Here is a 144,179-nt window from a genome sequence, read left to right on the forward strand (position 1 = left end):
CCAAAAAAAACAACACATCATGTGAATCATGGTGGTGAAGAAGGGTGACACGCACACATGAGGTGTGTGCAGTTGTGTGTTGTTTCTTTTGTATTGTTTGTGTGTGTGTGACTGTGTGACAGTGAGTGACGTAGTCGATCGTGTCATGTACTAGTATATTTTGTGATCCAACAAAGATTTACTCAAGGTTTTAAGCTTCATTTTTCAAAAAGCTAGAAGCTATAACATTAACAAATATAAAATAACTTAACAATACTGCACTGGGCAGTGGGGCACACAGCACTTTCTTCTGGATGTGCCAAAAAACATTAAATATTAATATAAACCGGAATCACTACTCAGAATATGGAATATGTAGGTTTTTCTGTAAGAACACTAGTTGATCCACATGCTCTGGTTTGAGGGTGCTTCTTTTTGCCCATACCGCATCTCCTGCAGTGGAAAAAACCCGCTCTGCAGACACGCTTGTACCTGGGATACACAAGTATCGCTTTGACAAATGAGAGAGGAGGGAAAATATGACCTCATGTACATGCCACCATTTCAAAGGGTCTTCAGTGAGAGGCAGAGATGGGGCTTTACAATATTTCTCTATTTCCTCTTCAGCCTTGGCATAGGGGGTCTTGGGTTCTATTGTACCTTCAGTGTCAGTGAAAGACTGTCCCAGCAAAGTCATGAGCAGCGATGTGGACTTTCTTTTGGGAGGAGAAGGGTTATCCTCCTCGATGGGTGATTCTTCTTCCAGAGTTTCTTTTCCCTCAGGCAGTGGCACTTCATCCACGTTTGTCCTCCTAGATGTAACTGTACTAGTACACTCAATCTGTGTTTGAACAAAAAAATAAATAAAGCATTCATTATTACCTCGAGCAGCCAGCCAGCTAATGCTATGTGTGTGCTCAGAGAGACAGTAATGCATAAATAAATGCATGCAACAGCTCACATCTAGGAGTGGATGGAGGAGGAGGAAAGTTGACTGACTGTGGCGTTTTCGACCTGTCTTATCTAACTAAACCTTGAACTCATTAAACTAGCTACTAAGCAAGCTACTGCTAGCTAAGCCTATTTTGTTATGGATGGTATGTTTTATGTTTGTTTTCAATTTATACATTTTTCAAGAAACATGATGCAATTAAAATTACCTCCAAGGATGCAGCCTCCTCAGTCACTCCTCTGTATATCTCCAATCTCTCCTCCTCTGTGAGAATAAAAGGCAGTCCCTTAAAACGAGGATCCAGGGCAGAGGCTGTATAAAGTATCTTCTTCTCTGCCTCACTGCTGTACCTCTTCAGGAGATCTGTTTTGATGGCATTCTTGATCTCATGGGTCATGGGTGTGTCTCCCATGGTGTCTGTCATGTTCTGGAGCAGTTGTGCATTTAGAGGGGCAATGAGAGAAACAGTTGGATTGCGCTCTTCTGACATCAGTGTGGTTGCATCTTTCATTGGCTTTAATGCACTCACAGCATCCTCTGCATTTGACACATCTGTTTCGTTGAGAGTGCAGAGATCTGACTCACTTTTTCTGACTTCTGGAGACAACAATGTGGCACAGATTGCAGGTTACTGTTCTAGGAACCTCTCGACCATGTCATATGAGCTGTTCCACCTTGTTGTCACATCAGTTATCAGCTTATGATTCTTCAGGCCAAGACATTTCTGTTTTTCTTTCAGACAATGGTTTGCTGTAGTGCTGCGGTGAAAAAATGTTGATATTCGTCGCACTCTGCCTAAAAGCCTGGAGAGCGTGGCCACTTTCAGCGCCCGCTGGGATGCGAGATTCAGTGTATGGGCGAAGCATTTTACATGAGGGAATTTTCCAACTTGAGCAGCAACAATCATGTTTGACGCATTGTCGGTCACAAGCACTACAGATTTATCGGACAGCTGCCATTCTTCCACGACACGAGACAGTAGCTCCGCCAGATGAGAACCCATGTGAGACTCATAAACTGCTCTCGTTTGCAGCACATGCGACAAGATCTGCCAGTCCTTGCTAACGTAATGTGCAGTTACTGTAACATAAGACTCCGTCGTGACTGAAGTCCATGAATCACACGTTATTGCGACTCGACTGGCTTGGCTCATTGATGCAATTTCCTGAGCTTTTGTTTCGTGGTAGAGTGCAGGTATAACGTTTTCTGTAAAGTGATTGCGTGACGGGATCTTCAACAGGTTGCGAAACCCAAGGTTTTCCACAACAGAGTAAGGCCGTAGGTCTTTCGCTATGAAACCTGCCACAGCTTTGGTTATTCTCTTCCCTTTTTCAGAGTTGGGCGGCAAAGTTGACAGCATTGCATCAATTCTTGGCTGATGAGCTTCAGCTAGTCTTGTTATTTCCTTGGCAGTGGCACTGGCGGCAGGTGTTAGCATCTCAGAGTGAAAACGGCTAACGTGATTTCTCAAGTTAGTAGTATTCCCTAGGTATTTAATTTTTGTGTGACAGGCTTTACAAACCGCGTGTGTCTTGTCCAATTCGTGCTTTCCAGTATGTTCATAAAATCCAAAATGTGCCCAGATGCTTGCTTTTAAAATGCTAGGTGCATTTTTTTATCTCTCTATCTTTTTTGTCTCCCTCTGTCATTTTAGCATGACATGTACATATGTGACGGATGATGTTGTTGTCAACGTCAAACTCTGTCAGTGTTAAAAAAAAAACAAAAAAAACACTAAGATCAAGTTGTCAAAATGTTAAGCCGCAAATGTAAAATCAACAAGTACTAGTAACTTCAACTACTTGCCATTTTGCCAACATAATTTTGAAAACAAATTGAATTGCAGGGGACATCACTCACTGACACTTACTGTAATATATTACACACTTAAAGGTGCAATGAAACCCAAACATTTACTTTCATGATTCAGATAGAAAATACAAATTTAAATAAACTACATAACTAACTTCTATTATTTAATTTGCTTCATACTTCTCAGATATCGTTTGTTGATGACATATTAGCAATGCATTGCACACACATTAGTGCACGACACAAGGAGGAGGCTATGCATTTCAACAAAGGATAAGCAAATTATATAATAGGGAAAGTTGTTTAAAATTGCATGCACTTTCTTGAATCACAAATTGGGTTTTATGGCCTTTAGTTTAGTATGTTTAAAAATGCAGTTTTTAGCCTTGTTAAGTTTTGTTAACTTATAAAACAGGGCTTGGGTTCTTCGGATTGGCATCTTTTAAGAGAGTACTCAGAGTCAGCACATGCATTTGCAATTGCATTGCATATTAAATTGCATATATAAAATTTATTATATTAAATAAATAAATACTATTATATATAATAAAAGTGTATATTATTTAAAATATTTGAACTTCAGACCAGGCATCCATGTGAAAAGCATGTAGATAGATACAGATTAGACTAATAGACAATAATAGTATACTATATTTTTATAATACATTTTATATATGCAATATTCAATAATGCAGCAATTATGCAGCAGCCTGAGCCTCAGTCAGCAGTAGTAGTAGTACATAGCGTTAAGTAAATAATTTAATTGTACCCCTTATTGTGTAATGTGTACCCCTTATTGAGTGTGCTCTTTCAGTAAGCTAATAATTATTACTAGGCTTAGGCTATATAGGCAAGTAGACATTAGTAGATAGCGTTAAGTAAATAATTTAATTGTTCCCCTTATTGTGTAATGTGTACCCCTTATTGATTGTGCTCTTTCAGTAAGCTAATAATTATTACTAGGCTATATAGGCAAGTATTTAATTGTACCCCTTATTGTGTAATAATGTGTACCCCTTATTGATTGTGCTCTTTCAGTAAGCTAATAATTAGTTTACTAGGCTATATATATATAGGCAAGTAGGCACTAGGCAATGGCAATTATGGCATGGCATTGGCAATGGCATTGGCAAAATGTACGACGTTTTGGTAACTAAGCAGTTATTAGTTTCTAATTCTCACCATAGGTCTCCTCCTCTGTCTCCCACAAAATAAAAATGAGCCCGCCGTGTAGCTGTATACCGCCGTGTATACTCGGAGTCGGAATCGTCATCACATTCACCATTATCAATCTCAGGCAACACAGTGAGTCCTGCTTTGCTCCTACTGCGTAACTTCGGCACTTCCAGAGACCGCCCATGGAGCGCCCATGTTGCTTTATTGGGTGACGTGACGTCAGTGACGTCAAAACGCTGTACCGCGCACTTTCGCACACTTTCTGTTACTTGTCCTGGAGGCTGGTCACGTGGGTAACGTTAATCGATTCTCGCGTCTCACCGCATCAATGCAGAATCGTTTCATGCCGCATTGCGATGCATCGTCAAAACGATTATTTTTGACAGGCCTAATATATATATATATATTTAGCTCTATAAAGTTATATATATATATATAAAGTTCTTGGTTGGTAGTTTCATCATGAGTATACAATCTACATGCATTGAAACTGCATAAACATTATGCATAATAGAATACAAAACATGTTTCTAATGTTGACATACATCGTTAAATGTTTGCAGATGTATCGAGGCCAAGGGACAGGATACCCAGATATGTAATGCCTGTCCAAATTGTGACACCACGGAGCAACCGCTCCTCCCCACCACTGCTTTTGAGTCTGCTACATATTCAGGGGGAGGAGGAGCCAGAGTTATCTTCTGATGTCCCCGATACAAAAGGTCATTTAACTTAACAACAACATGTTGTCATTATTTAGTTGAAAAAAGAGAGAGATATAAAAATGTTATTTCATGGTGCAGTTTAATCAGGGGGGTATTATGGCCTAGGCAAACAAGTTCGGTGCCTATGGCAGCAGATTTGGGATGGGCAGCACATCTGTCCTATCCTCTCTATAAATGCCAGCATACAGTACAGTGAGTGATAAAGTGCAGGCTTTTACAGAGAAGACAAGGCACGTGCGCTGATTAAGGTTGCTCTTTACAGGCAGCGCTCCTTTAAACCATTGCTTCATTTAGAGCCGCCGGCATTTTTGCAGTGGAAGCGTTCTTGGTGAGAAACTTGACCGGGGATATGCTTCCAAGGTGAGGCTGGAGGAGAAGACCTTGTGCCGATATGTTGCCTCCCCTTATCAGCTGTGGTGGGTCTGCAAGCTCAGTGCTTATTGCAGGTCTTAGCAGCTAACAGACTGGATGCGTCTGTGCACTGCTTAGATCAGCTTGTGATGTCTAATCATAAACTCTCAGTGCTAATGTATGTTAGATACTAATAGCTAGCATTCTCTGCATTCATGAACCCATGGAGTAAATATGAAAAAAAACACGTTTTTTAAAGTTTCATTAATTGAATAATGGTAATTAATGTATGTTGTTGCATGTAAAGGGCAGTGCTTGTTTCTAAGTGTATTCTTCTTTCCCTCCCTTCATTATCTCATCTCCCTCCCTTGCTCCCTTCTTTCACTCCTTTCTTTCCCCCACCACTTTTCTCTTCTCTCTCTCTCTCTCCCTCCCTTCCTGCTTTCCTTTCTCTCCCTTTTTTCCACTCCCCTTCTTTTCTGTCCCTTTTCTCAGGGAGAAAATTGTATGAGATGCATGCAATTCAACCCACCTGTATGCAAGTGTTTTGATAGCCAATTTTCTTTTTTAATTGTTAGTAAAAAAACAAACAATTTTTTTTTAACACAATGACGGAAAAAAGATTAATTTTGAAAAAAACACTAAAAACTTTGGGGTAAGGGGGTTGCTGCCGAATTTTGAGTGACTAGGGCAGAACAAAAAATAAATACGCCACTGAGTTTAATGTACCTGATTGTGTTTTTAAAATCACAAATTTGATTGTTATCATCCGGTTGTCATAACAGTATACAGCAATGATGAGCATAATCTAGGACTTGTCACATATTCATCATCCTAACAATGATTTGTGTTTGTGCTTCTTCTCTGACAGCTGAAACTGAGGAATCCTCAAGAGAGGAGGGTGCCCCAGCAGCCGGTACTCCGAAGAGTAGAGAGGGTGGCTATACATGAATGTAAGAATTTATCATATCATGTGTCGACACTTCTATATTGATTGTGAATTTGTAGACCATGATTTGTTTTTTGTTTTAAAACAATGTTGTGTATAATATAGGCCTTGACACATATTCCACTTCCATAACAATGTATTTTTTTGTGCTTCTTCTCTGACAGCTGAAGTGAGGATTCATCAGAGTAGGCGGCCACAGCGGCCATGTCGCTGGAGAGAGATGAAGAGGAGGTGGTGGCAACAGAAAGTAAGTATTTTATCATATGATGTTTTATAAATTCTATCTTGAAAGTGATTTGTTATAACATATTTTTATTTTAAATAATCTTTTATTGAGATTCTTGATACATAAACATCAGCAAAATAGCATAACAAGTACTATACATGAACAAGGAGGGTTGTCTCCATTCAATAGATGCATAATTGACCGTTAAATCTCATATATCAACAGGTGATAATTGTACAATACTTAGTTATCAATAACTTGATAATCTAATTTTATAACATATAGAATAGCATTTAACAGTGATTATTTTGATGGTTACTCATGAGCCAACTTATATAGGAAACAATAGTATTCTTGAAATGATAACCACAGAAATTATACATTTACAGTGAAATGTTTCAGGATGAAGCGAAAATGGTCATAGGGGATATGCAGCAGGTAAACACTGCAAGAAATATGGTGGGGGGTAGCAGAGGAGGGAATATTTAGAGCGAAAGGGAGCAAACAGAACAATTGTCGATCTTAAGGTGATAGTGTATCTCTCAAGCTGCAAACGTATAAAGGAAGAGAGGTGGGCTGAATATAGTAGCGTAACGTGCGTTACGTAAGTTACAAATTATAAGGGGGCAGTGATATCATTGTGCCAAGGCAATAGCAATGAGAAAAGCCTCATTACTCCAAATGCTCCAATGCTTAGACATAGTTGAGCACTGGTAATGAGTTTTTGTTATAGAAAACCTAACATTATTAACACTAGAACAAGTAGCCCACCAGTAATCCATAAGTATGAGTATATAAATTGGGGAGCTTAAATTATGATGTTTTAATGGCTACAAACCATATAGAACTTTGCTTGTGTATGTCTAAACCAGCAGGTTTCTAACAGATTCTACCACCAGTGTAATATAGCAGGTAAAGCTAGTACTGACCCCAAGGGGAAAGAGTTAAACAAGGCATGTATACAGCATAAATAAATCCATGTTGGCAGTATCCCAATACTCATCAAGCCCACATCCTTATAGAAAATAGGAGATAACATAGGCAGGTTAACTTGTAAACTAATCAAGGTGGGACTGTATATACATAACCTCAGTAATGTGGTAAAGTGATCTAAATTTAAGTCAATTATGGTAGGATGCTATAGCACTGATTGAGGGTTACAAACCTATTATTATGAGAATAGCAATCCAAACAGAGGGATTCCCCTGCCCCGGCCGCAGACAGGCAATCCCATATATGTTTATATAAACTAATCTATAATGCTTAACTCCCATCCTTTTATTATATACAACACCTATTCTAGCAGAATACAACATTACAGGAATCTTTACAGTATAAAAGATAATGACTGTTTATCGTTTAACATCTTCTTATGTGTACTATAAAGTATCTCAGACCCAAGTGTACTAGCTGGTAACTACGCTATAACAATTGTAAATAGTAACCTCAACATATATAACTGTTTTATACCATACTTGTGAGCTGTTATATAACCATCTGCAGAGCCTAGTCTAGTAAGTGGACATTCTCATCATTCGGGGATTTTTTGCCTTTTATTGTTTCAAAATATAATTCTGCAAAAATCTGGGACTATTAATTCACAGACTCTGATTACAGTTATTTGTGAAACATCCCATCTTTCTATTTATTGCTGGTTTGCTTGAATACTGTAACAGCTACTCAGTATTTTTGTTTTTGATACATAAGACCAGGATTTATAATAAGGTGATTTATATACGGGTACATCACTTAGATATTTCATTATTTTCATTATATTATATCCTGCATAGCGCTTTCCCTGAATCCCTTCCCTTTCTATATATATATACAGTATATATATATATATATATATATATATATATATATATATATATATATATATATATAGAGAGAGAGAGAGAGAGATAGAGAGAGAGAGAAAGAGAGTATAACATACAAACTTTAATTGCAAGGGTTTTCTAAATTTTCTGAAATGCAAATAGTGGAAGTTGTTACTTATTACTATGCACTTGTCCTTTAACCTCACAGACTTGTATTTAGCTCAAAGATATTGGGGCCCATTTATCAAGCTCCGGATGGAGCTTGAGGGCCCGTGTCTAAAGACCGCTGCTCTGAGCAGGCGGACAAACATTGCAGCAATTCAACCCGATCGAGTATGATCGGGTTGATTGACACCCCCTGCTGGCGGTCGATTGGCCGCGAACATGCAGGGGGTGGCGTTGCACCAGCAGCTCACAAGAGCTGCTGGTGCAATGCCGAATACGGAGAGCATATTGCTCTCCGCATTCAGCGAGGTCTGTCGGACCTGATCCGCACTGTCTGATCAGGTCCGACAGACCTTTGTTTAAATAGGCCCCATTGTGTGGGTTCTTCTATAACAAGAGATAAAACAAATTTCCACACATTTTATTGACAATTTCAAAATATATGTCAAACAAATAAGCAACTCTGAAACTTACTTTGGTTATAGCCTCATTTTCAATTTGCTGTAAAGAGTTTCCTTTTTAAATTTACTAAAAAAAAATTTTTTTTGACTGCTGCTCTTTTTGAGTTGTGAATATTGTGTCTATGTATATTGTAGTGCGCCCAGCAGCTGTGCAAAATGATGAAAGCACCACATATGATCTCTGTCATAATTACTCAACTCAACAGCAGCCTTAGACAATACATAAACAAATTAGAGTTGCTGTGTTCCAATAACATTTTATTTAAGGACACTGAAATCTGAATATCATATTTTAACATCGCACGAAATATACAAATGAGCAATCTCTGCTAGTGTGCACACTTAGTGCCTGTTATTCAAAACCTCGCCAGCATGGAGAGAAATCACACACAATCTTTAGGATTTTTTTTTAGACCTTGTATTGTAAAGTAGGAGTCTGTGTTTCACATAAAGAACACTACATAGCAACATAAACATTTATCAAGAAAACATTTGTGTTTCTAAAAAAGTTTAAGGGCCTCGCTGTACCGACAAGACTTCTTCAAATATCTCACTTGAGCAGCGCGGTTTTGAATATCAGGCCCTTAGAATTAACCTGGGTACAGACTCTAATGTGTGGTACATGTTCTTGTGATTAGATATACTGTATATGTCTATGGTGTTTTTTGAATCATTTTTATTTTCATGATAACATTTACTTAATAAAGTAATGCTTTTAAGTATAAAGCAGCAGTGATAACAATTATTTTTCTTTTTTTGGTTTTGAAAAATCCTTATGACAAAATAGAAAATATTGTTTAAATTGATTTGTGATTATTGATCAACGTGTGGTGCTCTTAGAATTGTAATTGATTGATAAAAAAAATAATCATATGTTAAGATAGCTATAGACAGGAATATGTTCATAAAAACAGTATTCATAATAGTTTATACAAATACAACATTCTAAAAATTTGAATCTATTATATTTATATTTATCTTGAATATAATTGAAACTATGGGGCCAAATTATCAATAACCTGTCCACCTGCTCCGAGGCGGCGGACAGAAATCAACAGAAATCAACCCGATCGAATACGATCGGGTTGATTGACACCCCCTGCTAGCAGCAGAACTGCTTGTGCAATGATAAATGCTAAGAGCATATGCTATCAGCATTTATCGATGTGCAGCGGACATGATCCACTATATCGAATCATGTCCGTTCACACCATAATAAATAGGCCCATATATTTTTATTGTACTGTACTTTCTTAAATTAGTTGCAATGTCAAATACTATCCATGGATATAATTTTAAAAGGCTGGCTCAACCACACACATATATATTTTTTTAATTTGCCTCATGCAGTAGCAGTCTTTAGTAACATTTCCTATAGCCTAATGACTTCCAAAGTGGCACTAGTCATCTTTTCTTTTGTGTCACCTGCATTTTGACTAATCATAGACACTAGCATTGACACAGTTGTGCTAGGATCAAACAGTTTAACAGGAGGTATGTTTATTTCTTTTTCTTGAAAGATACGATTCTGTATCGTCATGCTGAGCATGGAATCAATTCCTAATGATGTTAGCAAAGTATCCATTGTGATGTCATTCAAGCTGGCATTTGTGAGTTCACTTACTAATGAGATAATATAATCTTCTGGTTTAATGATAGGTCTCTCACTTTGTCTTACATCTGTTTCATTCAGGTTGCTAATTTCTTTAGTTACAATGTTGTAGAGACGCTTTTTCAATGTTAAAATCTTATTGTTAATGATTTTAAAATCAAACTTGGCAATTACTTGATGGGGTTTATTTATCATTAAGCTTTTTTCCAAATATTCATGCACCTCTTGTGTTTCCAATATGAGTATTCCTCTTGCTTGCAGCAACCCTTGAAGATCATGTCGATTGAGCAATATTCCTAAATTGAGAGCACCCCAACTGATAGACTGCCCTGAAAGCCCTAAGTTTCTTCTGTATTGGCAGAATATGTCCAGAAATGAGTTGGCAGCTGCATAATTTGCTTGCCCTGGGTTTCCCAAAAATGAGGAAATTGATGAGTAACATACAAAATAATCAAGGTCCATGTTGAGTGTAGCCTGGTGAAGATTGAATGTCCCCTCAACTTTTGGGCTAAGCACTTTCTCAAATAGCGACTGATTAAGCTGAGAAAGAAATCCATCATGGAAAACTGCAGCACTGTGGAAAACCCCTTTAACTGGAATCTTTGCAAATATATTTGCAATATAATTTATTATTTTCTTCACATCTGAATAGTCAGTTACATTGCACTGCAGCAAGATTATTTTTGTGTTCTTCTTTTCAGCTAAGATGATTTGTATTTGTTGTTCCATTTCAAGAGTTGGTTTTGTTCTGGACAGAGTGACAATGTTTACGCCACCATGTTGTGCAATAAACTTTACTGTTTCAAATCCTAGACCACTCAGACCACCTGTCACAATGTAAACAGCATCTTGCTTAAAAAGTGTGTGTTGAGTGATAGAGATTGGAATACTTGATACCTTAATTTTGTCCAGATCAATGAGGGGTAAGCATTTCTCTATGAAATAGCTCTTGTCTGTGGCTGGTATGGACTGAATCCTTTCTGTGAGCAGAGAGTTAGTAACACTTTGAAACAGCTCTGCATGCAATAATTTGATCAATTTATATATATGTTTTGCACACTTTTCAATGTATGATTTCTGGAAAATGGCATTGAGATTGAGAATATGAAAGTGAATATCCCCTTTGCAAATTTCTGTAAGATTCTGAAAACCATGCAGAATTTTTCTGTCACTTATTATTACCAAGTCTTTAAGCATGGGCAAATGAGACAAGTCTTCGTAAATGACATCTGATGGAGGGAGAATAATCATTGCACTGCACTTCTTGACATTTGTACAACTATCTACTGATTTTACTAACTCCCATCCTCTTTCCTTAGCAGCCTTGCTTATAACTTTGCATACAATTGAATTTGCTTCCGAAGTTACAATCACCAGTTCAGGTTTATTTTTTGCCTTTGGTAGTTGATTTAAAATTTCCCATGCTAAAATGAAATGGGATATACATGGCAGCTTCTTTAAGATTGGAATGTTCTTGATACGATGGCAGACACTATCAGGAAGAGCCACTCTGGATGATGCAACAATTGGATAACATGAAGCAATATGATCACCCACTTTAATTGTTCTGACTTTCTTACCAACTGTTGTTACAGTAGCAGTGAAGTTCAGAACTAGGAGCTTGTGTTTGTGATTAGTCAAAGTGTTCCAGTACAAGGTGCTTCCATATTGGTAACTGGAGAGACTAACAGGAAAGTAGTCTTCAGTGTGGATGGATATCTGATCAATTTCTACCTCAACATATTTGTTTGGGAGCTCCAGAATTTTGCAATCATTTAACTCTGCAGAAAGGTCTTCTAATTTGTATGGATCTTTACTATACAAAGTGAAAATGTCAGTATTTTTTAAAGACACTGCATATTTCCTGAATTCTTCAACATCATTTGTAGTGTATGCAATTTCACTTTCATAAATGTTGCCTTTATGTATCCTTATTTCTGGAAATTCACTTGGGTTATAATAGCGAATTACCTTTGCCAGGGATTCTACAGTATCAGGGTTTGAAGAGCTAATGTCAATCAGTTGGAATGACATATCTGTCATTTCAGTTACACAAGCTCTAGTCATGCCTACCAAAACAAATCCAGGGTTAATGTTGTCCACAGTGTTCTCAGTTGTTCGAAAGGTGACTGTTCTTATTGACGCTTTGGGATTTTTCTCTCTCACAGCTAGGATCACTTGCTGATAAACCTCACAACACTTTGCTAGATATTGTGTAAGGGTGAATGTAAATTCTTCCTGAACAGTTTGAACTCCCCACATGAACAACACATCACTATATTCACTAGTGAGCATATTCATTGTCCTCATTTTTGTATCAGCAGAATCCCAGTTGTTATGAAAAATAAAATTCAAACCACTAATGTGTTTTTGTAATTGTTGTCCTATACCAGATAGATCAGCAATAACTAGGATTTTAGGCTCCGGATTTGGTTTATTCATGCTGGCTGGTCCTAAAACCCTTTTCCAGCTGTTTTCAAAAAACACATTTGTTGTTTTGTGAGATAGTTCCCTTACAAATGTCAGCCTTGCATTTTTTACTTCTGCTAACATGAAACCGTTTTCATCTGTAAAACAACCACAGAGTTCTAAATAATTCTCAGTCTTCTTTACTTCTTTTGCATAAATAAACATTTTTTCTTGAAGTGGTCTGATTATTGTTAGACTGCCAATGGCAGAAGGAAAGATAACTGAAGATCCTTTACTTTCTTTAACAAGGGAAGCAATCATCTGAAGAAAGCAGTCTAAAACAACAGGATGTATGGAGTATTCATGCATTTCTTCCCTAATCTCTTCACTCAGTTTCATTTCAGTAATTCCTTCCTTTAAATCTACCCCGTAATAAATATCAGACAGCTGTTTGTAAACACTCCCATATTGAAATCCAAATCTTGACAATGCATCATAAATTTCATCTCTTGTGTAAACCAACTTACATCTTTTGAAGATGTGCTCAAGAGATATCTTTTTTAATTCATTTAACCTTTCATTCTTTTTTTTTACCTGACCTGTAGCAAAAACATGTGAGGCCAAGATTTCAAAATTAGTAACATAATTTTTTTTCTCTAGCTTGATTTTCAGATCAATTGATTTTTGATTAACAACACATGGACTGGAAAATTCAATGCTGATTTCAAGGGAATTTAAAGGCACTTTTGGTTTCATGTTGATTATTGTAGCTGCTAAACCAAGCTCTACATAAAAAGTACCTGGAACTATTACAGATCCATTATTTTTGTGATCATATATGTAGGGAGTTGTTGCTTTTGAAATACAACATGTGAATTCAGTCATATTTTCATTTAAACCTTGGAGCAGTGAGTGCGCTGTGATTGTTACACTTTGGTTTCCTTGCCGAACTTTCTCATAGTTGATCTCTTGCTTTTTGTGGTCAAACTGATATTGGGGAATATCAGCTGGAACAGATTTGTAGGCTTCATAGATATTATTCCAGTCAGGATTGTATCCTTCTGTGAAAAGAGTTCTAAGGAGGCTAAATATTGTCTCATATTCTGCACTTGGATGTATAACAGGTAAGACTACATTATGCTGTCCTAAAACATCTATAATGTATCTCTGTAATGCTCTCCTGGGTCCTATTTCAATAAAAAGGGCCCGTTCATTAGATTTTTCTGAAGTTTTTAAAGCTTGTTCAAAAGCAACAGGTTCACGGATATTTCTGGCCCAATATTCACCAGTTGTAAAATCCCCTTGAGAAGCTTTTTTTCCAGTTACTGTTGAAAGGAGATCTGCTTCAATCTTTTGTACGGCTAAATTTTGTAAGTAGATTTTTGTGTCCTTTAATATTTGATCCATCAGGTGGCTGTGATATGCAGCAGGGACATCTAGCATATGCAGTAATAAATTCCCATTGCTATTTGTTTTGGTCATTTGATTATATATTTGTTCAATTGATTTTGCATCACCAGAAAGTGTGCATGACATAGGACTGTTGTAAGCAGCAATGCAGATTTTTCCAGAATAAGGCTGAATAACTCTTGCTATATCAGTCACGGGTATATTGCTAACTACAAGCATTTTTCCTCCAGTAACTTTGGCTTGCAGCATGCTTCTGTAATAAATGACCTTAGCAGCATCCTGGAGTGAAAGCAGTCCTGCACAGTGTGCTGCAGCAACCTCCCCAACTGAATGTCCTATGATAGTGTCTGGCTTCACTCCCCAGTGCCTCAGCAGAGCCACTAATGAGACCTGAATGGTAAAGAGCATTGGCTGTGCAATCTCTGGTCTTGAGAAATCATCATATTCACTCTCTAGTAAATCTAAAATGGAAAGAGGTGTATAAACCTGTAGAATTTCATCTATCTCAATACATTTATTTCTAAAAACTGGTTCATATCTCAGTAACATCTTGCACATCCCCTTGTAATTAACACCATTGCCACAAAACACAAAGATTATCGGAGGTCTTTCTTTAGTTGGTGCTGTATCAGTGTTGGCTGATTCGAGTTGTTGCTGTAAATGTGTAAGCGAAGTGGCTAAAAATGCTTTTCTGTATTTATAGTTATTATGACTTCTTCTGCAAGCAGATGTGTACACCAGATTTTGAAGTGATAGAGATATCATTTTGTTTAATTTCTGTTTTGTGTCCTCAATCAGTAGTTTAAGTGACTCACAGGAAAAGGCAGATAGGATAAATAAATCAACCTGTCGTTTTGAAACACATTGAGAATAATTGTTTTTGTGCTGCTTAATGACAAGATGAGCATTTGTTCCACCAAAACCAAAGCTATTTAATCCTGCCATCCTGCCATATTTTCCTGAGTCCTCCCATTTTTCAGGGTTTACAGGAATTAATAGATTGTACTCATCGAATTTCCTGATGCATGATTCAGTTGTGCAATGCAAGGATGGAGGAATAACTTCATGGTGCATCATAAGAAGAACTTTGATTAAACCAGCAATTCCAGCTGCTGATTCTGTGTGTCCGATATTCCCCTTAACTGATCCAATCTTTAGAGGCATTAATTCACTAGAGCGTTTTTTTCCAACCATGTTTCCAATGCTGGCAGCTTCAACTGGATCTCCTACTGTTGTTCCAGTACCATGTGCTTCTACATACTGCACAGCAGATGGATCTATGGTCCTATAGATGCTCTGCAGTAGGACTTCCTGTTGGTTTTGTGAAGGTTTAGTGATAGGAGTAACTGATCTTCCATCCTGATTTACAGCACTGGCACATATAACTCCCCACACTTTACACAAATCTTCTTTTGCCTGTTAGAGAAAACAAAAAGAAAAAGATAAATAGGCATTCCCATTTCCTCACCAACAGACTATAATGTCCTCACCCAGTATGAATTTAACATTTGCCTGTGGCTGTCAGATGACTATTGTAGATATGAATTATTATTTGAAACATAGGGGTTGATTCTTTAAAGTTTGCAGGCATGGAGTGATATCATCTGCCTCTTAAAGAAAATAAGGCCCCCTCTGGAATGCAGAATCCCACAGGGGAGAATAAATGTAACAGCACTCAGCACAGATGAAAAAAAAATGAGGTAAATAGAAAATGCAATAAGGCCTGTATAAGAGCTTCACGCACACCCAAGGAATGCTTCTGTTAAGCCCATTCACCAAGGCTGCAAGACTCATTTATAACTGAAAAATATAGTACACTTTGAATTTTGATCCAATTTTAAAATGATATTAGGAAATTGCATTCTAGATTAAATAAGTTTAGCTTACTCTGTATATTAAATATGATTTTTTTCTTGCATAACTTTTTGCTAATCCATTCATTCCATCGATACAGCATTAAAGTATTGTCTTAAATTGTGACAAGTTGGAGAAGCAGCACATATGGGAGGGGAGTACCCAGGCATCATAGGTGCAGCATAATATAATGGTTGGTGACTGTCAACAATAACAACACATGGGTACTTCAAGGACCAGTACTGTATGATGACTACACTTGAAATGTTTAATGGGTAATATGAAAGTCTCATGTTGCAATATCTAGATGCAGTCTAAAAACACACGTCGCTTTCAAAGCTCTTCCCATTGTCTAAGAGAATAGCCACCCCAGTAAAAAAACAGAGTGTTACCTCAAATTTCCACTAATTGTAGCAGATAGCAGATAGAATTGCTGATCTGAATGCTGTTGCATGATGCAATTGGATGCAAATTGTTACTTCATCCAATAAGAAGGCAGGAGGGAGTTCAATGAGGTTGTGATATCTTTCAGCTCATCGATTACTATAATTAATTCAACTCATACTGTTGGCTAGGCAGGTGTCTAATTGTCTAATGGCTAGGGGTGTTTCCTTCCTACCTCACCACTCAACACATGTTATTCCTGAAGACCTGTGCTCAGTCTAAGAGGATGGCCATCCCTGATACAGAATCTGAGTGTTTTCTCAAAATTGTAGCAGCAGCAGCATAAATGTGAAGGTGGGTACCCAGGGCAATGGAGGAGCATGTTATGGGTGTTATGTTTAGCTTATATGCAACTCTATGATTTATTTCTATTGCACTTGTTTCCTGTTTGGCATTTTCTGTTCCTGTTAGTTCTCTGCTAAGATCATGACTTCTGTACACTAATGCCTTGTACTGTCATTATTTACACCACATGAAACATGGTGTCAGAAGTATCTGAATCTGCACTGTTTCTATACATCTGATGCTAAGAACTTGCCAGCCTTGCAGTGAGAGACTTTAGAGCTGATTGTGCCTTCTGTAGCAACAGTCCTGTGCTGAAAGCTGAGCACTGGAAGCAAGAAAACCAGCACCATGGCAGCTGCTAACAGCATTCCACTGCCTGAGGCAATGAGGGTTAGTGGGGATTGCAGCAGTAACTTGGACAACTTCAGAGCTGAGTTTGAGGATTACTCCCTAGCCACAGGGTTAAATGAGAAACCTGCAGCAGTGCAAGCAGCTACACTGAGGAGGGTGATGGGCAGTGAATGCCACCATGTTTATAAGCATAATTTAAACCTCACAGAGGAGCAGAAGAGTGACACTAAAGCCATCCTAGATGAATTAGAAGTTTTTTTCAGACCTTCTAAAAATGTCATATATGAAAGATATATATTTGGCAGCTGCAAGCAAGAAGAAGGTGAAGCAATAGACAACTTTGTCACATGGCTTAGAGAAAAATCTGCAAGCTGTGAGTATGGCTCTCTGAGAGATGAACTTATTCGTGACAAAATAGTTCTAGGCTTTAATAGTGAAAGCACACGCCGCCGCCTATTGAGGGAACATGATTTAAACCTACAAGCAACAATTGAGATATGTCGCACTGCAGAACTTACTGACAAACATATGAGAGCTATGGAGCAGGATAACAAATCTCTGAAACATATAAGCGCAAACAGACTCAAGTGTAGGTAGGTACAACAAACACACCACACTTTCTGAATTGTACTTACAAGATTGTAATTTATTCAGGCGGTTTGTTAACACAATATGTGATGTCCAAGAAAAATCGTTCATACAAGGTAGTTTAAAACATAAGTCTCTGCAAGTGAGAATACCGGAACCAAAGTGTCCGTCTTTAACAAGTGTCCGTAATAGTGACTCAGATAGAAGAACGCTGTGTTTGGAAGCGTCAATGTAAAAGCCGGTATCGTCACTGGAGCAAAGTACGGATCCTCAAACAGTCCAAAAAGCCTCAACGCGTTTCAACGCCAACGTGCGGTCTTTCTCACCTCTTGAGAAAGACCGCACGTTGGCGGTTGAAACGCGTTGAGGCTTTTTGGACTGTTTTAGGATCCGTACTTTGCTCCAGTGACGATACCGGCTTTTACATTGACGCTTCCAAACACAGCGTTCTTCTATCTGAGTCACTATTACGGACACTTGTTAAAGACGGACACTTTGGTTCCGGTATTCTCACTTGCAGAGACTTATGTTTTAAACTACCTTGTATGAACGATTTTTCTTGGACATCACATATTGTGTTAACAAACCGCCTGAATAAATTACAATCTTGTAAGTACAATTCAGAAAGTGTGGTGTGTTCGTTGTACCTACCTACACTTGAGTCTGTTTGCGCTTATATGTTTCAGAGATTTGGGATTCTACTTTACTCCGGGAGGCACGCAGGACACCTTCGGTCATTTTGCAGCAGCAGGTCTCGTATAAACATTATTATATAGTTGCATTTGTTTGCACTTTTTGTGTCTTTTGTCTTTTGTTTTCTCTTTAGGATATTTGTTTGTTTTCAGGAGTTTATGTGTTTTTTATTACTTTTATCCTTTTGTATTTGAATTTTCTTTTGTTAGCCTATTTGGTCTATTTTTATATGTGCTGTATGTATATGCTCATATATGCTTGTTAAGAAAGACAAGTAGACATTCATTATAAGTGGCTCTCAAATAATATACGCAAATCCACTTTATTTATTTATTATTTTTTATTAATTTTTATTATTATTATCTACTTCACTGAATTTGTGTTTATTGCTTTACATCATAGAAATTTTTAATCATCCCTGGCAGCTAGCGCTGTTTAATCAGTGTGTTTTGGAGCAGGATAACAGACTAACAGTATCAATGAAGCCTCCAAGCAACAGCTAAGCTTGAAGAACCACCAGCAGAAGTTTCAGCACAAAAATCACCTACGCAACTCACCTATGAGCAAGCCTGCATCCTGCAAGTACTGTGGCAGTGTGCATGTACGAGAGAAAGAACAGTGCCCTGCTTATGGGAAAATCTGTAGAGCATGTGGTAGACTAAATCATTTTGCTGGAGTATGTCTGTCAAGTAGAATGGAAGCAAGAAAGATGCACACAATTGAGAAAACGTCAGATTCTGAGGATGCACATTTACATAGCACTGAGGTGGTTTACTCAAAAAAATGCATTGGTGCTGTAAAATCTAAGGGCCAAAAATGGTTTGTAAATCTCAGACTAAATAATATATGCCAACCCTGCCAGCTGGACTCAGGTGCAACATGTGATGTCATGAGTTTAAAAGACAAGATGAAACTGGCACCTAGGGTACCTCTTCAGCCAAGTAGCACTAAATTGAAGTTATATTCAGGGGAACTAATGGATTCATTGGGACTTTTCCAAACAGAATGCAGCATACGTGAACGTATTCACAAACTTGAGTTTGAGATTGTTGAGGCCAATCAGAAACCGCTATTGTCTGGTTCAACATGTGAGCGCCTGGGTCTGATGCAGTTCACCATTCCTGCTGAACTACACAATGTTGATAATCAGCCTGCAAAATCCCTGACTAGGCCACTGACAAAACAGCAAATCCTAAGTGTCTATAATGATGTGTTTGATGGCCCAGTAGTATCTGTTACAGGAGAGGTACATTTTGAACTTGGTCCTAGCATTCCACCAGTACAATGTGCCCCACGCAATGTGCCAGTAGCCATTAAGCCGCAGGTCAAAGCACAACTGGATAAGTATGAAGCTGAAGGACATCTTACTTCAGTATCAGAGCCTACGGATTGGATAAGCAACATGGTAGTTATTAGGAAGCCTGAGAAGATCAGAATTTGCATTGATCCCAAGTTTCTGTACATGGCCCTGAAACGGTCACACTACTTAATGCCAACACTTGACGACGTTTTGCACAAACTACCCAAAGCACGGGTTTTTACACTTGTTGATGCAAGAGATGCCTTTTTACAGTGCAAACTGGATGAAAAGAGTAGCTACATGACCACCTTCTGGACTCCTTGGGGCAGAAAGAGATGGCTGAAACTGCCATTTGGAGTATCTGTAGCACCGGAGGTGTATCAGCGAAAGCAGCATGAACTATTATGTGGGCTCCACGGAATTGAGCCAATAGCCGATGACATTCTTATAGTTGGCTGCGGTAATACAGATGAAGAAGCTGAGCATGACCATGATGAGAATCTAAAAGCGCTACTGGATCGTTGCAGGCAGGTGATGCTGAGACTCAGCGTAAAGAAATTGCAGTTCAAGGTGCAAGAAGTTAATTTCCATGGACATATCCTGTCCTCACAAGGCTTAAAAGCTGACCCAGATAAGATTAGAGCCATTGTAGACATGCCACACCCTGGTGACGCCAAAGCGGTACAGCGTTTTATTGGCTTTGTCACATACCTAGCAAAATTCATGCCGCACTTGTCTGAGGTGTGTCAGCCATTGAGAAGACTTCTGGACAAAGATGCAGTTTGGCACTGGCTTCCCAAGCATGACCAGGCAGTGGAGGAGATAAAACGCTGCCCCAGCGTTGAAATATTATGATGTCACAAAACCTGTCGCAATACAAAGTGACTCAAGCAAAAATGGCCTAGGATGTTGTCTATTGCAAGAAGGTCAGCCAGTTGCATATGCGTCCAGAGCTCTTTTGTCAGCCGAGCAGAATTATGCTCAAATTGAAAAGGAATGTTTAAGCATTGTGTTTGCTTGCCAGCGTTTTCATCATTATCTTTATGGCCCGGGATACAATCAGAGCTGAAACTGATCACAAACCGCTAATAGCCATATTCAAAAAGCCCCTTTTATGTGCTCCCAAGCGTTTGCAGAGCATGATGCTTACATTGCAGCATTACAACCTCAATGTTGTCTACAAGCCAAGATATGAAATGTATATCAGTGATACCCTGAGCAGAGCTACAAAGGATCATGTGGCACCCGGAGGTGAGCATGAGCATCATACAGTTTGTTTGCTGCAACAGGAACAAACTTTCTTTGCTGAAGTCAATCAAGCGGACTATTTAAATGTCACAGATCAGCGGCTACATCAGCTCATACAGCACACAGACAGAGATGCAACTTTACAAGCACTGAAGTCTATTGTTCTGATTGGGTGGCCAGATGAAAAGGATGCAGCATCTGCAATTGTGAAAGAATATTGGTCCTTCAGAGATGAGATCAGCGTACAAAATGGTATCTTATACAAAGGTCCAAGAGTCATAATACCAAAGTCACTTAGAGCAGAGATGTTATTACGCATACACTCAAGTCACATTGCGGGTGAGGCATGCTACAGACAAGCTTGTGATACTCTTTACTGGCCCAACATGCAAGGTGAAATCAAAGACTTTGTCAGCAATTGTCCCACTTGCAATGAATATGCACATTTGCAACAAAAAGAAACCATGATGTCACATGAGATACCTACACGTTCTTGGCAGATCGTCAGTATAGACTTATTCAACTACGCAGGAAAAGAATATCTGATATTAGTTGATCATTACTCAGACTTCTGGGAAATTGAACTTCTTCCTGACTTATCCACTGAAACTACAGTTAAGAGGTGCAAGGCTCAGTTTGCACGTCATGGACAACCAGATAAAGTGATCTCTGATAACGGCCCTCAGTTTTCAAGCTTATAATTCAGGAAATTTGCCACTGAATGGGAGTTTGAGCATGTGACTTCTTCACCACGTCATCCACAGGCTAACGGCAAAGCTGAATCTGCTGTGAAGATTGTAAAAAATGTATGCAAGAAAGCACAAAGTGATGGTAAAGACCCGTGGAAGGCCATCTTACATTGGAGAAACACTCCAACCGAGGGCATGGATAGTAGTCCGGCACAGAGACTGATGTCAAGGAGATTAAAGACCTCCTTACCAGTTGCCAACAAGCTACTTGAACCCTCTGTGATACATGGTATACCAGAAAAGTTGCGACTTAAGAGGCAAGTGTTCAAGGCACAATATGACACATCTGCCAGAGATTTGCCTGAATTGAATATTGGGGAACGAATCCGTATGAAACCCCTGCCTGGAGATCGAACAAGTCGTTGGAGAATGGGTACCTGTCTGCAAAAAGTTGCACCACGCTCCTATCTTGTGGACATTGAAGGAACCCTCTATCGCCGCAATCGTGTGGATCTGCGAGTGGCTGAGCAGCCTGATTCTCAATATCCAGTTGACAGACCAGACTCATCTGATATTATAAGGGCACACTCACCCATTGGCAGTAAGGAATGTACAGAGGTGATGCCACAGACTAATATTAATGACAGTCCTGAGCAATCAGGTATACCTCATGGCAGTCAAGCACAGAGCATGCCAGCAAGTATTGAGAAGAGCCCGTTAACCTCAGAGAGGGCTAAGAAACTCTTTGTACAAGGAGGGCCAGTCTTCACCCGTAGTGGCAGACATTCACAACCGCCCAAGAGACTTAACCTGTAGAATGTGTTATTACAAGGACTCATCCAAATTTCACAATGTTGATTTATTAACACTAAAAGAGGGAGATGTTATGGGTGTTATGTTAGCTTATATGCAACTCTATTTCCTGTTTGGCATTTCCTGTTCCTGTTAGTTCTCTGCTAAGATCATGGCTTCTGTACACTAATGCCTTGTACTGTCATTATTGACACCACATGAAACAAAGCAGTGGGATACAGTACTCAAAGTTAAAAATATAGGAGTGTGTCAAGGCCCTGTACCCGGATGATGCTCTTTGCTTCCCTTGACATGATACTCCAGGTTCATGCTTTGACCCACATCTAAACTTAATTTTAAGGCAACACCACCTTCATTCTTCTTTGCCTGTTGCAATCTACTAGGACACCCAGTCAGATAGGTCAGTCAGGCCCAGAGGGAGCGTAATGAATACTTTAAATTAAAGTAGTATAAGAAATATATTACGGCTACAATAGAGATTAGCAAGTTGGCAGGTACAATAGGTTTTGCTGTGATATTGCTGTCTGCAGTGTTGGTACTTGGACTGTAGACAGCCACAAGGATATAGGTAAGTCACCCACAGTTAGTCTGTTTATAAAGTATAAAACACAATATTAAAGCTACACGTAGAAACCAAAAAAAGCAGCTTGCCACAAAAGGACCTGCTGTGCTATTGTGGTGATGACTACATTATGGGCAGAGCACTTGGATAGTGGACACTGGACACACTACTAGGACACAGATAGGTTAGTCAGCGTCACACACAGCCAGCTGTGTAAACTTATTTAAAGTAAAGGAAACAATAGCCTGCAGGATTTTTTTTTAAATCAAAATCAAATTATCACTCTTTCTTCTTCCTGGTCCCCTCTATTTTCACTTCGGCTTTCTTTATCTTTTATATCTTACTAGTACTAAAGCCCGTGTACACGGGCCATTTTTTGCAGTACAGCGGTCCCACCCCTTGCTCTCTCCCCCCTCTCTTTTGCTCTCTCTTCCCCCCTCTCTTTTGCTTTCTCTCTCCCCTCTTTTCCTCTCTCTCTCCCCTCTTTTGCTCTCTCTCTTCCCTCTTTGGCTCTCTCCCTCCTTTCTTTTGCTCTCTCTCCCCCCTCTTTGGCTCTCTCCCCCCCCTCTTTGGCTCTCTCCCCCCCTCTTTGGCTCTCTCCCCCCACCTCTTTGGCTCTCTCTCCCCCCTCTTTGGCTCTCTCTCCCCCCTCTTTGGCTCTCTCCCCTCTTTTGCTCTCTCTCCTCTTTGGCTCTCTCTCTCCCCCCTCTTTGGCTCCACCCCCTTTGGCTCTCTCCCCCCTTTGGCTCCTTCCCCCCTTTGGCTCTCCCCCCCCCTCTTTGGCTCTCTCCCCCCCTCTTTGGCTCTCTCCCCTCTTTGGCTTTCTCCTCTCTTTTGTTCTCTCCCCCCTCTTTGGCTCTCTCCCCCCTCTTTGGCTCTCCCCCCCCTCTTTGGCTCTCCCCCCTCTTTGGCTTTCTCCTCTCTTTTGCTCTCTCTCCTCTTTGGCTCTCTCTCCTCTTTGGCTCTCTTTCCTCTTTGGCTCTCTTTCTCCACCCTCTTTGGCTCTCTCTCCCCCCCTTTGGCTCTCTCCCCCCTCTTTGGCCCTTCTCCCCCCCCCTCTTTGGCCCTTCTCACCCCCTCTCCTGCTCCCTCTCTGGCTCTGTCTTCATTGAAAGCCTTTGCCTCTCTGGCCACGCCCCTATCGCGGCACCCCGTCCGACCATGCCCCATCATTTTTAAAGTAAAGGAAACAACAGCCTGCAGGATTTTTTTTTAAATCAAAATCAAATTATCACTCTTTCTTCTTCCTGGTCCTCTCTATTTTCACTTCGGCTTTCTTTATCTTTTATATCTTACTAGTACTAAAGCCCGTGTACACGGGCCATGTTTTGCAGTACAGCGGTCCCACCCCTTGCTCTCTCCCCCCTCTCTTTTGCTCTCTCTTCCCCCCTCTCTTTTGCTTTCTCTCCCCCTCTGTTTTGCTTTCTCTCCCCCCTCTCCTTTGCTCTCTCTCTCCCCTCTTTTGCTCTCTCTCTCCCCTCTTTTGCTCTCTCTCTCTCCCCTCTTTGGCTCTCTCCCTCCTTTCTTTTGCTCTCTCTCCCCCCTCTTTGGCTCTCTCCCCCCTCTTTGGCTCTCTCCCCCCCTCTTTGGCTCTCCCCCCCCCCTCTTTGGCTCTCTCCCCCCACCTCTTTGTCTCTCTCTCCCCCCTCTTTGGCTCTCTCTCCCCCCTCTTTGGCTCTCTCCCCTCTTTTGCTCTCTCTCCTCTTTGGCTTTCTATCTCCCCCCTCATTGGCTCTCCCCCCCCCCCTTTGTCTCTCCCCCCTTTGGCTCCTCCCCCCCTTTGGCTCTCTCCCCCCCCCTCTTTGGCTCTCTCCCCCCCCTCTTTGACTCTCCCCCCCCCCCTCTTTGGCTCTCTCTCCCCCTCTTTGGCTCTCTCTCCCCCCCTCTTTGGCTCTCTCTCCCCCCTCTTTGGCTCTCTCTCCCCCCTCTTTGGCTCTCTCTCCTCTTTGGCTCTCTTTCCTCTTTGGCTCTCTCTCTCCCCCTCTTTGGCTCTCCCCCTTCTTTGGCTCTCCCCCCTTTGGCTCTCCCCCCCCTCTTTGGCTCTCTCTCTCCCCTCTTTGGCTCTCTCCCCCCTCTTTTGTTCTCTCCCCCCTCTTTGGCTCTCTCCCCCCCTCTTTGGCTCTCTCCCCCCCCATCTTTGGCTCTCTCCCCCCCCATCTTTGGCTCTCTCTCCCCCCCTTTGGCTCTCTCCCCTCTTTTGCTCTCTCTCCTCTTTGGCTTTCTCTCCTCTTTGGCTCTCTTTCCTCTTTGGCTCTCTCTCTCCCCCCTCTTTGGCTCTCTCCCCCCCTTTGGCTCTCCCCCCTTTTGGCTCTCTCCCCCCCCCTTTGGCTCTCTCCCCCCCTCTTTGGCTGTCTCTCCCCCCCCTCTTTGGCTCTCTCTCCCCCCCTCTTTGGCTCTCTCTCCCACCTCTTTGGCTCTCTCTCCCCCCTCTTTGGCTCTCTCCCCTCTTTGGCTCTCTCTCCTCTTTGGCTCTCCCCCCTCTTTTGTTCTCTCCCCCCTCTTTGGCTCTCTCCCCCCCTCTTTGGCTCTCCCCCCCCCCCTCTTTGGCTCTCCCCCCTCTTTTGCTCTCTCTCCTCTTTGGCTCTCTTTCCTCTTTGGCTCTCTCTCCTCTTTGGCTCTCTTTCCTCTTTGGCTCTCTTTCTCCACCCTCTTTGGCTCTCTCCCCCCCCTTTGGCTCTCTCCCCCCTCTTTGGCCCTTCTCCCCCCCTCTTTGGCCCTTCTCACCCCCTCTCCTGCTCCCTCTCTGGCTCTGTCTTCATTGAAAGCCTTTGCCTCTCTGGCCACGCCCCCATCACGGCACCCCGCCCAACCAAGCCCCATCGTGGCGACACCCGTCCAACCACGCCCCTCGCCGTGCCCAGCCACGCCCCCTGTGACGCCCGGCCATGCCCCTCGCGACGTCCGGCCATGCCTCCATCGCAACGCTCCCGTCGGCCACGCTCCCTGACACTCCGCTTCAGCCTTGCTCTGTGCTGAGTGTCAGGATCCAAACGGTCAGATATGTTTGTCACGTGTAGTCTCTACTGCGCATGACTGCATCTGACAAACATACTTGGCCATTTATTATATAGGATTTTCTCCCTTTCTCTTTCACCCTTTCTGTCTACCCCCAAGTGTTAAAGGGATACTGAATCCAAATTTTCTCTTTTATGGTTCAGATAGAGCATGCAATTTTAAGCAACTTTCTAATTTACTCCTATTATCAATTTTTCTTCATTCTCTTGCTATCTTTATTTGAAAAAGAAGGCATCTAAGCTAAGGAGCCAGCACATTTTTGGTTCAGGACCATGGACAGCGCTTGTTTATTGATGCTGTCCAATCAGCAAGGACAACCCAGGTTGTTCACCAAAAATGGGCCGGCATCTAAACTTACATTCTTGCTTTTCAAATAAACATACCAAGAGAATGAAGAAAATTTGATAATAGGAGTAAATTAGAAAGTTGCTTAAAATTGCATGCTCTATCTGAATCACAAAAGAAAAAAATTGGGTTCAGTGTCCCTTTAAGTGAAAAAAAGTGACAGGCATTGACTGTTTCATGTTTTGGCTGGCCAAGAACAAAAGTGAAGCTTTATGATGGTTACATAAATATTCAATAGGAAATGGTGATTCTTTACTGATTCCGAGTCTGTCACTCATCCTATATTATAAAAGGCCAGATATGTTTGTCCGATGCAGTCATGCGCAGTAGAGACTGCAGGGCAAGACAAACATACCTTGCCATAAGGAAGGATCAGTCAGTGAGGATCAGACAGCAGAGAGAGGGCTGCCCCCGTGATCGGGGTGGCTGGAGCGGGTGGGACAGCTGCACTACAGAATAAAAAAAGTTGAGAGCGGCAGGGAAGGGGAAGGAGGGAGGGAGTGGGATCCAAGTGTATGGGGATTTTGACCCGTGTACATGGGCTTTAGGACTAGTTACTCATATTTGTGGTAAATGAAGGGAAAGACTTTGGTGTGTTTTTTTTTTGCTCTCTTCCTATTCATCCTCTTAGTGTCCTTGAACCTCAAGGGCCCGACTCTCTGGGCTGTTGAGATAAGAATGCTCGCCAGTTCGAACATTTCCCTGGTGGAATTATATAAAGCTATTGCGGGAAGCAGGCTTACATGTATGAACCTGCCCCACAAGGGCTCTGAAGGCAGCTTACACTGCTTAAATATAAATATAAATGCCGTACTTATACGGCATATATGAAATTGTCTCTTAAATCCCAGCATAATTCTGTAAACATTTCCACCCTACAGATCTCACTGTTTTTTCTCGTAACGTCAAAGGTGAAGAGCTTTTATCAAAATACTCAAAAACAAATTACTCTGAAAGGAAAACCTATGCATATAAAAATAACCACAAATCTAATGTACAGTGCACTGAAAGCAGCGTAATTTGATTTGTATTAGGCGTAATATTAAAGTTTAAACATACACCGGAGTCTTCCTCTGTATTTCATTTTGCAAACTTTTACCAAACAGTTAGCTCTCATTATTTCTGTGGGACACCCCTGCGAGTGGTGGTGTGGAAACCATGTCCAGACTTGCAAAGTTTATAGAAATCATTCTCCTGAACTAATGGTATGATTTTCTTTCTTGAAATATTTTATAAATTTTAAATGTTTTTCACGTTAAGCCAAACCACTGGCTGAGATCTAATTTTTTTTCTGTTCTCCAGTAAGTGTAGCTGCCCCTGCATCAATCTGCCTTTCTGCTGCATTAAGCAAAAAACCTTGACAAGAGTTATGGGCCTGGGCATTCTGAAAGCAGAAAGAAATGACCACACACACACAAGATTTCAAAGTTCTGTAATCTGCAGTGCCTGTTCTCACATCTACAATTTATTTAGAATAGAGGTTCTCGGGAAGACAGTGGTGAAAATGTTTGTCAACAAGGGTAAGAGCTGAGATCTCCACTTTTACAAGTCACAGTGATTTATGCTTTGGAAGGCTTGGGATAAATTGGAAGCATGTTTTATTGAGAGAGGCTCTATTTATCCAGATAATTATTTAACTGGAGACCTAAAAAAATCTTGATTTAATATTAATGTTGATTAATTGCTTTAAATATATTCTCAAGAAATTAGATGAGGAAGGTAAAATGATCCTATTTGTATCTAGTCTGTCAGGAAGCTATAATTCTTTAGCTTATAATATGTCAAATCATGTAAAATATGTCACATCATGTCGAAAAGGAAGGGTTGTAAGAATGAAAATGTAACACCAAGTGAAACAGAGTAACTCTCTATGCAAAACTCTGTTCTTCATAACTTAGGGAACAAATATACCTATCATTAAAGTAAACTGAGAACAATGAGAAGGCACTATCAAAAAGAGCAAGTTAATATTAGTATTATATATTGTTTGTTTGTTTTTATTTCAAAGTTACCTGTAAATTGTCCAACATGCACTTTATATTATCTTATGTCTTGCTGTTCCCCACCCCCTCACCCCCTCACTAGTCAATTTTTTCCCCCATAGGTAACCAATCAAAAACTTTGCCATGCGGCTCACTATGTTCAGTGCGGCTTGTCCATCATTTACAAACTCTCCTCCCACAAATCTTTTTTTATTTTCTATTCAGTGACATGTAGAGCAGTCCCACCTGCTATACACAGCACAGAAATGAAGACAGGAAAATCGAAGAGGGGGGAGATTTTCTGCTATTTTACCTGTGTATGGCCAGGAAGCAGGAAAAATGAAGCAGATAATAGCATTTCATTATTGGTTAGATAAGTGGTGCAGGTAATGAGGATTTGGTTTTATTGGCCATTATAGCTCTGTTTGGCAAGATACTAGGTTATTTAAGAGAGATGGCTTGCATTTGGATGTTAAAGGAACAGAGTATCTGGGAGAGGAGTTCAAATGCTTTATTATAAATCATTTAAACTAGTAAAGGGGGGTAGCATTAATATTTCCACCTGTCCCCCACAGCATGCCCAAAATGTTAGTCAAAGCTACAGTTCCAGAAATTCTAGAAGATAAAGTTCTTCATGCCATGAGCACAAATGCTTGCAGCTTAGGAAATAAATTACCTGAACTCACTTCAATAATGACTAGGGACAACTTAGATTTATTAGCTATAACAGATTCATTGTACAATGATTCTCATGACTGGAACATAGTCATATCTGGATACAAAAAAAGACTAAGCAGTTAATTAGGAAGGTTAAAGCTTGTGTGGAAGAGAAGATAGCACAGTCAGTAAAACATGGGGACAAAACATTCTTTAGATATATCAGTTAAAGAAGAAAAAAATAAGGCTAGAATAGTGAAACTGAAAACAGTTGATGGTAGAATAATAGGAGATAAGCAAATTGAAGACTATCTCAATGATTACTTCTGTTCTGTTTTTACAAAAGATTGTGAAGATAGAATGTCTACATTAAGGGATGCTACACAAAATGGAAATGAGCTTAACACTAATCTTTCTACAGAGGATGAGGTTTTATTAGCATTATCAAAAATAAATGTAAAAAAGTCAGTGGGTCCTGATAATATTCATCCAAGGGTTTTAAAAGAACTTTGATCAGTGCTATCTGCCCCATTAACAGGAGCTGTTCTAGATGATTGGAGAATAGCAAATGTAGTACCTCTTCATAAAAAGGGCAGTAGAGAAGAATCTGGTAACTACAGGCCAGTTAGTTTAACTTCAGTAGTAGGGAAATTAATGGAAAGTCTCTTAAAAGAAATATTTATGATTTACATAAAGACAAACAATTTAGAGGACCAAAATTAACATGGTTTTACTTCAGAGAGATCATGTCATACTAATCTAATTGACTTCTTTAATTATTTAACAAAAGTATTAGACCAGGGTAGACCAGGAATGCAGCGAGTAATGCCAGCAGAATGCTTGGATGTATTGGTAGAGGTATTTGGAGCAGAAATAGTAAGGTTCTTATGCCACTTTACAGATCATTAGTTAGGCCTCATCTTGAGTATTGTGTGCAGTTCTGGAGGCCATATATTCAGAAGGATATAAACAGACTTGAATCTGTGCAAAGGAGGGCTACCAAAATAGTACATGGTCTAAAAAATAAAATGTATCGGGAGAGGCTCAATGACCTAAATATGTATAGTTTAGAGGAGAGAAGGGAAAGAGGTGATATGATAGTAAACTTTCAAGTATATTAAAGGGTTTAGTTAAACTGAGCCAGTGGGTATTTTACAAATAAAAAGAAAATTCAAGAACAAGGGGACATGATCTCAAGCTGTAGGGTAGTATATTCAGGAGTGATTTATGGAAAGGTTGATTGATTCATGGAGAAAACTTTCACAAGAGGTTGTAATGACAAACACTGTTGGGGACTTTAAGAATGCCTGGGACATGCATAAGGCTATCCTACAAACTAGATAAGTTTATACTTTTAGGAAATATCAGGCAAACTTGCTGGGCCTATGGCTCTTATCTGCCGTCAATATCTAGGTTTCTAAGATATGCTAAAGCACACAAAGATTGGAATGAAGATCAGTGGAAAAGAGTATTATGGAGTGAAGAATCCAAGTTTTAAATTTTTGGGTCCAATTATCAACAATATGTGAGAAGAAGAGTTGGAGAGAGATGGAAGAATGAGTGCTTGTGGCCTTCAGTGAAACATGGTGGAGGGTCTTTCCTGGTTTGGGGCTGCATTTCTGCCAGTGGTGTTGGCGATATTGTCCAAATTGATAGGATCATGAATGCTGAAAAGTACAGACAGGTTTTAATTCATCATGCCATTCCTTCTAGAAGGCACCTGCTTGGGAATGGTTTTATTTTTCAGCATGATAATGATCCCAAGCACACTGCTAATACAAATAAAATCAATCATGTCATCAGTACAGAATGTACAATAGAAAGTAACAAGCAAAGCATATGATTAACAAAATCTGGACATCAAGGTAAGACCGTGCCAAGTTAGACCTATATGACTCAAACCTCTATTTTACATATTTTATGTTATCTTATGACAAAAACCTACAATTACAAATACATATAGGGCCACTCTTGGACCCGTAAGTTTATGAAGTAACAATAATAAGAAGGTAAAAGGGTATAGATTGATTATATCTATATGAATATATCAGTTTAAATCAGATAGTCCAAAGCCAAATAATAAAGCTTGCAAGCTTGTGAATGTTGTTAGAATTACTGAGATAGAGATAAATGGTTAAGGAGACATATATGTCAGAGATATCAAAGGTAAAAGAAGAAAATAGGAGGAAGAAAAGGGATTATTTTATTTTTATCTTTTATCTTCTCTACTCTTAATCCACTTCAACTCTCTCCAGACAGACTAACAGCTGTAATGATAATTACCTTCAATAAGGATCAATCTGGAAATAAATCAGTCCACACTTCAAAGTAAAACTCTAATTTATTTAAAACCTTAAAAGGAAGTTGCTCCATGACTTTCATGTACCCCATAATGTTTCTAACATGGAGAAAGGTAGGAGGATTAATCTGTTTCCACTCTCTAGCCATAGCTATTTTAGTGACCATTAAAAGATATATCAGGAAATATTTGAAGAAGAAAAAGTATGATAAACCAATCCAAAATTTTGTATTTCTGTTCTTTGCTGGGTTTTGAGATTACCTCTGTTGTTAGGATGTGAGTGCAGGTTTTGTATCACTTTCGGTTGCAGGGAAATGTGCTGTTTTTTGTGGGTGTGATAGCTGTCTTTTGATTAACATTTTTTGTAAGGTTTGGGGGTTGTCTGTATTAGAGAAGTGGTGGGTAATATTTCTTTTAATTGTCTGTCCTTAATATTTGGATGTAAGTCTGGCAATTTTTCTTAAAAGATCTAATTGTGGGTTATAGAGTAACAAAAAGATGTACCCTGTTATTCTCCAGTGTTGTCTTGTATTGCAAGAGTTTGTCCCTGGGTATTTTAGTGGCTCTTCGAACTTGTATTTCTATTATCCTTGGGTGGTAGCCTTAGTTCCCGAATACATTATTAAGTGATTTTAGATGTGAATCCCTGTCAGATATGTTTGAGTAGATACTGGTTTATCTTTTGACTTGGCTGTAAATAATGGAGCATTTGGTGTGTTTTGGATGGAAGCATTCATATTTTAGATATTAGGGACAGTTTGAGGGCTTGTGATAGATGTAAATATGTATAGTATTGTTTTAAATGTAAATAGTGGTGCATAGTAAATTGATGTGTGGGTGGAGTGATTTAGGGAGATTTTGTTAACAGGATGGAATTCATTAAATCTTTTGTGGAAGTGAATTAATTGTTGCTCTCCTGCTGTCCATATTAATAGAATGTCATCAATGTAGCGGAAGTATGGGTCTGTACAACACATGTTCATGCCTTACATATGTCATTTTTAAATGCATATTCTTTACCCTTTATACTGTATATAAATATGACTGAGCTTCATTTGTACGTCAGAATGCCTGACGAAGGGACCTCAGTGTCCTAAAAGCTTGCAATTTTATACACTATTAGTTAGCTATTAAAGATATCGGGTTTCCGGCGAGCCTGAATTTGCATTTCTTATAACGTTTGTAATTTTCTAATTATTTGCATGGTTAGACAATTTGTGTATACTTTGTACATTTAGATATATTGGAGCATATTTATCAAGCTCTGTATGGAGCTCGATGCCCTGTGTTTCTGGTGAGCCTTCAGGCTCGCCGGAAACACAAGTTATGAAGCAGCAGTCTAAAGATCGCTGCTCCATAACCTGTCCACCTGCTTTGAGGCCGTGGACAGAAATCAACCCAATATAATATGATCGGGTGGATTGACATCCCCTGCTAGTGGCTGATTGGCCAAGAATCTGCAGGGCACGGTGGCATTGCACCAGCAGTTCACCAGAACTGCTGGTGCAATGATAAATGCAGAGAGCGTATGCTGTCGGCATTTATCGATGTGCAGTGGACATGATCCGCAATATCAGATCATGTCCACTCGCACATTAATAAATAGGCCCCATCAACTTTACATCACTTTTTTTACAAAAGGATTTTTACTTTCTTTGAATACACTGGCTAACACAATACTGCCCTTTTTGTATACTGGCGTTCAAAAGTTTGTGGTCACTTAGGTAATTACTTATTTTCCATAAAAATATACATGAAATGAGTTTGAATAGGAAATATAGTCATTGACAAGGTTAGAAATAATGAATTTTAAGCAAAATAATAATTTAATCCTTCAAACTTTGATTTTATCATAGAATCCTGCAGTAATTACAGCCTTGCAGACCTTTGGCATTCTAGTTGTCATTTTGTTGAAATAATCTGAAGAGATTTCATCCCATGCTTCCTGTAGCAACCCCACAAGTTGGATTGGCTTGATGGGTACTTCTTACGTACCATACGGGCAAGCTGTTCCCACAACAGCTCAATAGGATTAAGATTTTATGGCTGTGCTGGCCGCTCCATTAAATTTATTCCTTATATAGTTCTTGCATAGTTTGGAGCTGTGCTTTGGGTTATTGTCCTGTTTTAGGAAGAAATTGGCTCCAATCAAGCGCCGTCCACATGGTATGGTATGATGTTGAAAAATAAAGTGATAGCCTTCCTTCTTCAAGGTCCCTTTTACCCTGTATAAATCTCCGTTGCCACCATCAAAGCACCCCCAGACCATCATACTCCACCATGCTTGACAGAGGGTCATCAAGTACTTCTCCAGCATATTTTCATTTGGTCTGTGCTTCACGAATGTTCTTTGTGATCTGAACAACTCAAACTTAGATTTGTCTATCCATAACAATTTTTTTCCAATCTTCCTTTGTCCAGTGTCTAGGTTCTTTTGCCCATCTTAATCTTCTCTTTTTATTGTCCTGTCTGAGATATGGATATTTCTTTGCAACTCTGCCTAGAAGGCCAGCATCCCTCTTCAGTGTTGATGTTGAGACTGGTGTTTTACGTGTACTATTTAATGAAGATGCCAGTTGAGGACCTGTGAGGCGTCTGTTCTCAAACTAGACACTCAAATGTATTTGTCCTCTTGTGCACTATGGCCTCCTACTCCTCTTTCTATTCTGGTTAGAGCCAGTTTTTTCTGTTCTTTGAAGCCAGGGAGTAGTGCACAGCATTGTACAAGATCTTCAGTTTCTTGGCAATTTCTCGCATTGAAAAGCCTTTATTTCTCAGAACAAGAATAGACTGATGAGTTTCCTGCAGAAATTTCTTTGTTTCTAGAGATTTTGAGAATTTAATTGACTCTACAATTGCTGATGCTCCAGATACTCCACTAGTCTAACGAAGGACAGTTTTATTGCTTCTTTAATCAGCACAACAGTTTTCAGCTGTGCTAACATAATTGCAAAAAGGGTTTTCTAATGATCAGTTAGCCTTTTTAAATGATAAACTTGGATTAGAAAACACATTGGAACACAGGGCAGATGGTTGCTGATAATGGGCCTCTGTACAACTATGTCTACACTTTATTTCTGATCAATATAATGTTATTTTAATGGACAAAAAATTGCTGTTCTTTTGAAAACAAGTGGAAAACTAGTACATAAAGGAATATTTTTAGAGGATAATTGCCAATTCGGACACACGCTCTCAAAAAAGTTACGTACTGAACTATTGTTTTTGTATGCAGTGGGCTTATCTAGTTGTAATAAAGACTCAGTGGCACATGCCTCCACATGTGCAGATTACTTCTCCATAGCAGAAGCATGCAAGGCTGCACAATTTCTCAGTCATCTCCTGGATGATTTAGCAATGCCAGAGCCAAAGACCACATGGAGAAATTTAATGCACACACCAAACATGTTGACTTCAAATATCACACAGACAGAAATACAGTTCTGCCCAACAATGGAAATGAAAGCTGACTTTCTTGCTTAGAGACATTTTAGGAAATGTCACTTGTAGATGAACTTAGTCAAATAAGTTAGATAAACACTAGTGCTTAATCTGTATGTATGAAGGAAGAAGTAGTTAACTTGGTTAATGCATAACTCTGGAATTACTATTACCACTTACTTGGATCTGTCCCCCCTATTAAAGTCAAACTGTCAGTTTCATACTGCACACTCTCTCCAGATAAAGATAAACCTAAGGATTCCATATTACTCCTCACCTCAATCTCTCCCCAATGCAAAAACCTGATTGTCGACTTTTCATGACACACACCCCTGTTCAAATAAGGAAACTTATTTAGTCCGGGATATCTGGAGGTATCTCACTTTAAAATTGAAATATGAACTTTTTTTATCCATGAACAGTAAAACAAAAACAGTAATCATTTTGCCATTGATTTGCCAGCTAGTTGTGGTGATTAATATTTCAAAAAAAGCAAACAAACCTTTTTAAGAGGCATTATTAAAACAACACCACATCCTTCTCCTCTTCCATAGCCATCTGCATTGTTGGAAAATGGTTTGCTTATTCCTCCAGGAGAAATCATTTTAGCCTTGCTGAGAGCAACAAAGACACGGGGCTCTATTATACAGCTCACTCCACCACATACAGCCATCTCACAGTCTCCTGTGTAAATAAAATATTTTCATATTAGTAAAATGAAATACACCCTGTCATTGAATATAGCAATCTTTTTATCTCTGATTCTTTAAAAAAAAAAAAAAAAATAATCTGCGTCAAGGGTATAATCAATCTATTGTTTTCCTGCACAATTAAATGTATCTTATGATCCTATTTTAATTTTGAATTAAAATAAAACCATTAACTCTCTTAATTCCATTAAAATCTTGTATTTTCAAATTTCAATTCCATGCATCTTCACTTAATTACATTATGAAGAAACTTTCTACAACACAGTACCTCAAAAAGCTTTTGGATAAAATGTAACATTGGTTTTACTTATGAGCAAATACATTTTAGGATTGTGATCACTGGAAATACACACTGGCAATACCAACTGACATCAAGAAAACATCATCTACTGAAAATAAAACTGTCTCTAATTATAACTGTAACCAATAAAAACAATTATATTTTAAGGTGATTTCCCTATAAAGTATACACATTACAGACTTGGCACATATGTAACATGGTAATATGGTGCTTCAATGTGATTTCATATATTTTCCTCAACGAAAAATACAAATAAAATATAAAAAAGTACATTTTATGTGACAAACTAACAGATGGTTTCTAGACATATTTGTACTTATTCTACAGAGCTAAAGAGGCCTATTTAACAAAGGTCTGTCGGACTTGATCCGACAGTGCGGATCAGGTCCGAAAGACCTTGCTGAATGCGGAGAGCAATACGCTCTCCGTATTCAGCATTGCACCAGCAGCTCTTGTGAGTTGCTGGTGCAACGTCGCCCCCTGCAGATTTGCGGAGGTGTCAATCAACCCGATCGTACTCTATCCGGTTGAATTGGGGTGATCTCTGTCTGCCTCCTCAGAGCAGGCGGACATGTTTTGGAGCAGCAGTCTTTAGACCGCTGCTCCATAACTTGTGTTTCTGGTGAGTCTGAAGGCTCGCCAGAAACACAGGGCATCAAGTTCCATACGGAGCTTGATAGATATGCCCCTCAGTCTCTTTGTCTGCAGTGTTACATGTCTGTAAATATTTTATAATGGTTAATTAAAATCTTTCGTATTCACTTGTATGTTATTGGAAAAAAAAGATTGTATATTTTTTCTTTTAATTCAAAATTATTTCAATCTTAGAAAGTCAAACACAACCGAGCATAACTGCCACTAGATTTGATTTCAATTTCCTCTAAACAGCAGCATTAATTTATGTAGATCAACCAACACCAGACACTTTTGCAATCCAAATCATTTATGAGAAACAATCTGAATGCAATTTGTATTTATGTGTAATGGGTAAACTGGGCAAGTTTGCCCAACAATTATGGGCCAATTTTAATCCTTTAAAAAAACTGATCAATTTACTGATTACTCTACAAAAATCCCCATAGACTTTAATGGTAATTTTTTTTTTAGAACATTATTATATACTTGTTTTTTCTAAAGGATCCACCTCTATATTTTTTAACTTTTTATATTTTATGGGATATTTTTAATACTTTTTATTGAAAGTGGAAATCAGATAGTACAAAATCAGTTCCAAAGTATAACATATAAATAAATCTTGAGTATATCGGGTAAGTGTCCATTACCTCTGGTCCAAAATTAGCAGTGTTACACAAAACACTGTATATACATTAAGGCAAAATGAAATCAGATAGCATGAGAATCACTTCAAAAGTATGTACATATATCTTAAGTCCATCAAGTGAAGGTCCATCATCTTTAGTCTAATATTAGCAGTGTTACACAAATATCCTGTTGAACATTAAAAATATTCTGGTAGAATATAAGTATTTTTTAAAAAAAAAAAATTGTTTATAGCCAACAAAAGGATTCAAATATACAAAGAAGATTACTATAATAAGGATATAGTACACCTTTACAAAAAATTGAAGTGCACTAGTATCCATATGGAAATTGAGACTTTAAGATACATCCAATGGATTAACCCTGTAACGGTTGTCTTTTAATGGCGCTATAGCAGGGGTCCTGCAGGAGGGATGGAGGTTATAACAGCACTGTCTTGCCACCAGTGGCGAGACCCGTGCTATTACAGCAAAAAATCCTTGAGGACCAGCAACGTACAGGGTACATTGTGGTCATGAAGGGGTTACATTTATCAAATATAAATGATGCATCCTCATTGTTGTGATTTTATTGTTCTAACTAACCATACTTTTCATCAGGACAAATACTGCAATACGTGATGTGTTTATAGATATACCCCTTTAAAATGGAAGAATTAGAGAATTAGAGATGACTTTCTTAAATATACTTATAATTCTTTAAACTGAATAGGGTCTGATTAAACACAAACAAACCTGGCTCTAATAATGCAAATATTTACAACTGGCTTTATATTACTATGACTCATGGTGAAGGCAACATCTATAAGAACTGTAAAGGTCACAACATAATATAAAACAGGTAAAAAAAAAAAAGATTGATAATGGCAATGCCAGTACCCACAGAGAAAGTACATGCACACACCAAACATTTTGACTTCAAATGTCACACATATCATCCAAAGCATGATATGTGTGACCTCCATATAGGTCCTAGATAAATGTGAATAACTCAGCACGGGTTCTGCATGAAAATGTTGTCCCAAAGCTGAAGAGAAAAGGGCATATTGAAAGCTTGACACTCTATCCTACAAAACTGATGTTCCTCCTCACTGTACCTATATCTACAGCTTGACAATGCATATTACTGCAACTGAACATTGGTCTCATAACACAGAGACTGAAACAAATTAAACTAAACTATTTTTTAACAGATTTATCTTCCTAAATTGCTTCCTGTAGAAAGAACAATTATAAAACTGTAGTATTATAGGATATAGTAAACTAAAAAATGTGGCTGAAACATATGTATATAGCCTCTAGCAAACCACTTATTTTAAGTATTTAAAAACACTCTAGTTGCCTAGTAATAAAGCAAAATATTACAAAATAATTATAAAATGACTTAAGGCAAGAATAATAGTAGAATCAAAAGCTTGTAGCGAGAATGCATGAACTGTCCTTCAGCTGAGACCTGTAGCCAGCCGGGTGCTTGAGGGCAGCGCAAAACACTATCATGAGTCTCACCTGCAACCAGTGTTTAAAGTGAGGCCGCAATGGAGCCAACTCACCCTAAATATATAAACTTTGAAGTTCACTGTATGTGAACTTTGAAAATTCCCATACAGACTGTGCTTATAAAACCACCCACTGTCCGATGAAATGTGCAAAGTACCCAATGCCACACTGCCAACAAAGTGTCAGGGTTTTTTCCCTGTTGTGTTTGCCATGTGCTGCTGGCAGCCATTTTACTCACCTCTGTTCCTGACTATGGTGCATTGTGGGGGATGCTGCTCAATTCCTGCACTTCCTTTTATGGCCAGACTCGTGTGCATCATCCATGTGAGACAGGATGCAGTCTCAGAATTGTGATGTCATCACTTATTATTTAAAGGGCCTCTGTTCAGTATGCTTTGCCTTTGCGTTGTCTCAGACCTGTTTGTGAGAGTTCCTGTGTATTACTTGGCTGCCTGACGTCCTTCCTGGTTCCTGATCCCTGGCTTGTTCCTGACTCTGCTGTTTTCCTTGTTCCTGATTCTGGCTCGTCTGACTATTCACTTTGGCTCCTGACTCGGCTCGTCTGACTACCAGCTCTGTTTTTGATTCCTGGCTTGTTATTTGACTTGTGGACTTTTTATTATTTTTTGCTATTCATAAAGGTGTGATTATTTTTGCTTCTCGTCTCAGTCTGATTCCTGGCACCCTGACACAAAGTTGGATAAGGGTAAGTAAGGAGGGCTATACCTTCCACTGTAGCTAGTGTCATCTCCACTGGAACTGTACTAGCAGAAATTCAAGAAGAGTCAGATATCAACAAAGAAAACGTATCGACAAATGATAGTGTCAACGTTAAGTAGAAATGTTCATCTGAAGGATCATTCATTTCAGGGCAGCAAGATTTCCCCGGAAGCTGCATTACCTCACATAATTTTGTACAGCTAGATAGGAGCCGATACACTAGAAAGGAGAATCACAACAATTTCCAATGCCACATTAGCTTCAATAGACATCATATTCATATGATGCAATATACACAAATAAAATATTGTAAAGAGCTGCCAGTGCTCAAATTGTTTGAAAAGAAAAATACTTTTCCTGATTTGGTGAGTTGTTCATGTAAATAAATAAATAAATACATTTCTCATAGAAGAACTTGGCTACAACTATTCTTATATATTTTTTTTTTTTAATTCTTTTTTATTAAAGAAGCACAGGTACAAACAATAATATAGAAGCATGTTGAGGTAACAAATACAAAGGTATTACATTTCACAAACTGGAAAATAAAAACGTCTGTTCTTCACAAATTTTAACAGTGCAGTGTTAATACTGCTACTAAATGTAAACCAAGATGCTATTTAATGTGGAAAAAGTATTCTGACAGTAATACAGAAAGGTGGATTCAAACATTACAAAGAATGTGAACATTAGATGCTTCTAAATGTATAGAGGTTTCTTACATTTTAGTATATGATTATGGAAAACAAAACAAAGACTTGCATTAATGTTCCACAATATTCTCCTAACACTTTTAGATACCTCTTTTCTTTCATGTAATTGGCAAGAGTCCATGAGCTAGTGACGTATGGGATATACAATCCTACCAAACTTTGCCTCCTATGGAGGTGGTGAAGTAAGTTTGTGCTAAGATTTCTACGTTGACATGCGCTTCTCAGCATTTTGAAGCCCGATTCCTCTCAGAGTACAGCAAATGTCAGAGGGACGTGGAGACTATTACCTATTGAATGCAGTGATTTCCCTAACGGGGGGGTCTATTTCATAGGTTCTCTGTTATCGGTCGTAGAGATTCATCTCCTACCTCCCTTTTCAGATCGACGATATACTCTCATATACCATTACCTCTACTGATAACTGTTTCAGTACTGGTTTGGCTATCTGCTATATGTGGATGGGTGTCTTTAGTAAGTATGTTTTTATTTCTTAAGACACCTCAGCTATGGCTTGGCACTTTATGCATTTATATAAAGTGCTAAATATAAGTATTGTACTTATATTTGCCATGAGTCAGGTTCATGTATTTCCTTTTGCAGATTTTCAGTTTCATATTTGGGAAGTTAATATTGAGAAATATTTTTCTTACCTGGGGTTTAGTCTTTTTTCAATTGACTACTTGTTTTAATTTGCGGGCTGTCTTAGGCTTGCGGGTGCGCTAAATGCTACACTTTATTGCATCATTCTTGGCGCGAGAATTTTTTGGCGCGAAAAAGCACGTCCGTTGACACAAGTTTGTCATTTCCGGCGTCGTAGTTGACTGTTATGTTCCTGTACCTTTAACAAATAGCTGAACTGTTCTGACATCCCTATTTAAAGCCCCTCCTTCTCTCTACCTGTGCTTGGTAATTTGTGCTAATTAGTTAACCTAAACTATAGCGAAGACACTTCGCCCTTATCCCTGTCTGTGGATTTCAACATATAAAGTTTGACCTACGTTCTTACATTAGTTGCCTCATTAGGGTTACTAATCCTATTTGTGAAGATTTACAGGATTATTTATTTTTACGTGCAGCCCTGCACAAGGAACACCAGTTCATCCAGCTGCATGAGTTGTATCTGTGAGGGGCGTCTGACGTCACTCCCTCGCTGCAGTACCGCCGTTGCTCCAGGACACGGACGTGTTAACAGAGCTCTTTCAAAAGTATCTTATCCTCTTACCATCTGAGCGGTAACGTATATCACTGCCATTCTGTTTGTTCAATACAATCCTGATATTTCTTGGAAGCTTGGTGTTGTGGAATTAAACTCAACTTTCTGTAAAGCTTCTTGTTATCCTAAACATTCCGTATGTAGTATCACTGAACATGTTTTACCTCATTTTTACCAAGAATACTCTGATGTCTTTGATAAGATAGAGGCTCAAAATTTACCCCCACATAGGACTTACGATTGTCCAACAGATCTAATACCGGGCAGTTCATCCCTTTTGGTCATATATATCCTATGTCACAGCCTGAACTTGAACACCTGAAGCTATATCTAGAGGAGAACCTTAAGAAAGGTTTTATTAGGCCCTCTACTTCATCAGCTGGGGCTGCTAGGTTTTTTGTAACTAACAAGGATGGAACCCTCCATCCTATCATAGACTACAGACAGCTTAATAAATGTACTTTGAAAAATAGATACCCCCTCCCGCTCATACCTGAGCTTATTGAACGTTTGCAGGGAGCTAGCATATACACCAAATTAGACCTCAGGAGTGCGTATAATTTAATAAGAATGAGAAAAGGGGATGAATGGTTGACAGCCTTCCGCACACGGTACGGCTTGTATGAATACACTGTGATGCCTTTTGGGTTATGCAATGCCCCTGCAACGTTCCAGTGTTTCATTAATGATGTATTCCATGATTTACTTGACGTCTGTATTGTCATCTATTTAGATGACATTTTGATTTATTCTGACACTTTAGATAACCATTACAATCATGTTAAGCTAGTTTTGGCTCGTTTAAGGAAACATCATCTCTAGGCTAAATTAGAGAAGTAGTATTTTACTACTACTATTTCCTTTCTGGGATACCATATATCACCTTCTGATATTTCAATGGAAGTAAATAAAGTAGAGGCGGTTACAAGTTGGCCAATACTAAAAAACAAAAAGGAGGTTCAGAGATTCCTTGGATTCGCGAACTTCTATAGAAAGTTCATCAAGGGATTTTCTGAGATTGCTAGACCTTTGACTAAACTCACTCAAAAGACTCCTGTCTTTTCTTGGAATCAACAAGCTAATGATTCTTTCCTATCGGGGGAGGTGTATATGGCATGGATTTTAGGAACCTGGAGATGGAAAAAGATGCTTTGTCGGTCCTCCTACTTCAAATTTGGGGCACTGCGCATGCAATCGTGGCCGGACTTTTAGCCGATGGACATTTGTCCGACGGACATTTGGCCAAAACACAAGTGGCTGTCACAAAACAGTCCGGCCACGAGATAGATTTGATAGATAGATACAAAGATTACATAGATCAATAGATGCAATATACATCTGATAGATACGATAGATAGTTAGATTTGATAGATAAATAGATAGATTTGATAGATATATAATTTCCTATCGGGGGAGCTGTATATGGCATGGATTTTAGGAACCGGGAGATGGAAAAAGATGCTTGGTCGGTCCTCCTACTTCAAATTTGGCCGAAACACAAGTGGCTGTCACAAAACAGTCCGGCCATGAGATAGATGGATTTGATAGATAGATACATAGATTACATAGATCAATAGATGCAATATACATTTGATAGATAAATAGATAGATTTGATAGATATATAATTTCCCAGACAGAGAATTACAAGACGTGTGGTCTGTGACCCATGGTAAGGTTCCCAGAGGCAGTTGCGGCGCCAGGGGAGGTGTATATGGCATGGATTTTAGGAACCGGGAGATGGAAAAAGATGCTTGGTCGGTCCTCCTACTTCAAATTTGGGGCACTGCGCGTGCAATCATGGCCGGACTTTTAGCCGACGGCCATTTGGCCGATGGACATTTGTCTGACGGACATTTGGCCAAAACACAAGTGGCTGTCACAAAACAGTCCGGCGACGAGATAGATAGATTTGATAGATAGATAAATAGATTACATAGATCAATAGATGCAATATACATTTGATAGATACGATTGATAGTTAGATAGATTTGATAGATAAATAGATAGATTTGATAGATATCTAATTTCCCAGACAGAGAATTACAAGACGTGCGGTCTGTGACCCATGGTAAGGTTCCCAGAGGCAGTTGCGGTGCCAGGGGACGTGTATATGGCATGGATTTTAGGAACCGGGAGATTGAAAAAGATGCTTGGTCGGTCCTCCTACTTCAAATTTGGGGCACTGCGCGTGCAATCTACTGTGGCACCAGATATGAGTGGTGTGTTAAGTAGTACTATTCTGATCAGTGTAATACCTGTTACTCCCCCTATCAAGGGAGGTGTATATGGCATGGATTTTAGGAACCGGGAGATAGAAAAAGATGCTTGGTCGGTCCTCCTACTTCAAATTTGGGGCACTGCACGTGCAATCATGGCCGGACTTTTAGCCGACGGCCATTTGTCCGATGGACATTTGGCCGAAACACAAGTGGCTGTCACAAAACAGTCCGGCCATGAGATAGATTTGATAGATAGATACATAGATTACATAGATCAATAGATGCAATATACATTTGATAGATACGATTGATAGTTAGATAGATTTGATAGATAAATAGATAGATTTGATAGATATATAATTTCCCAGACAGAGAATTACAAGACGTGCGGTCTGGGACCCATGGTAAGGTTCCCAGAGGCAGTTGCGGCACCAGGGGAGGTTTATATGGCATGGATTTTAGGAACCAGGAGATGGAAAAAGATGCTTGGTCGGTCCTCCTACTTCAAATTTGGGGCACTGCGCGTGCAATCGTGGCTGGACTTTTAGCAGACAGCCATTTGGCCGACAGACATTTATCCGATGGACATTTGGCCGAAACACAAGTGGCTGTCACAAAACAGTCCGGCCACAAGATAGATTTGATAGATAGATACATAGATTACATAGATCAATAGATGCAATATACATTTGATAGATACGATTGATAGTTAGATAGATTTGATAGATAAATAGATAGATTTGATAGATATATAATTTCCCAGACAGAGAATTACAAGATGTGCGGTCTGGGACCCATGGTAAGGTTCCCAGAGGCAGTTGTGGTGCCAGGGGACGTGTATATGGCACGGATTTTAGGAACCGGGAGATGGAAAAAGATGCTTGGTCGGTCCACCTACTTCAAATTTGGGGCACTGCGCGTGCAATCGTGGCCGGACTTTTGGCCGACGGACATTTGACCGAAACACAAGTGGCTGTCACAAAACCGTCCGGCCACGAGATAGATAGATTTGATATATAGATACATAGATAAAATAGATCAATAGATGCAATATACATTTGATAGATACGATAGATAGTTAGATAGATTTAATAGATAAATAGATAGATTTGATAGATATATAATTTCCCAGACAGAGAATTACAAGACGTGCGGTCTGGGACCCATGGTAAGGTTACTTCCTTTTGCACAATGGAGTACAGGTTGGGGATTGCCTTTTGTGCAAAGACCTTCCACTGCGGTGTCCCCTATCAGAGGATGTGTATATGGCATGGATTTTAGGAACCAGGAGATGGAAAAAGATGCTTGGTCGGTCCTCCTACTTCAAATTTGGGGCACTGCGCGTGCAATCTAATGTGCCACCAGATAGGAGTGGTGTGTTAAGTAGTACTATTCCTATCTGTTTAATCCTGTTAAGTGTCTTTTTTTTGGTTTTGTTTTTGAAGCCACAGTGCAGCACCAGAGGCCAGAAAAATTTGGCATGTACACATGCCTGAAAAATTAGGTATTGTTGCAGCCGCTGCTGTAGCAGCGGCCAGAAAAATTGATGTTTGTTTCCCAGGCAGAAAGTGCCCTAAAATATTGCGGCTTGAACCCTAGTTGGTGGCGGATAAGTCACGCAAGTCATCCGGCATTTGAAGATAAAATACAGCAGCGTGTGGACCATTTTTAGCCCAAGGCAGCTCATGTCATCAGGCCTTTTTTACTCGAATTTATCGCCCAATGTCAGTCCCTTCGGGATCCATCCCTCATTCATCTTAGTAAAGGTGAGGTAATCTAGACTTTTTTGACCTAGGCGACTTCTCTTCTCAGTGACAATACCTCCTGCTGCACTGAAGGTCCTTTCTGACAGGACACTTGAAGCGGGGCAGGCCAGAAGTTCTATTGCAAATTGGGATAGCTCAGGCCACAGGTCAAGCCTGCACACCCAGTAGTCAAGGGGTTCATCGCTCCTCAGAGTGTCGAGATCTGCAGTTAAGGCGAGGTAGTCTGCTACCTGTCGGTCGAGTCGTTCTCTGAGGGTGGACCCCGAAGTGCTGTGGCGATGGATAGGAGTTAAAAAGCTCTGTATGTCCTCCATCAACAACACGTCTGTAAAGCATCCTGTCCTTGCCGGCGTGGTCGTGGGAGTCGGAGGATTACTTTCACCTCTTCCACTGTTAGATTCCCGTTGTGCTTTGACATCACCCTTATACACTGTGTAAAGCATACTTTTTAATTTATTTTGGAAATGCTGCATCCTTTCCAACTTGTTGTAATTCGGTAACATTTCTGGCACTTTATGCTTATACCGGGGTTCTAGTAGTGTGGACACCCAGTACAGGTCGTTCTCCTTCAGCTTTTTTATACGAGGGTCCCTCAACAGGCACGACAGCATGAAAGACCCCATTTGCACAAGGTTGGATGCCGATCTAGTCATGTCCCGTTCCTCGTCCTCAGTGATGTCACTGAAGGTATCTTCTTCCCCCCAGCCACGTACAACACCACGGGTACCAGATAGGTGACAACGAGCACCCTGGGATGCCTGTTGTGGTTGGTCTGCCTCCTCCTCCTCAAAGCCACATTTCTCCTCTGACTCCTCTTCCTCACAATCCTCTTCCAGCATTGCCGCAGGTCCAGCAAGCGATGTTGATAAGGCTGTTTCTGGTGGTGATGGTGACCACAACTCTTCCTCTTCCTCTTCACGCTCATCTACGGCCTGATCCAGCACTCTTCGCAGGGCACGCTCCAGGAAGAAAACAAATGGTATGATGTCGCTGATGGTGCCTTTGGTGCGACTGACTAGGTTTGTCACCTCCTCAAAAGGACGCATGAGCCTACAGGCATTGCGCATGAGCGCCCAGTAACGTGGTAAAAAAATTCCCAGCTCCGCAGAGGCTGTCCTAGCACCCCGGTCATACAAATACTCATTAACGGCTTTTTCTTGTTGGAGCAGGCGGTCGAACATTAGGAGTGTTGAATTCCAACGTGTCAGGCTGTCGCAAATCAAGCGCCACACTGGCATGTTGTTTCGCCGCTGGATATCGGAAAAGTGCGCCATGGCCGTGTAGGAACGCCTCAAATGGCCACACACCTTCCTGGCCTGCTTCAGGACGTCCTGTAAGCCTGGGTACTTATGCACAAAGCGTTGTACGATCAGATTACACACATGTGCCATGCACGGCACATGTGTCAACTTGCCCAATTTCAATGCCGCCACCAAATTACTTCCGTTGTCAGAAACCACTTTGCTAATCTCCAGTTGGTGCAGAGTCAGCCACTGAACCACCTGTGCGTTCAGGGCGGACAGGAGTGCTGGTCCGGTGTGACTCTCTGCTTTCAGGCAAGTCAACCCCAAGACGGCGTGACACTGCCGTATCCGGGATGTGGAATAGTACCTGTGGAGCTGGGGGGGTGCCGTTGATGTGGAGCAAGACGCAGCAGCAGAAGAGGACTCAGCCGAGGAGGTTATGGAAGAGGATGGAGTAGGAGGAGTAGAGGAGGTGGCAGCAGGCCTGCCCTCAAGTCGTGGCGGTGTCACCAACTCCTCCTCTGCAGAGCCACGCATTCCATGCTTGGCAGCCGTCAGCAGGTTTACCCAATGCGCAGTGTAGGTGATATACCTGCCCTGACCATGCTTTGCAGACCAGCTATCAGTGGTCATATGGACCCTTGCCCCAACACTGTGTGCCAGACATTCCATTACTTCCTTTCGCACAATCGAGTACAGGTTGGGGATTGCCTTTTGTGAAAAGAAATTTCGGCCGAGTACCTTCCACTGCGGTGTCCCAATAGCTATAAATTTTTTGAATGCCTCAGACTCCATCAGCTTGTATGGTAAAAGCTGGCGGGCTAAGAGTTCAGACAAGCCAGCTGTCAGACGCTGGGCAAGGGGGTGACTTTGTGACATTGGCTTCTTACGCTCAAACATGTCCTTGACAGACACCTGACTGTGGGCAAATGAGTAGGAACTGCTCCGGAAGAGAGATGGAGTGGCGGATGGTTGAGAGGGGGCAAGGAGGACAGCAGTGGTTGACGTGGCTGAAGATGCTGGACCAGGAGGAGGATGGCGGCTTTGAGTTTGTGTGCTGCTTCTACTCATGTGTTGATCCCATAGGCGTTTGTGATGTGCGATCATGTGCCTTCACAAAGCAGTTGTACCTAGGTGGGTGTTGCACTTCTTTTGGCACAGGTTGCAAATGGCATCGCTGTTGTCAGAGGCAGACACACAAAAAAAATGCCACACAGCTGAGCTCTGCGATGGCGGCATTCTGGTGGTGGCAACAGCATGTGTTGATTGGAGTCCTGTCTGGCTGACCCCGGGTACCGATGCATGCTGTCTGACTGTGCCACTAGCTCCTTGCGACGACCTCCCCTTGCTTCCAACTCGTCTCCTCCTCGTCCTCTCTGTCTCCCCATCTGAACTTTCCCCCTGTTCCCCCTGTTCCACGGACGCATCGTCATCATCAACCGCTTCACTTGTATCTGACAAATCAACAAAGGAAGCAGCAGCGGGTACAACATCATCATCACACCGTACGTCCATGTCTGTAATGCTGCCTGACTGAGACATATCACTGTTATCTACATCCTCTGTCAATGATGGTTGTGCATCACTCATTTCTTCCAACTGATGTGTAAAAAACTCCTCTGACACATCAAGTGAAGCGGCTGTGGTGCTAGTGTTGGTGGTGGCGGCAGGCGGGCGAGTGGTGGTAACTTGAGAGGTGCCCGAAGATAAGCTGGAGGAGGATGGTGCGTCAAGGTTCGGAGCGGAAGCTATAGAAGATTGGGTGTCCTGTGTTAAAAAGTCAACTATGTCCTCCTCAGAACTTTTCGAGTTCATGGGACATGGCCTCTGAACACTGGGCATTATTCTACGGCCAAAGGGAATCACAGCACCACAACCACGACGGCACCTGTGGGGTGGCCTGCCTCTGCCGTTCATTTTTTTTTAAATGTACACTTACACTACTATTAAACAAGATATGAGTGGTGGCACTGGGCAAGTGGGCACAGTATACGCTGTGAGCCTGACACAAACAAGCAGACTGATGTTTCACAGTCCAAAAAGTTTTTATTTTTTTAAATGTACACTTACACTACTATTAAACAAGATATGAGTGGTGCCACTGGGCAAGTGGGCACAGTATACTCTGTGAGCCTGGCACACACGCTGGCAGGCAGGCAACTGCAATTAGATTACACTAGCAGACTGATGTTTCACAGTCAAAAAAGTTTTTTTTTTTAATTATTTACACTACTGTTACACCAGATATAAGTGGGGGCACTGGGCAAGTGGGCCTGGCACACACGCTAGCAGGCAGGCAACTGCAATTAGATTACACTAGCAGACTGATGTTTCACAGTCAAAAAAGTTTTTTTTTTTAAATTTACACTACTGTTACAACAGATATGAGTGGTGGCACTAGTTGGCAAGTGAGCCTGGCACACACGCTGGCAGGCAGGCAACTAGAATTAGATTACCCTAGCAGACTGATGTTTCACAGTCAAAAGAGTTATTTTTTTTAAATTTACACTACTGTTACAACAGATATGAGTGGTGGCACTAGTTGGCAAATGGGCCTGGCACACACGCTGGCAGGCAGGCAACTGCTATTAGATTACACTAGCAGACTGATGTTTCACAGTCAAAAAATTTTTTTTTTTTTAATTTACACTACTGTTACAACAGATATGAGTGGTGGCACTAGTTGGCAAGTGGGTCAGGCACACACGCTGGCAGGCAGCCAACTGCAATTAGATTACACTAGCAGACTGATGTTTCACAGTCAAAAAAGTTTTTTTAAAAAAATTTACACTACTGTTACAACAGATATGAGTGGTGGCACTAGTTGGCAAGTGGGACTGGCACACACGCTGGCAGGCAGGCAACTGCAATTAGATTACACTAGCAGACTGATGTTTCACAGTCAAAAAAGTTTAAAAAAAAAAAAAATTACACTACTGTTACAACAGATATGAGTGGTGGCACTAGTTGGCAAGTGGGCCTGGCACAAACGCTGGCAGGCAGGCAACTGCTATTAGATTACACTAGCAGACTGATGTTTCACAGTCAAAAAAGTATTTTTTTTTAAAATTTACAATACTGTTACAACAGATATGAGTGGTGGCACTTAGCAAGTGGGCCTGGCACACACGCTGGCAGGCAGGCAACTGCAATTAGATTACTCTAGCAGACTGATGTTTCACAGTCAAAAAAGTATTTTTTTTTAAAATTTACACTACTGTTACAACAGATATGAGTGGTGGCACTAGTTGGCAAGTGGGTCTGGCACACACGCTGGCAGGCAGGCAACTGCAATTAGATTACACTAGCAGACTGATGTTTCACAGTCAAAAAAGTTTTTTTTTTTTAAAAAAAATTACACTACTGTTACAACAGATATGAGTGGTGGCACTAGTTGGCAAGTGGGCCTGGCACACACACTGGCAGGCAGGCAACTGCTATTAGATTACACTAGCAGACTGATGTTTCCCAGTCAAAAAAGTTCTTTTTTTAAAAATGTACAATACTGTTACAACAGATATGAGTGGTGGCACTTAGCAAGTGGGCCTGGCACACACGCTGGCAGGCAGGCAACTGCAATTAGATTACTCTAGCAGACTGATGTTTCACAGTCAAAAAAGTTTTTTTTTTAAAAATGTACACTACTGTTACAACAGATATGAGTGGTGGCACTAGTTGGCAAGTGCGTCTGACACACACGCTGGTAGGCAGGCAACTGCAATTAGATTACACTAGCAGACTGATGTTTCACAGTCAAAAAAGTTTTTTTTTTTAAATTTACACTACTGTTACAACAGATATGAGTGGGGGCACTAGTTGGCAAGTGGGCCTGGCATACACGCTGGCAGGCAGGCAACTGCAATTAGATTACACTAGCAGACTGATGTTTCACAGTCAAAAAAGTTTTTTTTTTAAAAATTTACACTACTGTTACAACAGATATGAGTGGTGGCACTAGTTGGCAAGTGGGCCTGGCACACACGCTGGCAGGCAGGCAACTGCTATTAGATTACACTAGCAGACTGATGTTTCACAGTCAAAATTTTTTTTTTTTTAAATTTAGACTACTGTTACAACAGATATGAGTGGTGGCACTAGTTGGCAAGTGGGCCTGGCACACATGCTGGCAGGCAGGCAACTGCAATTAGATTACACTAGAAGACTGATGTTTCACAGTCAAAAATTTTTTTTTTTAAATTTACACTACTGTTACAACAGATATGAGTGGTGGCACTAGTTGGCAAGTGGGCCTGGCACACACGCTGGCAGGCAGGCAACTGCAATTAGATTACACTAGCAGACTGATGTTTCACAGTCAAAAAAGTTTTTTTAAAAAAAATGTACACTACTGTTACAACAGATATGAGTGGTGGCACTTAGCAAGTGGGCCTGGCACACACGCTGGCAGGCAGGCAACTGCAATTAGATTACACTAGCAGACTGATGTTTCACAGTCAAAAAAGTTTTTTTTTTTTAAATTTACACTACTGTTACAACAGATATGAGTGGTGGCAGTAGTTGGCAAGTGGGCCTAGCACACACGCTGGCAGGCAGGCAACTGCTATTAGATTACACTAGCAGACTGATGTTTCACAGTCAAAAAAGTTTTTTTTTACAAAATTTACACTACTGTTACAAGAGATATGAGTGGTGGCACTGCAGGCAGGCAACTGCAATTAGATTACACTAGCAGACTGATGTTTCACAGTCAAAATTACACAGGCAAAAAAAAAAGATGTTCTAGCCCTAAAAAGGGCTTTTTGGGGTGCTGTCCTTACAGCAGAGATCAGATGAGTCCTTCAGGACAGTAGTGGACACTGAATACACTAGCCTAGCTATCAATTTCCCTATAAAATCAGCAGCAGCTACACTATCCCTCCTCTCACTAAGAATGCAGGATCAGAATGAATCTAAAATGGCTGCTGTCCAGGAGCTTTGAGGGTCTGGTTGGGAGTGTCTGCTGCTGATTGGCTGAAATGTGTCTGCAGACTGTGAGATACAGGGTCAAAGTTTACTCAATGATGATGAATAGGGGGCGGATCGAACATTGCATATGTTCGCCCGCTGCGGCGAACGCGAACAAGCTATGTTCACCGGGAACTATTCGCCGGCGAACTATTCGCGACATCACTAGTTACTAATCCTATTTGTGAAGATTTCCAGGATTATTTCTTTTTACGTGCAGCCCTGCACAAGGAACACCAGTTCATCCAGCTGCATAAGTTGTATCTGTGAGCGGCGTCTGACGTCACTCCCTCGCTGCAGTACCGCAGTTGCTCCAGGACTCAGCATTTGACACAGATGTGTTAACGGAGCTCTTTCAAAAGTAACTTATCCTCTTACCATCTGAGCGGTAACGTATATCACTGCTGTTCTGTTTGTTCAATACAATCTTGCTTATGACAACTCATCTCATATATCGTATGTTGGAAAACTGTTGATAGACTTTTTCTGTGACTGAGACACGCTTGTATTAACAAGTACTAACCTGCAATCAAGTCTGATGTTATTTGTACTTAAAGTCTAACTCATAACTTATGTCCTAATTCAGACTGTCTAATCTCATACGCCTTACAGCTACTCTCCTAACAAATTAACCATTACTTGTCTACTCACTTCATTTCTATTCACAAATTGACTTATCAGCTATCTCAAGTGGGAACACTCACAATACGAATATTCAGACTGCTTGTGTCTGTTATTTAGCTTATGACTTCATTGCAATATCTATAATATTCTTGTGAGAACTCAGCTTTCTGCTTACTATATCCTATGTAACTGTATACCACTGCATATTATTGCAACAATATCACTGTTGTATTTTGTAATTAACAATCTTCACTCTGTATCCATGCAGCAGTGACCCTCAGATCAATGAGCAAAAACAAGGTTTAAGTTTAATCTTAAAAACCTAAGGTTTGGTGTGAGACTGAGTGGTCCTGTAATTAAGGATATACATTTATATAACACGTTAACATAACATTGACGCAGGGGTTCACACAGGGTTGCGTCGTTAGTGACGCCAGTGTGTCATTTCCGGACATGGTTGGCGCCAAAAAAAATTCTAGTTACTTTGTGCGTCATACTTGGCACCAAACTTTTGTCTTTATTTATTGCCCCATTGCTTTTGCCTCTTGCTTTTTTCTAAGTCAGAGGGCTATGCTATTTGCATTTTTTCCCATTCCTGAAACTGTCATATAAGGAAATTGATAATTTTGCTTTATATGTTGTTTTATCTTTTACATTCTGCAAGATGTCTCAACCTGATCCTGCCTCAGAAGTATCTGCTGGAACTTTGCTGCCTGACATCGGTTCTACCAAAGCTAAGTGCATTTGTTGTAAAATTGGGGAGATTATATCTCCTAATATCATTTGTATTAGTTGTCATGATAAACATTTACATACAGATAGAGTGTCCATCAGTAATAGTACATTGCCGGTTGCAGTTCCTTCAACTTCTAATGTACATGTTATACCTGTGAATTTTAAAGAATTCGTTACTGATTCTATTCAGAAGGCTTTGTCTGCATTTCCACCTTCTAATAAGCGTAAGAGGTCTTTTAAAACTTCTCATAAAGTTGATGAAATTTCAAATGACCGACAACATAATGAATTATCCACTTCTGATGAGGATCTATCTGATTCAGAAGATCCTTCCTCAGACATTGACACTGACAAATCTACTTATTTATTTAAAATAGAGTATATGCGTTCTTTGTTAAAAGAAGTGTTAATTACTTTGGATATTGAGGAAGCTAGTCCTCTTGATATTAAAACCAGTAAATGTTTAGATGCTGTTTTTAAACCTACTGTGGTTACTCCAGAGGTTTTTCCTATTCCTGATGCTATTTCTGACATGATTTCTAAGGAATGGAATAAGCCAGGTACTCCTTTTAATCCTTCTGCAAGGTTTAAAAAATTGTATCCTTTACCAGCGGTTGCAATAGAGTTTTGGGAAAAGATCCCCAAAGTTGATGGGGCTATTTCTACTCTTGCTAAACGAACCACTATTCCTATGGAAGATAGTACTTCTTTTAAAAATCCTTTAGATAGGAAGCTTGAAACTTATCTAAGGAAAGCCTATATATATTCAGGTCATCTTCTTAGGCCTGCAATTACTTTGGCTGATGTTGCAGCTGCTTCAACTTTTTGGTTGTAGAATTTAGCGCAACAAGAATTTAATTCTGACTTATTTAGCATTGTTCGCTTACTGCAACATGCTAATCATTTTATTTGTGATGCCATTTTTGATATTATCAAAATTGATGTTAGATCCATGTCTTTAGCTATTTTAGCTAGAAGAGCTTTGTGGCTTAAATATTGGAATGCTGATATGACATCTAAGTCTAGATTATTATCTCTTTCTTTCCAAGGTAATAATTTATTTGGTTCTCAGTTGGATTCTATTATTTCAACTGTTACTGGGGGGAAAGGAGTTTTTTTGCCTCAGGATAAAAAACCTAAGGGTAAATCTAAGGCTTCTAATCGTTTTTGTTCCTTTCGTCAAAATAAGGAACAAAAACCTATTCCTTCCCCCAGGGAATCTGTTTCCAATTGGAAGCCTTCCTCAAATTGGAATAAATCCAAGCCTTTCAAGAAACCAAAGTCAGCCTCTAAGTCCGCATGAAGGTGCGGCCCTCATTCCAGCTCAGCTGGTAGGGGGCAGATTAAGGTTTGGATAAATTCTGTCCAAAATTAATGGATTCAGAACATTGTCTCTCAGGGGTACCGAATTGGATTCAGAGTAAGACCTCCTGTGAGGAGATTTTTTTCTCTCACGCATCCCAGTGAATCCAGTAAAAGCTCAGGCTTTCCTGAAGTGTGTTTCAGATCTGGAGTTTTCAGGGGTAATCATGCCGGTTCCTTTTCAGGAACAAGGCCTGTGGTTTTAGTCAAATCTATTCATTGTCCCAAAGAAAGACAATTCATTCAGACCAGTTCTGGATCTGAAAATTTTGAATCGTTATGTAAGAGTACCAACTTTCAAGATGGTAACTATAAGGACTATTCTGCCTTTTGTTCAGCAAGGACATTATATGTCTACAATAGACTTGCAGGATGCTTACCTTCATATTCCGATTCATCCAGAACATTATCAGTTCCTGAGATTCTCTTTTCTAGACAAGCATTACCAATTTGTTGCTCTTCCATTTGGCCTAGCAACAGCTCCAAGAATCTTTTCAAAGGTACTGGGTGCCCTACTCTCTGTAATCAGAGAACAGGGTATTGCTGTGTTTCCTTATTTGGACAATATCTTGGTACTAGCTCAGTCTTTACGTTCTGCAGAATCTCACACAAATCAACTTGTGTTGTTTCTTCGAAAACATGGTTGGAGGATCAATTTACCAAAAAGTTTTTTGATTCCTCAGACAAGGGTTACCTTTTTAGGTTTCCAGATAGATTCAGTGTCCATGACTCTGTCTCTAACAGACAAGAGACGTTTGAAATTGGTTGCAGCATGTCAGCACCTTCAGTCTCAGTCATTCCCCTCAGTGGCTATGTGCATGGAACTTTTAGGCCTCATGACTGCAGCATCGGTCGTGATTCCTTTTGCTCGTTTTCACATGAGACCTCTCCAGCTTTGCATGCTGAATCAATGGTGCCGGGATTATACAAAGATATCACAATTAATATCCTTAAATCCCAATGTTCGACACTCTCTGACGTGGTGGTTAAATCACCAGCGTTTAGTTCAAGGGGCCTCTTTTGTTCGGCCAACTTGGACTGTGATCACAACAGATGCGAGTCTTTCAGGTTGGGGAGCTGTCTGGGGATCTCTGACAGCACAAGAAGTTTGGAAATCTCAAGAGGCGAGATTACCAATCAATATTTTAGAACTCCGTGCAATTCTCAGAGCTCTTCAGTTTTGGCCTCTGTTGAAGAGAGAACCGTTCATTTGTTTTCAGACAGGCAATATCACAACAGTGGCATATGTCAATCATCAGGGTGGGATTATCTCAGCCGTCAGACTTTGCATCCAGGGGAGTGGTCTCTCCATCCGGATGTGTTTTCTCAGATTGTTCAGATATGGGGTCTTCCAGAAATAGATCTGATGGCCTCTCATCTAAACAAGAAACTTCCTAGATACCTGTCCAGGTCCAGGGATTCTCAGGAGGAAGCAGTGGATGCGCTGACACTTCCTTGGTATTATCAACCTGCTTATATCTTCCCGCCTCTAGTTCTTTTTCCGAGAGTGATCTCCAAGATAATCATGGAACAATCGTTTGTGTTGCTGGTGGCTCCAGCATGGCCCCACAGGTTTTGGTATGCGGATCTTGTTTGGATGTCCAGTTGAAAACCTTGGCCACTTCCGTTAAGGCCGGACCTACTGTCTCAAAGTCCGTTTTTCCATCAGGATCTCAAATCATTATGGAAATTGAACGCTTAGTATTAAGTCATAGAGGTTTCTCTGACTCGGTAATTAATACTATGTTACAAGCTCGTAAATCTGTCTCTAGGAAGATTTATTATCGAGTTTGGAAGATTTACATTTCATGGTGTTCTTCTCATCATAAATTCTCTTGTCATTCTTTTAGAATTCCTTGAATTTTACAGTTTCTCCAGGATGGTTTGGATAGGGGTTTGTCTGCATGTTCCTTGAAGGGACAAATCTCTGCTCTTTCAGTTTTATTTCACAGAAAGATTGCTAAACTTCCTGATATTCACTGTTTTGTACAGGCTTTAGTTCATATTAAGCCTGTCATTAAATCAATTTCTCCTCCTTGGAGTCTTAATTTGGTTTTGAAGGCGTTACAGGCTCCTCCATTTGAGCCTATGCACTCTTTGGACATTAAACTACTTTCTTGGAAAGTGTTGTTCCTTTTGGCCATCTCTTCTGCTAGAAGTGTGTCTGAGCTATCTGCTCTTTCTTGTGAATCTCCTTTTCTGATTTTTCATCAGAATAAGGCGGTTTTGCTGACTTCATTTGAATTTTTACCTAAGGTTGTGAATTCTAACAACATTAGTAGAGAAATTGTTGTCCCTTCCTTGTGTCCTAATCCTAAGAATCCTTTGGAAAGATCCTTACATTCTTTGGATGTGGTAAGAGCTTTGAAATATTATGTTGAAGCTACTAAAGATTTCAGGAAGACTTCTAGTCTATTTGTTATATTTTCTGGTCCTAGGAAAGGTCAGAAGGCCTTTGCTATTTCCTTGGCTTCTTGGTTAAAGCTTTTGATTCATCAAGCTTATTTGGAGTTGGGTCAAGCCCCGCCCCAGAGAATTACAGCTCATTGTACTAGATCATTCTCCACTTTGTGGGCTTTTAAGAATGAAGCTTCAGTTGATCAGATTTGCAAAGCAGCTGGTCCTCTTTGCATACATTTACTAAATTCTACCGTTTTGACGTATTTGCTTCTTCTGAACCAGTTTTTGGTAGAAAAGTTCTTCAGGCAGCTGTTTCAGTTTGATTCTTTGCTGATGTTTTAAGTTTTTCTTTTCTCCATGAGAATAACTTATATTTTGGGTTGTGGATTAATTTTTCAGCATTTGGCTGTTGTTTATTTTTATCCCTCCCTCTCTAGTGACTCTTGCGTGGAGTTCCCCATCTTGGGTATTTGATATCCCATACGTCACTAGCTCATGGACTCTTGCCAATTACATGAAAGAAAACATAATTTATGTAAGAACTTACCTGATAAATTCATTTCTTTCATATTGGCAAGAGTCCATGAGGCCCACCCTTTTTTATGGTGGTTATGATTTTTTTGTATAAAGCACAATTATTCCAAATTTCTTTGTTGATGCTTTTTACTCCTTTCTTTATCACCCCACTACTTTGCTATTCGTTAAACTGAATTGTGGGTGTGGTGAGGGGTGTATTTGTAGGCATTTTGAGGTTTGGGAAACTTTGCCCCTCCTGGTAGGATTGTATATCCCATACGTCACTAGCTCATGGACTCTTGCCAATATGAAAGAAATTAATTTATCAGGTAAGTTCTTACATAAATTATGTTTTACCTCCTTTCTTTTTTTTGCAGCTCCCTTTATCACAATTATCCCTTGTTTAATGGATAGAATTTGCACATTTATGATGTAAATCATGAAAAGAAACCCTGTCATGTTACACCCTAACCAAAAATTGTGGGGAGGGCAGCAGTATTTTGAGTGCCTATAGCGGCATAAAACCAAAATATGCCACTGAATCAATCCCATAGTCTAACATATTTTGATAGCCTCCATATTGTTGTTTTTTTTTTCACTTTTACTGGATACATTTATAAGTTTATCCTTTTTATAAAATAAGCATATTGCAAAAATGCTTCTTGTAGATGAAATTGGCTGCTAGAATACATGAAACCCAAATGTTTTCTTAAATGATTGCGTGAGAGCATGTGATTTTAAACAGCTTTCCAATTTACTTCTATCTAATTTGTTTTGTTCTCTTGGTATCCTTTGTTGAAAAGCATAGCTATGTAGTCTCAGGAGCTGCTGATTGGTGGCTGAACATACAGTATATGCCTCGTTATTCGTTCACCCATATGCATAGCTGTCTCTTGAACAAAGAATACAAAGGGAATAAAGCAAATGAGATAATAGAAGTAAATTGTAAAGCTGTTTAAAATTTTACTATCTATGTGAATCATGAAAGAAACATTTTGGGTTTCATGTCTTTTTAACCCCTTCCCGTTATGTCTCTTTAATGGCTTTAGCGCTGTTAGGACGGCATGGAACGTCCTAACTGTTCGACTGTCCTGAAACCTTTGCCGCTTCCTATACATTAATGTGGGCTGGGGGGCGTGCCTAGCTTCATAGCCACTCCCCCTGACCCAATCCCATCATTGAAATCACCTGATCACATGAACAATCCTGTGATTTCAAATGTTACTCATTTGTTTACATTGGCACTTTGTTCCGATGTAGACCAACTAGTTATGGCAGGAAAGGGTTAACTTTTTCTTCTTTTGCTTCTGTTTTGCTTTTGCTACAAGTTTATCTACTATTGTACCTTGTTTAATGGCTTGACAGGCATAATGTAATGCGACAAGGGAAGAGGAGCAGGCTGTGTCAATCACAAGAGATGGTCCAGTTAGATTGAAGCAATATGATATTCTGTTTGCTGCTATGCTTGTTGCTGTTCCACTGCCATAGAAATGATTTATACCCTCTGCATAATTATTAAAAATTGAGTCCGCATCTCGATTCATAATACCTAAGAAGAGAAAAAGAGAAAGATTTAGTTATTGTCTTTTGCTAACTGCTACAATCTATGTGTAGGCAATGATTAGAGGTGCTATGGCAACCCTAAGCATCATTATAGAACTTCCAATTGAAGATAGATTTATAACTGAATGTTGTTTTATATATATATTTATATAGTTCTACAACAAAGATGCACTCTCAGGATTTTCCAAGCAAAGTCAGCTTTATTAGATGATGTTTCAGAGATATAGAATCTGATAGTGATAAAATATATTCTATATCTCTGAAACGTCATCTAATACTGTAAAGCTGACTTTGCTTGGAAAATCCTGAGAGTGCATCTTTGTTGTAGGACTATTGTATGCTTTTTTGCACCCAGGTGGTTGAACTTGGAGGGAGGATTAGTTTTTTTCTGTTATATATATATATATATATATATATATATATATATATATATATATATATATATATATATATATACAGTATGTAGACATGTACTTGTATAACATATTTAGTGTGCAGCTTGCTTACGTATGTCACTAGTACTAAAGTAGCAAATGATCTTATGTGAGTAAGGAAACTAAATATTAAAGGATAGGTCTAGTCCAGAATTTTTATTGTTTAACCAACACTGCTATATTAATACACTTTTTACCTCTGTGATTACCTTTTAGCTAAACCTCTGTACACTGCCCCCTTATTTCAGTTTTTTTGACAGACATGTATTTTAACCAATGGTAACTCCAAGGAAGTGAGGACAATGTTATCTATATGGCACACATGAACTAGCACTGTCTAGCTATAAAAACCTGTCAAAATGCACTGAGATAAGAGGCGGCCTTCAAGGGCTTAGAAATGAGCATATGAGCCTACCTAGGTTTAGTTTTCAACAAAGAATATCAAGAGAACAAAACAAATTTGATGATAAAAGTAAATTGAAAAGTTGTTTAAAATTGCTTGCCCTATCACAATCATTAAAGTTTCATTTTGACTAGACTGTCCCTTTAAGGGATAGATTACGAGTGTAGCCCTATTGTTAGCGCAAGAAGTATAAATGCTCAAATCCATATTACAAGTAGCACACTTTTTTTAAGTGGGGTTTTGGTTTTAGAATAGGCATTACTGTTTATTTTTATTTTTGGTTATTAGTTTTTTGGCAAGTGTTTTTTTGGTAACTTAGGGAGTGTTAGGTTAGGGGGGTTTAGATGTTAGTGGGTATTTTGCAATAAGGTTGTGGCAGTTTAGGGGTTAATAGTGTAGATGAGTATTTTGCGATCTGGGTTGTAACAGTTTAGGGGTTAATGGTGTACCGCGTACTTTGCAATGTGGTTGTGTGGCAGTTTAAGGGTTAATAGTGTAGCAGGTACTTTGCGAAAGGGCTATGTAGCAGTTTAGGTGTTATTAGAATAGGGGCTTATGGCGATTAGGGTTAGCCCCCAAGTATGTTTATTTTCCACTTTGCTTGCTCTATTGAAGTGTATGGGGAGTATGTTAATGCGCTCGCGATAGTCTAACTTCGGCTCTTTGTGCATGTGTAAAAACTTTACTTTCAACTTGTAATATGCGTGCAAAGAGCTGAAGTCGAGCGGAGTTAGCGTGGGAGGGAGATTCGTAATTCCGGCTACACTTGTAATCTAGCCCTAAATCCTAAAACAAAAATAAAACTAAGACTAAGATAATATAAAGGAATGGTGAATTTGTTGGCACATTTAGTCAAATAAGAAATGCAGGACACATTCAATTTCCTGAATTAAATATTTTTTTTAGCAAATTTTAATGTTGCCTTTATCATGAGTCTTGAGTATCCTTGCTCTCTGTTCACATTTTTACGTGCACACACAAGCAAATAGTTATAACTGTAATAACACTTAAAAATCTGCATTCCTTCTTACCAATAAAGACTCCTGTTTTGCTTCCGCTGATGTTCTCTGTTGGAATTCCTGCATTTTCAAATGCTCTGTATGTGCACTCTAGCAGCAGTTTCTGTTGTGGATCCATAGATTTACTCTCTGAGTTATGTATTCCAAATAGTCTGTTGTCAAATTCATTAAATCTATGTAAAAATGAGCAATGTTATAGACATTCAACAATTAAAGGGACATTAAACACTTGATTTTTCTTTGCATAAATGTTTTGTAGATGATCCATTTATATAGCCCATATAGTTTGTGTTTTTTGTATAGTTTTGCTTATTTTTAAATAATAATATGCTAATTTTCAGACTCCTAACCAAGCCCCAAAGATGTATACCTACTCCAGCTTGCTCCTGTTTGTGTAAAGGGTCTTTTAATATGCAGGGGGAGGGGGGAGTGTCTGCTTTCACTGGGTGTCCCAGTCATCCTAATCAAAAGTGCTAAAATGGGAGCTTCTAAGTAAGTTTTTAAAAGGTTTTATGCTGGATTTTTAGATCAGAATCTGTGCATATTATTCTTTATAGTAGTGTCTATTACATGCAGTTATATGCAAATTGGTGTATACTGTCCCTTTAAGCTATGTAGGCCTCTTTCATTTGAAACATCTTTTCTTATGGTTAGAGCGGAAATGATGATATTTTATTGTTTCACTGACTATAACTGTATATGAGTAATCAGTGTTTGTAGTATTATTCATTATACTCATTGCTCTGGAAAACTAAATGTAAATGGAATTGGAACCAGGACAGTGTTCCCTCTAAGGCCAGTTTTGTGTGTGGTCCAGCAGTGAAACAGGTAATTAACTGCATCCTGCAATTAGCAAACACTGCACAATGCAGACTGCAAGGTATGGTTCTATTTTTAACTGTTTTACTGCTGGGCCACACAAAAAAACTGGCCTTAGAGGGAATACTGAATCAGGAAATCTGAAGAAATGCCAACTTAGAAATACAACCATAACCCAAAGAAATAGTAAGATTAAAGTGTAAAAATCCAAAGCATTTTTTGAAAGTCCAATATTAAATGACAAAAAAGGATCTTTTAAGATGCAACAGTACCTGAAAAGCAATTAATGAATGCAATGAATGTACAGCAATAAAGCTGTTCTATATCGGTGACTTTCCCGGGACCCTAGTTCATATGGCAGTCTCTAATCTAACAAGACAAATCCAGACTGGCTCCTCCACATAAAGCAAAACAACGTTTATTAAGGTGTATCTAAAAATAAATAAATAACAGCAAAACTAACAGCCACAAGTGTACCATAAAAACCAATAAGCGGCACAGCATTCCTCACATCTGACGCGTTTCAGTAATGTCCGTAGTCATAGATAAATTAACAGAGATGCCGCCTCCTTAATCTAGCTAGTAAACTTCTCTGATTGGTGAATACCAACAAGCCTCTCCAATCTATTACAAATTTACAGGATTAACAAAGCATGATCAGACATACACATAATGTGTATGGAATGACACAATGTATCCAAATGTCCAAAGTATACACAAATTGTCTAACCATGCAAATAATTACAAAATTACAAAAGTTACAAGAGGTGCAACTTCAGTAGATGATCGCAGCATAGTATTATACTTATTGCTGCAATTAGATAAAGCAAAGCAATATCAATATAGTAAAACAAAATCATCGTATAGAGTGAGATGGGATATAGTGATATAATATGATGAGCATAATACATAGTAAATAATACAAATATATTCCATAAGATAATATAAAAAATTATGACAAAAGATTCTAAATAGCTTAATAGTGTTTAGTACAATAAAATAAGGTATTTTGTTGATGTCATGATTATCTCGTACATTTGTTTTTAAAGGGACAGTCTAGTCCAAAATAAACTTTTATGATTCAGATAGGGCATGTTATTTTAAATAACTTTCCAATTTACTTTTATCACCATTTTTGCTTTGTTCTCTTGGTATTCTTAGTTGAAAGCTAAACCTAGGAGGTTCATATGCTAATTTCTTAGACCTTGAAGGCCGACTCTTATCTGAATGCATTTTGACAGTTTTTCACCACTACAGGGTGTTTAGGTGTGCCATAAATATAACATTGTGCTCAGGTAATCACAATGGTAAAAAGTGTATTAATATAACTCAGTTGTGTTATGTAAAGCTAGGGAATGGGAAATAAAGGGATTATCTATCTTTTAAAACAATAACAATTCTGATATAGACTGTCCCTTTAATATTTTCATATATGTGTACCTATGTGAGAATCAACAACAAAAATCAACAGCAGTATTCTCTCTTTCTAATATAAAAAATATTACACTATCATTATTTTATAGCTTTATTGCTTCCAACGGTTAATTAAATCCCATTTGGAATGAAATCCTTTTGGTACTCTCGTTCCCAATGTGAACATCCAAAAGTTCTCTCTTCTACATAGTTGTTTTAATCTATTGCCACCACTTGCAGGAGTTGTTACCAATTCTATTGCTGCCATTTAAAAGTATTAACATCACCACCATGTTTATGAAAAAAGTGAGTAGTGAGGGCAGAGCATTCTCTTTTACATCATATATTACTAAGATGCTCTTGGATTCTAGACCGTAAGGGGCATTTTTATCAAGCTCCGTATGGAACTTGATGCCCCATGTTTCTGGTGACCCGCTGCTCCATAACCTGTCTGCCTGCTCTTAGGCCGCGAACAGAAATCACCAGAAATCAACCTGATCGAATAAGATCTGGTTGATTGACACCCCGATTGGCCACAAATCTGCAGGGGGCGGCATTGCACCAACATTTCACAAGAACGGCTGGTGCAATGATAAATGCCGAGAGCGTATGCTGTCTGCATTTATTCATGTGCAGCGGACATGATCCGCAATATCGGATCATGTCCGCTCGCACAATCATAAATAGGCCCCATTATCTTTTGTTGTGAGACCTACATATTGCTTTTTACAAAGTGTACATGAGATCAAATAAATAATGTGTCTCATTGAACAGTTACTTTATGTCTGTGATGACATTTCTCTTTAAAAATAAATTTGCCCCATCTTACGCCAACTTATTTTTAGGTTGGTGGGAGGAAACACACATTTTTGGAGATAAGAACCCATATAGAGAATCTGTCGATCGAAGATCGAAGATTCATAGATGACCTTTTCTTTATATGGAAAGGGACATCTGATGAATAGTGATGTCGTGAATAGTTCGCCGGCGAATACTTCCCGGTGAACATAGCTTGTTCGCGTTCGCCGCAGCGGGTGAACATATGCGATGTTCGATCCGCCCCCTTTTCGTCATCATTGAGTAAACTTTGACCATGTATCTCAGTCTGCAGACACATTTCAGCCAATCAGCAGAAGACACTCCCTCCCAGACCCTCCCAGCTCCTGGGCAGCAGCTATTTTAGATTCATTCTGATCCTGCATTCTTAGTGAGAGGAGAGAAAGTGTAGCTGCTGATGATTTTATAGGGAAATTGATAGCTAGGCTAGTGTATTCAGTGTCCACTACAGTCCTGAAGGACTCATCTGATCTCTGCTGTAAGGACAGCACCCCAAAACCTTTTTAGGGCTAGAACATCAGTCTTTCTTTTTTTTTTTTGCCTGTGTAATTTTGACTGTGAAACATCAGTCTGCTAGTGTAATCTAATTGCAGTTGCCTGCCTGCAGTGCCACCACTCATATCTGTCAAAACGTGGTTTAGAAAGGAGCGCCAAATCTTGGCGAGGTCTGGTGCGGTATAGGTGTGAAAATATGGTATTCTGTCTGAGAAATTGTATGAAAATAATAAACAATAAAAAATATTTTCAGATTTATGCCAACACAACTATATATGAGACGAATTTTATGAGACATTATACATACAGCTAAAAAGCAAAACACGCGTGTTTTTATAGATATTTATGTGTTTATGTGTTTTTACACATTATTTCTTGCCGTTCTGTTAAAATATATTTTAAACGACACCCTTGTTTTATATGTTTAATATGTATTAAATGCTTTTATGTATCAACTGTGCCACTCTTAGATCTTATATCTAGATATCAAAACCTACACATCTATACAGCACAACTACCATAATTGTAGCTGAGCTATAGCGCTATACAATTTCTCAGACAGAATACCATATTTTCACACCTATACCGCACCAGACCTCGCCAAGATTTGGCGCTCCTTTCTAAACCACGTTTTGACACATATTTTCTAAAAGTGGGCACCTGGGGACCCACTACAGACAGGAGCTATAGGTCCACACTTTCAGCGCTGTAAGAAAACATTGAATCTACCACCACTCATATCTGTTGTACATTTTTTTAAAAAAACTTTTTTGACTGTGAAACATCAGTCTGCTTGTGTAATCTAATAGCAGTTGCCTGCCTGCCTGCCTGCCTGCCAGTGTGTGTGCCAGGCCCACTTGCCAACTATTGACACCACTCATATCTGTTGTAACAGTATTGTAAATTTTGTAAAAAAATACTTTTTTGACTGTGAAACATCAGTCTGCTAGTGTAATCTAATTGCAGCTGCCTGCCTGCCAGCGTGTGTGCCAGGCTCACTTGCTAAGTGCCACCACTCATATCTGTTGTAACAGTAGTGTAAATTTTGTAAAAAAAAACTTTTTTGACTGTGAAACATCAGTCTTCTAGTGTAATCTAATAGCAGTTGCCTGCCTGTCAGCGTGTGTGCCAGGCCCACTTGCCAACTATTACCACCACTCATATCTGTTGTAACAGTATTATAAATTTTGTAAAAAAAAAAATTTTTGACTGTGAAACATCAGTCTGCTAGTGTAATATAATTGCAGTTGCCTGCCTGCCAGCGTGTGTGCCAGGCCCACTTGCTAAGTGCCACCACTCATATCTGTTGTAACAGTAGTGTAAATTTAAAAAAAAAAACTTTTTTGACTGTGAAACATCAGTCTGCTAGTGTAATCTAATAGCAGTTGCCTGCCTGCCAGCGTGTGTGCCAGGCCCACTTGCCAACAAGTGCCACCACTCATATCTGTTGTAACAGTATTGTAAATTTTGTAAAAAAAAAACTTTTTTGACTGTGAAACATCAGTCTGCTAGTGTAGTCTAATTGCAGTTGCCTGCCTACCAGCGTGTGTGCCAGGCCCACTTTCTAAGTGCCACCACTCATATCTGTTGTAACAGTAGTGTAAATTTTGTAAAAAAAAACTTTTTTGACTGTGAAACATCAGTCTGCTAGTGTAATCTAATTGCAGTTGCCTGTCTGCCAGTGTGTGTGCCAGGCCCACTTGCTAAGTGCCACCACTCATATCTGTTGTAACAGTAGTGTAAATTTTTTTTAAAAAAACTTTTTTGACTGTGAAACATGTCTGCTAGTGTAATCTAATAGCAGTTGCCTGCCTGCCTGCCAGCGTGTGTGCCAGGCCCACTTGCCAACTAGTGCTACCACTCATATCTGTTGTAACAGTATTGTAAATTTTGTAAAAAAAAACTTTTTTGACTGTGAAACATCAGTCTGCTAGTGTAATCTAATTGCAGTTGCCTGTCTGCCAGCGTGTGTGCCAGGCCCACTTGCTAATTGCCACCACTCATATCTGTTGTAACAGTATTCTAAATTTTGTAAAAAAAAAACTTTTTTGACTGTGAAACATCAGTCTGCTAGTGTAATCTAATTGCAGTTGCCTGCCTGCCAGCGTGTGTGCCAGGCCCACTTGCTAAGTGCCACCACTCATATCTGTTGTAACAGTAGTGTACATTTTAAAAAAAAAAAAACTTTTTTGACTGTGAAACATCAGTCTGCTAGTGTAATCTAATTGCAGTTGCCTGCCTGCCAGCGTGTGTGCCAGGCCCACTTGCCAACTAGTGCCACCACTCATATCTGTTGTAACAGTAGTGTAATTTTTAAAAAAAAAAAACTTTTTTGACTGTGAAACATCAGTCTGCTAGTGTAATCTAATAGCAGTTGCCTGCCTGCCAGCGTGTGTGCCAGGCCCACTTGCCAACTAGTGCCACCACTCATATCTGTTGTAACAGTATTGTAAAAAATTTTTAAAAAACCTTTTTTGACTGTGAAACATCAGTCTGCTAGTGTAATCTAATTGCAGTTGCCTGCCTGCCAGTGTGTGTGCCAGGCCCACTTGCCCACAGTGCCACCACTCATATCTGTTGTAACAGTAGTGTAAATTTTGTAAAAATAAATTTTTGACTGTGAAACATCAGTCTGCTAGTGTAATATAATTGCAGTTGCCTGCCTGCCTGCCAGCGTGTGTGCCAGGCCCACTTGCCAACTAGTGCCACCACTCATATCTGTTGTAACAGTAGTGTAAATTTTGTAAAAAAAAACTTTTTTGATTGTGAAACATCAGTCTGCTAGTGTAATCTAATTGCAGTTGCCTGCCTGCCATGTGCCAGGCCCACTTGCTAAGTGCCACCACTCATATCTGTTGTAACAGTAGTGTAAATTTAAAAAAAAAATTTTTTTGACTGTGAAACATCAGTCTGCTAGTGTAATCTAATTGCAGTTGCCTGCCTGCCAGCATGTGTGCCAGGCCCACTTGCCAACTAGTGCCACCACTCATATCTGTTGTAACAGTAGTGTAAATATTTTAAAAAAAAACTTTTTTGACTGTGAAACAGCAGTTTGCTAGTGTAATCTAATTGCAGTTGCCTGCCTGCCAGCGTGTGTGCCAGGCCCACTTGCTAACAAGTGCCACCACTCATATCTGTTGTAACAGTAGTGTAAATTTTTTTTAAAACTTTTTTTTTACTGTGAAACATCAGTCTGCTAGTGTAATCTAATTGCAGTTGCCTGCCTGCCAGCGTGTGTGCCAGGCCCACTTGCCCACAGTGCCACCACTCATATCTGTTGTAACAGTAGTGTAAATTTTTTTTAAACTTTTTTTTTTACTGTGAAACATCAGTCTGCTAGTGTAATCTAATTGCAGTTGCCTGCCTGCCAGCGTGTGTGCCAGGCCCACTTGCCCACAGTGCCACCACTCATATCTGTTGTAACAGTAGTGTAAATTTTGTAAAAAAAAAACTTTTTTGACTGTGAAACATCAGTCTGCTAGTGTAATCTAATTGCAGTTGCTTGTCTGCCAGCGTGTGTGCCAGGCCCACTTGCTAATTGCCACCACTCATATCTGTTGTAACAGTATTGTAAATTTTGTAAAAAAAAACTTTTTTGACTGTGAAACATCAGTCTGCTAGTGTAATCTAATTGCAGTTGCCTGCCTGCCAGCGTGTGTGCCAGGCCCACTTGCCAACTAGTGCCACCACTCATATCTGTTGTAACAGTATTGTAAATTTTGTAAAAAAAAACTTTTTTCACTGTGAAACATCAGTCTGCTAGTGTAATCTAATTGCAGTTGCCTGCCTGCCAGCGTGTGTGCCAGGCCCACTTGCTAAATGCCACCACTCATATCTGTTGTAACAGTAGTGTACATTTTTTTTTTAAAAAAAACTTTTTTGACTGTGAAACATCAGTCTGCTAGTGTAATCTAATTGCAGTTGCCTGCCTGCCAGCGTGTGTGCCAGGCCCACTTGCCAACTAGTGCCACCACTCATGTCTGTTGTAACAGTAGTGTAAATTTTTTTTAAAAAAACTTTGACTGTGAAACATCAGTCTGCTAGTGTAATCTAATAGCAGTTGCCTGCCTGCCAGCGTGTGTGCCAGGCCCACTTGCCAACTAGTGCCACCACTCATATCTGTTGTAACAGTAGTGTAAATTTTGTAAAAAATAAATTTTTAACTGTGAAACATCAGTCTGCTAGTGTAATCTAATTGCAGTTGCCTGCTTGCCTGCCATCTGCCAGGCCCACTTGCTAAGTGCCACCACTCATATCTGTTGTAACAGTAGTGTAAATTTAAAAAAAAAAAAATTTTGACTGTGAAACATCAGTCTGCTAGTGTAATCTAATTGCAGTTGCCTGCCTGCCAGCGTGTGTGCCAGGCCCACTTGCCAACTAGTGCCACCACTCATATCTGTTGTAACAGTAGTGTAAATATTTTTAAAAAAAACTTTTTTGACTGTGAAACAGCAGTTTGCTAGTGTAATCTAATTGCAGTTGCCTGCCTGCCAGCGTGTGTGCCAGGCCCACTTGCCAACAAGTGCCACCACTCATATCTGTTGTAACAGTAGTGTAAATTTTTTTAAAACTTTTTTTTTTACTGTGAAACATCAGTCTGCTAGTGTAATCTAATTGCAGTTGCCTGCCTGCCAGCGTGTGTGCCAGGCCCACTTGCCCACAGTGCCACCACTCATATCTGTTGTAACAGTAGTGTAAATTTTGTAAAAAAAAAAAATTTGACTGTGAAACATCAGTCTGCTAGTGTAATCTAATTTCAGTTGCCTGCCTGCCAGCATGTATGCCAGGCCCACTTGCTAAGTGCCACCACTCATATCTGTTGTAACAGTAGTGTAAATTTTGTAAAAAAAAACTTTTTTGACTGTGAAACATCAGTTTTCTAGTGTAATCTAATTGCAGTTGCCTGCCTGCCAGCGTGTGTGCCAGACTCACAGCGTATACTGTGCCCACTTGCCCAGTGCCACCACTCATATCTTGTTTAATAGTAGTGAAAGTGTACACTTAAAAAAATAAAAACTTTTTGGACTGTAAAACATCAGTCTGCTTTTTTGTGTCAGGCTCACAGCGTATACTGTGCTTACTTGCCCAGTGCCACCACTCATATCTTGTTTAATAGTAGTGTAAGTGTACATTTAAAAAAAAATGACAGGCAGAGGCAGGCCACCCCGCAGGTGCCGTCGTGGTTGTGGTGCTGTGATTCCCTTTGGCCGTAGAATAATGCCCAGTGTTCAGAGGCCACGTCCCATGAACTCGAAAAGTTCTGAGGAGGACATAGTTGACTTTTTAACACAGGACACCCAATCTTCTATAGCTTCCACTCCGAACCTTGACACACCATCCTCCTCCAGCTTATCTTCGGGCACCTCTCAAGTTACCACCACTCGCCCGCCTGCCGCCACCACCAACACTAGCACCACAGCCGCTTCACTTGATGTGTCAGAGGAGTTTTTTACACATCAGTTGGAAGAAATGAGTGATGCGCAACCATCAATGACACAGGATGTAGATAACAGTGATATTACAGACATGGACGTACGGTGTGATGATGATGATATTGTACCCGCTGCTGCTTCCTTTCTTGATTTGTCAGATACAAGTGAAGCGGTTGATGATGACGATGCATCCGTGGATGTCACATGGGTGCCCGCTAGAAGAGAAGAAGAACAGGGGGAAAGTTCAGATGGGGAGACAGAGAGGAGGAGGAGGAGACGAGTTGGAAGCAGGGAGAGGTCGTCGCAAGGAGCTAGTGGCACAGTCAGACAGCATGCATCGGCACCCGGGGTCAGCCAGACAGCATGCCAATCAACGCATGCTGTTGCCACCACCAGAATACCGTCATCGCAGAGCTCAGCAGTGTGGCATTTTTATTGTGTGTCTGCCTCTGACAACAACGATGCCATTTGCAACCTGTGCCAAAAGAAACTGAGTTGTGGGAAGTCCAACACCCACCTAGGTACAACTGCTTTGCGAAGGCACATGATCTCACATCACAAACGCCTATGGGATCAACACATGAGTAGAAGCAGCACACAAACTCAAAGCCGCCATCCTCCTCCAGGTCCAGCATCTTCAGCCACGTCAACCACTGCTGTCCTCCTTGCCCCCTCTCAACCATCCGCCACTCCGTCTATCTTCCGGAGCAGTTCCTGCTCATCTGCCCACAGTCAGGTGTCTGTTGAGGACATGTTTGAGCGTAAGAAGCCAATGTCACAAAGTCACCCCCTTGCCAGGCGTCTGACAGCTGGCTTGTCTGAACTCTTAGCCCGCCAGCTTTTACCATACAAGCTGGTGGATTCTGAGGCATTCAAAAAATTTGTAGCTATTGGGACACCGCAGTGGAAGGTACCCGGCCGAAATTTCTTTTCACAAAAGGCAATCCCCAACCTGTACTCGATTGTGCGAAAGGAAGTAATGGCATGTCTGGCACACAGTGTTGGGGCAAGGGTCCATATGACCACTGATAGCTGGTCTGCAAAGCATGGTCAGGGCAGGTATATCACCTACACTGCGCATTGGGTAAACCTGCTAACGGCTGACAACCATGGAATGCGTGGCTCTGCAGAGTTGGTGACACCGCCACGACTTGCAGGCAGGCCTGCTGCCACCTCCTCTACTCCTCCTACTCCATCCTCTTCCATAACCTCCTCGGCTGAGTCCTATTCTGCTGCTGCGTCTTGCTCCACATCAACGGCACCCCCCCAGCTCCGCAGGTACTATTCCACATCCCGGATACGGCAGTGTCACGCCGTCTTGGGGTTGACTTGCCTGAAAGCAGAGAGTCACACTGGACCAGCACTCCTGTCCGCCCTTAAAGCACAGGTGGATCAGTGGCTGACTCCGCACCAACTGGAGATCGGCAAAGTGGTTTATGACAACGGAAGTAATTTGGTGGCGGCATTGAAATTGGGCAAGATGACCCATGTGCCGTGCATGGCACATGTGTGTAATCTGATCGTACAATGCTTTGTGCATAAGTACCCAGGCTTACAGAACGTCCTCAAGCAGGCCAGGAAGGTGTGTGGCCATTTGAGGGGTTCCTACACGGCCATGGCGCACTTTTCCGATATCCAGCGGCGAAACAACATGCCAGTGAGGTGCTTGATTTGTGACAGTCCGACACGTTGGAATTCAACACTCCTAATGTTCGACCGCCTGCTCCAACAAGAAAAAGCCATTAACTAGTATTTGTATGACCGGGGTGCTAGGACAGCCTCTGCGGAGCTGGGAATTTTTTTGCCACGTTACTGGGCGCTCATGCGCAATGCCTGTAGGCTCATGCGTCCTTTTGAGGAGGTGACAAACCTAGTCAGTCACACCGAAGGCACCATCAGCGACATCATACCATTTGTTTTCTTCCTGGAGAGTGCCCTGCGAAGAGTGCTGGATCAAGCCGTAGATGAGCGTGAAGAGGAAGAGTTGTGGTCACCATCACCACCAGAAACAGCCTTATCAGCATCGCTTGCTGGACCTGCGGCAACGCTGGAAGAGGATTGTGAGGAAGAGGAGTCAGAGGAGGAATGTGGCTTTGAGGAGGAGGAGGAAGACCAACCACAACAGGCATCCCAGGGTGCTCGTTGTCACCTATCTGGTACCCGTGGTGTTGTACGTGGCTGGGGGGAAGAAGATACCTTCAGTGACATCACTGAGGATGAGGAACGGGACATGACTAGCTCGGCATCCAACCTTGTGCAAATGCGGTCTTTCATGCTGTCGTGCCTGTTGAGGGACCCTCGTATAAAAAAGCTGAAGGAGAAGGACCTGTACTGGGTGTCCACGCTACTAGGCCCCCGGTATAAGCATAAAGTGCCAGAAATGTTACCGAATTACAACAAGTCGGAAAGGATGCAGCATTTCCAAAATAAATTAAAAAGTATGCTTTACACAGCGTATAAGGGTGATGTCACAGCACAACGTGAATCTAACAGGGGAAGAGCTGAAAGTAATCCTCCGACTCCCACGACCACGCCAGCAAGGACAGGATGCTTTACAGACGTGTTGTTGATGGAGGACATGCAGAGCTTTTTAACTCCCATGCATCGCCACAGCCCTTCAGGGTCCACCCTCAGAGAATGACTCGACCGACAGGTAGCAGACTACCTCGCCTTAACTGCAGATCTCGACACTCTGAGGAGCGATGAACCCCTTGACTACTGGGAGTGCAGGCTTGACCTGTGGCCTGAGCTATCCCAATTTGCCATTGAACTTCTGGCCTGCCCCGCTTCAAGTGTCCTGTCAGAAAGGACCTTCAGTGCAGCAGGAGGTATTGTCACTAAGAAGAGAAGTCGCCTAGGTCAAAAAAGTCTAGATTACTTCACCTTTATTAAGATGAATGAGGGATGGATCCCGAAGGGACTGACATTGGGCGATACATTAGAGTAAAAAAGGCCTGATGACATGAGCTGCCTTGGGCTAAAAATGGTCCACATGCTGCTGTATTTTATCTTCAAATGCCGGATGACTTTCGTGACTTATCCGCCACCAACTAGGGTTCAAGCCGCAATGTTTTAGGGCACTTTCTGCCTAGGAAACAAACATCAATTTTTCTGGCCGCTCCTACAGCAATACCTAATTTTTCAGGCATGTGTACATGCCAAATTTTTCTGGCCTCTGGTGCTGCACTGTGGCTTCAAAAACAAAACAAAAAAAAAGACTCTTAACAGGACTAAACTGATAGGAATAGTACTACTTAACACACCACTCCTATCTGGTGGCACATTAGATTGCACGCGCAGTGCCCCAAATTTGAAGTAGGAGGACCGACCAAGCATCTTTTTCCATCTCCCGGTTCCTAAAATCCATGCCATATACACATCCCCTGATAGGGGACACCGCAGTGGAAGGTACCCGGCCGAAATTTCTTTGCACAAAAGCCAATCCCCAACCTGTACTCGATTGTGCAAAAGGAAGTAACCTTAACATGGGTCCCAGACCGCACGTCTTGTAATTATCTGTCTGGGAAATTATATATCTATCAAATCTATCTAACTATCAATCGTATCTATCAAATGTATATTGCATCTATTGATCTATGTAATCTATGTATCTATCTATCAAATCTATTTATCTCGTGGCCGGACGGTTTTGTGACAGCCACTTGTGTTTTGGCCAAATGTCCGTCGGACAAATGGCCGTCGGCTAAAAGTCCGGCCACGATTGCACGTGCAGTGCCCCAAATTTGAAGTAGGAGGACCGACCAAGCATCTTTTTCCATCTCCCTGTTCCTAAAATCCATGCCATATACACGTCCCCTGGCGCCGCAACTGCCTCTGGGAACATTACCATGGGTCCCAGACCGCACGTCTTGTAATTCTCTGTCTGGGAAATTAGATATTTATCAAATCTATCTATTTATCTATGAAATCTATCTAACTATCAATCGTAACTATCAAATGTATATTGCATCTATTGATCTATATAATCTATGTATCTATCTATCAAATCTATCTATCTCGTGGCCGGACTGTTTTGTGACAGCCACTGGTGTTTCGGCCAAATGTCCGTCGGCCAAATGTCCGTCGGCTAAAAGTCCGGCCACGATTGCACGTGCAGTGCCCCAAATTTGAAGTAGGAGGGCCGACCAAGCATCTTTTTCCATCTCCTGGTTCCTAAAATCCATGCCATATACACGTCCCCTGGCGCTGCAACTGCCTCTGGGAACCTTACCATGGGTCCCAGACCGCACGTCTTGTAATTCTCTGTCTGGGAAATTATATATTTATCAAATCTATCTATTTATCCATCAAATCTATCTAACTATCAATCGTATCTATCAAATGTATATTGCATCTATTGATCTATGTAATCTATGTATCTATCTATCAAATCTATCTATCTCGTGGCCGGACTGTTTTGTGACAGCCACTGGTGTTTCGGCCAAATGTCCATCGGTCAAATGTCCGTCGGCTAAAAGTACGGCCACGATTGCACGCGCACTGCCCCAAATTTGAAGTAGGAGGATCGACCAAGCATCTTTTTCCATCTCCCGGTTCCTAAAATCCATGCCATATACACGTCCCCTGGCGCCGCAACTGCCTCTGGGAACCTTACCATTGGTCCAAGTCCGCACGTCTTGTAATTCTCTGTCTGGGAAATTATATATTTATCAAATCTATCTATTTATCTATCAAATCTATCTAACTATCAATCGTATCTATCAAATGTATATTGCATCTATTGATCTATGTAATCTATGTATCTATCTATCAAATCTATCTATCTCGGGGCCGGACTGTTTTGTGACAGCCACTGGTGTTTCGGCCAAATGTTCATCGGCCAAATGTCCGTCGGCTAAACGTCCAGCCACGATTGCACGCGCACTGCCCCAAATTTGAAGTAGGAGGACCGACCAAGCATCTTTTTCCATCTCCCGGTTCCTAAAATCCATGCCATATACACCTCCCCCGATAGGGGGAGTAACAGGTATTAAACTGATCAGAATAGTACTACTTAACACACCACTCATATCTGGTGCCACAGTAGATTGCACGTGCAGTGCCCCAAATTTGAAGTAGGAGGACTGACCAAGCATCTTTTTCCATCTCCCTGTTCCTAAAATCCATGCCATATACACCTCCCCTGGCGCCGCAACTGCCTCTGAGAACCTTACCATGGGTCCCAGACCGCACGTCTTGTAATTCTCTGTCTGTGAAATTATATACTGTATCTATCAAATCGATCTATTTATCAAATCTATCTATCTATCGTATCTATCAAATGTATATTGCATCAATTGATCTATCTATGTAATCTATGTATCTATCTATCAAATCTATCTATCTCGTGGCTGGACTGTTTTGTGACAGCCACTGGTGTTTCGGCCAAATGTCCGTCGGCCAAATGGCTGTCGGCTAAAAGTTCGGCCACGATTGCACGCGCACTGCCCCAAATTTGAAGTAGGAGGACTGACCAAGCATCTTTTTCCATCTCCCGGTTCCTAAAATCCATGCCATATACACCTCCCCTGGCGCCGCAACTGCCTCTGGGAACCTTACCATGGGTGTCAGCCCGCACGTCTTGTAATTCTCTGTCTGGGAAATTATATATCGATCAAATCTATCTATTTATCTATCAAATCTATCTATCTATCTATCATATCTATCAAATGTATATTGCATCTATTGATCTATCTATGTAATCTATGTATCTATCTATCAAATCTATCTATCTCGTGGCCGGACTGTTTTGTGACAGCCACTTGTGCTTCGGCCAAATGTCCATCGGACAAATGTTCGTTGGCCAAATGGCCGTCGGCTAAAAGTCCGGCCACGATTGCACGCGCAGTGCCCCAAATTTGAAGTAGGAGGACCGACCAAGCATCTTTTTCCATCTCCTGGTTCCTAAAATCCATGCCATATACACATCCCCTGGCTCAGCAACTGCCTCTTGGAACCTTACCATGGGTCCCAGACCGCACGTCTTGTAATTATCTGTCTGGGAAATTATATATCTATCAAATCTATCTATTTATCTATCAAATCTATCTAACTATCAATCGTATCTATCAGATGTATATTGCATCTATTGATCTATGTAATCTATGTATCTATCTATCAAATCTATCTATCTCGTGGCCGGACTGTTTTGTGACAGCCACTTGTGTTTCGGCCAAATGTCCGTCGGCCAAATGGCCATCGGCTAAAAGTTCGGCCACGATTGTACGCGCAGTGACCCAAATTTGAAGTAGGAGGACCGACCAAGCATCTTTTTCCATCTCCCGGTTCCTAAAATCCATGCCATATACACGTCCCCTGGCGCAGCAACTGCCTCTGGGAACCTTACCATGGGTCCCAGACCGCACGTCTTGTAATTTTCTGTCTGGGAAATTATATATCTATCAAATCTATCTATTTATCTATCAAATCTATCTAACTATCAATCGTATCCATCAAATGTATATTGCATCTATTGATCTATGTAATCTATGTATCTATATATCAAATCTATCTATCTCGTGGTTGTGCAAATGGACTGTTTGCGGTTGTTTGCGGTGCATTACACGGGGAGTTTGGTCTGTCAAAGTGAAGCGGGCTTAATCCTTACACTACCTGATCGATACAACATCATACCTGATGTTTTAAAGCACGTTATTCCAAACAATTTAGGAATGTTAGGTGATTTATTCCCTTTTGGCTTAAAACCAGACTCTGCATCAACTATGTAATTTTCCGTGGGAGTTTTGCCATGGATCCCCCTCCGGCATGCCACAGTCCAGGTGTTAGTCCCCTTGAAACAACTTTTCCATCACTATTGTGGCCAGAAAGAATCCCTGTTGGTTTTAAAGTTCGCCTGCCTATTGAAGTCAATGGCGATTCGCCCGGTTCGCCGGTTCGCGAACAGTTGCGGAAGTTTGAGTCCGCCGTTCGCGAACCGAAATTTTTAGGTTTGCGACATCACTACTGATGAAGCAGTTCATTTTTTGGAATATCTAAATGCCAATGAGATAGGTCTGACTTTCACTATGGAAAGTAATGCTACTGATTAACTATTTAGATGATACTCTGATAGGCAATGTCAAAAGTGGTGATATTACTACAAAGACATATCGCAAACCAATTTCTATAAACGATTTGCTATATGCGAATAGCATTCATCCTAAATATGTTGCATCAGCGCTGCGTAATCTGCTGGCGCTTTATAAATACCTGATAATAATAATAATAATCAGATATTGCTAAAGGACAGTTAAGAATGAAACATAATTGTTCACTAGAAGATTAAATTAATTAATGGAATATTTTAACTACACAGTTAAAACAAAGATGGTATTCAAACCGTATTACTCTTCAAGCAAAACTTTTTAGGGAACAAAAGAAAATAACCTATGTAGACAAAAAAATATTTATGACAAATCATAGTGATCAGTATACTCAAATTTGTGAGATCATTCGTAAGCATCTACTGATCTTACGAGCAGATGATAAATTAAAATCTATTATTGATACAGGTTGTAGATTCTCTTACACATGTAGCCTTACATTAGGAAATATATTATCTCTAACTAAATTACCAAGTAAAAAGCCAGTTAACTCAGGCACTTTTAAGCGTGGAAGTTCATTATGCAAGGCATGTGATTATGCTGAAGTAACCAGGCACTTCGAGTCATATGTTACAGGCAAGAGATATGAGATCTCTGTGATGGCATCAGAACGAGGCTCCCATAGGAACCTATGCAAACGCGCTCCTAACAATGCGAAAGCGAGCTTGTGTTTACATTGCGATTAACTTGTAATTCCAGCGCACATTATCGTGTGCTGGTATTATAAAGTGGATTGCTATTATCGCTTGCATGCAAGTGATATTTAGCGCTCCACTTGTAATCTGGCCCTATATATCTATATATATCTACATATGTATATATTTATAAAGGTATATAGACTATATATATATATATATATATATATATATATATATATATTTATTACATAAATATATACAGATATATAAATAGAGCAATATATCACTGAGACTGATGACTATTATGAAGCACAGACAGTACTTTATAAACAGTTGTATGCTTTGGAAAACGGTGCTTAGAGGGAACAGTTGCTGTTCTGCATGGGGTTGATAAGGTCTGCCCAGGCACACCCGGCACACCCCATAAGCATTCCTATGGTTTTTAAGGTATATTTTATCTGCCTTTGAAGTGAACAGAGTACAAAAACACCAAACTTATGGAGTTGGTGTTATCCATTTCAGTGCTTTAACTGTTGCCATGGTTTTGATTTCAGGAGGCCATTCACCAGATAGCTAGAGATGTTCATTTAAAAGGACAGTAAACACCTTGTAGAATAATATTCAAGTCTAAACATTTCTAAAGGAAATTAACATGTTTACTGCATTTCCAGTTCTGAGAATTAGAAAAGCTGTTGTTTATTAAATTACCAAAATGGAAACAAAATGGTGACTATTTTTTTTTTTAATTTGTATAAAGGGGGCTGTGCCTCCATGTATGCTTAGTCCAAACACAGTCACGAAATTGCCTTTCAAAGTACATTACTGAACTCCCAGTCACAAATGCTATTTTGAAAACAGGTACTTAACACACGAGAAGACATTTTCGGGAACTTTATGGCTGAAAGGTCTTTAGTGGTGGTCAATTTTTAACAAACAAAATGGTATAGCATAGTGATCACTCGAAAAACTCGGCTTACAATTTGTTCAGAAAGCAAAAGGGGTTTTCAGGAGCCACACAATACAATGAGCTATACAAAGAGTATAATAAAAGTGATATGCTAGTTATAGCAGCACTTGGAGCTAATGCATGTGCATGCACCCTACTGCTTTATCAGCAGCAAGTCATTTACGTGTTAAAAGTTACCACTTTTTTAGTGATACATTTTAACAGAAGCAATTTTCAAAAAGATAAAACATTACAATACATTTACAGATACAGTGACATTTTGGAACCCAGTTCTCATAGGCTCTTGCAATGGTTAATTGAAGCACAAATGATTATTGTGTTCTTATTATAATAGTATAAAAGGTAAAAACAATTGCTTACCCGTCTATGAGAGCTGCTCGGGTTGTGCTTATCTTGCCTGGTTTGTTATAATCTTGATCAAACCAGTGTCTTGTATCAAATCTTTCAGCAGGTATCTCCACAGTACAATTCTTTCCCTCTATGATAACCTTCCAAAAGTTATCTATTCCTTCACCTGTACAGTGACATAAAAACAAATATCTATTACAAATGTTCAAAAAAAGTAATCACTTATCTAAAAGATGTGATATCAAACAAAGGAAAGTATTATCATCAATTGATATCTGATGTTTTAAATCCTTAGAATGGTATAGCACAGTTCAATGAACACAAAAAAACCCTGATTTTATAGGGACAATGTTTGCCAAGATCTAGCTGTCATGCCGGCTGCAAGACCATACCTTTCCATTTTTTTTTTTATAAAATAATGGTTGGTATCCTTAAAGGGACAGTCTAATTGATTATTTTTTTTATTGCTTAAAAAGATAGATATCACATTTACTAACTATTCCACAACGTTGCATAATCTACATTGTTATATTGAAATACTTTATATGCACTAAAAATGCCTGTTTCTAAGCCCCTGCAGGCCACCCCTACCTTCTGGGAGACTGGGGGACACTTCAAATTCGGTTCCCCTTTCTTCCCAGAAGGTCGCACCCCCAAACAAGTGGTATCCCTAAGTGCCTCATCAAATTGCCGATAACATACTAAAGAAACAACTTGATACCTTGCACCCTTCTCGAGCGACACCCCTTTTAAGAAGCATCGAACCGGGGCTCAATTCTATTCCGGCACTGAGTTCCAGGAGCCCGGCTAGGCTGGCAAATTATCGTCGGTCGTCCAGTATTGGAGATATCTTAAAAGGGATTATATAGTTGCTTGCTATTATTTTATGGTAAATATATATTTGAAAGTATATGTTTATGTTTCAAATAATATTAAAGGGACACTGAACCCAAATTTTTTCTTATGTGATTCAGATAGAGCATGCAATTTTAAGCAACTTTCTAAATTACTCCTATTATCAATATTTCTTCATTCTCTTGCTATCTGCATTTGAAAAAGCAGGCATCTAAGCTAAGGAGCCAGGCAATTTTTGGCTCAGAATCCCTGGACAGCACTTGTTTATTGGTGGGTGAATTTATCCACTAATCAGCAAGAACAACCCAGGTTTTTCACCAAAAATGAGCCGGCATCTAAACTTACATTCTTGCTTTTCAAATAAAGATACCAAGAGAATAAAGAAAATAGGATAGAATTTCAGTAGCTCTCATCCTATTGGCTGATTTGAACAGCCAATAGGATTTCAGTAGCTCTCATCTATTGGCTGTTTTGAACAGCCAAGGATTTCAGAAGCTCTCATCCTATTGGCTTATTTGAATTTGAAGAATCAAATCAGCCAATAGGAATGCAAGGTACGCCATTTTAATATGGCTACCTTGCATTCAACTTCAGTGTACGGTGGTGACCGTATAAATAGGACACTCCACACAGGATGGGATAGGCTTTCAGGATAGCTCCGCTCCACGCCGCCGGGATGAAGATAGAAGACGTCCCCGAGGTGGATGAAGGTGTAACCGCCTGGATGAAGACTTCTTGCTGCCTGGATGAAGATGAATGTCCGGACTTCAGGAACCATGAGTAGATATTCAGGGGTTAGTTTTTTCATTTTTTTGGATGTTTTTTTTTTAGATTAGGGCTTTGGGCTTTTGTAAAAGAGCTGAATGCCCTTTTAAGGGCAGTGAAAAAGAGCTGAATGCCCTTTTAAGGGCAATGCCCATACAAATGCCTCTTTAGGGGCAATGGGTAGCTTAGGTTTCTTTTAGAGTTAGGTTTTTTATTTTGGGGAGTTGGTTGGGTGATGGGTTTTACTATTGGGGGGACTTTGTATTTTTTTTTTACAGGTTAAAGAGCTGTTAAACTTAGAGCAATGTCCTACCAAAGGCAATTTTAAGGGCTATTGGTAGTTTATTGTAGGCTAGGTTTTTTTTATAGGGCTATTAGATTAGGTGTAATTGTTTTTATTTTTGATAATTTCGTTTATTATTTTTTGTAAATTTAGTGTTTTTTATTTTTTGTAATTTAGTGTTTATTATTTTTAGTAATTTTAGAATTTTTATTTTTTTTCTTAGTTTTAGGTTTTTTTAAATTTGTAATTTAATTTTTTTTTGGTAGTATTTTTTTATTTTATTTATATTTAGGGTTTAATAGTTTAATTTAGTGTTTTGCGATGCGGGAGGCTGGAGGTTTAGGGTTTAATAGTTTAATTTAGTGTTTTGCGATGTGGGAGGCCAGAGGTTTAGGGGTTAATAACTTTATTATTGTGGCGGCGATGTTGGGGGCGGTTTAGGGGTTAATATATTTAAATAGTGTTGGCGATATGGGTGGGTGGCAGATAAGGAGTTAATAGGTTTATTTAATAGTCGCGATGTGGGTGGGTGGCAGATTATGGGTTAATAGCTTTAATATAGTGTTTGCGATGCAGGAGGGTGGCGGTTTAAGGGTTAATAGGTAGTTTATGGGTGTTAGTGTACTTTGTAACAGTTTAGTTATGAGTTTTGTGAAACATTTTTGTTTCGCAAAATCCATAACTACTGCTCTCAGATGGCGGCTTGGATCGTGTCGGTATAGGCTATAACGCAAACATTTTAGCCCAACCACACAACCTGTAATACCGGTGCTATGAAAATCCCACACAAAAACGTCATTTTTTTTGAGTGCGGAATGGACATTGCGTTACAGGCTAAAATGCTTGCGGTATAGCTATACCGACACAACTCGTAATATGCATTCCTAGCCATTACACTGGAATGGCCATTTTTCAGCATTAGAAGCTGTACCGCAACACTTGTAATCTAGCCGTTAGTGAGGTTAGTGTAGGGGGGAGGGTTAGTTTAGAGATGGGGTTAGGTTTTAGGTAAAGTAGGGTTAGATTGCATTTGGGGTTTGGCGGTTTAGGCTTATTTTTCAATTTTTTTTACTTAGATTTTTTTTTTCTTTTTTTAACTTAGGGGGTTTAGTTTAGAGGGGGGGGGGGTTAGGTGATATGTTAGTTTGGGTTTGTGGTATATGGCGGCATAGGTGTTAATATATAGATGCTTGTGTTGGGTATGTGGCGGCATAGGGGTTAATAGGATAGTTGAAAAATGTTAACTTTTCCAAACGAGTACGAGTGCAACACAGCTAACTTACCAGTAATGGTTAACTCAGCATAGCATCTAAGAACCTAGATATAATTTACAGAGTGGTGGTTAATGTACACTGTACATTCGCCCCTCTAGCTGCTACAAATATTTAGAGTCACAATTTATTTAAGTGTGCAATCATAGGCCTAGATTTGGAGTTCGGCGGTAAAAGGGCTGTTAACGCTCCGCGGGTTTTTTTCTGGCCGCACCATAAATTTAACTCTGGTATCGAGAGTTCAAACAAATGCTGCGTTAGGCTCCAAAAAAGGAGCGTAGAGCATATTTACCGCAAATGCAACTCTCGATACCAGAGTTGCTTACGGACGCGGCCGGCATCAAAAACGTGCTCGTGCACGATTCTCCCATAGGAAACAATGGGGCAGTTTGAGCTGAAAAAAAACCTAACACCTGCAAAAAAGCAGCGTTCAGCTCTTAACGCAGCCCCATTGTTTCCTATGGGGAAACACTTCCTACGTCTGCACCTAACACTCTAACATGTACCCCGAGTCTAAACACCCCTAACCTTACACTTATTAACCCCTAATCTGCCGCCCCCGCTATCGCTGACCCCTGCATTACACTTTTAACCCCTAATCTGCCGCTCCGTAAACCGCCGCCACCTACGTTATCCCTATGTACCCCTAATCTGCTGCCCTAACATCGCCGACCCCTATGTTATATTTATTAACCCCTAATCTGCCCCCCACAACGTCGCCGACACCTGCCTACACTTATTAACCCCTAATCTGCCGAGCGGACCTGAGCGCTACTATAATAAAGTTATTAACCCCTAATCCGCCTCACTAACCCTATCATAAATAGTATTAACCCCTAATCTGCCCTCCCTAACATCGCCGACACCTACCTTCAATTATTAACCCCTAATCTGCCGACCGGAGCTCACCGCTATTCTAATAAATGTATTAACCCCTAAAGCTAAGTCTAACCCTAACACTAACACCCCCCTAAGTTAAATATAATTTTTATCTAACGAAATAAATTAACTCTTATTAAATAAATGATTCCTATTTAAAGCTAAATACTTACCTGTAAAATAAATCCTAATATAGCTACAATATAAATTATAATTATATTATAGCTATTTTAGGATTAATATTTATTTTACAGGCAACTTTGTAATTATTTTAACCAGGTACAATAGCTATTAAATAGTTAAGAACTATTTAATAGTTACCTAGTTAAAATAATAACAAATTTACCTGTAAAATAAATCCTAACCTAAGATATAATTAAACCTAACACTACCCTATCAATAAAATAATTAAATAAACTACCTACAATTACCTACAATTAACCTAACACTACACTATCAATAAATTAATTAAACACAATTGCTACAAATAAATACAATTAAATAAACTATCTAAAGTACAAAAAATAAAAAAGAACTAAGTTACAGAAAATAATAAAATATTTACAAACATAAGAAAAATATTACAACAATTTTAAACTAATTACACCTACTCTAAGCCCCCTAATAAAATAACAAAGCCCCCCAAAATAAAAAATTCCCTACCCTATTCTAAAATACAAATATTACAAGCTCTTTTACCTTACCAGCCCTGAACAGGGCCCTTTGCGGGGCATGCCCCAAGAATTTCAGCTCTTTTGCCTGTAAAAAAAAACATACAATACCCCCCCCCAACATTACAACCCACCACCCACATACCCCTAATCTAACCCAAACCCCCCTTAAATAAACCTAACACTAATCCCCTGAAGATCTTCCTACCTTGTCTTCACCATACCAGGTTCACCGATCCGTCCTGGCTCCAAGATCTTCATCCAACCCAAGCGGGGGTTGGCGATCCATAATCCGGTGCTCCAAAGTCTTCCTCCTATCCGGCAAGAAGAGGACATCCGGACCGGCAAACATCTTCTCCAAGCGGCATCTTCTATCTTCTTCCATCCGATGACGACCGGCTCCATCTTGAAGACCTCCAGCGCGGATCCATCCTCTTCTTCCGACGACTAGACGACGAATGACGGTTCCTTTAAGGGACGTCATCCAAGATGGCGTCCCTCGAATTCCGATTGGCTGATAGGATTCTATCAGCCAATCGGAATTAAGGTAGGAATTTTCTGATTGGCTGATGGAATCAGCCAATCAGAATATAGTTCAATCCGATTGGCTGATCCAATCAGCCAATCAGATTGAGCTCGCATTCTATTGGCTGTTCCGATCAGCCAATAGAATGCGAGCTCAATCTGATTGGCTGATTGGATCAGCCAATCGGATTGAACTATATTCTGATTGGCTGATTCCATCAGCCAATCAGAAAATTCCTACCTTAATTCCGATTGGCTGATAGAATCCTATCAGCCAATCGGAATTCGAGGGACGCCATCTTGGATGACGTCCCTTAAAGGAACCGTCATTCGTCGTCTAGTCGTCGGAAGAAGAGGATGGATCCGCGCTGGAGGTCTTCAAGATGGAGCCGGTCGTCATCGGATGGAAGAAGATAGAAGATGCCGCTTGGAGAAGATGTTTGCCGGTCCGGATGTCCTCTTCTTGCCGGATAGGAGGAAGACTTTGGAGCACCGGATTATGGATCGCCAACCCCCGCTTGGGTTGGATGAAGATCTTGGAGCCAGGACGGATCGGTGAACCTGGTATGGTGAAGACAAGGTAGGAAGATCTTCAGGGGCTTAGTGTTAGGTTTATTTAAGGGGGGTTTGGGTTAGATTAGGGGTATGTGGGTGGTGGGTTGTAATGTTGGGGGGGGGTATTGTATGTTTTTTTTTACAGGCAAAAGAGCTGAAATTCTTGGGGCATGCCCCGCAAAGGGCCCTGTTCAGGGCTGGTAAGGTAAAAGAGCTTGTAATATTTGTATTTTAGAATAGGGTAGGGAATTTTTTATTTTGGGGGGCTTTGTTATTTTATTAGGGGGCTTAGAGTAGGTGTAATTAGTTTAAAATTGTTGTAATATTTTTCTTATGTTTGTAAATATTTTATTATTTTCTGTAACTTAGTTCTTTTTTATTTTTTGTACTTTAGATAGTTTATTTAATTGTATTTATTTGTAGCAATTGTGTTTAATTAATTTATTGATAGTGTAGTGTTAGGTTAATTGTAGGTAATTGTAGGTAGTTTATTTAATTATTTTATTGATAGGGTAGTGTTAGGTTTAATTATATCTTAGGTTAGGATTTATTTTACAGGTAAATTTGTTATTATTTTAACTAGGTAACTATTAAATAGTTCTTAACTATTTAATAGCTATTGTACCTGGTTAAAATAATTACAAAGTTGCCTGTAAAATAAATATTAATCCTAAAATAGCTATAATATAATTATAATTTATATTGTAGCTATATTAGGATTTATTTTACAGGTAAGTATTTAGCTTTAAATAGGAATCATTTATTTAATAAGAGTTAATTTATTTCGTTAGATAAAAATTATATTTAACTTAGGGGGGTGTTAGTGTTAGGGTTAGACTTAGCTTTAGGGGTTAATACATTTATTAGAATAGCGGTGAGCTCCGGTCGGCAGATTAGGGGTTAATAATTGAAGGTAGGTGTCGGCGATGTTAGGGAGGGCAGATTAGGGGTTAATACTATTTATGATAGGGTTAGTGAGGCGGATTAGGGGTTAATAACTTTATTATAGTAGCGCTCAGGTCCGCTCGGCAGATTAGGGGTTAATAAGTGTAGGTAGGTGTCGGCGACGTTGAGGGGGGCAGATTAGGGGTTAATAAATATAACATAGGGGTCGGCGATGTTAGGGGTAGCAGATTAGGGGTACATAGGGATAACGTAGGTGGCGGCGATTTGCGGTCGGAAGATTAGGGGTTAATTATTTTAAGTAGCTTGCGGCGACGTTGTGGGGGGCAAGTTAGGGGTTAATAGATATAATACAGGGGTCGGCGGTGTTAGGGGCAGCAGATTAGGGGTACATAAGTATAACGTAGGTGGCGGTCGGCAGATTAGGGGTTAAAAATTTTAATCGAGTGGCGGCGATGTGGGGGGACCTCGGTTTAGGGGTACATAGGTAGTTTATGGGTGTTAGTGTACTTTAGGGTACAGTAGTTAAGAGCTTTATAAACCGGCGTTAGCCAGAAAGCTCTTAACTCCTGCTATTTTCAGGCGGCTCGAATCTTGTCGTTAGAGCTCTAACGCTCACTGCAGAAACGACTCTAAATACCGGCGTTAGGAAGATCCCATTGAAAAGATAGGCTACGCAAATGGCGTAGGGGGATCTGCGGTATGGAAAAGTCGCGGCTGAAAAGTGAGCGTTAGACCCTTTAATCACTGACTCCAAATACCAGCGGGCGGCCAAAACCAGCGTTAGGAGCCTCTAACGCTGGTTTTGACGGCTACCGCCGAACTCTAAATCTAGGCCATAGTGATTCCTAGGGGGATACAGGATCAAATAGATGGATTTGAATGTATTATTCAACCTCCTCTGGACATAACGTTAACTGATACATAATAATGCAACACTGTAACATTTGACACATATAGCAACTCGGTTCTTTTTGCTGCTTAGTAAATGGCAACAATTTTGCTGGGGCTCTTTTCTGCATTTACTTGTCAGTACTGACATCCTACCAAATAAAGAGAAACTTTATTTATCCTATTCTCTACAATATACCCATGTGACCATAACCCCACTGGATTTTATTTGTCTATATTCAAAATCATGCACACATTAATAAAACCATTTCGGTTGGTAGCTCATTCTTATCTGCATATATGGGATAACTATCCAATTACACATACAAGTGTTTTTGGGAACTATACAATAGGGATACTGAGCCAACAACACAGCAGGTACAAAATTGGTTTTAGATTTTCCCATTTTTTACTACTTTTGAATGAATAAAGGTTATGTTTTATTTTATACTCCTTTGTGCCACATTATTTTTGGGATAATTTTACCTCAATTATTTTTCTTTTCTTTTGTCTTGCCATCCATGGTTGTGAGTTAATTTGGTGGAGTGCTAGATGGTGTATACATTTTCAGTACCTATGCTGAAATATTTATAAAACGCTAATAGGATAGTACTTGCGGTGGGTGTGGGTGTGGCTGTTTAGAGATTAATTGCGACATGCAATGGGTATGTGACAGTTTAGATCTTTATTAGTGTAGTGTAAGTGTGCGATCGTGGGGTACTTTGGTTTAGGGGTATTAGGATTAGTGGTTAGGCAGATGGCAGTTCTATTCAAGGGATCCTTTTCTATACATCGCCAATATGGTCGGCAATGCTGGGTGTTGTCTTCGCCGACCAATGGCAAGGGGGCTCAAGTCTGGTTTCCTTCTTAGACATTCTTTGGGATTTAGCTCTACAGCTACCTGATTTGTACAAAATTTGTAAATAATTTTAATATAAAGTAAGCTATTTGTTAAACCAAAATTATTTAACTGTTAATAAGCCTGATATACATACATTATACAATTCAATTCAATTAAACTGTAATAAATAATAAAAATATAGGCATTGTATTATTTATACACATATGTTTTTCAACATGAATTGTACATGCTTTTTTACATGCAAAAGTGCCAATTTAAAGGGATATAAAACCCCAAAAAATTATTTTGTAATTCAGACAGATCTTACACATTTAAAATATGTTTTTCAATTTACTTCTATTATTAACTTTGCTTTATTTCCTCTGTATTCTTTGTTGAAAACGATCTAAGTTGGCATCTGGAGCACTAAATGGTAGGAAATAGTGCTGCCATATAGTGCTCTTGCAAATGGATAACATTCTTGCAAAACTGCTGCCATATAGTGCTCCAGACATGGGCAGGCTTCTAAGCTTACGTCCCTGCTTTTTAACCCTTCTGTGGCCCTCTCTGCGTCGGACAGCAGTGGTGCTGATCGTTGGTGGCATGGGAGGGTAAGGAGGGAGGCGGGTGGGCAGCCCATTGCTGGAGGGGGGGGTGGGAGGGGTGGGACAGCTACGCTACAGAAAAAAAATTCTTTCGAGCGAAAGGGAAGTGGAAGGAGGGAGGAGGGAGAGGGGGAGATCATACAGTAGAGGTGAGATTAGAGGGTGGAAAAGTGATCTGGGAAGAGAGTAAATGAGGTGGGGGCAGCTATACTACAGAACAAATGTGTGTGTGTTTTTTTACTAAATCAAGTTGCCAAACTTTGTAAAACTGGATACTAGCAGTAGGGTTGCCACCTCAGCCATGTTTTCCTGGACACTTATGAGTTACACAAGCTGCAGGGCATGCAGGGAGGAACATGTATTGTGCTGTTCATCAGCACTATTCATGTAATATATAGAGGCACAATACATGTTCCTCCCTGCATGCCCTGCAGCATGTGCAACTCATAAGTGTCCAGGAAAACATGGCCAAGGCAACCCTAACTGGCAGACAGCTGCTAGTACCCAAGATGGCAGATCTAGTTAGAGGTGGGAGGGTTAGAGAGGTTTTTGGGAGGGATCAGGGAGGTGGAAAGGTAAGGGGTTAATCCTACACTTAAAATATATATATATATATATATATATATATATATATATATATATATATATATCTATATATATCTAAAACTGCATACTGGCAGACGGTCTGCCAGTACTTAAGATGGGGTGACCAGTGGAGGGGTGGGTGAGGGAAGAGAGCTGTTTGAGAGGAATCAGAGGGTGTGAAGTATCAGGTGGAAGCTAACCTCTAGACTAAAGCTAAAATTAACCTTACAAACTACCTAATTAACCCCTTCACTGCTGGAAATAATAAAAGTGTGGTGTGCAGCTGCAATTAGCAGCCTTCTAATTAGCAAAAAGCAATGGCAAAGCCATATATGTCTGCTATTTCTGAACAAAGGAGGTGCCAGAGAAGCTTTTACAACCATTTGTGCCATGATTCCACAAGCTGTTTGTAGTTAATTTCAGTGAGAAACCTAAAGCTTGTGAAAAAGTTAACAATTTTATTTATTTGGCGGTGAAATGGTGGCATAAAATATATCAAAATGGGCCTAGATCAATACTTTGGGTTGTCTACTAAAAAAAATATATATATAGTTTTGATAGGTAAATAATAAAAACAAGGCTCTATTTCTGTTTAAATTGAGTGATGGCAAAATTGCTAAAATTGCTCTGGTCTTTTGGGGAAGTTTTAGTCTGAAATGCCCAGTCCTTAAAGGGTTAACTAAAGATGCCAAGAAAACAAAGAAAAATTAATAATATAAATAATTTAGAAAGTTGTTTAAAATTGTGGTGCTGGATCCGGTTCCGGTGGAGGAGGAGCTACACAGCAGTGGCTCAGCTTGGTTCTCCAGTCTGTTGGCAATTTGCGGTGATTTCCTCGCGCTAACCCCCTGCCTTGGGGCTTACCCTTGACAGTCATTTCACCTACTCCGGAACCCTAAGCAGTGGTCTACCATCCCACCGCTTTGACCCAAAGCTATTTCCTCTTTTTTTTCTTTGACTCAACACATAAGTACTAACTTGGCGTCTGCCAACTTACTAGCAGACTTAAGTCTACATTCTTTCACGGACAGCCCTACTCTGTCAGCCTGCTTTCGTCTGCAGTACTAAGAACTCTAACGAACTTTGACCCTCCCCCCTCCCTGCACTTTCTGAATACCTCTCCCGGCAAATCTCACATCAGTCTGCCTGCTCCTGTCCGCGATCCGCCCGGCGGGTCTTGTTGCTGTGGGCGCGTCCCTCTCCCTCCCCCACCGGTGCTGCGTGGGAGGGAGTCAGGCTTGGATCTCTGTGTGGTCCCGCTGTGCACCTTTCCCTCACGTTGTGACGGCCGCTTGGCGCGGCGCCGCTCACCCCCCCCCCCCACCGGTGCTGCGTGGGGGGAGCCGAGCGTGGCTCTTGGCCTGGTAGTCATTTTTGCCGGATGACGTCTTCGCTGGCCTGGTTCAGCAACATAACAAGCAGGAAATATCCACGGAGTAAGACCGGCTTAAAGTCACCGCAGGAGGGGGTGAGTTTGAGTCAGCTCGGCTGACGAAAAGCTAAATGAAAGCTTACTAAGTGATTTGGAAGCAGGTATTGACAGTAACAAGGGCTTGACCAGTAAACTAAGGGACAACTCATTTTTCATTTATTTAATGAACACTACCAGTTAAAATGGAAAGACTGTTAAAGGCTAATTATTAGAAGCCTGGATGAACTTTTGTTTATTTCCTCAGCTGTTAAGCTCCGGGGCTCTTGGAAAAAACCTTCTTCCTTGCTTTGTCCTAATTACCCCGTCTTAAATCCTTCCTGCCTGAATATTGTTGGCTTCTAAAATTTTATTGTACTTATTAGTATAGCTGGCAATTATTTCCTGTTTTTCTCTCCTTTTCGCTCCCAGTTCTTGTCATCACTGTTCTGCTGGAACAACTGATGCCCCCCAAGGTTTATTTAATATATCTTTATTAGGGTTTAACTTACTGGGCATTCTAAATCCTTTGTCAAAAGGAAGGAGGAGGGCGAGAGAAGGGAGTGAAGCAAATCGAGAAAGGGTAAACCTGAGCCTGGGCAGGGTAATAAAGAGGGCTTACATTTAAAGTACTTTTCGACTGCCTGCAGCATATCTACCTTTGTTGTAGTCACTGAAAGGTTTCTGCTAAATTTTGGTCTTCCTGGACTAACCCCAAATAATTCACCCCTGCCAACAAGCATAATTTAGAAACTAGTCAAACCACATTCCCTGAAACCCTCTACCCTTTGATGCTTAATCTTTAATAATTTTTCCTCATTATATATTGTATTTGGCCTTTCTAGAATAAATTAAGCTACTTACCATACTGACTAAATCCGTTTTCCTTTTGCATATAATCTGCCACACAAGTTATTTGTTACACACGGTTCCCACCCCAACCTTACCCTATTATAAGTTTTATGCTTATTATGTTCATTAATCCTTGGGTAAACTCATAAATTCTCTGGTGTAGGATTAAGGGAAGCCTCACTCCTGGCCTCCCGCCCAGTAGAGGCCATTAGTTAAAGTCAGTTCACCTACCTAAAACAGCAGGGAGACTGGGTGAACGAGGAGAAGAGGGGAAGGGAAAGAGAAAATTATTCTTTTTCTTTTTTCTCCTTTTCTATAGGCGGTGATTGATGCACAGTTTGTACTTTAAGGTTTTCTAGGCCTTAATTTTTCTCAGGCTCCACATTGACTCAAAACAACCCCTTGATTCTGCCTCCTATTTGCCGCTACCATCGGTTGCGCGATCGAGCCTTACTCACCTCACTTGGCTTGACCTCTAACTCACTTTTTTTTTTCTCTCTTGCACGCCGATAAGAGATTGGTTCACCAACACTATTTCCCCACCTCCCTCACTTCCCACCCTCACCTCCCCATGATATTGTTCACATAGTAGGCACGGGTAGGGATTTTCCTCCAGTATCACTTTTCCCTTCCCTTTTTTTTTCTTCCTTCACTATTTTCTTTGCGCACATAGTGGCACATGGATACATTTTTTCACCTTCACCCCAAGACTCCCTTGCCAACGATGGCAGCAAGACAAAGAGATAGAAAAGTAAAAAATACCGCAGACACTCTGCCTGAGTCTCAAACATCTGCCATTATACCTCTCGCACCTGATACCTACAACATGCAAACTCTGGTTACCAAAATTTCAGAGGCCCTGGCAAGGCTGAGATTAAGCAAGACCTTGTATCACTTTCACAAGAAGTCAGGCAATTCGCCATCAGAATTGGCGAAGCTGAACAGAGGGTCTCAGATCTGGAAGACTTAACCACACTACATACTACCAATTTAGATGCAGTTAACCGATCTATCATTACAATACAGACTAAACTAGAAGATCTTGAGAATCGTGCCCGTAGGAATAACATAAGGATAATTGGCATACCAGAGAACGGGCCCCACGAGGACCTAGCTATGTTTGTTTCAGAAACATTGCCACAACTTCTTAAACTTCCACCTAATTACCCAAGGATTATAGTCGAAAGAGTCCATAGGCTAGGTAAGCCCTGGTTAGACAACAAAGGGAATCACAGGCCTAGGCCGGTAATAGCGAAACTCCTGAATTTTCAGGATAAAGTCTCATTGCTACAATTTTTTCGTAAAAACCAACCTATATCTTTTAACGGATCGGGGATTCTCCTCTTCCAGGACTTCTCTTCTGAGACGTCCTCCAGGAGGAGAGCCCTTGCCCCAACATGTTCCAAACTCATTCAGCAAGGATATCAAGCCACTATTATCTACCCAGCAAAATTAAAATTGATACTAGGCACAAACACCCAGGTCTTTAACTCTTTACCAGAGGTTGAACAATTTTTGAAAGAATCAAACTTGTTAGATAAACAACCATCTGAGTAAGGCAGGTTAATAGTTCCTCCCTAAACTAACTTATGTGCTGTGATGTTTTATTTCTTTTTCCTCTTTTTACTGTTTCCTTTTTTTTTTTTTTTTTTCTTTTTTTCTTTTCTTTTCTCTTCTCTCCCTCCCCTTCTTACTTTCATTCTCCTCGCCCACTTCTGTCAGGTAGAATTCCTTCTCCCTGAATGGCAAATTTCAAGTTAGTATCATGGAATGTGGGTGGGATTTCCACCCCCATTAAAAGAAAATCCATCCTTACGCACTTGAAAAAATTAAAAACCAACATAGCCTTTCTACAAGAGACCCACCTGACTCCAGAAGAGTCTTTAAAACTTAAATCTACTTGGGTGAGGGAAATCTTTTTTTCCCCAGGTGTCCGTAGGAAGAGAGGGGTGGCTATACTAATCGGGAAACAAACAGACTCAGAGGTCATTTACAGTGAGGCTGACTCTCAGGGTAGGTTTGTCCTGCTAAAGATAAAAATTGGTAAAGAGATTTTCACTCTTTGCAACATCTACGCCCCTAACAAATTGGCCCCAGCCTTTTGGTTTAAAATACAGGCTAGGATTCTTTCTGTCCAGGAGGGTCATCTGGTTCTAGGTGGAGACTTCAATATGGCTCCTAATTGCCCGTTGGACAGAATGAGACACCCAGCAAAATTGCTTAAACAAAAAAGAGATAATTTAGAAGCAAAAATATTTAAATCAATTAAACAGAATCTGGCAGTAAAGGATATTTGGAGAAGTCAAAACCCAGATGTTAGAAACTTTACTTGCCTTTCCAGGGCCCATAAGACTATGTCCAGAATTGATTTATTTCTTATCAGCGATTCTTTATGCAAATTTGAAGTAAAGACAGGTATCCTTCCCATTTTTCTCTCAGACCATGGCCCAACATACTTGGCGTTTCAATTGAGTCAGTTTATAAATAAACCTATTCGCTTTATTTTCCCCTCATTCCTTACAACGGACTTAAAATTTAAAAACTGGCTTAAACTTAAATTTGCCGAATATGTCCAACACAATTCCCATTGCATAGATTCCCCTCTGCTCTTCTGGGAGGCAGCGAAGGCTGTCCTCAGAGGTGAAATAATAGCTTACAGTGCAATGAGAGTGAGGAAAATAAGATTGAGAGAAAAAGAAATTACCAACTCAATAATCAATTCCTACAACTCTTATCTTCTGAATAACTCGCCCAGGAACTGGGCAAAATACATCAGAGCCAAGAACACTGGGGATGCCTTTGCTATCTTTCGGGAGACACAGAGGGATCTAAAACTTCAAGCCAGGTTATACAGATTTGGGAACAAATCGGGTAAGCTGCTTGCCAACTTAGTAAAAAAAGAAAAAAGATCATCTGGTATAGAAACAATACAACAAGAAGGTATTCTCTTAAAGAAACCTGAAGAGATTGCCCAAGTATTTACTACTTATTACCAGGACCTTTACTCACACAAGAGCTCGGACCAGCTTAACGAGAGGCAGTTCTGGCAGGAAATTTCTTATCCTAAAATTACATCTGATCTACTCGAAACTCTCAACGCTCCAATACGGGAGTCTGAGATTGTAAAAATAATTTCAGATCTTCCTCTTAATAAAACACCAGGACCAGACGGCATGCCCAATGAGTTCTATAAAATTATGAATAAGGAGCTAGCTCCCCATCTCAACAATCTTTATAATGGTATCTATGTTAAGGGAGAGCCAGTCGCTACTTCCTTCTCTGCTTCCAATACAATCTTAATTTTGAAAGGTGGAAAGGATCCCTCACTCAAAGAGTCATATAGACCGATAGCCCTCTTAAATGTAGATTACAAAATTCTAGCTTCAATTCTTGCCAACCGCCTTCAGCAATCACTTATTAAAATTGTACACCCAGACCAGGCTGGATTCTTATTTAAAAGAAACTCATCGGCAAAAATCAGAGAAGCCCTGATCGTAACTGAATACTTCAAGTCAGTTGGGGCGTCGGAGGGCCGGGGGGAGGGGGAGGTTTCTGACTTAGCTATTGTTTCAATTGATGCAGAGAAAGCCTTTGACTCAATTCACTTTGATCATCTTTTCACTTCTTTAGATAAATTTGGATTCAAGGGCGAATTTATAAGATTTATTATAAAACTTATACAAAGATCCACATACAAGATTGATTGTTAACAACTGCATCTCCCCACAGATAACCCTCGGAAGAGGGACCCGACAGGGATGCCCCCTCTCCCCCCTGCTCTTCGATGTCTCAATAGAGCCCCTGGCGATCATGGTCAGAAAACAACTGCCCGGAATTAAAATTGGTGACCAAGTCATAAAAATAGCCCTCAATGCAGACGACGTTTTACTCTATCTTTCAGACACCCAGCTTAGTATTCCAAAATTCTTAGATATCTCTAATAGATTTGGATCTTTCTCAGGCTATAAGATTAATCAAGCAAAATCAGAGTTATTATGGCTGAGGAAGAATAAAAACTCTCTTCCCAATATCCCTTTCACCCTGGCAACAGATTCCTTCTGTTACCTGGGAATTTCTATTGCCTCTAACCCAACGGAGCTCTATGACCTTAATATCACCCCAATTCTAAACACCTTAAGGGAGAAACTAAAAAACTGGCAGGGCCTCCCATTATCTATCTCTGGTCGGATAGCCCTTTTTAAAATGGTCTTACTACCAAAACTCCTTTATGTATTACAGAATACCCCAATACTATTACTGGAGAGGGATGTGCGTCTACTTAACAGTGCACTCAGCAAGTTTATCTGGCAGGGGAAAAGACCAAGGATATCCTTAAAGAAACTATCCCTTTCAAAAGAATACGGAGGCCTTGCCCTGCCTAATATTCGTTTTTACAACTACGCTTTCCTCTTGCGAGTAATAGCAGATTGGATCTCTAACAGTAATTATGTAACAAACAATTTATTAGAGGGAGCCATAAGTCATCCGTATATCCCGTCAGCATTAATTCACTGTCCTCCTAAAGAATTACCTAAAGAAATTAAAATGTTTAAATCCCTTTTCAATACAAAAAAAGCATGGTGGAAAGTAGGGGAACTTCTATCTCTAAATTGTAAAGTCTCACAATATTTACCATTTCTTGGCAACCCGAAATTCCCAGCAGGACTGAGGTCAACTCTATTTAAAACTTGGCATAATCAAGGTTTGGATACATTGATAAGTTTAATAGATACAGACAGAAAATGTGTCAAATCCTTTGAAGAATTAAAAAGAGAATTTAACATCAACAACAAGGATTTTTTCGCATATCTACAAAGTAGACATTTTGTCATAGGGCTCATGACAGATTCAGCCTGGACATGGTCCTTGGGCAAACTGGATGGCTGGCTAGCATTATACAAAAGTGGTCAGAGATCCATTTCCCCATGCTATCAACTAATTAATGCAACTAAAGCGGACTTAGTGACCCAGAAACTTGCTCTACTATGGAACCAGATGACCCTCCATCACATTATTGATACTAAATTCATTCGTTCATCAATCCAGAAAATAGCTCAGGTCACCTTGTCAGCCACCTGGCGTGAGTCACATATTAGACTACTACACAATTCTTACTTTACCCCCAACAAAGGGAACAGAATCCGTAACTGTGGGTGCAATAAGTGCCCAAAATGCTCGCAGACAGCAGCAAATCTAATCCATATGATATGGGAGTGCCCTAAAATCAGACACCTGTGGTGGAAGCTAGAATTCTGGATTACCAGAACTCTTAAAATTACTATACCAGGCTTTACACAGGTACAAATTGTATGTGGGCTCCCAAATCATTCCGAACATCAAACAAATGATAACATTGTCCTCCTTTCCATACTAGCTACTAGATATCTTATCCTGAAAAAATGGAAGCTAAGTGCAACGCCATCCATTCCAGAGATTAAAAATTGCTTACAAAAACAATGCCTGTTAGAGCAAAGAGATACCAATTTAGATAACGAAGATGATGTTATACAATTTTATAATAAATGGTCAGTATTCATTAGATCACTCCCGGATATGGAGATAAACGATTTAATTTTTCCATTCAGGAATTCCGAACTGGTCCTCCTGGGGGCCTGGTAGAAACTCAGATGAGAAAATTGATCCATTACATTAGATGTATCTGTCATAGATCTTGTTAAGCACAGTTTCCTGACCGACGGGGGGAGTGACTTGATTAGGAGGAGGACTCCCTCTTTCTCCTTTTTTTTTTTTTTTCCTCTTCTCTCTTTTCCCTTTTTTTCTTTTTCTTTCTCTCCTCATTCTTATTTAAGATAGGTTGTATAAGTTCAAAATCAACAAAATATTCAAACTTATATATAAACTAACTTTCTTTTTCAAATGTTTAAATACTTAAATTGCGTCCTGCGTGACGCAACAAACTGTAGCGGTCGAAATTGTAAGACCATTATTGAAAAAATGTACGCGTCTTGCATGGCGTATTTTGTTGGAAATTATTTTTTCTTCTGCTAATAAAAAACAAATAAAATTGTATGACCTAACTGAATCACTAAATATACTTTTTGGGTTTCATACCCTTTATGTAACTGCCCTAGTTATCAGATGAGAACACTATATAGAAATGTAAAAGCACATTTCACAAACAAAATTAATACTCTTACAGAATCTCTAAACTTTTGAGAGAATCAGGCCTAAAATATTGTATGTATCTTTGACTATATTATAATAAAACAGAGGGTTATGATATGCTTTCTCCCTTGAATATGATATAAGATCGTTTTAGATAGTATGCAGTCTGTAGGGGTATTGAAGGTTGATTAGCATTGATGCTGAAATTGAGATTTCCTCATGTGGTAATAAATACACTGGGTAACTATCCACAGTAATTCATCTTGACCAATAGAGCTGAGACATGCTAATCAAATGCCCATGTGACATCAATTTCTCTAGCTACTTTATGGTACTTTTGAGTGTTTTTCTGTTTTTTGTTGTTGTTTGTTTTTGAAAGGTTTTTATTAGGTTTCATCATGTAAACAACAGTGTGCTAGAACATTTCAAATTACATATAAATGCAAAAATGTGTTTTCTTTCTGTTTTTATCATTTTATAAATAGATAACTTACCACCAGGAAAATTGCAACCTATTCCCACAATTGCTATGTGATCGTCAGTCTCATCCATCCTGTATACAATCTATATATAACCTGTTAGAAGTAATCATTGACATATGTTAGTTTAGTTAAAGACACAATTTCACCAGCGTCCATTATTAAATAGCATTTTTTTAGTATATTACAATACATATTTTAGACATGATTTGTGCAATCTCTTGTGTGTTTTTTCATATAATGTATGAGTAATGTACATGCATTTTAACATAATAAATCAGTAAAATAGTACATATTAAATGAACTAAATAAATTAAATGAATCATACAAACTCAACTATTAAAAAAGCCAAAGGTCTTCTAATTATACTTAGACCAAATGTAATAAAATTATATATTAAAGGGACAGTCAACATCAGAATTTTTGTTGTTTTAGAAGATAGATAATCCCTTAATTACCAATTCCCCAGTTTTGCATAACTAATATAGTTATAATTATACACGTTTTACCACTGTAATTACCTTGTATCTAAGCCTCAGCTGCCCCCTTATTTCAGTTCTTTTGACAGACTTGCATTTTAGCCAATCAGAGCTGACTTTATGGCAAATTCACGTGCATGAGCTCAATGTTAGCTAAATGAAACACGTGAACTAATGCCCTCTAGTGGTGAAAAACTATCAAAATGCATTTCGATTAGAGGCGGCCTTCAAGGTCTAAGAAATTAGCATATAAACCTACTAGGTTTAGCTTTCAACTAACAATACCAAGAGAACAAAGCAAAATTGGTGATAAAAGTAAATTGGAAATTTGTTTAAAATTACATGTCCTATTTGATTTATTAAAGTTTTTTTTGGACTTGACTGTCCCTTTAATATAAAAATATAAGATTGCATAGCAAACACAACACACAGAATAACCAGTGCTTACTCAAATGTACACAGCTGGATTTAAAGCATAACATGATAAGTTAGATACAACACTTGGTAATTATGAAATAATGATAGGCCAAGGAGCTAATTCAAGACCTATCCTTACCTTGGTACCAGTGACATGCGGTGAGCTCAGATGCTGGTGAGGCACCAGCTGTGATACCCCCAAGAAACACACACACACACACACACACACACACATATATATATAATTATATATATATATATCACCATATTTAGAAATTAAAGGGGCATTATAGTTTAAAAACTACATACTCTCTTTCTGTAGAGCATGCAGTATTAAGACTAGTTACCTGTACCTCTATGTGTTTAACCCTCGCAAATGAGTTAAATATATAGTATAAGTACTGCACTGCTGGTCCTGAGTGGAAACTGCCGCAAATACATTCAGCAGCACTAGTTAACCCACTGAATCACGCTACTAGTGCTGATATTTGTATCAGTGTAAGTTTCCACTCAGGACCAGTGGTGTTGTGTGAGGCCTGAGTGGTACTTCTACTATGTGTTAAACACCTTTTGCAGGGGGTGTAAAGATATAGTGGAGCAGAGTCTCAAAATAGCATGCTTTAATGAATTAGAATATATCATTTTCTTTTTTACTATTTGCAACTATCGTTCCACCCCTGGCAGCGCCCCCACTAGAAATGTTTGGGCCCCTTACTATACCATTGATTGGGCCCCCCAACCACAGAAATACACATATAAACACACCCAGACACACTCTCACACACACACACAGATACACTCTTATACACTCACACAAACACAGACACACACCCAGATGCACTCTTATACACTCACACAAACACAGACACACACACACAGATACACTCTTCTACACTCACACACACACAAATACACTCTTATACACTCACACAAACACAGATACATTCTTATACACTCACACAAACACAGACACACACACTCACACAAACACAGACACACACACACACAGATACACTCTTATACACTCACACAAACACAGACACACACACAGAGATACACTCATACACTCAAAACAAACACAGACACACAGATACACTCACAGAAACACAGACACACACACACAGATACACTCTTATACACTCACACAAACACACACACAGATACAATTTTATGCACACACAAACACAGATACACTCTTATACGCTCACACACACACTTTTATACAATCACACAAAGTGTCAAGCATGGCATATACAGTGTAAAATTATTAAAACCAAAGAACAACATTGGAAAGTGTGAGAGAGAGATACTCATTAGGATCTGAACCTCTGTACCCTGGCAAATGGTTGACTACTAAATTACAGTAGCTGTTATGTCTGCTAGCTTTTTTTAAATGTATTACTCACTATGCCCCAAAAATATTTTAACACTTTGGAACTAAATATCTCCAAAGCTACTGAATACATGCACATAGGCTTAATTTTTTTCAAGAAACCCTAGAAGGTTGAAAGGTTTTACCTCAGATTTGAAAGTTTTTTTTGCGGCTACCAATAACATATTGATCATGTTACCCAGAGTTTTATAGGGATTTTGAAAAGTTGGCTTAGAGTAATTTGTTTTACAAGAAAACATTATGCTATTTTTAGCAGAAGACCAGCTCCTGACATATAGCTTCTTATAATCCTCAGATTCATATATTTTAAAATAAAAATTAAATTAAAAGCAAAGAAAAAAAAAACTTTAATGCATAAGTTTCAAACAATACACAGAGCTTTATTTTACTACTATGCAGGTTAAGGCACAATAAGTAAATTATTACAGTGTTAGATCAACATCTCTGACAGTGGGCAAGAGTTATCAGAGAAGTTAAAGCAGATTTACTGTTTGACCAACTATATGCTGGGACTTAACATGCACCCTCTTTATTACATTGTCATGTGTGTAAATCTGACCTCATGACACTATAAGTGCAAAGTGCAGAGTCCCTGGATAAAAACATATTTTACTGGCTGACAGGTTGGGGGAAAAACACACAGAAGCTGGCTTACCCTTCTCTCCGGAACCCTTCCATCTGCAACAGATGTCACATGATCGCACATAAATTAAGTTATGCAGGGAGAGAAGAATTTCCACTAGAATAAGATTTGTAGTTGTTGTAGAACTGTTTTAACCTATTAGTGACACTAATAGGTTAAAACAGTTCTACAACAACAACTACAAATCATATTATAGCGGAAATTCTTCTCTCCCTGCATAACTTCATTGTGAGCTGCTTTAGACCAAATGTTTAATTAGCAACTCTCTCAAGGACACCTTACCCCCCTCCATCTGTCCTGGCAGGTTTTAAAGAGTTACACATGTACAGGGCTAGCTGTCCGGACAAGGGTAGAAGCTTTGGTTTTGTTTTTCCTGTCCTGAGCTATTTCTAAATAAGCAGACAAGTAGTGTTTCTGACAATGGAGGGTGGGGGTCAAACACCACTGGCTCTATTTTAACCCTGATACTAATCAGCCTGCTTTTACACTGCACGGTGCTGGGCAGAGAGAGACTGTAGATGAGATGCACAGGGACTGTGCTGCTAACTCTCACTGTGGGCTGACAAATGTAATGAGCATAGAGTAGGACATATAAAAAACATGTTGTGACCAGGCTACTTGTTAACACTCACAGTTTCAGCAGCTAGAAGTTCAGTCTGTTCAGGCAACACATCTACCTGCATTAAACATCTCTTCTCGTTCTCTGGGCCAGTTCACACAATTCTAACTGCAGCTACGCAAGGCATCCTAGCGGCAAGCTCCTCCCCCACTTTCAAAAGCCCTCTCATAAAATTTAAAGGGACATGAAACCCAATTTTTTTCTTTCATGATTTAGAAGGAGAATGCAATTTTAAACAACTTTCAAATTTACTTCAATTATCTAATTTGTTTCATTCTCTTGATATTCTTGGCTGAAAAGCATATCTAGATAGGCTCAGTAGCTGCTGATTGGAGGCTGCGCATAAATGCCTCATGTGATTGGCTCACCCATGTACATTGTTATTTCTTTAACAAAGGATATCTAAAAAATGAAACAAATTAGATAATAGAAGTAAATTGGAATGTTGTTTAAGATTGTATTCTCTATCTGTATCATGAAAGAAAAATGTTGGGTTTAGTGTCCCTTTAATATTGCTTGAGCGCGAGAATTAAAATGTAAAAACAAATGAAATGGGGAGAATAGATAAAAAAAAATCAAACCATCTTAAGCTCATTTTTCCTATGCTTTGATGTAATGGGTCATGGGTGAAGGGCAGTTGGCTGGCCTACCTTACCATGCGGCAGCTCCACAATCTAGCCCACTGTCTCCCGCACAATCCCAGGATGCACAGTCTCAGAGTCTCAAAGACACAGTCACAGTGTCACACGTTACCTTCCCGCCAGACTGAGGCTCCGGCAGCCGCAGTACTAGGAAGGAAGTGGAACACGCCTCCATGCCAGTCAGTCCAGAGTGCACCAATCACTTCTCTTCATGTGCTGACACTCTGGACCTGATTGGCTCCCCAAGTCAAGAGGCTGCTTGAAGAAAAGCCTCCGGGAGCATAATGGGCCGCGCGAGGAGCTGGCTATAAGCAGTAACACTGGGTGGCACTAGTTCCCTCTGCTCACTGATATGCAAATCCATGTAGCGCGATGGAGGGCAGCTGAACGTCTCACAGCCTCTCCATTGCGCAACGTGTAAATGTATGTAACTTTCCCAAAAAAATATGAGATTTTATTATTAAAAATCTTTTCCTCATACATTTGCAGGTGCAGCACTGCCTCACCTGCCTCCTATGAGGGCACGTCACTGCTTGGTACCTAACCTATAGCCATACATACAAGGTTCTAATAAAACTCAATGAGTTGCAAAAAAAGTTTCTAATAGCCATTTGTTATGGGTGAGTTTTAAAAATACAGTATCCCACAAAAGTGAGTACACCCCTTACATTTTTGTAAATATTTTATTATATATTTTCATGTAACAACACTGAAGAAATGACACTTCGCTACACTGTAAAGTAGTGAGTGTACAGCCTCTATAACAGTGTAAATTTGCTGTCCCCTCAAAATAACTCAAAACACAGCCATTAATGTCTAAACAGTTGGCAAAAAAAGTGAGTACACCCCTAAGGGGAAATTTTCCTTCTGTCATTCCAGAGGGAAGCCTCTTATAAAGATAATGCACAAGAAAGCCCACAAACAGTTTGCTGAAGACAAGCAGACTAAAGACATGGATTACTGGAGCCATGTCCTGTGGTCCGATGAGACCAAGATAAACTTATTTGGTTCAGATGGTGTCAAGCGTGTGTGGCGGCAACCAGGTGAGGAATACAAAGACAAGTATATCTTGCCTACAGTCAAGCATGGTGGTAGGAATGTCATGGTCTGGGCCTGCATGAGTGCTGCCGGTACTGGGGAGCTACAGTTCATTAAGGGAACCATGAATACCAATATGTACTCAATAGGGAGTTTGATCTCCTCCCCTTAATTTAAAACTTGCAAAATTATATGTCCACACACAGTTTTTAAGCAGAATAATTAACATTTTGACTTTATTAAATCCATTAGTAAACTTATTATGGTGGGTAGTTTGCTGCATTTGTTTTTAAACAGGCAGTCCAATTCACTCATAATGAGTAAAGGGTTAATGGTAAAAAGTTTTTCTTATGTCTAATGAAATTAGTTGTGATGATGTCATTTTTTCTTAATCCCACCCATGCATGTTTATTGGACACCTGTTTTATTGTTGTGTCTATAAATGGTGTATAGTTTGTATTTGTGATCAGCTTGAGAAAGGAGCAGGTTCCCCCGAAACGTTGCTCTAATTAAAGATATAGCCTTTATACCGTGTGCCACTTTGTGTCGTGCTTCTATGTATCCTGAGGCCTAGAGGGTGGTCTCCTAAGGTGTTGCACCGGTCTGTTTATGAATATATACTGGAAATACTGAGATACACTCAGTGGTGAAGTGCGGATTTCATTGTTTCTATACATATTGTACCCTCAGGGATCACAACACCACCAACATTACAGAAAATGTGTTCTTTATTGGAAGCCTATACCTGTTTATTTCAGAAAAATGGCCTGCAAGACAGGAGTATTTGCCTACTCAGAGCAAGAGGCAGCATGGATAGCTACTCTGACAGTGGGGCCCAGAGAGTTCCTGACAGCACCTGATAGAGATTCACAAAAAACGAGACCTGGAAAGGGTAATGAAAAGACAGGTGAATCTACAAATACACTCTGCAGCGTTGGCAGAATACTATCAAACCAGACGTATCCCTAGAGGTATGCGGTCCCCCCTCCAACCCACTTTCTTCTCAGACAATACAGAGTTCTGCACCCTTTACCAACAGATTTTAAATAAAAGTTCTATGGACTTAATTATCTTAAACATTGATTTTTCAAATCGAAAATTGCAGACTTTAACAGCCAGTATTGATGAGCATAAATGCAAATTGTGTGCCCTCTACGATGAAGAAGAAGAGTACATCCAGGTGCTTAATGAAGTACAGCAAATAGGGGACACCTTCAAACAGGAGGTGGAGGAACACAAACAGCGTAAATTCAAGCGTGACAAGCACGACTATAGTGTGGGCAACGTATACCGTTGGAACCGCCCACGTCGAAGAACAGCCAATAGTGGGCCAAGATGAGCGTGGTCACGCCAGAGAACGCCAAGGGACATAGATAGTGGCGCCACCACTAGTTCGGATAGTTCCGGATCAAGATGTCCATCGACAGAGAGAACACAGGGTATGTTGATTACAGCTGCAGCACTCGCAACCTAGGGGAGCACCCACAGGACACAAGAGAATGAGGAGGCGGATTAGAAGTGGAAGGAAACATGGGAGGAGTGCGGACCCGCTCACAAGCCAAGCTGATACAACGGAGGTAAATGTAATCAACCTATCTTTCAAAACCCTAAGCCAAAATGAAATTGCAGTATTAAATAAAGGGCTATCGTTTTGCCCAACTGAGGAAGCTGACACTTTCTCCTTAATTTTGGATCTGACACGTTTCTTTAGGGGACTGAGATTAAGAGACTTTTTCAACAACCCCAACAGGGACATTATTTCATCCATCTGTCACAGACACACAGGATAAAACAGTACCTTTTGACACAGGACAGTTTGATCTTAATCTTAAAAGTGCATTTAACCCCTCAGGTGAAAATGCTGTGGTTGAAACCTTTATTAAAGTAGTGGATACTCAATATAAAGAACTGGCACATGACAAACACAGACGCAAAGGTTCATACAATTTGACACAGGAGCTACACAAAGTGTTAAAATAACTTGAAATGGACACGTCCATTACCATCAAGCCCGCAGACAAGGGCGGAGCTGTGGTGGTAATGGACACCACAAAATATAAAGATGAAATTATGTGAGTTATGTGACACAGATGTGTATGAAAAGCTAAGTGGTAATCCCACAGAAAATGTGTATAAGAAATTATTAAAATTTTTGGATACAGGCTTAAATAATAACATCTTGACACAAAAAAATGTATAAATTTCTAATTCCAATGTACCCTATGATACCTGCATTTTATATTGTGCCAAAGGTCCATAAAAGGCTTATAGACCCTCCAGACAGGCCCATAGTGGTCGGCATAGGCTCACTTTTGAGCCCTACTGCCCAATTTTTAGATAAAGTATTGGCACCCCTTGTAAAACAAGGAAAATCATACATTAGGGATACTGTACAATTTATAGAAAAGATCACAGAGTTACAGGATATGGATGAGGAGGTTGTACTGGCTACTTGGGATGTGAATTTCCTCTATATGGTCATTCTACACACTACAGGGGTGGACTGTATAAAGGAGGCTTTATTAAAAAGCAATCTGTATAGTGAGGCACAGCTCGAATGGCTAGTTCAATTACTACCTCTAGTGCTGACAAAAAACTTTTTTTCTATTTGAAAATCAATTTTTTATGCAGAAAACAGGCACAGCGATGGGGTCGAATGTGGCCCCATCCTATGCCTGTTTGGTAATGGATGCCATTGAAGAGAGGCATGTGTACACTAATCCCCTATTCAGACAGTACTGCGAAGGGTGGTTCCGCTACATTGATGACTTGTTCATCGTGTGGCGGGGCCCCCCGGACAAATTAGCAGAGCTCAAATCAGATGTTGAAAATGTTGTTCCCTTTTTGAAGTTCAACAGTAAACTTGATGTAAATAAGGTGGCATTTTTGGACACTATGGTCCTCAAAAACCATGGCAGGTTAATAACCGATTTGTTTGTTAAATCCACAGACAGGAATACCCTGTTACACAGGAGTAGCTTTCACCCGCCTAGAGTTTTTAAGACCGTGCCCAAATCACAGTTGCTTAGAGTAGATAGGATAGTGACAGACCCAAATACTAAAGAAGCCAGATCCAGGGACATGAAGGAGAGATTTGTCAGCAGAGGTTATAGCATAGAGGAGCTAGAGGAAGCTGAGGATTCATTAAAAACCCCAGTCAGAAGTGAGATAATAAACCCAGCCAAATTAAACTTTGTGAGTTCATATAACACAATGAGCAAGAAAGTGTTTAACATAATCAACAGAAATTGGTTTCTGTTAAAAGAAGCCTGCCCAGAGATCAAGGAGTTCCAGGAATACCCCAGAGCCTCATACCGGAAAGGCAATATATTAGGTAAAAAGTTGGTTCATGCCATGCCTACTGCCAATGTTCAAAGTAAGAAATTCTTTGGAACCCCCAAGCATGGCACGTTTCTGTGCTTGGGCTGTGTCCAATGTAACAACATCATTAAGGTAGGTGTTATTTCCCACCCATATACTGGGAAAAAATATAACATCAAGGGCCACTACACCTGTAGTTCGACTTATGTTGTATATGCACTAAAGTGCCCATGTGGGCTTTTGTACATAGGTGAAACGACCCAAAGAATAAGAGATCGCATTTGTCAATATAAGTCGTTACATAATGAGAAAATGTTACACCTCCCAGTACAGCACATTTTGCAGAAATGGGACACCAGGCCAACCAATTGAGATATTTGATCATTGATAGTGCCCCCAAAAAAACCAAGAGGGGGGGACAGAGATAGGGATTTACTTAACAGGGAAGCCAAGTGGATCTGGTGTCTTAATACCATGTCTCCCAAGGGACTCAATAGGGATTTTAGAGGGTTAGTCAACAAAGAAGTTGGGCAAAAGAATGCATCTGATAGCACTTCACTCTCCCTATCGGTTATAATCAATATAACATCCTTTTCTGGAGTTTTAATGAGGTGATATTATTTTAAAATTTAACATTTATTGGTTTTTATTAAAATCACAGAGCACAAACAACATACAATTTAAAAAACACAAAAGGGTTTAGACCTATAGAACAATGTGTTTTCCAGTAGGCACGAATAGAAGGTGGATATGGTGTACCACAATCATATAGATAAAATAGTGATTGCATGGGTATAAGCTGCTGTGTTATTCCTACAGAGTAAAATAGTTCATATAGATTTCACTGTCCACAATTATTGTGAGATACAATATCGCAATGTCAACTGTAAGTTATAAGTTGGCATAAATGAATTGATTACTCAAATATTGGCCAAGGATTTGGAAAATAATTGGGCTATTTATATGTACCTCCAGTAATTTGGATACTTTATAATTCCTCTGGTCTGAGGATATATATGTATTGCTGAAGAGGTATCCAAGTGATTAAATAGACCTTATTATGATCTCTTGTCAGTGGCTCATATTATCCATTCACTTACTGCAATTCTAAATAAATCCTAAAATATATAGGAGATTCAATGAATCATACTGTAATCAAATGGTTTTTATCAGCTGCTCATGTTGCACATTGAGATTACTCTATGGAATCATATAAATAGGAGTTCAGATATATCTTACAGTAATATAGTTCGGCTGGTATCTCTTGTCGACTGCTCTTATTGAGGATCAATTTGTATTGGATCTGAAAAATAAGTATAATTCTAATGATCTTTATTTAAAAATATCCAACATTTGGAATATTCTTGTGTATTTTCCACCATATTATAAATTCACTGTACCTATAGTTGTGATATATAGGACATTATTTGGATCTTAATTTGAGAATATCCAGCAAGGAGAATAAATTCAAATATATCTTACAGTTAGTATTGTCTAGCTGATATCTCATGTCAGCTGTTCTGGATATTAATCAATTAATATAATGCCCAAATTTATTATAAATATTGTAATCTTTGTTTGGGAATATCCAGCAAGGAAAATAGTACCTTGATATGTATTATCCACAATGATATAAATTCACTGTAAGTGATATCTTAATCGATATTATGGTCTTTATTTAGAAATATTCGGTATAGGGAATAGTATATTAATATGTGGATTCCACAATATTATAAATCCACTATGACCATTACTGTGATGTATTAATTAAAGGGCCATAATACCCAAATGTTTAAACACTTGAAAGTGATGCAGCATAGCTGTAAAAAGCTGACTAGAAAATATCTCCTGAACATCTCTATGTAAAAAAGAAAGATATTTTACCTCAAAAGTTCCTCAGTAGCCACCTCCCATTGTAAAGGATTTCTAGGCAGCATTTTAGTGTGTCTGTCCTGGGACAGCTTAGGGGATGAGCCTTGTGAACTCTCATATTATTTCACCAATCAGGTAAAGGAAGCTTACTATGAAATCTCATGAGAGTTAAGTCAAATCTCATGAGATCACAGTAAGAGTTCATGACCTCAGCACTGCTGATGCTGATTGGCTGCTGTTCATTTCTTCATTTTTTTTTTATTTTTACCTGCAGCTGGGAGCAGGTGAAGTATAACTTTTTACACAGAACTTACTCTGCTGAGCTGAGGAGAATGTGAGGTAAGATATCTTCCTTTTTTACATAGAGATGCTCAGGTGATATTTTCCTGTCAGCTTTTGACAGTTATACTGCATCAGTTTCAAGTGATTTAGCATATAAGTATTATGTCCCTTTAATGTGAGATCATATAAATAGTTGTTAAGATATATCCAACAATAAATGTTATTTGATTAATCTCTCTTGTCAGGTGCTCCTGTTTTTAGTCAGTGTTGATAATACTTAAAGGTTATGCAAATATTACGGTTTTGATTTTAAGATTACCCAACATAAGGAGTAGTGTATTATTATATAATTTTTTTCAATATTATAAATTCCCTATACTCATTACTAAAATATATTGGTCAATAACCGTATTCGATTGTGATAGAATTTGAAATAAAATACTCTCAGCTTCTATGTATAGACTGGAGTGCACGTGTTAAACCGGAGATTAATTTATGCTGTGTTAGTAATGGGTGTTACAAAGTAACCAACATCTATTCAGGGTTAAATTCAATGCTGCCACCGTCATTAGAGCCGGGTCTAAACTCTTTTAGAAAAAGCAGCTACTTAGACGGCGAAACATGTCAGGGGAGGGTGTTGAACTCCTTTCAACCCTCATATATTTTTAATCTTGCATCAGAGTTTAGACCATTAAATCTATAAAACAATAAAAGTTAATGCTATACTTTAATAGAACGATGGATTATCTGGTAGATGTTATATGAGCAGAACGTTGCTCCAAACACATTGATATCTCGATAATTGTAGTAGTTGGTGGGAGAGCAGTGTTTATTCACCTGAATAATAGCAAAGACGACCAGCATTAGATGTTAATACAATATACAAACAGTGGAACCTTGTTAGCCTACTTAGTGGGTATTGGCAACCATTTAGCCTTCAAATATTGTGAAGTCAAACTTTGAATTTCCATATATAGCAGCAATCTATAACCGATCACAACAGCCAGTAAAACGGCACTAATGACGGTGGCAGCATTGAATTTAACCCTGAATAGATGTTGGTTACTTTGTAACACCCATTACTAACACAGCATAAGTTAATCTCCGGTTTAACACGTGCACTCCAGTCTATACATAGAAGCTGAGAGTATTTTATTTCAAATTCTATCACAATCGAATACGGTCATTGACCAATATATTTTAATAATGAGTATAGTGAATTTATAATATTGAAAAAATTTATATAATAATACACTACTCCTTATGTTGGGTAATCTTAAAATCAAAACCGTAATATTTGCATAACCTTTAAGTATTATCAACACTGACTAAAAACAGGAGCACCTGACAAGAGACATTAATTAAATAACATTTATTGTTGGATATATCTTAACAACTATTTATATGATCTCACATTAATTAATTAATACATCACAGTAATGGTCATAGTGGATTTATAATATTGTGGAATCCACATATTAATATATTATTCCCTATACCGAATATTTCTAAACAAAGACCATAATATCGATTGAGATATCACAGCACTGGTTACAGTGAATTTATATCATTGTGGATAATACATATCAAGGTACTATTTTCCTTGCTGGATATTCCCAAACAAAGATTACAATATTTATAATAAATTTGGGCATTATATTAATTGATTAATATCCAGAACAGCTGACATGAGATATCAGCTAGACAATACTAACTGTAAGATATATTTGAATTTATTCTCCTTGCTGGATATTCTCAAATTAAGATCCAAATAATGTCCTATATATCACAGCTATAGGTACAGTGAATTTATAATATGGTGGAAAATACACAAGAATATTCCATATGTTGGATATTTTTAAATAAAGATCATTAGAATTATACTTATTTTTCAGGTCCAATACAAATTGATCCTCAATAAGAGCAGTCGACAAGAGATACCAGCCGAACTATATTACTGTAAGATATTTCTGAACTCCTATTTATATGATTCCATAGAGTAATCTCAATGTGCAACATGAGCAGCTGATAAAAACCATTGGATTACAGTATGATTCATTGAATCACCTATATATTTTAGGATTTATTTAGAATTGCAGTAAGTGAATGGATAATATGAGCCACTGACAAGAGATCATAATAAGGTCTATTTAATCACTTGGATACCTCTTCAGCAATACATATATCCTCAGACCAGAGGAATTATATAGTATCCCAATTACTGGAGTTCAGTGGCGACTCTAGGAACAATATATAGGGTGGGCACATAAAATACAACAGTCAAAACTGGGGGGGGCACTTATAATTTTTACCACTAAATGATACCACTAAAAAAATAATATATATATATATATAAAAATAAAAATAAGATTCCAAAATACCAGAGTAATGCGGTATGCAATGATGCCTCATGCAACACACACCCTCATACAACACACATACCACACCTCACCCTCATACTGCACACACACCACACACTTTAATACAGCACACACACTCGTACTGCACACACACCACACACTCACCCTCCTACTACACAAACACACCACACTCACCCTCATACAACACACACATCACACTCATCCTCATACAACACACACACCACACTCATCCTCATACAACACACACCACACTCATCCTCATACAACACACACACACCACACTCACCCTCATACAACACACACACACCACACTCACCCTCATACAACACACACACACCACACTCACCCTCATACAACACACACACACCACACTCACCCTCATACAATACACACACACAACACTCACCCTCATACAATACACACACCACACTCGCCCTATACTACAGGGAGAAATCTAGCCATACTACAGGGAGAAATCTAGAGCAGCTAATAAGGAGTTATATCCCCAGCAGACGGGTTATATTCACCCTGTACTACAAACAGCTGTCATTCTGGATATACACATTTTTCTGCCCTCTGCTGCAGTTGTGTGATCATTGTGATGTGAGACTCAAGTGGGCCATATGTTATGCAGGGGGAAACACTGTGAAGGTGGGCATATGGAGACAATATATTATGCAGGGGGAACATTGGGGCCAGACATTGTGCAGGGGGGACACATGGGGACTAGATATTATGCATGGGGCATGTGGGGACCAGATATAAGGAAGGTGGCACATGGGGACCAGCAATTATGCAGGGGGGGACATAGGGGACAAACATTTTGCAGAAGGCACATAATGGAACAGATAGCATTCAGGGGGCACATATATGCAGGAGGGGCACATGGGGACCAGATATTTATACAGGGTTAGCACTAAGGGGCAAAAGATTATGCAGGGTGGGTTGGGGACTAGATAGTATATACTGGGTGACACATGGGGGCTATATATTATGTAGGGGGGGGCATGGAATGCCTATGTCAATGCTATTAGCAAATGATCTTCCACTCAGCTGTTATTTACAGTTTATTTGTTATATCTGCTGGTTGTACAGATATTTTTCAGCAAAGCTTCTTAATTTTTTAATTACCCCTGATATTAACAAATGATCTGCCACTTCTGAAGCTTTACTACAAAATATCTAATCTCACAGAACCAACAGATAGTAAATAAACTGTATAACAGTGGCAGATCATTTGCTAATATCAGGGGTAATCCAAAAATTAAGAAGCTTTATTTAATTACCCCAGATTTGCAAATGATCTACCTCCTGGGTGTGTTTATTTCTTAATTATTTTTTAATTATCCTATAGAATAACACAGACACTCATGAGTCTGACAAGTCAAACAAGTCACAGCATTTTTTATTATTTTTAAATAAAATAAATTGGTGATTCACTGTCATTTTAACAAATAGCAGTTTAGCTGGCTATGTTTTTATTGCAGCACTGCAGCCTCTTACGTTATGCAGGAGGGCTGAGTCTCATCTCTAGTCCAATGATCGGCACAGTCAGTCTCAGCCTCAGCTCTCTATAGAGGATTAGTTAGTCTGTTAGGGTGTGCGACAGACTCAAGTCTCAGCTCCTCCATGCTCCTGCCGCCGCATGTTGTGAGAAGGCTGGTGGTGCACTGAGTCCAGTGAGTGGCAACGCAACGTGGTCACATGATGGTGACGTTGCGGGGGGGTGCTCGTCGCTGCATGTGCCTGCCCTGACCGCGTATGTGATAATGAAAAATTCAGAGGAGGAGGGCTCAGGATGATTGTGCTAGCTAAGCAAAGCTGCAGCCTGCTACTAACATGCCGGGACAGTTCGGGACAGTTGACTAGTATGGAGACGACTAGTATGGGGACGGTCAGTCACGCATTATGCTTGCATGGGGGGGGGGCAAATGGAGGGGCAAGCCATAACACAGAGGGGCAATTGCCCCCCCCTTGCCCCCCTGTAGCGACGCCACTGCTGGAGGTACATATAAATAACCCAATTATTTTCCAAATCCTTGGCCAATATTTGAGTAATCAATCCATTTATGCCAACTTATAACTTACATTTGACATTGCGATATTGTATCTCACAATAATTTTGGACAGTGAAATCTATATGAACTATGTTACTCTGTAGCAATAACACAGCAGCTTATACCCATGCAATCACTATTTTATCTATATGATTGTGGTACACCATATCCACCTTCTATTCGTGCCTACTGGAAAACACATTGTTCTATAGGTCTAAACCCTTTTGTGTGTTTTTTAAATTTTATGTTGTTTGTGTTCTGTGATTTTAATAAAAACCAATAAATGTTAAATTTTAAAATAATATCACCTCACTACATCTCCAGAAAAGGATTTTATATTGATTACAACCGATAGGGAGAGTGAAGTGCTATCAGATGCATTCTTTTGCCCAACTTCTTTGTTGACTAACCCTCTAAAGTCAGTACATGCATAAGCACTCCAGCCTATGAAAGTTAATTCTTTCAAAATATAAGCATCTCCCATACTTAAGTGTAGTGCTGTTGCACATTCCCCTTTTTTTCCAGACTCAATAGGGAGTTTGATCTCCTCCCCTTAATTTAAAACTTGCAAAATTATATGTCCACACACAGTTTTTAAGCAGAATAATTAACATTTTGACTTTATTAAATCCATTAGTAAACTTATTATGGTGGGTAGTTTGCTGCATTTGTTTTTAATCAGGCAGTCCAATTCCCCTTTTTTTCCAGACTCAATAGGGAGTTTGATCTCCTCCCCTTAATTTAAAACTTGCAAAATTATATGTCCACACACAGTTTTTAAGCAGAATAATTAACATTTTGACTTTATTAAATCCATTAGTAAACTTATTATGGTGGGTAGTTTGCTGCATTTGTTTTTAATCAGGCAGTCCAATTCACTCATAAGGAGTAAAGGGTTAAAGCTTTTCTTATGTCTAATGAAATGAGTTGTGATGATGTCATTTTTTCTTAATCCCTCCCATGCATGTTTATTGGACACCTGTTTTATTGTTGTGTCTATAAATGGTATATAGTTTGTATTTGTGATCAGCTTGAGAAAGGGGCAGGTGCCCCTAAACATTGTTTTAATTAAAGGTATAGCCTTTATATTGTGTGCCACTTTGTGTCATGCTTCTATGCCAATATGTACTGTGACATACTGAAGCAGAGCATGATCCCTCCCTTCGGAGACTGGGCCGCAGGGCAGTATTCCAACATGATAACAACCCCAAACACACCTCTAGGGCGACCACTGCCTTGCTAAAGAAGCTGAGGCTAAAAGTGATGGACTGGCCAAGCATGTCTCCAGACCTAAACTCTATTGAGCATCTGTGGGGCATCCTCAAATGGAAGGTGGGGGAGGGCAAGGTCTCTAAGATCCACCAGCTCCGTGCTGTTGTCATGGAGGAGTGGAAGAGGACTCCAGTGGCAGCCTGTGAAGCTCTGGTGAACTCAATGCCCAAGAGGATTAGGGCAGTGCTGGAAAATAATGGTGACCACACAAAATATTGACACTGTGGGCCCAATTTGGACATTTCCACTTAGGGGTGTGCTCACTTTTGTTGCCAATGGTTTAGACATTAATGACTGTTTGTTGAGTTATTTTGAGGTGACAGCAAATTTACACTGTTATACAGGCTGTACACTCTCTACTTTACATTGTAGCAAAGTGTCATTTCTTTAGTGTTGTCACATGAAAATATATCAAATATCTTTATAGATAAAATATTTACAAAAATGTGAGTGGTGTTCTCACTATTGTGGGATACTATATATATATATATATATATAATTCATAAAAAAAGCACTCACTGGTCCAACGACGTCTGTGACAACAGGAAAAAACGTTTATTAATGTCACGTTTCGGGACAAAACCAGTCCCTTCCTCTGACCTGGTTTTGTCCCGAAACATAACATTAATAAAAGTTTTTTCCTGTTGTCACAGACGTCGTTGGACCAGTGAGTGCTTTTTTTATGAATCTTGCATTATCCAGATAGCACCCTGGCAGTTGTTTTAAGATAGTGCAAGTGCATGCACACCATTTGCTTTATATATATATGTTATATTAACTTTTTAAAACTTTTTAAAATAGAATCTCTATTTTCTTTAAATATTTATCTGTAACCTTTTGATTACTTAGGAGGATTGGAGTTCTTGGGTTAGAGCTTTGTTTTAGAAGGGGTCTGCAGTGGGGAAATTCTTATGGCAAAGGTCAGTTTTTTGGTGATCTTGTAGTCAGAGGGTCCTTTGTAGTGGAGGTAATAGGGTAGGGTGTCTTGTGGTGGGAGATCGGTGGTGGTGCGGACATTAGTGGTCTGTTTAGGTGGATGAGTTTGCAATGTGGGGATCTGTGGTGGGGTCTTAAGGGTCATAAGGGTCAGTTTAGGAGGGGGTCTTGAATTGTCTATTGCATGGAAGGTAAATAGCAGGGCTTCTAGTGGTTTAGTATTTAATAGTGGAGTTGGATAAGCCTTGGTGGTCTGGCAGTTAGGGGTTAATAGCTGTTGCTTTTCTTAGTTTATGGGTTGTATTAGTTAGGGGTTAATAAATAGCAGAGAAGAGTTTAATGTTTAGTGTGATATTTAAAGAGACACTGAACCCAAATTTTTTCTTTTGTGATTCAGATAGAGCATGAAATTTTAAGCAACTTTGTAATTTACTCCTATTATCAAATGTTCCTTATTCTCTTGGTATCTTTACTTGAAATGCAAGAATGTAAGTTTAGATGCCGGCCCATTTTTGGAGAACAACCTAGGTTGTCCTTGCTGATTGGTGGATAAATTCATCCACCAATCAAAAACTGCTGTCCAGAGTGCTGAACCAAGAAAAAAGCTTAGATGCCTTCTTTTTTATATAAATATAGCAAGAGAACGAAGAAACATTGATAATAGGAGTAAATTAGAAAGTTGCTTAAAATTGCTATCTGAATCACGAAAGAAAAATTTTGGGTTCAGTGTCCCTTTAAATATCCTACTGTTTAATGCTTATATTCCAGGGTAGTCACGTTAGAACTTTAACAAATAAATATATATGTACTGTGTTTCTGTAGAGTAAGGAAATTTTCCAGCTATGAAGGGGTTAATGCAATTAACATTTTAAACTTAGTATGTTCCTTTAAATAGGGGTGAAAGAGAGGCAGTAGTCAGCAGTGAACAAGTACGGTGGACCCGCAAGAAACATGTCTGTTTCCTGCCTCCTTTGACCCTTCTGCCTTGATGTGACAGCCTTTCGGCTTATGTTTTTATACTGTATGCCTCAAAAAATTGTTTTTTTATTGGAAGCTCACTGGCAAGTTTTTTGTTACCTTTTGGCTCCTGTTTGATTCATCCTGGCAGTCAGGTGATGCCGCAGAGTTTCTCTCCCTGCACTTACAGTTTAGTGTTGGAGGTTGTGCCATATAGGGGATTAATAGCAGAGAGGAATATTTTAGCCTTTGGGATTGTGGATTTTAGGGGTTATTGCGCATAGAGGATTCAACGGTTGGGGGTTATAGTTGTTTAGGAGCTTGTAGTGTTTATGTGTTTAAGCAGTGGCGGCTGGTGAATTTTTAGGATGGGGGTGCACAAGACCCTGCCCCTATTAGAAAGCCACGCCCCTTTGAAAAACACATGCCCCTTTTTAAAAACCACGCCCCTTTTAACAAGTCACACCCATTTTTAAAAGCCACACCACTTTGTGAAAGTCACGCCCATCAAATGGCCCCACCCATTTGAACCAGCAGTGTTTTTGGTCATCGTCTTCTTGAAATATCCAGCCCCAGCCTGGGGGTAACTTCAACTGAAGTTTGTGACTGATTCCTCAACATTATTCTCAAGTATCTGCTGATATTGAGTGGAATCCATGAGACCCTCAACAATATTCCCAGTAGTACAGGTCTTTGGAGGTGGTCTGTGGGCTGTTTTTGACCGTTCTTATCATCCTTTGCCTATCCGATATTTTACTTGGCCTGCCACTTCTGGCCTTAACAAGAGCTGTGCCCGTGGTCTTCCATATCCTCACCATGCTGACTATGTTCCTCACAGTGGACACTGACATCTTAAATCTATGCAATAGCTTTTTGTAGCCTTCCTCTAAACCATGATGTTGAACAATCTTTGTTTTTAGGTCATTTGAGAGTTGTTTTGTGGCCCCCATGTTGCCATTCTTCAGAGGAGAGTCATAGAGAACAACTTGCAATTGGCCACCTTAAAACCTTTTCTCATGATTGGATACACCTGTCTATGAAGTTTAAGGCTTAATGGGCTCACCAAACCAATTTTGTCTTCCAATTAATCAGTGCTAGGTAGTTACAGGTATTCAAATCAACAAAATAACAAGGGTGCACAAATGTATGCACCTGTCTAATTTTGTTTTGATGCATATTGCACATTTTCTGTTAATCCAATAAACCTAATTTCACTACTCAATTTTTACCGTGTCCTTCATTTATTTGATAGATCAAAATGAAATTACTGATCCAAACAGTCAATTATTTATAACTGAAAATAATGGAAATTGTCAGAGGTGCCTAAACTTTTGCATACAAGTGTATATGATTTCATGCACTCAAACTGTATTAAAGTAATGTACTCAGATATGAAATATATTTTTATGAAATGTAACATCAATTATATATAAATACTATGCTCCAATACAGCTCACAGGCAGGATATCTAAAAAATATACAAAGGGAACATTTGTTAAAGTTTAAGCTTCAAAAGACTCTTTACTTCATCGCTTAATGAGATAGATCTCTACAAACAAGATAACCATGTTACCTCTCTGGGGTGACAGAGAAACAATTCTGTACTTTAGTTCCGATATGCTCAATCTTCAGGAAAGTAAGTAATTATCCCTTGTATGATATACAAATGATGAGACTAACAATACTTTTGAAGGTGTAAATCCACATATACGTCTGGAAAGATTTTCTAGCTCAGAATCGATGCAAGCATGTAGAAGACAAAATTTCATATGAAATGACTTGTACCTAATTTTCATATAGTTTTATATACTCCTATACTTTATTAAGGAATGACTTCAAATATGTAATATATTTATATTAAAGTGGGATAATAAGGAAATATAAATATCGTTACAATAAATTAATCACTACAGAATTCTAATTAAATGCAATGTAATATCAGAATATGAAATGATTAATCAATTGATTTCAAATAGTTAATAGTATAGCTGATTATTAGTATCATACTAACTAAGTATTAAATTACAATCCTTTTAAGTCTCCCAATATTTAATGAATCCTCGCGTTCATCATGTCCTCGAAGTTAAAGCTCAAATGCGCCGGAAAATAGAATACAATTCATAATTTTGGAAAGAACATAATGATTTGTGGTTACTTGATCATTGTGTTTTTTAACATTCAAACAATATGCACTGACAAGTTGTTGGCGAATATCAATCCTTCATAGCAAATTAAACTCTAATGGGGAGTATAAATGTGATTGGTAGCAATTATTTATATTTTTGGAGTTAAATGTGATAAATCGGCGACACCATAACTCACCCAACTTGAATCACCACTTTGTTTTTCAAACAGGAGACAATAAAAACAAGATCCTGTTTGCAAAATGACTATTAAGTTAATCTCTTAAGATATTATCAGTAGTAAGTATATATATATATATATATATATATATATATATATATATATATATATATATATATATATATATTTATATATATATATTTATAATATTTAATATTATGACCATGTCTAATATTTAAATTAATAACATATATCCATACTCTTCAGTATACCCATGTCTAGTCTTAAAATATACATGCTCAGTTAAATTATATAATAACATATATATAAACCAAATGATTAATCAAAGCTGCAAAATAATAAGTATCTTGAATGTACATTTATGAAAATATATATATATTCCTGGATTTAAAGAACCTTCCACTTTATAGAGAAATAAAACCAAATCTCAATTATTGTTGCCCTAGCCCCCAGTGTTCGATATTAGGCAATGCAGCCAAAGGCCATGGCAACATTAAGATAAATACACCAACATTTTACTTTCTACAAAAGGAGATTATTTCTATTACAGTAGTGCTTAATAATTAACTTCAAAGGTAAAGATTAAAACAGAATGTTGATAACTCAAGTACAATTTTTGTAAATTAAGTCAATCCGCCTGACTTTTTTTGAGGCAAATAAATCAATAAAATATTCAGTGAATGTAGGCATGTCATTGATCAATTGTTTTTCAATTGTGAGCATGGCTAGAGCAGTCAGTCTTTCCTCAGTCATGGTGCTCCTTAGAAATGTCTTAACTCGTTTTAAAGTTGAGAAACATCTCTCAGCCTCAGCAGTTGTCACGGGAATAGTCGAAATAATTTGCAACAGTTTGTAGGTCTCCGAGAAAGTACTGTCCAAGTTATTTTCTATTACAAACTGTAGAAGACTGATGGCACCATTCATATTTCGGAAATCTGGTCTTCTGTAAATTACTCCTAGTTCAGTTTTCAGGCGATCTTTCTGTAATATGTCAATAAACAGCTGATGTTTGTTCAAGAAGCTGATTTGGAAACATTTTCTCGTAATCTGCAAATTTTTCAGCTTGGAGGAGAGAAACAGCCGAGTAGTGAGTTATAAAAGAAAATTTATCTTTTACTTGATTTGTGATAACATTGCATATCTCTTTAGCTGCCACAGTCGGAGTAATGTGAATATTTTCTCTCTTCCTTTTCCTTGATGTTTCCTCTGTTTCTGATATCGTCATGATCACTGTGTCCATTCTTTTCCTTTCGTTTTCCATTGTCTGCTGGAAAGTGTTAACATGTTTTCGAATAAGTGCCGCGTCTGTTAGTGTTTTCTGAAGTTGGTTGTATAACACATCTACATGTGGCATAATATTGTGAAAAACTGAAAGCCAAAACACAAATACTGAGTCTTGTAACATACGCCGAATAGCCCCTGCTTGATTTATTGCTATTTCTTTTTTCGATGTTGACTCCATACATTCAATTAACTGTTCCCTGTTTTCAAACACTATATTGATGGTTCGACTCTTGAAATTCCACCTTGTGGCTGAACCATGAGGTATCCTTCTTCTAACAGTTTCATCTAGAATAGCTATCCGTTGTGGCGAGTTACTAAAAAAGTTAGTAATGTCACTTAGGTTAGAAAAAAATACTCGAACTTGTTGATTCTGACTGCTTGCTTGGCTGACAATCAAATTGAGTTGATGTGCGTAGCAATGCACAAAATGTGCATTCTTGTAGGTACGTTTAATTATAGCCTGAACACCTGCATGCTGACCACTCATCACGCTTGCACCGTCGTAACTCTGGGATATCAATTTTTCGGGGGTTGTCTATAACTTTTTCCAAAGTATTCTCTCAACCGGTTGACCGTTACCTATAATGTATCGAAAAACAACAACCAATTGGAAGGCAGATAAAACATCAGTAGTTTCATCTGCTATCACTGCTACAAAACTTGCTTTTGAGATTTCCTTTTTTATTTGGTTCTGGCAAACAGTAAGCATACAGTCTAATAAATCGTTTTGAATTTCTTTTGACGTTCCTTTAAAAACAGTGGCACTAGCGAGATGTTCTTTTAGAGATGCATCAAGTTCTGCTGAGAAGTTTATAAGACCTCTGAAAATGCCTGGATTTAATAAATCCTCGCGTTCGTCATGTCCTCGAAGTGCAAGTTCAAATGCGCCGCAAAATAAAATACAATTAATTATTTTCGAAAGAACATAACGATTTTTCGTTACTTGCTCATTATGTTTTTTAATATTTAAACGATATGCACTGTCAAGTTGTTGTCGAATATCAACCCTTCCTAACAAATTAAACTCTAATGTGGAGTTTAAATGTGATTGGGATCAACTATGTTTATTTATTTTTTTACTTAAATGTGATAAATCGGCAACACCAGAACTCACCCAGCTTGATTCACCACTTTGTTTTGCAAACAGAAGACAATAAAAACAAAAGAGCCTGTTATATAATTCACAGCCACAAATCCATGGATATTTATCATATACCTCTGGTTTGAATTCTCTTTTGAAATCTCTAGTTTTACATTTTGTTACCTGGGTAAGGTTAAGCCTAGGTGTTGGCCTGAGCATTTTAATTTCAATTTTTCTTTCCATGGGCAACGTTGAAAAATGTAATTGCTTTAGCTCAGACACACTAATTTTACTAAGTGCCATCTTAACTCTTAGTTTACACACAAAGAACAGTCCTTTGCTGTTATAAAATATATAACTTGTAGTTAAGTAGTTTTGTTGTTATAAAATATATAACTATATGCAGGTTTACTGCCTATCTACAGTCTGCAGCAGTTAACTACTTTTTAAAAAACTATCGGCTAGATTTAGAGTTGGGCGGTAGCCGTGAAAACCAGCGTTAGAGGCTCCTAACGCTGGTTTTTACCGCCCTCTGGTATTTGGAGTCAGTCAGGAAAGGGTCTAACGCTCACTTTGCAGCTGCGACTTTTCCATACCGCAGATCCCCTTACGTCAATTGCGTATCCTATATTTTCAATGGGATCTTTCTAACGCCGGTATTTAGAGTCGTGGCTGAAGTGAGCGTTAGAAATCTAACGACAAAACTCCAGCCGCAGAAAAAAAACAGGAGTTAAGAGCTTTCTGGGCTAACGCCGGTTTATAAAGCTCTTAACTACTGTGCTCTAAAGTACACTAACACCCATAAACTACCTATGTACCCCTAAACCGAGGTCCCCCCACATCGCCGCTACTCTATTAAATTTCTTAACCCCTAATCTGCCGCTCCGTACACCGCTGCCAGCTAAGTTATCCCTATGTAGCCCTAATCTGCTGCCCCTAATACCGCCGACACCTATATTATATTTATTAACCCCTAATCTGCCCCCCCCAACATCGCCGCCACCTACCTACACTTATTAACCCCTAATCTGCCGAGCGGACCTCACCGCTACTATAATAAAGTTATTAACCCCTAATCCGCCTCACTCCCGCCTCAATAACACTATAATAAATAGTATTAACCCCTAATCTGCCCTCCCTAACATCGCCGACACCTAACTTCAAGCATTAACCCCTAATCTGCCGACCGGAGCTCACCGCTACTATAATACATTTTTTAACCCCTAAAGCTAAGTCTAACCCTAACACTAACACCCCCCTAAATTAAATATAATTTAAATCTAACGAAATAAATTAACTCTTATTAAATAAATTATTCCTATTTAAAGTTAAATACTTACCTGTAAAATAAACCCTAATATAGCTACAATATAAATTATAATTATATTGTAGCTATTTTAGGAATAATATTTATTTTACAGGCAACTTTGTAATTATATTAACCAGGTACAATAGCTATTAAATAGTTAATAACTATTTAATAGTTACCTAGTTAAAATAATTACAAAATTACCTGGAAAATAAATCCTAACCTAAGTTACAATTAAACCTAACACTACACTATCAATAAATTAATTAAATACAATACCTACAATTATCTACAATTAAACCTAACACTACACTATCAATAAATTAATTAAATAAAATACCTACAATTATCTACAATTAAACCTAACACTACACTATCAATAAATTAATTAAATACAATACCTACAAATAAATACAATTAAATAAACTAACTAAAGTACAAAAAATAAAAAAGAACTAAGTTACAAAAAATAAAAAAATATTTACAAACATTAGTAAAATATTACAACAATTTTAAACTAATTACACCTACTCTAAGCCCCCTAATAAAATAACAAAGCCCCCCAAAATAAAAAAATGCCCTACCCTATTCTAAATTAAAAAAGTTCAAAGCTCTTTTACCTTACCAGCCCTGAAAAAGGCCCTTTGCGGGGCATGCCCCAAAGAATTCAGCTCTTTTGCCTGTAAAAAAAAACCCCATATAATACCCCCCCCAACATTACAACCCACCACCCACATACCCCTAATCTAACCCAAACCCCCCTTAAATAAACCTAACACTAAGCCCCTGAAGATCTCCCTACCTTGTCTTCACCTCACCGGGTTCAGCGATCGGTCCAGAAGAGGGTCCGAAGTCTTGATCCAAGCGGCGGCTGAAGAACTCCATCATCGGGCTGAAGTCGGAAGTCCATCATCGGGATGAAGTCTTCTATCAAGCCGCATCTTCAATCTTCTTTCTTCCGGAGCGGAGCGGAGCCATCTTCGTCCCAGCCGACGCGGATCCAACCTCTTCAAGCGACGCCTACTCGCCGAATGACGGTTCCTTTAAATGACGTCATCCAAGATGGCGTCCCTCGAATTCCGATTGGCTGATAGGATTCTATCAGCCAATCGGAATTAAGGTAGGAATATTCTGATTGGCTGATGGAATCAGCCAATCAGATTCAAGTTCAATCCGATTGGCTGATCCAATCAGCCAATCAGATTGAGCTCGCATTCTATTGGCTGTTCCGATCAGCCAATAGAATGCAAGCTCAATCTGATTGGCTGATTGGATCAGCCAATCGGATTGAACTTGAATCTGATTGGCTGATTCCATCAGCCAATCAGAATATTCCTACCTTAATTCCGATTGGCTGATAGAATCCTATCAGCCAATCGGAATTCGAGGGACGTCATCTTGGATGACGTCATTTAAAGGAACCGTCATTCGGCTAGTGGGCGTTGGTTGAAGAGGATGGATCCGCGTCGGTTGGGAAGAAGATGGCTCCGCTCCGCTCCAGAAGAAAGAAGATTGAAGATGCCGCTTGATAGAAGACTTCATCCCGATGATGGACTTCCGACTTCAGCCCGATGATGGAGTTCTTCAGCCGCCGCTTGGATCAAGACTTCGGACCCTCTTCTGGACCGATCGCTGAACCCGGTGAGGTGAAGACAAGGTAGGGAGATCTTCAGGGGCTTAGTGTTAGGTTTATTTAAGGGGGGTTTGGGTTAGATTAGGGGTATGTGGGTGGTGGGTTGTAATGTTGGGGGGGGGTATTGTATGTTTTTTTTTACAGGCAAAAGAGCTGAATTATTTGGGGCATGCCCCACAAAAGGTCCTTTTAAGGGCTGGTAAGGTAAAAGAGCTTTGAACTTTTTTAATTTAGAATAGGGTAGGGCATTTTTTTTTATTTTGGGGGTCTTTGTTATTTTATTAGGGGGCTTAGAGTAGGTGTAATTAGTTTAAAATTGTTGTAATATTTTTCTAATGTTTGTAAATATTTTTTTATTTTTTGTAACTTAGTTCTTTTTTATTTTTTGTACTTTAGTTAGTTTATTTAATTGTAGTTATTTGTAGGTATTGTATTTAATTAATTTATTGATAGTGTAGTGTTAGGTTTAATTGTAGATAATTGTAGGTATTTTATTTAATTAATTTATTGATAGTGTAGTGTTAGGTTTAATTGTAACTTAGGTTAGGATTTATTTTCCAGGTAATTTTGTAATTATTTTAACTAGGTAACTATTAAATAGTTATTAACTATTTAATAGCTATTGTACCTGGTTAATATAATTACAAAGTTGCCTGTAAAATAAATATTAATCCTAAAATAGCTACAATATAATTATAATTTATATTGTAGCTATATTAGGGTTTATTTTACAGGTAAGTATTTAGCTTTAAATAGGAATAAGTTATTTAATAATAGTTAATTTATTTCGTTAGATTTAAATTATATTTAACTTAGGGGGGTGTTAGGGTTAGACTTAGCTTTAGGGGTTAAAAAATTTATTAGAATAGCAGTGAGCTCCGGTCGGCAGATTAGGGGTTAATGTTTGAAGTTAGGTGTCGGCGATGTTAGGGAGGGCAGATTAGGGGTTAATACTATTTATTATAGGGTTATTGAGGCGGGAGTGAGGCGGATTAGGGGTTAATACATTTATCATAGTAGCGGTGCGGTTCGGTCGGCAGATTAGGGGTTAATTATTGTAGGTAGGTGGAGGCGATGTTGTGGGGGGCAGATTAGGGGTTAATAAATATAATATAGGGGTTGGCGGTGTTAGGGGCAGCAGATTAGGGGTACATAGGGATAATGTAGGTAGCGGCGGTTTACGAAGCGGCAGATTAGGGGTTAAAAAAAATATGCAGGTGTCAGCGATAGCGGGGGCGGCAGAATAGGGGTTAATAAGTGTAAGGTTAGGGGTGTTTAGACTCGGGGTACATGTTAGAGTGTTAGGTGCAGACGTAGGAAGTGTTTCCCCATAGAAAACAATGGGGCTGCGTTAGGAGCTGAACGCTGCTTTTTTGCAGGTGTTAGGTTTTTTTTCAGCTCAAATGGCCCCATTGTTTTCTATGGGGGAATCGTGCACGAGCACGTTTTTGAAGCTGGCCGCGTCCGTAAGCACCGCTGGAATTTAGAGTTGCAGTGGCGTTAAATTATGCTCTACGCTCCCTTTTTGGAGCCTAATGCACTGAAAACGCAGCCATTCTGTGAACTCTAAATACCAGCAGTATTTAAAAGGTGCGGGGGGAAAAAAGCACGCGTAGCTAACGCATCCCTTTGGCCGCAGAACTCTAAATCTAGCCGTATGAAAATAATTAACAACTAAAATACTTTTATAGTATTATAATTACAGCAAGCAGCAGCCGCGACAGCCGTCAACGGTCAACTGTCTAAAACTTGTAGGCATGTAGTTTGGCGGTTTTTAGCTAATATATAACTTGAAGGTAATTAGCTTTGCAGCTGTTATAAAATATACAACTTGTAGGTAAGCAGTTTTGCTATTCTAAAATATATAACTTGTAGGTACAAAGTTTTGCTGTTCTAAAATATATAACTTGTAGGTAAAAAGTTTTGCTGTTCTAAAATATATAACTTGTAGGTAAAAAGTTTTGCTGTTATAAAATAGATAACTTGTAGGTAAGTATTTTTGTTGTTATAAAATATATAACTTCTATATGCAGGTTTACTGCCTATCTTCAGTCTGCAGCAGTTAACTACTTTGTAAAAAACTATGGCCTAGATTTGGAGTTTGGCGTTAGCCGTGAAAACCAGCGTTAGAGGCTCCTAACGCTGGTTTTAGGCTACCTCCAGTATTTGGAGTCACTCAAAAAAGGGTCTAACGCTCACTTTTCAACCGCGACTTTTCCATACCGCAGATCCCCTTACGTCAATTGCGTATCATATCTTTTCAATGGGATCTTTCTAACTCCGGTATTTAGAGTCGTGTCTGAAGTGAACGTTAGACATCTAACGACAAAACTCCAGCCGCAGGAAAAAAGTCAGTAGTTAAGAGCTTTCTGGGCTAACGCCGGTTTATAAAGCTCTTAACTACTGTGCTCTAAAGTACACTAACACCCATAAACTACCTATGTACCCCTAAACCGAGGTCCCCCCACATCGCCGCCACTCTATTACATTTTTTAACCCCTAATCTGCCGACCGCCACCTACGTTATACTTATGTACCCCTAATCTGCTGCCCCTAACACCGCCGACCCCAGTATTATATTTATTAACCCCTAACCTGCCCCCCACAACGTCGCCTCCACCTACCTATACTTATTAACCCCTAATCTGCCGACCGCAAAGCGCCGCCACCTACGTTATACTTATGTACCCCTAATCTGCTGCCCCTAACACCGCCGACCCCTGTATTATATTTATTAACCCCTAACCTGCCCCCCACAACGTCGCCTCCACCTGCCTACACTTATTAACCCCTAATCTGCCGACCGGACCTGAGCGCTACTATAATAAAGTTATTAACCCCTAATCCGCCTCACTAACCCTATAATAAATAGTATTAACCCCTAATCTGCCCTCCCTAACATCGCCGACACCTAACTTCAATTATTAACCCCTAATCTGCCGACTGGAGCTCACCGCTATTCTAATAAATGTATTAACCCCTAAAGCTAAGTCTAACCCTAACACTAACACCCCCCTAAGTTAAATATAATTTAAATCTAACTAAATTAATTAACTCTTATTAAATAAATTATTCCTATTTAAAGCTAAATACTTACCTGTAAAATAAATCCTAATATAACTACAATATAAATTATAATTATATTATAGCTATTTTAGGATTTATATTTATTTTACAGGTAACTTTGTATTTATTTTAACCAGGTACAATAGCTATTAAATAGTTAAATAGTCATTCGGCTAGTAGGCGTCGGGAGAAGAGGATGTTCCGCGTCGGATGGAAGATGATGGCTCCCGAAGAAAGAAGATTGAAGATGCCGTTGATAGAAGACTTCATCCGGATCATGGACCTCTTCAGCTCCCGCTTGGATGAAGACTTCAGCCGGATCATGGACCTCTTCAGCCCCCCGCTTGGGCTTGGATCAGGACATTGGAGGAGCTCTTCAGGACGGATCGGTGAACCTGGTATGGTGAAGATAAGGTAGGAAGATCTTCAGGGGCTTAGTGTTAGGTTTATCTAAGAGGGGTTTGGGTTAGATTAGGGGTATGTGGGTGGTGGGTTGTACTGTTGGGGGGGGGTATTGTATGTTTTTGTTTTACAGGCAAAAGAGCTGAATTCTTTGGGGCATGCCCCGCAAAGGGCCCTGTTCAGGGCTGGTAAGGTAAAAGAGCTTTGAACTTTAGTAATTTAGAATAGGGTAGGGCATTTTTTTATTTTGGGGGGCTTTGTTATTTTATTAGGGGGCTTAGAGTAGGTGTAATTAGTTTAAAATTGTTGTAATATTTTTCTTATGTTTGTAAATATTTTTTTATTTTTTGTAACTTAGTTCTTTTTTATTTTTTGTACTTTAGCTAGTTTATTTAATTGTATTTATTTGTAGGAATTGTATTTAATTAATTTATTGATAGTGTAGTGTTAGGTTAATTGTAGGTAATTGTAGGTAGTTTATTTAATTAATTTATTGATAGTGTAGTGTTAGGTTTAATTGTAACTTAGGTTAGGATTTATTTTACAGGTAATTTTGTAATTATTTTAACTATTTTAGCTATTAAATAGTTCTTAACTATGTAATAGCTATTGTACCTGGTTAAAATAAATACAAAGTTACCTGTAAAATAAATATAAATCCTAAAATAGCTATAATATAATTATAATTTATATTGTAGCTATATTAGGATTTATTTTACAGGTAAGTATTTAGCTTTAAATAGGAATAATTTATTTAATAAGAGTTAATTAATTTCGTTAGATTTAAATTATATTTAACTTAGGGGGGTGTTAGTGTTAGGGTTAGACTTATCTTTAGGGGTTAATATATTTATTAGAATAGCGGTGAGCTCCAGTCGGCAGATTAGGGGTTAATGTTTGAAGTTAGGTGTCGGCGATGTTAGGGAGGGCAGATTAGGGGTTAATACTATTTATTATAGGGTTAGTGAGGCGGATTAGGGGTTAATAACTTTATTATAGTAGCGCTCAGGTCCGGTCGGCAGATTAGGGGTTAATAAGTGTAGGCAAGTGGAGGCGACGTTGTGTGGGGCAGATTAGGGGTTAATAAATATAATATAGGGGTCGGCGATGTTAGGGCAGCAGATTAGGGGTACATAGGGATAATGTAAGTAGCGGCGGTTTACGGAGCGGCAGATTAGGGGTTAATAATAATATGCAGGGGTCAGCGATAGCGGGGGCGGCAGATTAGGGGTTAATAAGTGTAAGGTTAGGGGTGTTTAGACTCGGGGTACATGTTAGAGTGTTAGGTGCAGACGTAGGAAGTGTTTCCGCATAGCAAACAATGGGTGTTAGGTTTTTTTTCAGCTCAAACAGCCCCATTGTTTTCTATGGGAGAATCATGCACGAGCACGTTTTTGAGGCTGGCTGCTTGCGTAAGCAACTCTGGTATCGAGAGTTGAAGCTGCGTTAAAAATGCTCTACGCTCCTTTTTTGGAGCCTAACGCAGCCTTTATGTGGACTCTCAATACCAGAGTTATTTTTATGGTGCGGCCAGAAAAAAGCCGGCGTTAGCTACGCGGGTCTTTACTGACAAAACTCCAAATCTAGGCCTTAGAAAATAATTAACAACTAAAATACTTTTATAGTATTATAATTACAGCAAGCAGCAGCCGCGACAGCCATCAACGGTCAACTGTCTAAAACTTGTAGTCAAGTAATTTGGCGTTTTTTTTTTTTTTTTTTTAATTTTTATATTTTTATTTATTAATATTCAAACAATACAGCAAGTCTCCACATGAGATACTTAACAATCATCAATACAATCTTGCCTGTGTATAATTCACATTAAAGAGTGCTAAAGTCTCATCTGAACAGGCTTTGGTGTAGTTACCAAACTGTAAAGTCAAAGTTTAACATCAATGTTCTCTTGTTCAACACAGTTCTTGTACCATCCTCTGAATTTGCAAGGAGAAACAATAACAAAGACAATGAACCAAAACTATTACAAGAAAAATTCAAAAATTTAAAGATTCAAAAAGTCAGCGAGTGTTCTATATTTCAGTGTGCTATGTCTTTTAAGTTCCAAAATTTCCATATTACCAGATTAAACTATCTCATATCAATGTAAGATATTGGTCAATTTTCTCTTTGGTCTACTTCTAAAAGGCTGCTTATATCTCGATCTTCAACATTTCTGCTATGCTAAAATATAGCTCCAGCTGATCCTGCATCTGAAAATACAGTCTTTCAAGAGAGAATGTGGTTCTGGTTTGCCTTTCCCATTCTGCCAATGTTGGGATTTCTCTTGATTTCCAATGTCTGGGGATTGTCTGTTTTGCGCTGTTTAGTAATATCAGTAGTGCGTTTTGTTGTGTTTTTGTGAGCTTGGGAACAGGTTTATGTAGTAACACCACTGTGGGGTCAAGTGTTAAATCTATAGATACTATCTTGTTGATCTGCATTATTACCTGTGACCAAAATGGAACTAATAGTGGGCATGACCACCATATGTGAACAAGGTTTCCCCTTTCTCCGCAATCCCTCCAGCATCTATCTGAGGTGTTGTGATATATTGATCTTAATCGGTGGGGGGTCAGGTACCATCTCATAAGTAATTTGTAATTTGTTTCCAAAATATTTGTTGAAATGGAAGCTTTGGCTGTAGTCTGGAATATTATCTCCCATTCCTTAGCAGAGGGAGGGTGTAGTAAATCTCTTTCCCAGCTCTTGGTGTATTGGGGAAGTGGGTCGATGGAGTGTGAATTTAAGATTTTATATATTAAGGAGAGTGAGCCCTTGGTATGTAGTACGCTTGTGCATAGTGACTCAAAGGCTGTTCTCTGTCTCGTTAGGTTATGTTTTTGTGGGTGAGTGGAGAAAATGTAGTGTAGTTGTGAGTAGCTAAACCAATTAGAGAGAGTCCCCTGTCCACAGTCGAGTAAATCCTTCCTATCTTTCAGGGTAGCCCCGTCAGTGATCAAGAAGAAGGGTTAAGCATCCCTAAGTGATGTCATTGTCAGATTCCGAACATTGTCACTAAAAGGTAGTGTTTGATCTAGAATGACCGAATTCAATGGAGAGGGTATTGTTGAAATCCGTTCTTTATGGTTTATATTTTTTGACCAAGTCTGAAAGACCAGATCAATTATAGGGTAGGGCTGTTTAGTTTTAGGCCATTGACTTTTGGGTAACCAGCACATTGCTCCCAGTTGGGGTAAGTTTAAGATGTCATGTTCTAAGTGGACCCATTCTTTCACTTGGACATTGCAACTCCAATCTTTGATTCTATGTAGAATCACTGCTGTTCTATATTTAGCTAAACATGGCACTCCCAAGCCCCCATTTAATTTTGAGCGGTACATGGTCGACCCTGCCACCCTTGGATGTTTCCCAGCCCAAATATAATTATTTAATATATTTTGTAGGGTTTTGGTATAAGTTTGAGATAAGGGAATCGGTAAAGCGTGGAATAAATATAAAATCCTGGGAAGGATGGTCATTTTTAGCGCCGAAATCCTCCCTAGCCATGAGAGGGATTTATGACTCCATCTAGTAAGTTCATTTTTAGTCTCTGCTAACAATCTGTCATAATTGAGTTTTTGGAGTATATCGCGATTGGGGGAGAGGAATGTGCCCAGATATTTAATAGAGTCCCTTTTGATAGCTAAAGCATATTTATTATGTAAATGATTAAGGGTCTGTTGATCTATTCCTAATCCCAATATTTCGGACTTAGAATGATTAATGCTAAAGTTAGAGTATAGACCGTATCTTGCCAGGGCTTTCATGATTACAGGGATTGATTCAGAAGGAGAGGTGACTGTAAATAGAACGTCATCTGCATATAACAATATTTTATATTGTTCTTGGTCTATTTGGAGGCCTTTAATCAGGGGATCTTTTCGAATGTGGGCGGCTAGTAGTTCCATTGCTAGGGCAAACAGGAGTGGTGAGAGTGGGCATCCCTGCCTGGTGCCGTTCTTAATGAAGAACTTTGGGGAAATTGAGTTATTAAATTTAATAGTTGCTGAGGGGTTCGAATATAATGCGAAGATACGTTGGATGTATAATGAACTAAAGCCAAAAGCATGCAATGTATTTTTCAGAAAATTCCAGTCAAGCCTATCAAAGGCTTTTTCTGCATCCATGGCCATGATTATCGTCTGTATGTTCGTGTGTTTTGCAAATTCAATTAGTTGTATAACCTTATTAGTGTTATCACGAGCCTCCCTCCCCGGGATAAATCCTGTTTGATTCCAATGAACTAGGCTTGGTAAATATTTATTAAGTCTTGTAGCTAGGATTTTGGCATAAATTTTTATATCTAGATTTAAAAGGGATATTGGGCGATAACTAGCCGGGTCCTCTGGATTTTTGCCCTGTTTAGGAAGGACTGTAATTCGTGCCTCTAGTGATGTAGGTGGGAATGGCTGTCCATTATCGATATGTTGGAATAGTGTTAAAAGTTGAGGATGTAGTATATTCTCGAAAATGTTATAATATTTCGCAGAAAAGCCATCTGGGCCAGGGCTCTTCCCATTTTCAGTTGCCGGATGGCGTCTCTAACCTCATCTCTAGTAAAGGGTATATCTAATTGTTCTCTCATGTCTTGGGATAGTAGTGGGAGGTCTGCCTCTTGGATATAATTCTGACATTGTTCCTGAAAGTTAGGGTCTACAGATCTATTAGGTATATTATATAATGTGGTGTAGTAATCAGTAAGGATTTTAGCAATTCCTTCTGTGGAACAGACCTCATCTCCACTAGGGTGTCTAAGCTTCTGTATGTAAGAAGATAATGTTTTTTTCTTAAGGGCTCTAGCCAGTAATTTCCCGGGTTTGTTACTTTCCAGGAAGAACCTCCTATTTAAGTTGAGGTTCATTTGTTGCGCTTTTTGATTTAGAAGGTCTTGTAGGGATGCTCTAATATCTGTAAGTTGCGCCAGAAGTTTATCATCTGTGGGGTCTAGTTTATGTAGATATTCTACCCTAGAAAGTGATTTAGCTAGCTGGTTGTATTTTTCTTTCTGCTGCCTACGTTTCTGAGCTTGAAGCTTAATCAGGTGACTTCTAATATAACAATTGTGGGCTTCCCAAATAGAGGATTGACTAACATCAGGTGTGTCATTAATAACAAAAAATTCTGTCAATAGGTCTGTCAGTGATTGAATAACCGTAGGATCAGACAATAATGTTTCGTCTAGTCGCCAGAGGAAAGGGGAGTTCGGTTTTGTTGGCCATTTTAAGGTTAGGACCACAGCAGAGTGATCTGACCACGCTGTGTGTGATATAAATGAGTTAGTGATGTGCTGTAGCCCTGATTGGTCAGTAAACAAATAATCCAAACGGGAGTATGACTTATTTGGGTTAGAGAAAAACGAGTAGTCTCTTCTAGTAGGATTAAAATATCGCCATGTGTCGTGTAGGTGTAATTCTGCCAAATTCCTCCAAATATATTTGAGAGTTTTATTTGGTATTTGAGATGAGGATGAGGATGTGTCTATTATTGGATGGAGTGGTAAATTAAAGTCGCCCCCTACAAAAATTAGGCCTTTAGCAAAATCTAATATTCTCTTATGAAGGGTTTTAAAGAATGATTTCTGAGTTGGGGTGGGTGCGTATATGTTTATAATAGTAACCAAACTGCAATACAGTAGGCCCTGTACCGCTAGGTATCTACCTTCTTTATCTTTGTTTATGCTTATCTCTTGAAATGGAATCCCTTTCTTAATGAGTATGCTCACCCCGTTTTGCTTGGAATTAAGCGAGCTGTGGAAGTGTGTTGGAAATGTTGGGGAGAAGTATCTAGGTTCTTTCTGTGGCCTAAAATGTGTCTCTAGCAAAAGCAAGATATCTGCTTTTTTGTTTGTCAGATCAATAAGGGCCGCTCTTCTTTTTTGTGGTGAATTGAATCCCTTAACATTTTGGGTAATAAATGTAAGTGATTGATCCCTGGAGTTGTGCATTGTGTTTGCGAGCAGTACTGGTAAGGATGAAAATAATATTAAGAACACTCACTTAGAAACAAAAGAAAAGATACTGAAATACAACAAAACAAAATGTCTATTAGTTTTTTAGTTATCAAATGTACAGAATTATAAATTCCTAGGCCTAGATTTGGAGTTCGGCGGTAGCCGTCAAAACCAGCGTTAGAGGCTCCTAACGCTGGTTTTGGCCGCCCGCTGGTATTTGGAGTCAGTGATTAAAGGGTCTAATGCTCACTTTTCAGCCGCGACTTTTCCATACCGCAGATCCCCCTACGCCATTTGCGTATCCTATCTTTTCAATGGGATCTTTCTAACGCCGGTATTTAGAGTCGTTTCTGAAGTGAGCGTTAGAGCTCTAACGACAAAATTCCAGCCGCCTGAAAATAGCAGGAGTTAAGAGCTTTCTGGCTAACGCCGGTTCATAAAGCTCTTAACTACTGTACCCTAAAGTACACTAACACCCATAAACTACCTATGTACCCCTAAACCGAGCTCCCCCCACATCGCCGCCACTCGATTAAAATTTTTAACCCCTAATCTGCCGACCGCCACCTACGTTATACTTATGTACCCCTAATCTGCTGCCCCTAACCCCGCCGACCCCTGTATTACATTTATTAACCCCTAACCTGCCCCCCACAACATCGCCGCCAGCTACTTAAAATAATTAACCCCTAATCTTCCGACCGCAAAGCGCCGCCACCTACGTTATCCCTATGTACCCCTAATTTGCTACCCCTAACACCGCCGACCCCTATATTATATTTATTAACCCCTAATCTGCCCCCCCCAACGTCGCCGACACCTGCCTACACTTATTAACCCCTAATCTGCCGAGCGGACCTGAGCGCTACTATAATAAAGTTATTAACCCCTAACCCACCTCACTAACCCTATCATAAATAGTATTAACCCCTAATCTGCCCTCCCTAACATCGCCGACACCTACCTTCAATTATTAACCCCTAATCTGACGACCGGAGCTCACCGCTATTCTAATAAATGTATTAACCCCTAAAGCTAAGTCTAACCCTAACACTAACACCCCCCTAAGTTAAATATAATTTACATCTAACGAAATAAATTAACTCTTATTAAATAAATTATTCCTATTTAAAGCTAAATACTTACCTGTAAAATAAATCCTAATATAGCTACAATATAAATTATAATTACATTGTAGCTATTTTAGGATTAATATTTATTTTACAGGCAACTTTGTAATTATTTTAACCAGGTACAATAGCTATTAAATAGTTAAGAACTATTTAATAGTTACCTAGTTAAAATAATAACAAATTTACCTGTAAAATAAATCCTAACCTAAGATATAATTAAACTTAACACTACCCTATCAATAAAATAATTAAATAAACTACCTACAATTACCTGCAATTAACCTAACACTACACTATCAATAAATTAATTAAACACAATTGCTACAAATAAATACAATTAAATAAACTATCTAAAGTACAAAAAATAAAAAAGAACTAAGTTACAAAAAATAAAAAAATATTTACAAACATAAGAAAAATATTACAACAATTTTAAACTAATTACACCTACTCTAAGCCCCCTAATAAAATAACAAAGCCCCCCAAAATAAAAAATTCCCTACCCTATTCTAAATTAAAAAAGTTACAAGCTCTTTTACCTTACTAGCCCTGAACAGGGCCCTTTGCGGGGCATGCCCCAAGAATTTCAGCTCTTTTGCCTGTAAAAGAATAAATACAATACCCCCCCCCCAACATTACAACCCACCACCCACATACCCCTAATCTAACCCAAACCCCCCTTAAATAAACCTAACACTAAGCCCCTGAAGATCTTCCTACCTTGTCTTCACCATCCAGGTATCACCGATCCGTCCTGGCTCCAACATCTTCATCCAACCCAAGCGGGGGTTGGCGATCCATAATCCGGTGCTGAAGAGGTCCAGAAGAGGCTCCAAAGTCTTCCTCCTATCCGGCAAGAAGAGGACATCCGGACCGGCAAACATCTTCTCCAAGCGGCATCTTCGATCTTCTTCCATCCGGTGCGGAGCGGGTCCATCTTGAAGCAGGCGACGCGGATCCATCCTCTTCTTCCGTTGTCTCCCGACTAATGACGGTTCCTTTAAGGGACGTCATCCAAGATGGCGTCCCTCGAATTCCGATTGGCTGATAGGATTCTATCAGCCAATCGGAATTAAGGTAGGAATTTTCTGATTGGCTGATGGAATCAGCCAATCAGAATCAAGTTCAATCCGATTGGCTGATCCAATCAGCCAATCAGATTGAGCTCGCATTCTATTGGCTGTTCCGATCAGCCAATAGAATGCGAGCTCAATCTGATTGGCTGATTGGATCAGCCAATCGGATTGAACTTGATTCTGATTGGCTGATTCCATCAGCCAATCAGAAAATTCCTACCTTAATTCCGATTGGCTGATAGAATCCTATCAGCCAATCGGAATTCGAGGGACGCCATCTTGGATGACGTCCCTTAAAGGAACCGTCATTAGTCGGGAGACAACGGAAGAAGAGGATGGATCCGCGTCGCCTGCTTCAAGATGGACCCGCTCCGCACCGGATGGAAGAAGATCGAAGATGCCGCTTGGAGAAGATGTTTGCCGGTCCGGATGTCCTCTTCTTGCCGGATAGGAGGAAGACTTTGGAGCCTCTTCTGGACCTCTTCAGCACCGGATGATGGATCGCCAACCCCCGCTTGGGTTGGATGAAGATGTTGGAGCCAGGACGGATCGGTGATACCTGGATGGTGAAGACAAGGTAGGAAGATCTTCAGGGGCTTAGTGTTAGGTTTATTTAAGGGGGGTTTGGGTTAGATTAGGGGTATGTGGGTGGTGGGTTGTAATGTTGGGGGGGGGGGTATTGTAATTATTCTTTTACAGGCAAAAGAGCTGAAATTCTTGGGGCATGCCCCGCAAAGGGCCCTGTTCAGGGCTGGTAAGGTAAAAGAGCTTGTAACTTTTTTAATTTAGAATAGGGTAGGGAATTTTTTATTTTGGGGGGCTTTGTTATTTTATTAGGGGGCTTAGAGTAGGTGTAATTAGTTTAAAATTATTGTAATATTTTTCTTATGTTTGTAAATATTTTTTTATTTTTTGTAACTTAGTTCTTTTTTATTTTTTGTACTTTAGATAGTTTATTTAATTGTATTTATTTGTAGCAATTGTGTTTAATTAATTTATTGATAGTGTAGTGTTAGGTTAATTGTAGGTAATTGTAGGTAGTTTATTTAATTATTTTATTGATAGGGTAGTGTTAGGTTTAATTATATCTTAGGTTAGGATTTATTTTACAGGTAAATTTGTTATTATTTTAACTAGGTAACTATTAAATAGTTATTAACTATTTAATAGCTATTGTACCTGGTTAAAATAAATACCAAGTTGCCTGTAAAATAAATATTAATCCTAAAATAGCTACAATGTAATTATAATTTATATTGTAGCTATATTAGGATTTATTTTACAGGTAAGTATTTAGCTTTAAATAGGAATCATTTATTTAATAAGAGTTAATTAATTTCGTTAGATGTAAATTATATTTAAGTTATGGGGGTGTTAGTGTTAGGGTTAGACTTAGCGTTAGGGGTTAATACATTTATTAGAATAGCGGTGAGCTCCGGTCGTCAGATTAGGGGTTAATAATTGAAGGTAGGTGTCGGCGATGTTAGGGAGGGCAGATTAGGGGTTAATACTATTTATGATAGGGCTAGTGAGGCGGATTAGGGGTTAATAACTTTATTATAGTAGCGCTCAGGTCCGCTCGGCAGATTAGGGGTTAATAAGTGTAGGCAGGTGTCGGCGACGTTGTAGGGGGCAGATTAGGGGTTAATAAATATAATATAGGGGTCGGCGATGTTAGGGCAGCAGATTAGGGGTACATAGGGATAACGTAGGTTGCGGCGGTTTACGGAGCGGCAGATTAGGGGTTAAAAAAATATGCAGGGGTCAGCGATAGCGGGGGCGGCAGAATAGGGGTTAATAAGTGTAAGGTTAGGGGTCTTTAGACTCGGGGTACATGTTAGAGTGTTAGGTGCAGACGTAGGAAGTGTTTCCCCATAGGAAACAATGGGGCTGCGTTAGGAGCTGAACGCTGCTTTTTTGCAGGTGTTAGGTTTTTTTTCAGCTCAAACAGCCCCATTGTTTCCTATGGGAGAATCGTGCACGAGCACGTTTTTGAGGCCGGCCGCGTCCGTAAGCAACTCTGGTATCGAGAGTTGAAGTTGCGGTAAAAATGCTCTACGCTCCTTTTTTGGAGCCTAACGCAGCATTTGTTTGAACTCTCGATACCAGAGTTAAATTTATGGTGCGGCCGGAAAAAAGCCCACGGAGCGTTAACAGCCCTTTTACCGCCAAACTCCAAATCTAGGCCCTAGTGTTTAATTATTTACTATTCTTTCATTAATAGGAATGTAACATGCAGTGCTACAACAAGTGTTGACTATGGCACTGTTAACGGGGGGGAGGAAACATTTAAAGCAGCATTTCTAAACAAACAGGTGGATGCTTAGTTCAATTTATTCAACATATTGTATTTAAACCAGAAACTTAACCTTTAGAGTTCAATTAGGTAATTCAGTAAGTTCTACCATACTCACAGAGGACCAAAGTTCAACCTATCAACAGGACAAATGTGGTCCTGTAAAGTTGGTACTTAAAGGTTAGATAAACACATTTCACAGTCTGTTGTGATACTTTACCCAAGCGGCCATTTCAGAGTTCTTTGGCTGGTGAAATATTCTGAGGTGTCTGCTGTTGCGCAGATGTTGGTTTATTCTGCATTCTATTGTCCTTTTTTTCCTTTGTAGTGGTTGTTTTCCCTCTTTTTCTTGGCAGGACCTGTTCCCAGGTTCTTTTGGATTTTTCCGGATTGCTCCTAGTAGATGTCTGTGCATTTTCTGGCGTAGTTGGCAGATCCGGCGGTTCTAGGCCCAGGGCCTCACACATGTAGCTAATCTCATTAATGCTTTCACATAAGAGTCGTCTGTCCTCATGTATGACAGCCAGGTGGAATGGAAAGCCCCATCTGTAGGGGATTTTTTTCTTTCTCAGAAGTGTCATTAAGGGAGCAAGTTCCTTTCTCCTCTGGAGGGTGCGCAGAGATAGGTCAGCATAAAATTGTAGAACTGTACCTCTAAATCTGACAGGTTGATTCCTTCTAGCAGCTGTCATAAATTCTTCCTTCTCCAGAAAGTTTTTAAATTTTATTATTATATCCCTTGGCGGGGCATTATCTGGGGGCCGCGGTCTCAATGCACGGTGTGCCCGGTCCCATTTTATATTTTAAGCGTTAGTAGACCCTGTTAAGTGGACAAATAGAGCAGGCAGGTATACTGGGTATTCTTTAGGGAAGACAGATTCCGGGACCCCACGAATCCTAATATTCTTTCTTCTACTGCGATTCTGAATATCCTCCATTTTATCCTGAAGGGAGGATATGAGATCACTTTGCTGGTCTATAGTGTTGTGCATAGAAGACATCTCTTCGGTGAATAAGTCACCCTGGTTTTCTAGTGATTCTACCCTAAACCCAAGGGTATGTACATCCTGTTTTAGCTCAGCTAGTTCTTTCCTCAGACATGCTCTAATAGTATCCGCAATGTCCTTAGTTGGAGCAAGAGCCGATAGATTATGGGAGGGTATCTGTGTCATATCTTTCCCAATAGGTTCTTGTGTTTCAGAAGCTTGGACGTTCATCCCTTTATTTGTGGGACTGACTGAGTCTCTTGTTTGCGAGTCTGTGGGGTTGAAATAGGAACTCACTGGGTTGTTCTTAAATGACTCCATTTTAGTGTTTTTATTAATTCTAATATTTCCCTTCGCCGCCATTACAGATGCCATGAAAGTTCCATATATAATTAATTTGCCCCCTTAGTATTGGTAAATAATATAGGAATTGCAAGATATAAAGCAGGTTCCTTGGGTGATGTTAGTGTTAAGATACAGTCCCTCAGTACGCATATATTTTCAAATATTGCTTAAAGAGTGTATCTCCCATGAAAATGCAGTTGTTGAGTCTAACAGGAGTACCCCTGGAATAGGAGGTTTGATAGTAATTGGAGTCAGACCTGTATATTATTATTAAGTAAGTCTCTTTGAGTGTTCTCTCTTTATGGGAGTGTATAAAAGAATTATGTAGGTACTATACTTTAGTGCTAGGTTAATCTCCAGCTCCCAATCGACTGTTGTCTAGTTCATACTCTTATAAATTGTAGTCCTCTTACACCTCACTATATGTTTATTTTACCTTGTTTCCAGGTTAAGGTGGTTTTTGGACACCGCAACAGGCGTGCAGCGTGGCGTCCGGTTCTGGGTCAGATGCGGTACAGAGGGTACAAGCGGTGCAGGATAGCCGGTCAGGAGCTGTGTTCTTACTCGGCCAGAACGGGTAGTGGCATCTGAAGGAGGAGAGGAAATCTCTGTTCCATTTGCCCGTAGGCCACTACTACAGCGTGGTGTCAATAGGGCCTTCCTACCCGGGCCGCTTCGTTTCTGGGAAATTTCCTCTACGGGGACAGGCCGCAGCTAGTCAGAAGCTCCAAGCGCATAGGATCAGCCGTCTGCAGTTAGTTAGGTAGCCCTTGTTTGTGATCCTAATCTGGATGTGATGTATGGCTCCTAAGGAGGCCTGGAGTGGTCCGTGCACTGTCGCATCCGTCAATTAGTATTGCGCAGTATAATATCTGCCGTCTTATGAGAAGCAGGCCCAGGGTGGATATGAGGCCAAAGCGGTCTGATTATAATACACTCACCAAGCTCATCAGAGGGTGCAATTTACCATATTCTGTTCTGGCTTATTTCTGAAAATAATTGGGCATCCAAAGTTGTAGAATTTCCACATTTGCTGTGTCCACTGAGCGGAGCTCCGGGCTTAAGCGACCATCTTGGTTGCAGCCGACTCCGCCCCCCCCCCCCGTAATTTGGCGGTTTTTAGCTAATATATAACTTGAAGGTAATTAGCTTTGCAGCTGTTATAAATTATACAACTTGTAGGTAAGTAGTTTTGCTATTCTAAAATATATAACTTGTAGGTACAAAGTTTTGCTGTTCTAAAATATATAACTTGTAGGTAAAAAGTTTTGCTGTTATAAAATAGATAACTTTTAGGTAAGTATTTTTGTTGTTATAAAATATATAACTTCTATATGCAGGTTTACTGCCTATCTGCCTGTCTGCAGCAGTTAACTACTTTTTAAAAAACTATGAAAATAATTAACAACTAAAATACTTTTATAGTATAATTACAGCAAGCAGCAGCCGCGACAGCCGTCAACGGTCAACTGTCTAAAACTTGTAGGCAAGTAGTTTGGCGGTTTTTAGCTAATATATAACTTGAAGGTAATTAGCTTTGCAGCTGTTATAAAATATACAACTTGTAGGTAAGTAGTTTTGCTATTCTAAAATATATAACTTGTAGGTACAAAGTTTTTCTGTTCTAAAATATATAACTTGTAGGTAAAATGTTTTGCTGTTATAAAATAGATAACTTGTAGGTAAAATGTTTTGCTGTTATAAAATATACAACTTGTAGGTAAAATGTTTTGCTGTTCTAAAATATATAACTTGTAGGTAAAAAGTTTTGCTGTTATAAAATAGATAACTTGTAGGTAAGTAGTTTTGTTGTTATAAAATATATAACTATATGCAGGTTTACTGCCTATCTACAGTCTGCAGCAGTTAACTACTTTTTAAAAAACTATGGCCTAGATTTGGAGTTTGGCGTTAGCCGTGAAAACCAGCGTTAGAGGCTCCTAACGCTGGTATTAGGCTACCGCCGGTATTTGGAGTCAGTCAGGAAAGGGTCTAACGCTCACTTTGCAGCCGCGACTTTTCCATACCGCAGATCCCCTTACGTCAATTGCGTATCCTATCTTTTCAATGGGATCTTTCTAACTCCGGTATTTAGAGTCGTGGCTGAAGTGAGCGTTAGAAATCTAACGACAAAACTCCAGCCGCAGAAAAAAGTCAGTAGTTAAGAGCTTTCTGGGCTAACGCCGGTTTATAAAGCTCTTAACTACTGTGCTCTAAAGTACACTAACACCCATAAACTACCTATGTACCCCTAAACCGAGGTCCCCCCACATCGCCGCCACTCGATTACATTTTTTTAACCCCTAATCTGCCGACCGCCACCTACGTTATACTTATGTACCCCTAATCTGCTGCCCCTAACACCGCCGACCCCTATATTATATTTATTAACCCCTAACCTGCCCACCACAACGTCGCCGCCAGCTACCTACAAAAATTAACCCCTAATCTGCCGACCGCAAAGCGCCGCCACCTACATTATAGCTATGTACCCCTAATCTGCTGCCCCTAACACCGCCGACCCCTATATTATATTTATTAACCCCTAATCTGCCCCCCTCAACGTCGCCTCCACCTGCCTACACTTATTAACCCCTAATCTGCCGAGCGGATCTCACCGCTACTATAATAAAGTTATTAACCCCTAATCCGCCTCACTCCCGCCTCAATAACCCTATAATAAATAGTATTAACCCCTAATCTGCCCTCACTAACATCGCCGACACCTAACTTCAATTATTAACCCCTAATCTGCCGACCGAATCTCGCCGCTACTGTAATAAATGGATTAACCCCTAAAGCTAAGTCTAACCCTAACACCCCCCTAAATTAAATATAATTTAAATCTAGCGAAATAAATTAACTCTAATTAAATAAATTATTCCTATTTAAAGCTAAATACTTACCTGTAAAATAAACCCTAATATAGCTACAATATAAATTATAATTATATTATAGCTATTTTAGGATTTATATTTATTTTACAGGCAACTTTGTAATTATTTTAACCAGGTACAATAGCTATTAAATAGTTAAGAACTATTTAATAGTTACCTAGTTAAAATAATTACAAAATTACCTGGAAAATAAATCCTAACCTAAGTTACAATTAAACCTAACACTACACTATCAATAAATTAATTAAATACAATACCTACAATTACCTACAATTAAACCTAACACTACACTATCAATAAATTAATTAAATACAATACCTACAATTATCTACAATTAAACCTAACACTACACTATCAATAAATTAATTAAATACAATTCCTACAAATAAATACAATGAAATAAACTAACTAAAGTACAAAAAATAAAAAAGAACTAAGTTACAAAAAATAAAAAAATATTTACAAACATTAGAAAAATATTACAACAATTTTAAACTAATTACACCTACTCTAAGCCCCCTAATAAAATAACAAAGCCCCCCAAAATAAAAAAATGCCCTACCCTATTCTAAATTAAAAAAGTTCAAAGCTCTTTTACCTTACCAGCCCTGAACAGGGCCCTTTGCGGGGCATGCCCCAAAGAATTCAGCTCTTTTGCCTGTAAAAAACCCCCACATACAATACCCCCCCCCCAACATTACAACCCACCACCCACATACCCCTAATCTAACCCAAACCCCCCTTAAATAAACCTAACACTAAGCCCCTGAAGATCTTCCTACCTTATCTTCACCATACCAGGTTCACCGATCGGTCCTCGGAAGTCTTGATCCAAGCCTCGGAAGTCTTGATCCAAGCCCAAGCGGGGGGCTGAAGAGTGACGTCCATCCTCGGGCTGAAGTCTTGATCCAAGCGGCGACTGAAGAAATCCATCATCGGGCTGAAGTCGGAAGTCCATCATCGGGATGAAGTCTTCTATCAAGCAGCATCTTCAATCTTCTTTCTTCCAGAGCCATCATCTTCCAGCCGACGCGGAACATCCTCTTCTCCCGACGCCTACTCGCCGAATGACGGTTCCTTTAAATGACGTCATCCAAGATGGCGTCCGTCGAATTCCGATTGGCTGATAGGATTCTATCAGCCAATCGGAATTAAGGTAGGAAAATTCTGATTGGCTGATGGAATCAGCCAATCAGATTGAAGTTCAATCCGATTGGCTGATCCGATCAGCCAATCAGATTGAGCTCGCATTCTATTGGCTGTTCCGATCAGCCAATAGAATGCGAGCTCAATCTGATTGGCTGATTCCATCAGCCAATCAGAATTTTCCTACCTTAATTCCGATTGGCTGATAGAATCCTATCAGCCAATCGGAATTCGATGGACGCCATCTTGGATGACGTCATTTAAAGGAACCATCATTCGGCGAGTAGGCGTCGGGAGAAGAGGATGTTCCGCGTCGGCTGGAAGATGATGGCTCCGGAAGAAAGAAGATTGAAGATGCTGCTTGATAGAAGACTTCATCCCGATGATGAACTTCCGACTTCAGCCCGATGATGGAGTTCTTCAGTCGCCGCTTGGATCCAGACTTCAGCCCGAGGATGGACGTCACTCTTCAGCCCCCCGCTTGGGCTTGGATCAACACTTCCGAGGCTTGGATCAAGACGTCCGAGGACCGATCGGTGAACCTGGTATGGTGAAGATAAGGTAGGAAGATCTTCAGGGGCTTAGTGTTAGGTTTATTTAAGGGGGGTTTGGGTTAGATTAGGGGTATGTGGGTGGTGGGTTGTAATGTTGGGGGGGGGTATTGTATGTGTTTTTTTTACAGGCAAAAGAGCTGAATTCTTTGGGGCATGCCCCGCAAAGGGCCCTGTTCAGGGCTGGTAAGGTAAAAGAGCTTTGAACTTTTTTAATTTAGAATAGGGTAGGGCATTTTTTATTTTGGGGGGCTTTGTTATTTTATTAGGGGGCTTAGAGTAGGTGTAATTAGTTTAAAATTGTTGTAATATTTTTCTGATGTTTGTAAATATTTTTTTATTTTTTGTAACTTAGTTCTTTTTTATTTTTTGTACTTTAGTTAGTTTATTTCATTGTATTTATTTGTAGATATTGTATTTAATTAATTTATTGATAGTGTAGTGTTAGCTTTAATTGTAGGTAATTGTAGGTATTTTATTTAATTAATTTATTGATAGTGTAGTGTTAGGTTTAATTGTAAATTAGGTTAGGATTTATTTTACAGGTAATTTTGTAATTATTTTAACTATTTTAGCTATTAAATAGTTCTTAACTATTTAATAGCTATTGTACCTGGTTAAAATAAATACAAAGTTGCCTGTAAAATAAATATAAATCCTAAAATAGCTATAATATAATTATAATTTATATTGTAGCTATATTAGGATTTATTTTACAGGTAAGTATTTAGCTTTAAATAGGAATAATTTATTTAATAAGAGTTAATTAATTTCGTTAGATTTAAATTATATTTAATTTAGGGGGGTGTTAGTGTTAGGGTTAGACTTAATAAGTGTAGGCAGGTGGAGGCGACGTTGTGGGGGGCAGATTAGGGGTTAATAAATATAATATAGGGGTCGGCGGTGTTAGGGGCAGCAGATTAGGGGTACATAGGGATAATGTAAGTAGCGGCGGTTTACGGAGCGGCAGATTAGGGGTTAATAATAATATGCAGGGGTCAGCGATAGCGGGGGCGGCAGAATAGGGGTTAATAAGTGTAAGGTTAGGGGTGTTTAGACTCGGGGTACATGTTAGAGTGTTAGGTGCAGACGTAGGAAGTGTTTCCCCATAGCAAACAATGGGGCTGCGTTAGGAGCTGAACGCGGCTTTTTTGCAGGTGTTAGGTTTTTTTTCAGCTCAAACAGCCCCATTGTTTTCTATGGGGGAATCGTGCACGAGCACGTTTTTGAAGCTGGCCGCGTCCGTAAGCACCGCTGGTATCGAGATTTGAAGTTGTGTTAAATATGCTCTACGCTCCTTTTTTGGAGCCTAACGCAGCCATTCTGTGAAACCTCAATACCAGCGGTATTTAAAAGGTGCGGCCAGAAAAAAGCACACGTAGCTAACGTACCCCTTTGGCCGCAGAACTCTAAATCTAGGCGTTTGAAAATAATTAACAACTAAAATACTTTTATGGTATTATAATTACAGCAAGCAGCAGCCGCGACAGCCGTCAACGGTCAACTGTCTAAAACTTGTAGGCAAGTAGTTTGGCGGTTTTTAGCTA

General features: G+C 39.5%; 1 protein-coding gene across 1 annotated transcript; it reads right to left on the reverse strand.

The window, feature by feature from the left end:
• Positions 1-9,844: 9,844 nt before the first annotated feature.
• LOC128661430 (uncharacterized) lies at positions 9,845-91,651 on the reverse strand. The gene is made up of 6 exons (XM_053715684.1): positions 91,552-91,651; positions 78,363-78,516; positions 60,311-60,471; positions 58,225-58,428; positions 35,116-35,297; positions 9,845-15,463 (listed from the first exon to the last, which is right to left on the reverse strand). The coding sequence occupies exons 1-6, from the start codon at positions 91,649-91,651 to the stop codon at positions 9,989-9,991; spliced, it is 6,276 nt and encodes a 2,091-aa protein (XP_053571659.1). The 3' UTR covers positions 9,845-9,988.
• Between the last annotated feature and the right edge of the window lie 52,528 nt (positions 91,652-144,179).

The sequence above is a fragment of the Bombina bombina genome, chromosome 5, assembly GCF_027579735.1.
Source record: "Bombina bombina isolate aBomBom1 chromosome 5, aBomBom1.pri, whole genome shotgun sequence".
Taxonomy (NCBI): domain Eukaryota; kingdom Metazoa; phylum Chordata; class Amphibia; order Anura; family Bombinatoridae; genus Bombina; species Bombina bombina.

What these genes read in the sequence shown, in the direction of transcription:
- LOC128661430 (XM_053715684.1), bottom strand. Translation starts at nt 91,651, where the DNA reads ATGAGTTTGGAACATGTTGGGGCAAGGGCTCTCCTCCTGGAGGACGTC. An exon ending in CGAGCAGCTCTCATAGACGG is followed by an intron (nt 60,472 to 78,362) that starts GTAAGCAATTGT and finishes ATTTTTACATAG; the next exon opens with ATTTAATGAATTTGACAACA. An exon ending in CTGTCAAGCCATTAAACAAG is followed by an intron (nt 35,298 to 58,224) that starts GTACAATAGTAG and finishes TTATTTACACAG; the next exon opens with GAGACTGTGAGATGGCTGTA.